Source organism: Psittacula echo, assembly GCF_963264785.1.
Source record: "Psittacula echo genome assembly, chromosome: 1".
Classification (NCBI taxonomy): Eukaryota; Metazoa; Chordata; class Aves; order Psittaciformes; family Psittacidae; genus Psittacula; species Psittacula echo.
In genome coordinates, this window is record NC_137735.1 from 63797510 (window position 1) to 63941688 (window position 144179).

Sequence of the window (144179 nt, forward strand, 5' to 3'; positions counted from 1 at the left end):
GGCTATATGCAGAAGTAAAAAGCAGTACTTTGTTTTCTTATTTGAACAAAATGAAGTGCAAAACCTTGATATAACTGAAGTTCATTTAAGTTAGTACTAAATAGGAAATACTTTCATCGTTATTCTTCAGTGAGACAGCTTTCCTCCATCCCTGCTGCATAGGTCAAAAGTATCACTATTATTTAATTGTTGTCCTTCTTTCTCACTGAATATAAAACATTAACCTTCAAGAGGGTACAAACCACAGGAAATCTAGTCTATCAGTACTTGCTTTTATGTGTCATTATCATGAATAATTTGTGGGAAATGGACCTATAAAGAAGACTGATAGTCTGTGCTTTATATCTGTATCTTTCTCACTAACCAGTTACTTAAGTTCTTCATATTTGTTGAAGTATTAAGAATTTTTTTTTGCATCGATGTCAAGCTATTAAGGTCAGACTGAGCTTAAGAATAGCATTTCTAATGTTGCAAGTAACAAAGGAATTGCATCTTTAAATACTCATCTGATTTGAGTTCAGAGAACAGGAAAAAAGTCCTGAATGAGGATAACAAGATTTTTTTTTTTTTCCTTTCATTTATTTATTTTAATTTTTTAAAAGAATTAAAGCAAAAAAAACTCCATTGAACTGTCTGGTTTGGACACTACCTGTGAACTGAGACACATCTGTAAGCATGTATTTAACCCTGTAGAAACAAACCAGTATTTCATTAGGTTGGTCTCTGCACTTATATTCTTCTAAACAAGGGAAGGGTAAGATTTCAGGTGATAACATAAGGTTCCTTGAGATAAGTTTTAAAATATTTCAGTGCAAAGGAAGAAGCAAATGCACACACAGAAAAGCCATGAGCCTGAACTAATAGTGCAGCCCCACACATCTTTGCCTGCACACCTCCCTTAAGAATACTTCGCAATACAAAAATTAGAGTGGGAGCTGATGGTGTTTTCCTGTTGGGAGAATTTCTCAATGAATAGTTCCTGTTTTAACTAGACTGCTAGCTCTTTAGCAAGAGAAAAAATTAGTACAGGAATAGGCATTTTTAATATTGAGTTGGCATGCTGATTTTGTTCCAGGTCCTGTTTTACAGGGATCAGGCGATATTCCCCAAATGAGTATGTGCTAGTTCAGTCCGTCAAGGAAAGCTGATGGCTTCTTTTTCAACAACACAGCTTTCTTGTGCATGATTTCTTTGTGTGTAAGTAGCTGTTTTTTGTTTGGTGGTGGGGAACTGGAGGAAGTAGTTGTGTTCCTCACTTCCCATCCTGCTGATGTTTTTGCCTACAAAAGAAATTTATTATTCCAGTTCAGTTCTAAGGACAAATGAATGCGTATCTAGCCTGTAACAGCTCTTCATTGTTTCTTTTGAAGGCCAGAAAATGTCCTTTTTGATAGTGCATATTGATGATAATCTTTTGAATGTTGGTATTAATTACATGGGTAGGGAATCTTATAATCAGGAAATACAGATGTAGTGTGGAGAGAAATAACAAGTGTGGATTTTACTGGTCATAATGGACTTCCATGATTTCACTGTAGCAACAAGACTTATCTTAAATTTCTTTTTCCTGAGATAGCTGGGGTGGAGGTGTGCACTGGTATCCCTTTATAATCTGCAAAGAAATAATACTCATTCCTGTTTCACTGCTAAGATGCTGATGTAATACCAGTATAGTGCCTGGAGAAACACTTGTGACTAATTACAAAGCAGATAATTACCTAGCTTTTTACTTAAATAACACCCTTTTGGAACTAGATGCACAGCTTGGACCTGTAATAGCTATTGTGGAAATGAGTGTGCCTCATACAGCTTCTGTCTACTTGTTTTTCCTTCACAAATGTTTTGATAGCTCTGGTAGCGTTAACCGTACATTAGCATACCCTAACTTGTGTTAATGATTATGTGTGTGTGTTATGTTTTTCTTGCAGTGTCTGTCTTTGAGCTTTGTAAGTTGTTGGTATTTTATGTAGTGTAATTTATGATCATTTGTCCAGCTGCTTCCACCAACAGGAGGAAGCTCTTTAAAATATTTTAAAGGGTAGAAGTTACCTGTTGCACTAACTCCAGTGAAACTTGTCAAGAATCTCATGGGTTCATCTTGTAGGATTCCTATATAAATTGAACAGGAAAGTGAAGAACTTGATGAATGGGTTTGTATGAGAGCTTCTCAAGTGGGTCAGCCTTGCTTATGCTCACAGGAAAATGTATAGCCATCTGACATCCAGTGGAAGAAAATGTAGGGGTTTAAGTAAGGATGCTCATGCCGTTCATATACTGCCTGCTTCATTTCTCTTCACATGAAGACTTTTCTGGTTCTACCACTAGGAGAAAACAGCAATGTGTTTTCTAAGAGCAGTGTTTTTATTGTTGCTGTTCTTGTGCATGTTTGAAATCTACCCATTAGGTGTCTTTGTTTTGGTCCAGTCAGAGCAGGATGATATGCAACTGCCATTAATTCACCTTTTTAGCTCAGGTGGCAGAAGATGGGTGCAGTGGATCAAACTGCTTCAGCCCTCTCAATAAACCATGTACTTGTAACTGTGCAGTTGCATTATAGAGCTTCCACTTGCTTAGTTTGCTACTGCAAAATAACTTCTAACTCAGTTTAAAAAAGCCAAAGATTCAACAGTCAGACTGTCCAACTCAAAGGTTCCTTCTGAGCAGTGCGCCTGCTTGGACCTGCTGGGAGAAGTAACTCACATAGTGGCTGTGTAATAAAGAACATATGGCTGCACAGGGCTGTACATGCTGGAAGAGGGGACACGAGGCAGGGAAGGCCTTCTCTCCTGAGAACCAGCTTCTATCCTTGCTTCCACAAAACTCCTCATGAGGATTTTGGAGTTGCTGTTGAAGTGCTTCGTTTGTGTACCTGGCATCTACGTTGAAGATAACAAGCTGACAGGGAAAGGGACGTCAGTTGTTCTCTAATGAATACAATGCAAGCAAACAGAAAGACTCGAGCATTACAAATGACATATATAATTAACTACTCTCCAAAGTTTCTTAAGCAGGATCCAGATTATTGGACACCACCAGCTTTAGAGTAAGATGCATGTGTATGTACATTATGTGTATATTGAGGCTGTTAACACACCTGTGCTCTGGGCAGATTTATGAAAATAAGTTGATTTAGTAGCTGTGAGGCAGCTCTGATCTGTCAGTGATGAGCAGGACAGAAGCACCTATGAGGAAATGCATTGCTGTGTGATCAGAGCAGGCTTTCAGTCTGAGTTGCGGTACCCAAGAAGTAGCATCATGCTCGGAGGGATAAAGTAATAAAATATTGACTAGCTGCTTGTGAAACATCTGCTGAGAGAGGCAGGAAGCCCTGTGGGTGACTATAGGAGGTGAGTGTGCAATTTAAGACTGTACATTACCATGCATGCTCAGAGTCAGGCCTATTCCAGCTCTAAAAGCAACTGCAAGACAGGTGTTCCCTACTTACGTTTGCTTTCCTTAAGGTTTCTGTAGGCTTTTATAGTGCTGAGTACTTGCTCATCATGTGCTATAAGGAAGCAGTTGTGAACAGGTGACTTGACTGTTGCTGAAAATACTGGAATCCTTTCATTTTTGTCATTAAGAGTTTGTCAGGCCTTAATGTTGAATTCAAGTTGTGTGGCAGTTACAGCTGACTGTGGACTGCCAATGCTTTCACTTAGTGGAACAGGAGGTCTTTCTAATAGTTATCTTTTGTTTGCAATAAAATATTTAAGTGTACTGCTTTCTCTTGTGCAGGCCTAGGTCTAAACAGAGAAACTCAGTCAAAATATTTATATAAAACGTAGTAGCAACATACCAATGTCCTTTCACTTGGCAAACATGTGGTGTAGTATTTCTGATGTCATTCATCCAAAGATTTTAGGGTTTGTTTGGGGTTTGTTTGTTTATGGCTTTTTAGATGAGCTTTAACACCTCAATGAATAAGTAAGATAAGTAAGTTCTGGTAGTGAGATTCACAGTGAGGAAGCTTCTGCCTGCAGTAAACCATGAATAATTTTCCTCACATGTCTAAGATTTGGGCCTGTTGCTGAAGGTCCCAGAGATATCCCACAGCTATCTTCCTTGTATTTCCGTAGGTAATCTGTGCTATGGTAATGAGAAAAAATATCATTGTGTTTGCACTGGCAAAAAAAAATCACAGACATTTTTTCAGATTTCATGTACAATACATTCTGGATGATGTTGCTTGGAGCCCATGCTAGTCCTTTTGATTGGACAGGAACACAGTAGGACTCAACTCTTAATTCCACAAGCAGTATCTACTCTGCTTGAAATGAATATATTGTGTACGTTGGTGTTGATCTGCAGTGGAACTTGAGGGTAGGCTTTACATGATTTTGAAGTCTGAGAATGAGTGCAAAACACTGCCAGAAAAAGCTGATCTAGAAGGCATCATCAAAGAGAAACAGCATATATTGAAAAGATCTCAAGGTGTAAATGTCAGTGTTACTACACCTATCTTCACTTTGTACAGTGCAGCATGGCTCCGTATCTTTGAAAGACATCCAAAGAAGTAAATATTTTATAGTAAAAGATACTTCCAAAACAGTGTCTTCTAGGGAAGATTTTTCTGAAGCTTTGCAGGGGTGTATTTGGGACAGAAATGTGAAATTCCATGGCATTGTGGTGTTTAATGTGGTGGATGGTTTTTTGGGTGGGCTTTTTTTTTTGTTTATTTTTGGTTTTTGTAAGGAGGAGTTGGTGGGTTTTGGGGCTCAGATTACATTAAGTGTACTCATGGAATATATCAATTTTGTAGTGTCTTTTGGTCACTTCTGGGGAAAAAAAATACTTTGGATGTTATTCGTACTATGTGACACCCATTCTCCCCTCCTCTCTTCCCCATCTCTTATGTTGAGGTTGAATACATGATTGCGCTGGGGAATAGGCAGGAGGGACCATGACTGTTTTGAGAAATTAGGGCTACTGTTCTTGTTCTCTGCCTTTCTCATCCCTCTGGGTTAAAACTGCCCCAGTGGAGGTAAATAGGTTGCATCTTGGAGAAGCTGTCCCAGCAGGTTCCTGTTAAAACAGCAGAACAGTATATAACACTTACTCAGACTTTTCTGATTCTGAGAAGATTGTCAGATCTAGAACTGCAACTATGTAACTGAACCTGTGCACATTCCTGTTCTGGTATACACTTAGGCTGAATAAAGTAATAGGATTTAAAAGGAAAATGGACTGTGCTACCAAAAGTCTACAGAGTGGATTCAATGACAACGTACTGGATTTTAAGTTCTCAGCATTTTGTGAATCGTAAAAAGAAATTAAAAATGTTATCTTTAAAAGATTTTATGAAAAAGAAAATGCAGACTTTTTCCCCTGCTGCTTAGACAGTGAAGTTCTGGCTCTTTGAGCTCAGATGTGGTATTGTGCTAGTTTACGTATTACAGTGAGAAAAGAGTTCTCAAACTGAAGAGTTTGGGAAAAGGTGTGAGTTTCTGGAGGAAACACTTCCAGAAACTGTGGTGTTCTATTTTTAACTGTGTGAGTCATGCAAATTTGAAGTCTGTTACCTGTGCTATTTCTTAGAGATAATACAATAAAGGACAACATTCAGTTCTGTCTCATTTTTCTTCAAATATGAAAAACCAGTGCAATTTTCCAGCATGAGCTGATGGTTTCTGGCTTCTTGTACCTTAGCTTAGCTTTTTCGATAACTTCTAGTTTCATAAGTTGATTTTTTGTGTTATACCAAAATGTTTGTTAGCATTCTAATTTTTCTTACATGTTAGTAAAATGCTGTTTTATGAACACACTGCAGAAAGGTATTTCATTTTGGGATTAGAGAGAGAGTATCCATCTTCTGTTAGTGATTCTTATTAGTGGCTAATTATCTTCAGTTTTAGAAGTGTAGTCCTTGTTTGCAGCTAGTGTTGTTTTCCTGGCTTTAGCACCGAACTGTCTTTCCTCACAACTTAATCTCTGGGTTTGAGTTCTTCACTATTGGGTATTTTCCCTCCATTACTCTAATCACAGCACCTTTGGAATCATCACTTTTTGTAGTAATTGACCCTTCATGGTAACCTCTCTTTTTGATAATTTAAATAATGAAGATCTTGTCCTTTCTTGCTATAAGGCATTTTCTACCGTTGAATAATTTCTATAGCTGTTACTGACCTTTGTTTTAATAATGGCCTTTAAGCAATGTGAGATAGACATTACAATTCCATGGAGCATTTCATTGTTGGTCTCCTTAATTTTGTGTATGGAGCTGAAACTGTTTCACCATTACTCGTTCCCTTAGTTGAACGTAGTTGTGTGAATAGTCCCTTTTGCACAGTGTCCAGTCGGTTATGTCTGAGGGATTTATCTGCCCTCACCCTCTCAACTCTTGTGCAAGGTCCTGCTTGATAAGACTTCAGTCTTGCATTCAGAAGACTCGGTCCATGTTGTTTTGAAGACTATTACAGGGTCTACTGTAAATGCTTCTGTACCAATGCATGCATCATAGGTAACAACCAGGAGGAAATGGAAAGCTGTCAGCTGACCACTATCCCTGAAACTTGGCTGGATGAATCAAGTGATTATAGGACTGCAATTGATGGCTAGAAACTGTTCAGGAGGGACAGGCAAGGAAGGAAAAGGGGGGGTGTTGCCAACTACGTTAAAAATGGATTGATTGCATAGTGCTTCTTTTGAAACAGCAGTGCACAGTTTGCGAGTTTAAGGGTGAAAATTCAAGACCAAACCAACAAGGGAATCTTGTGACTAGTGTTTACTACAGACTGCGTATCAAGGATAGGACACTGATGAAGTATTCTTACTTCAACTACAGGAAGCATCACACTTGCAGGCCCTGATTCTGCTAGGGGACTTCAGCTGCCATGGCATCTGCTGGAAAAGATAATCTTTAAAGGTTCCTTCCAACCCCAATCATTCTGTGATTCTAAAATAAGTTTCTTGTGCTTCAGAAGATAGAAGACCATGGTGTTCTTCTGCTGACCCAACAGCTAAAGTGTGAGATGAATTATAGCTCCATTGGATAGGCCTGTGTATTTGCCATAGGAAAATCAGGAAAAAAAATTAAGCATACCTCTGTATGATAAAGCCAGTGTCTGAGAGAGTTTGAAGGTCTTGTTTGGTTAGATTTTAAAGTACATAACTGGTACTGATTTTATTCTAGTATTATTTTGAGAATACTTTGTAATATGTAGATAACACTGCTGTAAGCACTGTGGAATGTGCACCAAAGAATCATAAAAATCATCTAATAAAAAATACCAAAGCATTTTGTAGTCTTCAAAGCCTGGTCGGTTGTGCTTTATGCTAAAGGGTATCGGATGTTTTCCTCTTTCAAGTTGTTAGCTTTAAATCCTCCAGGAACATACTAATCAACGCCTGGCATAAAAAATTAGCTAATGCTCTTAACTGCAGTGTGGTACTTACTGTGAGAGAGGATGCTATTTGAAGGCTTTGTTCAAATAATGCCTCAATCTGTTGTACTCAGTAAGGTCATTTTTCTTTCTGAACAGGATACAAGAGAGCTTCCAGAAGCCAGTCAAGATGAATATGGTGAAGAGGATCATGGGCCGGCCACGGCAGGAGGAGTGTAGCCCTCAGGACAACGCGTTGGGTTTGATGCATCTGCGTCGCCTCTTCACAGAGCTCTGCCATCCTCCACGGCACATGACCCAGAAAGAACAAGAAGAAAAACTTTACATGATGCTGCCGGTGTTTAACAGGGTAAGCTGCAGAATCTGCAGGAGGCATTTTCTTTATTTGAATTGACTGCTCATATTTGTATTTCCAAGACTTTGGTTCTAGCACAACAGGAGCTTTTCTTCTGTTGGCATCCTTTCAATTTTCCCTTTCTCCTCACATAGTGTTTTTTTAGTGAATAAACCTGGCCTTAGAGATTTCCTTCTATTATCACTTTTTCTGAAGTGCAGTCCACAGTAGCTGTAGGCTGTCACAGAGCTTTACTGTAGAGTTGCTGTTATTGCAGTCATCTGATTTCAACTCTAAACTTCCTTGTAGCAAGTTATATCTGTTCATTTGTGTGATAGCAGTGTCCTTGAGTGTAACTCTTGACTCTTCTTTACAATTATCATACTGATGTATATTTAGAGATTAACAATCATAATATCTCCTGTCAGATTTGGTTTTGCTAGGCTGAATGAGCTGTGCAATTTGAATCTCCTCTTGTGATAAATTCTCTGCATTCTCATCCCCAGCAGCCCTTTTCCTATATATTGAGCCTGAACTCCTCTTCTTGGTCATGGGAGATTTTGAGCAAGCAATCTGTAGGGAAGATGTAATAGCCACTTGCACAGTGCCATTCATGTTTCACTACTCCTTTGTGCTCAGGCACTGAGATTTTGTTTGAAGGTAGGACTGTGATGACTGTCATTGGAATTAATAGGAGCTAAATCCTACTGATATCTTATGTCACTCAGTTATTCTGCCACTTCATTGTGAATAATAAATTTGATAGTAGTTTTAGGGTCTTGAAAGAGTAGTAGATACAGATCTAGCTTGTTTGTTTTTGTTTTTTTTGTTTTTTTTTTTTTTTTTCTTCCTGCCATGACCTGAACCCTTGCTTTTTTTGGGTGATGGATTTGTGCTTTCATATGCTACCGTGGAGAACTGGAATCATCCAAAAACTGAAATACAACACCTTGACAGGAAAATTGGCTCAGCCTTCTCTTAGATGGATGTTTTGTTTAAATTATGATTATGATGGTGTTAAACATTGAACTGCTAACATGCTTGTGCTGGTTTTGGCTGGGATAGAATTCATTTTCTTCATAGCTGATATGGGGCTGTGTTTTGGATTTGTGCTGGAAACGATGTTGATAACACCGTTATGTTTTCACTATTGCTGAGCAGGGCTTACACAGCATCAAGGCCTTTTCTCGTATCACCCTACCAGTGAGTAGACTGGGGGTGCATAAGGAGATGGGAGGAGACACAGCCAGGACAGCTGACCCCAACTGACTCAAGGGATATTCTGGACCATATGGCATCATGCTCAGCAGTAAAATCTAGGGGAAAAAGGAAAGGGAGCATGTTCAGAGTGATGGTGTTTATCTTCTCAAGTAACTGTTACACATGATGGAGCCCTGCTTTCCTGGAGATGGCTGAACACCTGCCTGCCAATGGGAAGTGGTGAAAGAATTCCTTGTTTTGCTTTGCTTGCCTGCACAACTTTTGCTTTACCTATGTCAACCCACGAGTTTTCTTACTTTTACCCTTCTAGTTCTCTCCCTCATAGGATGGAGGTGGGTTGTGGAGTGAGTGAGTGTCTGTGTGGTGCTTAGTTGCTGACTGGGGTTAAACCATGATAATGCTGTGTAGGAAAATTAATCTTGGTCAAGGCATAGTATTAATAGGAATTTTAATCTACTAAGTAGCATGCTTTAGTGGAGAGATCCCCTAAATGTCATTCTGTTCCCCTAGGTATTATTCCTAGTTCTACTGGTAATCTATTGTGTGAGTTTGGGAAAAGTAAACACAGTTCATCTACTTCATTTTTAATTTATCTGCTTGGATTGTATGCCCTTTAGTTATGGACTTTCTTAGTTTGTTTTTACAAATTGGCACAATAGAGTCTTAATCTTGGCTTGAGCCTCTGAAGGTTATTTTGATGCAGTTATGTTTAGAAATCTCCCTCTGGTGGTTACGGATGGCTTTTTTTCTGAATAAAGGAGCATAACCACTATAGCTGCTTCAGCACTTAGTTGTGATCTGTGGGTGGAGGACAAACATTTTCTGGCCCTTATGGTAGTTACTTGCAGTAGCATTGCATCTATGGAAATCACGATTGGTGATATAGCTGGGTTTAAAACTAGTGCAGCAATGCATGTCCTATTTCTGTACAGCAGTCTTTCCTTAGACTTTGATTGGACTTCAGAGGTTAAAAAGAACAGCTAAGTTTCTTTGCTGTTTCTCCCTTTTCTCTTTCCCCCCTTTATTTCTTACCGCACTTTTTTTTTCCTCTCCTTTATACTACTTGCTGGCTTTATCCTAATTCTTGGTCCCTCCACTTGACCCAAGTTGTAGTTGCCTCATGTCTTTGCACCATTTGTTCTCTCTCACTGTCTTTCATTAAGCTAATGTGTTGAAGCACTCTGAAAAGCAAATCAGTAGCCCCAGGTCATCTTCTTACTATGTCAAATGAGCTCTTGCGTAAGGTACCTGAGGCTAGAGCCTCAGGTACCATTTACAGCTTTTGAAAAGGTTAATGGTTTCTACAATTTTCATCTATATGAATGCATTTTGGCTACAATTTTCTCCTAGATCCCAGTTTTCACCATGTTTATCATAGGTTTTGCCTTCCCGAAGTTTCCCATGTCTCTTTTCGGTGCTTTACAGAATTAATTTAATTTTGTGGATGAACTCTCTTCCTTCTCTAAATTGTAGAGACTCTTTTGTTCCCTTCTTTGGTGAGGTGAACTTGATGCTGAAGACACAATTCTTCTGTGTTTGCCAAAAGTTTTGCTTTTGGATCCTACCTGTGGTTTTCTCTCTTCCTTTTCCCTTTGGTTTCCTTGTTTGGTTTTAATCTCACTACCCTCAACTCTCGTTTTTAATCTGTAACCTTCTTGGAGTTGTCCTTCTTGGCACGCATGTTGTCACTTCAGTTTCCAACCTTTGTAAAATCTGAATCATAGCTTGGCACATTGAGGGAAGCATGTATTGTTTGTGCTTTTTCACTTTCAGCAGTTTTCAACGAACTGCTAGTGTAACACAAACAGAACTGATTTCTCTCGGTCAGTCAAGATCTGTCCCTATTACATGGGGATTTGTTTCGTTGCATTTTGTATGAATGCATTCTCTTCTTCCTGTGTTCAAGAAGCTGAGCAGTTGTGATGTCATCTACTTATTTCTACTTCCACAGTTTCCCTTTTCAGGTTCCTGCTTAATTCCACCTTCTCCACCTTCTTCTTTTGAAGACTTACATGTAGAGGCTGCTGTGGCTTCCTTGGTTTAACTAGTTTTGTGTCTTGTGGCATGTCAACTCTCTGTGGTACAGCTTATTTTGGAACAATACTGCTATCTTAGTAACTCTGTGAGTCAGAGTAAGACAAACTCTGAAATTTATGGGAGTGAAAAATAGAACAGGAGAAGTATTTCACTTTCTGAAAAGTCTTATATGAGATTTTCAGTGGGAGATGAGATAAATCTTGGTTCTCTGTAAAACCTGAGATGACTTTCCTCTGAGACCTACTTTTGAAGATGGGAAACACTAAAACATTGCTGGAAGTTAATTTAAAAAAAAAAATCTACTTTCTCAAGCATAGTCCTTTAGCTGCAAATGTTATAAGGTATCAATTAATAACTTGATTCAAATTCAGACCCTGAATCCCTCAGTTACTTTGCATAGTTACCTGTATTCTGTTGAACAGGTTTAAGTGAGATTGAGTACTTGTGTTACTGTCTTAAGCAAAGTCCATGATGATAGAGGCATTATCTGTTACACGATCGGGATGTCTATGTTGGGAAGAGAAAACCCCAAATAGATTGTGGAGCTCAGATCAAGGCTGTTGTACCAAACCTTTATATGTACTTCTGAATGTCTCTTGTACAGAGTAGAGAGCTGTGGAGGTGGGGCATGTGTGTATTTGTAGGGAAGCAGGGTGTGTCTGTGTAATCCGGTTTTGTGAGAAGTGCGATTTTTACTGAATGCAGAGATCTAGATTGAGGAAGGTATGTCTGTTTCCTATAGGTATCTCAGTGTCCAGCAACAGGCCGCTAGTTAAATCACCAGTGTATCCAGGAGCTCTTTCGAGGTCTTCCTGCTTAACCGTGTATGAGTCTCGGTGTCATGTCCCATCCTGTCCCCACCTGCCCGCTTCAGATGTATCTGAAGTCCTGTGTAATATGCAGTTCCATTTTCCTGATATTTTGAGGATTATTAATGAGTATATCCAGAGGAGGTAAAGCATTCTTAACTTTGGTTTATAGATGCAGCATGTCTCAAACACGCTGTGTTTTAAACCATCTTGCTAGTTCTGTAACAAATGGGCTTTACAGACCATTTCTGTTTCCTCGTTGTTCAGGGAGGCTTATGAAATGATGAATCACATAGTAATGAAAGGCTAAATCGGTGCATAATTAACAAAAGATTTGTCCTCTGGAAGAGTACTCAAAAGGCTCCTTTCAGAATTCAGTGCATTCACTTAAGCATTGCTCTACCAGAGTGGCACTAACACTTTTGCAGTACATAAAGAAAGTGGAAAGAATGATAAAAAGGCTGGTTTCAAGTAAGAGGTGCTTTGTTTACATTTTCTTGAAAGAGCCATGCTCTTTCCCTTATTAAAAAGGTGATTTACTGGTAAAATGTTTCATACCTTATTTCTGAGTTTTACTACAGCCTTTAGTCAAAAGAGTATATAAATATCCAATGTAGGTGCTTGTTCCACATAGTGAAAACTTGCTTATGGGACAATGAATTAAAATCCAGTTCACCTCAGTCAATCTTTTACTGAAAATTTGAGCTTTCTGCATTTTGTGGGGTCTGCTGACAACTCTAGGCAAGCTCAGGAGAGGTAGTAGGGCTCTTAGTTTTGTCTCTTCCCTTAGTCTGAGTGAAAGAGCTTTAAGCAGTTAATGATGACAAGATGCTCTGCCAATGTGTGTTCTAGTCTAGATAACCTTGCTTAGGTTATACCAGCAAATACGCAAGCCTTGGGATGCTCTTCCCTTCTTAAAGCTATGTGGAAGTTAGAGGCCCTCGGATGAACTGAGAGCTAGCACAGACAATTGCAAAAGGAAGTCTTGTGAAAGGTTTAGGGAAATTTGGATTGTCTGTACTGGGAATGTTGTGTACTTTAATCCAAATGAGGGATGTTTTTCTCGATCTGTTGAGAGCAGTTGTCTACATGTAGTGTCTGGGCATCTGTTTGCTTTCTTTAATGGTAGTTAAAATTTCCTGTATTAGAAATGCTTATGGTTTTGGTGAAAAATATTTTAATTGTGTGGAAACCGAGTGTTCAATTTCACTGCTGTATTTCTGGCTCTGTTTCATCATGACTTTGCAATGTGAGTAGGCAGGAAAAGTATTTTTGGCTGTTGTGTAAAGTGGCAGAGCAACTGATACTAGAGGGCAGTAAGAAGTCAGACTTAGACAAAGGTTATTCTGTCTCTCGCCTTTTAAATTTTCTTCAGTAACTTTGGGATTTCAAGGGAAGTTGTTTCTGTAATTGTCTTGCATCCCTGTTGGCTGTGACATTGTGGATTTCACTGGATGTCCCTAGACTTAAGAGTGACCTCAGCCAAGTATGTCGGCAGCTCAGCCGTAATAGTATAACTGAGTCATCCAGGGAAAGGAGATGAGGATGAAGCAGCTGTTGAGTCCAAATCAATTGTACTGCTGTAGGTTGCATCCTCTTTCTGAGCAGCAAATATAACATGTGGAACTAAAGTTTCGTTAGAAAATCTTTTACACTTCCTTCCTTATTTCATGACTCCTGCAGGTCATGAAAGTAGCCATGAGAGAGAAAACTGTAAAGTAGTAGGGAGGTATCGAGACTGTTCAGGTGTTTAGCAAGCTAGTCTGCACAGCACTGACACAAGTGGTGATACCAGAATTCAGATTGCAGGCTTTGATAATCAGTATTGTGGGTTTACTGTGACCGTTTTAGGGCAAGGTTTACATCAGAAGTGTGGATAGAGACTCCTTTTTGTGAGCAGTCCTGAATGAAAAGCAAGTTAGCTGGAAAACTAGCTAATCCATTTTGAGCTAATGTTGTGTTCTATAGCTTAGTGGAGTACCACAGAATTAAAGCCTTTCTCCCAGTTAAATATTATCCAAATAAATGATTTACTAACCAAATTAATGCTTAATTACTCTAATCAAATGATGATTTATTAAAAAAAAATAAAAAATCTGTAGTAACTACTGCTGTTATGTTCAGGAGGATCTCAAGAGAGGAGAGTAAGAGAGTGCCAGCAACATGACGTTGTCAGTTTCTCATGGGAAGGTGGTAACAGGGCAGTTGTACTTCCTAGCTCCTTCTATAAGATTTTACACATATTTTTACATGCATGTGCATGCAGTTCACCCCTGTGGGATGTTTAGGTCCAGCCAGATAGTAAAGAAGTTGCTGTTAAAACAAAACTCCTGTTGGAGAATTTGCTCTGGTATTTAGTTTTCACCCCATTATGTGCAATCTCATTGGCCTCGGCCTTTGTGGAAAACTTGTGATTCCCTTTTTCCCCTTTATTCATCAGATCTTATGTCCCTGAATATGTTAATGCCAACTATGAATATATCTCAGAGCATGCACTGTGAAAACCAGTACAGTGATGAATACTTCAGTGGGAAAACAAAGACCATAGTAATACTCCTTCAAGGAGTATTACTTCCTCCAAGGAAGGTGGTAGTTCATAGTGATGCATCCATTTTTCTCGTTTTAGGTGTTTGGAAACGCTCCTCCAAGTACAATGACAGAAAAATTTTCTGACCTCCTGCAGTTTACTACTCAAGTGTCACGATTGATGGTGACTGAAATTCGACGGAGAGCATCGAATAAGTCCACAGGTATTGTATGGTTGCATGTTTGGGCACATGCTTGAGCACGAGTTTGGGCTTTGTGAGGTGTGCATTTCAGATCAATCATAAGAATACTATGAGATGCCATCCACAGAAACTGTGCAGGCTCAGAAATTTAAGTTTCTGCAGTGCAAATGTATTGTCTACTGGTCTTTGGGATGAGAGAGAGAGGAGGAGGAAGAGCTAGAGGTTTTTTTGCCTAGGTTACAGAGAAAGCTGAGTTCCACAAACTTGACAGCCCATGAAAGAGAGAGGCATGAGCTAAGTTGCATCACTACTGGTAGAAGGAGGCCAAGGACATGCATGTGGACAACTGCTGTATTTTGCCTGAGGTGACTGTTGGTGGTGTGTTTTGTCCCTCGGATATGTTAACGTTTCAAAACCATGTATTTTGAATTAACTGCTGGCCTGGAAGCTAATAAGATGTAAAATACAGTGAGTATCACATTAGGACCGACACTGCCAGCCTTATCAAAATGTTAGAGGATCTCTCTTCTATTTATTTAAAGTGTCAGAGTAAGATTTGGTTCTGTTGAACGCTGAATGTGTATTGGGACCATGAATGTGTATATCTGATGATGTATTGGGATTTGCGTAACTGAGGACAGTGTGTCAAGAAGACATGTTTCATTAGCTTTCCTCTGCAATTTCCTCTTTTCAAGAGGAGTGCTTCCAAGAAATATCAAGGTTTTGTCTGTTAGATAATTTTAAGATCTGTGCTGGTTTCTCAGTTTGGAATTGCTGAAAATAAGGAAATACCGGGCTGGAAAAGGCTGTGCAAATTAGTACACATGAAGTCAGGAGTCACAAACTGTGCCAATTACAATTTCTTTCCATTTAAGTAGAGTGACTAACAGCGAAACATTCCAGATGGTTAAACAGATATCGTAGACAAAACCTGTTCTCTCTGGGTAAACAGGCACAAAAAAGCTTTTATTTGGGTATTTAGGGGAAATAAATGTCCAAGAGCCACGCTGGCAGAATGGTGGTGTTAATTTGACCTTTTTTTCTGGAGAACATCTGTTGTGCCTGCTAGTCATTTGGATTCTGCTATGAGTGGCTATTTTTGTGTATTTATTACTTAAGCCATACCTCTGCTTGTTGCTCCAAGATAAGCCAGTTGTCATCCTTAACACCTCACAAATCAGAGATAATTTTGTTATTGGTTTTGGGGGTATTCTTGTTTTCTACCACACTTGGGAATTTAACCACAATGACTTAAAAGAGAGTTTGGTACTCTCCTAAGCTTTAACGTTCTGTTGGTTTTGTTAAAATGGAAAGCAGACATTTTTTCTGTGTTATAAAGATTACTATTACTTTGGTCGTTACACTCCTTCCAGATCTTGGGTAAGAAGGCCTGAAAGGTCTGTGTTCTGCAATTGAATTGTGACTTGATGGGGCCGTGGAGTTGCAGTTTGCTTTCCAGGAATGAGCAATTAACAAGCTATTAAAACTCATAGTTTGCAGACTTCTGTCTTAAACTGTTTAGAGCTAGATAGAAATTTCCTACAAAACTGAAAAAAAAAATAGAAATGATTGGCTTCTTAGAGTACACTGAATGTTAAAGATGTAACATTGTGAAGGTTTTGCATTTTTTTAAACTTCTGTTCTTTTTGCATACCAAACAAAAAGATACATCATATCTTAATAGCTATTAACAGGTAATTATGTCTCCCAGCATGTTTTTAAAAGTGAAAAATTTCAACAACTGTATGCAGGAAATGTCTCTGGTAATATCCAAGTGCAAATTCCTGATGGTGTGAAGTGCTCGGTTTAAGTCAACAAAATTGCTGGGCGTCTTTTAGAGAGAACCTTTCCATAGAAACAAAATCAAAAGTCAATTTAGATACTTAAGGGAAGAAATTTTACAAGAATTTGCTTCCTACCTATAAAGAGATAAATGTGTTGGCAGTATTTTTCAGGTGGAAATGTGGTATGATGGAATCTTGCTTGTTGATGTGTTGGTTTTTTTTGGCGGGGTGGTTTGCTTTTCTTTCCCTCCTCCCCATCTCATAGTGGAGCACAGGGCAATTGTTTTCATCAGGCTTTTGAATATTTATGCTAATAGCTATGTGAGTAATATCTGCATTGTGGAGGTATATCTCAGTTATTCTTGGCAGACTGTAGTAGTTTTCTCAGAGTCGTGTTTTACGATTCAGTAGTAACTGTGCCAGCACTCTATCTGAAGCAGTCTCTGAACATTGCCATTGTAGTTACGTGATAAACTAGTTTCAACTGTGTTATTTCTCTAGTATGCATGTAACCTCGGAGTAGGAAAACCAAAGTGGTTCAAATAGAGTTAAATTTTCTTGTCTAAGTCTTTGCTGCACAACAGTGATAATTTGCAGCTGATAGCAATAACCCTGTCTATGAGGATTAGTGCATGCTTTCCCTTGCCCTGGGGTGTCTGGTCTATTTAGAAGATGGTGAGGCCGTGGCTGGGATAGCACTATATACTTGAGATGTTTAGCTGCCAAATTTTCTACAGTAAATCTAATTTTATGTCTGAGTCGATCAAGAAGTTGTGGTAGTATATGCTAAAATATATGTTCAAACGCCTGTTTCTAGTGTCGTCTCAGTTCTGAAATGAACCTTTCTTTTGGGAGCAGGTACATCAGGCTCAGGGCTGAAAAAATATGATTTCTCAAAAACGGGATGAGGACAGCTGGAATCTTGGTAGAATAAATGTGGCTACTAATGGCTGCTTTGCCTACTGATGCTGGAGGAGAAGCAACACTAATATTATGTATTTTTTTGAAAGATACACCCTGGACGCAATTGAATCCTCTGTGATTTTGCAAATATTTCAACAGCATGTCCTAGAGTGTTTGGCACATCATCATAATTTAGACCAAATGCAAAGACAAGCATACAACAGTGAAGATTGATTCAGCCAATACCTCCTGTACAGACAGCAGGACTTGTGTGTCAGCTCAAGCCGGGCTCATGCACGATGAAGTGTGGTCCCCAAAGTCCTCTGTGTGCAAGTAGGTGAGGGAGCTGCTCTCTCCATAACACACACATGCCGTCAGCTGAATAGCCTGGGACCTTTATCATTTCAGTGACTACCTGTACCTGGTACACGAGAAATCCCAACTACTGAATAGTTTCACATTGCAAACTTAAAGATAAGTGCAAGCTGCCCCCCCAGATCAGACCATGAACATGTGTAACTGAGTGTTTGGTGGCTTCCCGACTGCAGTGACTCACAAACAGAAAGCAAGAAACAAGGCTAAGTACAGAGTACACCTTTCTCTTTCACTCTTAACAGTCTTAACACTCTTACCAGTCATGTCGCAGCAATGTGCAAACCTGTGATTTGGTACCTTGTAGTGCTTATTCCACCTTTACTAATATTGTTTTCTAACTGAGTGCTATGTTGCCTTCATCTTGAGTGCACCAGATGACATACTGATAGCTCCCATTTGTTTAATGTGTTAGAATATATAAACATTTGATATCACAGAGAGGTTCAGAATGATTCCCTTAGTGATGGGCAACCTGGAAGGTCCTTCCCTAGTCAAAATATGAATAAGTGGTTATGGAGACAATCTGTGAAAACTGTACAGAAGGGTAGAAAATTGAAGAGTGAGAAAGCAAAATGATTCATCACAGGATTTTAACCTCCTGCCAAGGTCAATTTCAAAAGTTTGGGTGGTTGTGTGTTTTGTGTCTTGCTTAATTGATTTCAGTCAACACTTGTTCTATATTTGCAACATTCTCTGTATGCATTTGTCTCTGTATTTACTATTTAATGATAAATTATTTTTAGCATACCTCTAGGCTCATTCAGCTAATCCCTCCTACTTCCAGAAACAACATTTTCCGTTACTGTTTATAACCTCTGAATGTTGTGGAGTTGTTTGTTTGTTTCTCTCCTCCTCTTTCCCCTCCAGTTTCAGTGATTTACTCAAACTGTTTAACCAGCGAAAATGCTTTTAACCTCTTCAGGCATTTCTCTAACAGATCTGCTGAAAGACTATCATTATATCATCTTCAGACCACTTCAGGAGACCAGATTGATAAGCTTTGTCATAATATGAACCAGAAAACCACATCAGTGGTTTGTATTTGGCCTCTAACAATACCTACCTTTGTTCTTTTTAAAATTCCTTTGATCTGCGAACTCTGCCTTTATTGTTCATTTTTATTGTGGTTTACCTCTGTCACATCAGCAAAACTAACTTTATGTTTGCTTTAAATACAGAAAACTTAGTCTTATTTGTTGAAGTGCCTCTCACAGTTTGGATAAGTTACAGATGGTAGTTAAAGGGAGCTTCTTATCTTCTACTAATAAGTAGCCTCTTGGGCTCCTCCCACAGCGAAGTCTGAAATTTTCCTGATAGTGTTACTTGTAGTGTCTTCTCTGAAGAGTTGAAGATCTTTCTTGGAAAATAAGTGGATTTAGTGGCTTCTTTCAGACCTATTTGGTATGTCAGTTAACTTTTCTTCTGTTAAGAAGAGAGTATATTGGAAACGATATCACATGCTGTGCCTATACGCCTTGTGCGTTTTTTTCATTCTATATTCTTTTTCCTGCCTTGTGTGTGACTTTGCTTTACAAGGTGATTCTGGTTTTAATTTACTGAAATGGCTCTGAAAGGGAAGCAGTATCCTATCAGCTACTTATCAGGAGTCAGTTGTGATCAATAGCTGCTATATCTTGTTACTTTTGGTTAACCTTCAATTTCTTTTTGATGCTTTTTACCAGATCTCTCAAGGCAAGTGCAGTACAAGATAGTTCCTTTCCAGGAGATCCTAGAAAGCGTATTCTTTTATCAGCTGGGTTAGTGAGGCTAAATGCTGGCACAATTGAGGTGTTTATCTTTGGCTGAGCAGCTCTCTGTTTCTGCACAGTGCAAAGGCACCAGCCGCTTGATATCCATGGCTTGTGATGGCAGCACAGCACTGTTCCTGATGATTGAAGAAGACTTTTTGCCATCCCATTTTTATTTGGGTTGATACTTCTCTCTTACTATCTAGGCAGTAGGAATTATTTGTATTCTTTAACTAGTCATCTGACTGTGTTTCCAGGTATTCCCTGTACGGAGTAGTGGAGACTTCTTGAAGCCTTGATTAGAGAAGGGGTCCCTGACATCAGCTTGCTCCCCACCATCCCCCTGACACACTCACCCATACCTCCCACTCTCCCCCATCCCCTTTTCTATATTCAAAGGTATTTTTTCCCTAATATTCCAACCTGGTGTAAGAATAAGCTGTACAACAGTCTCATGACATTATTAGATGCTGTTTATGATACTAGAACATCTAACTGAAAGCATCATGTACTGGACTTGTCCTTAGTGCTATTGCTATAAGCAATGATGTTGCTTTTAATGCGGTGATGCTTTTTGTAGCAATCTGAGCGGATCTAATCCTGTTGCTTTCCATCTGCTGCTTTTCTGAAGTCGAGGATTGAAAGCATTCATGTCATATCTTATGAATGAAATGAATTCTGGTGCTTTATTCTCCTAAGCCTCTATCCCATATATAGTGAATCCATGCTGAAAAATCTGTGTATTAACCATGTGACCACATAATTGTAGTTATACTTAATGCATATGTGCTTGCACAGTTGTAAAGATACATATGCTTACCTATTATTTTATAGGTTTTTCTTTACTCTTTTGCCATTTTCTGCTAGCTAGCATATCCCAATCCTAGATTTAATGGTTTGTCCTTTAGAAGTTGAAGGACTAATGGTATCTGGGTGAGGCACATAGAGTATATTTAAAAGACAACTTGAGCACTTCAAGACCAGGGAAAAGGTACAAGAAGTAAATGAAGACTAGTGCTGATGATAGAAATTGATCTTAAATTATAGTGTGATCAAACTTGCTCAGAGCAGCTGACAAGAGAACTTTTTTCTGCGCTTAAAATGCTGTGTTTAGGTAGTGCTTAATTAAGACTGACAGTTTTGAAACTGCTATTTATAGTGTTCAACTGCTATGCCATTGAGGATGCCAGCAGCATGACAACCTTGTAAGAAGCATAGATTTGCTTAACCCCTGAGTCTAGCTTTCAAAGATGACATAAAAGAGACAAGGTGGCTTTTGGAGGCTGTGCACACCCTGTTTGGTACCAGCCCTACCTGCTTACAGTCAGAGGCTAATTGCCCAGCTCTGGTTCTGGTCAGATAGAAAGAGAATGGGCCTACTAAATAGCACCTAATCCTGGGCTGGTAGGGCACTGTCATTGTAGAAGCAGCATGTGCTTTAGACACACTTGACAGAGTTTAGGAAAGTGGCTTTTGCCAGGAATTCTGTCATTTTGCTTATGTCTCTAGTGTAGGAGCTATGGGTGTGACAATGGCTGTTGTGCTTCTGGAGTTGATCTACTCATACACCCAACCATCTGGTTAATGTTTTGGGCTGATGGTTTTGGAAAACAAAGTGCCCACCAGGTACTTCAGGTCAGTGTGCTGGGAAGTCGCTGCATGTCTGTATTTGTGTGAGTTTAAAAAAATTGCTTTACCTTTCACCTTAGTATTTCAGGCTTTGTTTTATCTCAGTCAGTCTCATGCATGGATTTGATAGGTGCTTCTCCTTACTTTAGCACCAGAACTGGAAAAGACAGTGGTTTGTACAAGAACCTGTTATGGGGTACATGTCAACGGTATGCTGGGCTGCATCAGAAGGAGCAGGTTGAGGGAGACAATTTTGCCCCTCTACTTTGCTCTCATGAGACCCCACTTGCAGTACTGTGTGCAGTTCTGGGGCCCCCAACAGAAGAGGAATGTGGACCTGCTCGAGCAAGTCCAGAGGAGGCCACAAAGATGATCAGAGGCTGCAGCATCTCTCCTCTGAAAACAGGCGGAGAGAGTTGGGGTTGTTCAGCCTGGAGAAGAGAAGGCTCAGGGGGTAGACCTTACAACAGCCTTGCAGTCAACCTGGTCTAGTGGAAGGTGTCCCTACCCATGGCTGGGGGGCTGGAACTGGATGGTCTTCAAGGTCCCTTCCAACCCAAACCATTCTGTCATTCTACAATTCTGTGATGATCATCTACTTTGTAGGTTTACTAGTCCAGCTGAGCTTACAGTCTGGTGCTCCAGAAAATTATCTTTTCAGTGTAGCCAGTGCTAAAAGTTTGCTAAGTACTTTGCCATATAAAATGTGTTTCAAGTGTCTTATTTTTCTAGTATGCTAACTGTAGAATAAATTCCATTACAGATATGTGCTGGGGTATCTTGACAACAGATGAAGCAAACAAAGAAAGATTAAAATTGAACTTTTTTATTCAGTTGTTGATTTATTCCTCTGTCAGTAACCCTTTTGTAATTAATTTTTTAAGCAATGTTATGCTTTTTTTCCAGTGCTAGTTGACACTAAAAGCACTGAAGATGACTGATATGCAGTTAATAATGAAAAATAATTTTGGATTTCTCTTAAGGGTAATGGACAATCATCTTGATTGGCATTATAGACTTCTAACATAAGTGTGTATTCAGACAGCAGTGAAATAGGATTTCATTTTCTGTCGATTTATTTATTAATGCTGATAAATATTCAGCCTAGTAAACAAGCTATCGTTGATTCTGGCTGGTAGGGAATGGTATCTGATTCCTGAAGTGGTCTTCAGATCATAAGAAGCAGCTGTAAGTTGTTAGTGTTTTCATTTTCAAAAAAAATTTAGGATGGAAATGTGATTTATGATCTTGGTCTTAATTTTACTTTTTGTTATTGTTTTTTATTCCTTTTGTCTTTTTGCACCTTTCCTTCCCTACAATCTTTTTTATTGTTTTTTCAGTACAGTGCTTTTTTTCAGGAATAGAATGCCAGCCTTTCCCACTGATACCACTAACTGGTAGTGACTTCATGTCTGATAAAGAGTATGTTGTATTCCGTAAAGCCAAAATACTCAAACAGAAGTTGCTGCATGTTACTGAAGTCTGTCTGCTCATTTGAAGGATGATACATGACCTAAAGGCATACTTTTTACAGCCCTGCCAATTTCAGAGCCAAGTGTGTGTGTAAGACTGGAATATGTGTCTGGAAAGTGTAGGCCTAAGCCTGGGCCTTTTTTCAAGCAGTGCTTCAGAGTTGAATTCACGCTCAGCGCTCAGGATATGAGAGGAGGTGTTCCTTTCTGCAGACCATCAGACTGAATTTTTATTGCCTGTTTTTAACTACCCCCCTTACAGAGGCGGCAAGTCGTGCCATAGTCCAGTTTCTGGAGGTCAATCAAAGTGAAGAAGCAAGTAGGGGTTGGATGCTGCTCACTACAATCAATTTACTAGCTTCATCAGGACAGGTAAGTCTCAAACAGGAAGGCTAAAAAGTTGTGGGATGGGAGAGACAAAAGCAATAAAATAATGAACTGCATGAACAGGCACTAAAAGATACAACTCTATGCTGGTTTCTGTGTTAAGATCCTTTTTCTGTTCTACTGCCACAGAACTCCTGCTTTAGCTGCTTGTGGTTTCAGTTCTTTTGAATTATGCACTTTTATTGTTCACCGAAGGCTTCTCTTGCACGCTGCTGCTTAGTGCCTCATGAGATGCAGGTCAATACAGCACCTAAATCACTTGGACTTTGAACTTGGGCTCCACTTTCAAGGAGGGCAAGAGCAGTAATGAGTGATTAATTCACAGAATGAATCTTTACTGCCTCTGCTTTTGGTGCTGCCCTCCATCAGGGAGCACATCTCTGGCAATGTACTGGACAGCTGCGTGGTTTGTTCTTTCTGCTCTAATCTGCCTTTATAATTCAGCCCAATCATCTTATCTGTGTTTAGTGTGTCACCAGCCTCCACCCCAATTTGTCTTCTCTTCCCACTGATGCTTTCATATTGTCTACTGCCTTGCTCCTTATGCCTGCTCATAACTTCTTGCCAAGTGAGAGCATAAATTGAATAGTTGTCCTCCCACTCCCATTTCTACTGCTACAAAGAATGGATAGCTAATGAGGGCTTGGCTGAAGGTCTTATAATTAACTTGTAAGCTTCTGTTGGCAGAGACTGTCAGTTTTTGTTTCTGTCTTGTGCAGTGACTGCTCTGAACTGGGCGTCTTTGTCATGTAAATAAACTATGATCCTATTTTTAAGGTTGCTCTTCAGGTAGGAATTCAAGAATAGATGGTGAATCTGTACTGCCATGTGGACATCTCACCAAAGGTGTGAGAATGAAAAACCAGCATTTGAATCAACTGCTTTATGGGAGTGTGACTTTTTGGATATAGTAATATGTTGAACTGTTTTTTTTTCTCTGTTTTCTTTTTCCCCAGAAAACTGTGGACTGCATGACTACAATGTCAGTGCCTTCCACACTTGTGAAATGTCTATATCTGTTTTTTGACCTTCCACATGTGCCTGAGGTAGTTGGAGGAGCACAGAATGAACTACCTCTCGCAGAGCGCCGAGCGCTACTTCAGAAAGTCTTTGTACAGGTAAGAAAGGTAAAACAGGTCAAGGAATTTGCTTGAGGGATGGAAATGCTTCACATGAGAAAACTTTTCACTTGAACCAGTTTTTGCTCTTCTTTGATTCTTCATAAAATGATGGCTTAGAGTAAGATGTATTTTTCTGCAAGCACAGTTTGAGGTTAAATTTTCACTCCCCCTGTGGTTTCTGTCGTTGACGAATATTTCCTCCACAAAAATGCATGCAACTTTTCCACTTAGCTGCTTAAAAGGAGCAACATGTTGACTGTTACTATTTTTTTCATCTAACTGGTCCTTGCCTTTGTATCTTGGCTGTTACTGATTGAAATAGACATAGTAAAATAATTAGTATTGGTAATAACCTATGAATTAATTTAACATACACTAATTTCCCTTTAATTATGGAAATGAACCGTGAATATGGAAGCAAAGAATTTAAATATGAGAACCATCTGAGCTTGCACTATTGTGATTGTCACCTGGTATTCCAGGGACTCGATCTGACCAGCTCCTGCTTTCTGAAGTTTCAGCCAGAGATCTTGCAAAGAAATTCCCATATGTTCTTCTGAGCTTTCAGAAGAAGCTGACAGTTATTATTAGAAAGGGGTCAGTGGTCATACTGCCAGTTTCCACATGCAAATTGAATGCATCTCTATGTAAGGCATCCCTGCCCATGGCAGGGGGGTTGGAAGTATATGATCTTAAGGTCCTTTCCAGCCCAAACTATTCTGCTATTCTATGATTGTAGCTATATTTGCAAAACTAAAGAGGTCTGACAGTAGTCACATCCTTCAGGGATTTGAAGGCAGTGCCGAGATTTGTAAGAATATTTGAGAGGCATTTTGGTACCTGCACTGTAGAAATAAAGATGAGCCTTATTCCCACAATTACTAGCCACAGTGTCTGCCTAGTAACAGTATATGAGAACACTTAGCTCTTTTCTGTCCCTCGTTAAGGCCTGTAGCGTGGTGATCTATGATGAGCTGGCTGGAATAGGTGAGGTTTCAGATAGCTTCTAAACCTCCTCCTCTGGACACAGGCAGCCTTGCAAAGGCTTCCTCCAGTTTTCTGAGAGTCTCAGCTTTTCATGCACAAGACGCAAAATGGACATCAGATATGCTCAAAACATGCAAAAAGGGAGTGCAACTGGTTGTGTTTTGTTTTGTTTATGGTAAACTGGAAATTCAGATCCAGATGCCACTTATCCAGGTAGATCTACAATGTTGCTGTACCCTTTTCTGCCAGACTCTTCTAGCTGTTTTTATTTGGCTCTTTTGATTTGACCAAGACGTTATGAATGCTGCTCTCCAAACAACCCATCAGTAACCTTCTTCCTGCATTAGGATGGGATGCTACAGTTTGCTTTGCAGAGCCTGTGTCCCACTCTAGACCTGTAAATTAAGTAACTGTCAGATTCTCCAAGAATGGAATAACCTGGTATCCGTGCAAGTATGCTGTGTCAGCCTAGAAGATTTAAATTCTGCTGCTAATCTTTTGCTAATCATCTTAAACTGAACTGGGACTTGGAATAACCGTGATTTGAATAACCTTGTCTTCAAATTAAATTATAGAAACAACGCACAAAGGGAAAACAGTGTATTGCTTCTTTTAATGTGTATGCTAAATGGAGGAATGTTTTGCCTTTTGCTAAGACTAGCAATGATCAGAGTACTAGTGCTAGATGCTTAATGACTCCTTATTTCAGATCCTAGTAAAATTGTGCAGTTTTGTGTCCCCGGCGGAAGAGCTGGCTCAAAAGGATGATCTCCAGCTTCTGTTCAGTGCAATAACCTCATGGTGCCCTCCCTATAATCTGCCTTGGAGGAAGAGTGCAGGAGAAGTACTAATGACCATATCGCGTCATGGCCTTAGTGTCAATGTAGTGAAATACATTCATGGTATGTATCTGTCTTCAATATTATTTATTGGTTGTTTTTTGGGGTTGTTTTGTTGGTTTTTTTTTTTTCTGTTGCTCTTTCATAGTTTTCTTAGTTATGAGATAGGCATAAAAATAATAGATCAAGGAAAACTTCCAGGCTTTTTGTAAGTATTTACATATATGTAGAATCTCAGAGCACTTCTATAGTTTCTCTTATGTTTTGGTATAGCATAGAGATGTCTGAGGAAGTTGCAGGAAGAGGAACCAGGGCCGTGTGTTCTGCTGACACAGGTTGAGCTATTAGACGCCCATGAAAGCTGCTGCTCTGTAGTAAATACAGGTGCATTATGCAAACTGGGAAGAGTTAATTTGGGTGTGCTGGGAGAAGATTCTTTCTCCTAGACACCTTGCTTTTACAGGAAGAGGCTGAGTAAGACTGTTAAAACCACCACTGATTTGCAGTGTGCTCCCTGTTATTCAAGACATCAGGGGTAGCATACCCTGATAACAGCAATACCCGTGTAATAACAGGCACTAGAAAATGCTTGAGGGAGCATGGTGTATGGGCACAGAAGCACTTGAGAACTTTCAAGTGCTGACTGATTGAACAGCCAACGGGCTTCCTCCCCTGTGGTTCAGCCCAGCTTCCCCAACCCAAGCACATTGTCTCTAGGGCCTGGCCCAGGGAGGCTCTGCTTTGCTTGTCAAAGACCCATGCCTATGCCCAAAGGGCACAGCAGTGGGTCTTAGTACCAGCAATACTGGTGCTTCTGGGAAGCATACATGTAGCCTGTCTCAGGGCCTGCGTCAAAGCCAAGTGTGGAGATTTTGGGACACAGCTGGGAAAAGCCTGGCTGCTAGATGGGTTTCCAGCCCCTGTATTATTTTCCCTGTTGGCTGGCTGACTAGATCACTGACCATTCGACCAGCCTGCGTTTCTTCTGCTGGGCCCTTGTTTTTCTCGCCTTGCCATGCAACTCGCAGATTACAGGTTTTGTACATCCTGAAGGCCAAATCAAAATAATCCCATGGGCTTAATCTAGCCTATGAGACACCAAATGATGGAAGCAATCAGAATCATTCAGTTTTATCTCCTGTGCTTTTTTGAGAGAAATAGCATCCTGACTGTCTCAGGCATGGAAACTCACATACGGGGATATTTCTGTAGCTGGTTACAGGTTTTGGTAGCTGATATGAGTAGTACTTTATTCATCATGTATCTTTGCAAGGGACTAGTTATCCTCTGCTTAGTAAGGGCAGCTGCCAAACTGGGTCATGACAAAAAATTTGCGAGAGCAAAGCAAGATGAAAACCAGTGTTGAAAAGTATGTTGGCAGCCTGGGACCAGCTTTGATTACAAAATACTCATGTTGCATTTATTTAAAACTGCATAGGTGTTTAGGTATGCTGGTAGAATATGTTTCTATTATATTTAGGGCTTTTAGACTACAGGAACACATAGAAAGCATTTGTAGTTTTTAAATTGGAATGAGTGTTGAAGTAAACTAACATCCTTATCATACATTTTAGTGGTGTACACCTACTGGAAAAAAAGAAACCCCCAGTTTCCTCACACCGTGGAAAGCAAGTAGTTACAAGGCTTCACAAAACCATTTGGACAGTTTATGGAATACGTTACCCTACTGCTCCACATATTTCACAGAAAAATTCAGTCTGTGTTTTCTCTTGTGCTAGCAGCATGTTTCAGTTCCAATGAGAAAGATGTGTATGTACAGTATCACTTGTAAGCATAGAATAGTAATCAGTTAGGTATTTCAGATAGGACTTAAATGGTAATAGGTATTTTTCCTGCATCTGTAACAGCCTTCCAGTGGGTTTTTGATGAGTGTAGAAGGTGTACGTGTATATGTCAAAACGTGATGAAGCACAACAAAGAAAATAACTAAGTTTTGACTGTGTCCTTTGGCATATTGCAGCTACTACCATTATCACTTCTCCATGGGCTTGATCCACAGAGGAGTGAGGGTGGCATATCAAAAGATATTCTAGGTTCTTTAAAAAGTGAAATAAAATCTTAAAAAGAAAGCCATTCAACATTCCCTGTTACTTGTTGATTAAAAAAAAAAAAAAGAACCTGACTTAAGAGATAACATCTGTCAAAAGGTACATCTCATATTCAGGAAAAAAGCTACAACATTTTATGGTATTCTAAGGAGCATCTTTTCACTGTCTCATGCTTTGATTTGATCTCTGGGAAATTTTGTTCTTGGTTTAACGAGAAAGATTTGCACTTGCCTTGAGCATGTTGTGAGGTTAAAGTAGCTGATAATTGAAAGGAGCACCTTTAAAACAGGAGTGCAACCTAAAATCTAACTGGAGATTTGGCAAAGCTTTTTGCAACAGGACCAATAAACTGATGGGAGTGTGAGAAGCGTGCAGAATGAGGCAAGCTGTCTCTCTTTGATCAAGATTTATCAAACAAGCAAATGTGCCTGCCAAAGAAAGGCTAACCAGAGTAACAATAAGAAGACATGGTGTAACGACTTATGTGTAGGGTTTTACCTGACATCAGCAACAGGTTAGGTCAGTTATTTGTATAACTTTTTGTTTTAAAAGAAAAAAAGATGTTTTAGACATATTTACAGTTGCCATATTGGTCTTTTTTTCTGCTGAGTTATCTGGTCAAATTTTTTATGTTTCCATATTTATCTACACAGTCTCCTCCTTAGAAGAGTAAAGAATTATAAAAGGGGGACAAGAGTTGGCAAAAAGAGGTTACGGTTCTGATCCAAAGCCACTTGGGAATCTTAGTTGTCTTCAAGTGCTCTGTGATATTTAATGTTATGTGATAAGAGAGAGTTAACTAAGTTCCTTATTGCTTATTGACTCATTACTAAGTTACGCTTCTTGCTGTGATTAATGTCACAAAAATCCTAAATTTCTTAATTGTGATTCTTTCAGAAAAGGAATGTTTGTCCACGTGTGTTCAGAACATGCAGCAATCTGATGACCTTTCTCCCCTAGAAATAGTTGAGATGTTTGCTGGGCTTTCTTGTTTTCTCAAAGACTCCAGTGATGTATCCCAGACGTTGTTGGATGATTTTAGGATATGGCAAGGATACAACTTCCTCTGTGACCTCCTCCTCAGGTACGTAAAAGTGCTTGAAGGAATGCAACAGATCACCAGTCTTTTTCTGAAAGGATTTATTAACAAAGAATTGGTGAATAGGCTTGAAGAAATAAGTGATTATAGGTTATTATGAAATTAAGATATTAGAGCCACACCTGAAATTGTTATTCTCACCATTTATGAAAGTACATTGTTTAACTTACTCACTGGTACTGTTACTACTAAATGTTTCTGTATGTGCTAAGAAAGCAGATGCTTAAAAACAACTGGTACTAAATATTTAGAAAGAATTCAGAAAATAAATTTTGCCTGCAACTACTGATTTTTGGGTTTGGTTGGATTTTATTTTTGTTTTGTTTTTGTCTAGAGACACAGTTTTTTGATGGTCTTGGCAGTAATTGGTTAACAGTTGGATTTGATGACCTTAAAGGTTTTTTCCAACCTGAACAATTTTATGACTGTTTTGTTTTAACATCCTATCATAATGGAAAATCATGTACATAGATGTGGTGCAGGCTACTTAGTATTGAAGAGACATTTTTGTATGTAAGCTCTAATAGCAGAGTGCTGAAGAGAACTCTCATGTTACTAGGGAATCAGTGTATGTATGTGCAGTTTTTTATTTGTGTTTTTATTAAAGGTATGCTAACATCCTAATGCATCACAAAATATGGTAATGAAAATGCCTACCCAGACAAAAATTGTACGTATGATCCACCTGTGATTTTATTTCTTTCCATGGAAGAAGCTTCATTCTTTTTTTTCTCAGTATGCTGCATTATTTGTATCAAATCCATGGTCTATGTTGCTTTGTTTGGATATGAAGTTTCCTGAAGCAGCATGTTTAGCTGTTGAAATAGTTGTTTTACAAATCCAAACTGGGAAATCATGTCTATGAGTGTACACCTTATATATATATACCTTATGACCTTATATATATGACCTTATACTTGGGCCAAAGATGCTTAGAAAATGTGCTATAATGGCCGTTAATGAGAAGTGTTAATGTTGCTGTCTCCCTTTTTCAAGCCATTAATTTTTGGGTGTTAGGATGCTAGGTTTTGGCACCCAAATGTTTGAACTAAATTTTCTGCCACATAGTATGATTAGGGGTTTAGGGTTTTCCATTTGTTTTAGATAGATACCAGACATAGACATCGCATTTGAATTTTTGATGACTTAAAAGGAAAATGAGAATTGTTCTAGGATTTTGAGTCCATTTTTAGGGTTTGATCTGATGGTGTTGCTGGTGGGAAACAGTGGTTGGAATGGGATGTTAGCATTTCTATCCTCATGCATTCCAAGGTAAGGGTCTGTAGTTCTAATAAAATGCTTCATTGTGTGCTTCTGATTGTTAGGCTTCTACCAAGATAGCATTTCATTAGCATAAAATACTAACTTCTCGAAGTGGCAGATATAGTCTAGCAAGTTAATTACAGATTTGTTTAATGACAGACTATCTAGACATTTTCCTATCCTTCATGTTTGTAAGAGGATTTTAAAAGTAATTTTCATGTCTGTGCTGCTTTTTAGCAGACTATTGAGTTCAAGGAAGGATTTACAAGGTGAATTTCTACAGCAAATAAATGTATGCTGTCATAAATATAACATTTGACTGACTTAATGGTATGAAATACGAACAGAGAACATGTGAAATACTGCAGGAACAGGACAATGACAGTGTGATCTCTAAATTAATGGAGCAAAATAGGAGAGATATCTTATTAAAGTGATTTGAGTTGAAATAAACTAGTGTTGCTAACTTGATCTATTGTATCTTCTTTAGATTAGAACAGGCAAAAGAAGCTGAGTCTAAGGATGCTTTGAAGGACTTAGTTAATTTGATAACTTCCTTAACAACGTATGGTGTCAATGAATTAAAGCCAGCTGGTGTTACCACTGGAGTACCTTTCCTACTACCTGGATTTGCAGTCCCACAGCCTGCAGGCAAAGGTTAGTAATACTGAGAAGCTCCGTATTACACAAACCATTTGCAATTGAGTCTAGGTTCTTTTGTAAGATTGCAGATCAAATACTTAGTTCTGTTGGTCTCAAAGGTTGTATTTTGTGGTTGGTACCCAGAGAAGAAAGTGCAGGGCTTTTGTCTCTGAGGACTAAAGGCTGAGTCAGACATCTCTCACTGCAAAGCTGACAGTTTCTGTGTGGCCATTGTAAGAGATTATCATAATGGAGACATGCAGTGGTTTGATTTATGGTGTTTTAAGCTGCTCTTACTAAACTGATGTGAAAGGCTGTTGGGCTGGTTTGATTTTTTTTTTTTTTTTTTTTATCTTTTGTATTTTAAATTATTATTTTTGTTCCCCCCCCCAGTCTGCTTTCTGTTAGCTTTTGTCAGCTTAGGCAAGTGTAACTTACCAGCTGAAATCTGTTGTTTTGTCATCAGTTTTCACAGTGTGGCGAAATATGTGGTGTGCTTGCAACCACGGTCAATTACAAGACAGAGAGAAGGTTGCAGAAGTCTGAGGGTAGAAAGGGTTTTGTAAAAAAACTCTTATTTTTCATGTCCAGTGTATAAACTTAAATTTCAAGTAAGTCTTGTATGTAACTAAGGAGTTTGGAATTTAATAGTGATCATGGAGCTAGTTTTATTACTTGGGCTTTTAAAGGGATTTAGTAATACCAGGTCTACAAGAAAAATTCTTGTAATAGGTTTATGTTTATAGATTTATAGGCTAATGGATTTGCTTTCACTGTTTCTCTTGTATATCTAGGTTCCTTGGACAATGACTTCCTTTCTTGTGTACTGAGAGAGTTCTTTGTTCACGGGAATTGTTTTCCCTTTGCACTAAATAGAGAAAAAGGTCATAGTCCCACTCGAAGCTTAATTTCTCCATGTTTTGATAATATACTTATTTTTGCTTAAGATAATCAGCTTTTCCAATTCAAAAGAATGAGAGAACCATGGACTATTGCACTCTCCAAAGGAATTCTTCTATTTAATTTTCTTGTATTTGTCACAGCATCTCTCAGTTCCTTTTACCTGCTTTTTGTTATGTTGGCAAGTTGTCTTTTTATGAAGACCTTATTAGCTGCTTTTCTTAATTGCGTCTATTTAAATCCTTTTAGTTCTTTGAATTCTGAAGAGCTGGTTAAGATTTGGGCTCTTCAGGGGTCCTCACAATAATCGAAGATAATTTGTTAATCTGCTTGATTAACAACTGCTAATATCAAATTAGAATATAAATAGTTGTTTCAATCACTACCCATGTTCCTGTCACATTTAATAAGCTCTAAATCCCTTTTTTAACATTCTTGACTGTAAAGAAAGCATGTAAAAAATGTCCTTTTAGGAACAACTGTGTGACTTAAATTGGACAACTTAGTTTATAAACAGTGAAGAGAGCAGCATTCCACAGAGCGTATGTAATGAATTCTTTGTTTATGAAAAGGTTTTTAAATCAGGTTAACAGTTTGCTCACAGCTTGTTTGAAAATAAGATTTTATTTTTAGAGAATCCGAAATGCTTTGTTTGGAATGCTTCAAGTTCTTATTCTTGATTGTTAATTTTTTAAAAATAATTTTTTACCAGTAGTTGTTTTTTACATCATGGGATTTGTCCACTGTGACTTGTAGTGTTCCTACAGAAGTTAAAAAAGTTGGCTTTGGGGCATTTCTTTGGTAGAATAATATCTGCCCATGGAAAAATTTGTGGGCCACAGAGAACACTAATGAATGATGCATTCCTTGGCTAAATGAAGTAAGTTTCAATTTGAAAGTACTTACAAGAAGAAACTTGACTGAGCTTTTAAAGATGTGAGGTCTTTGTGTGCTAATATTATAGCTACCTTATACTTTACAACTCTTTCCGTTTGTTTTCATTCCCTAATTGTTAACCGTACTGGACCCTGCCAAAGCTTTCTTATTTGCAGGTGTGATTTCCAAAGCTAGACCTGTGCCACCTTTCAATACCGGTATGGGTGTTCATGCCATTTATTCCAGGCCTGAGACAAAGCAGCCTCTCTATGGAAGGAAGGTGACTGCTGGCCGTACGCTGCCATGTGGAGTTTCTCTATATGTAGCTTTTGCCTCTCACAGGCAATTGCCAAAGTTTGGAAGCAAAAAGATAATTTGGAGGCCATACATGCTGTATAACTCTGAACCTGGCTGATGAGGATTTGTCATTGCTTACTGCTCTGTTGAGTGAGGGGATATGGATGGCTGTTATTCTAAACTTAACCCGCCAAACACTTGTAAGGGACAGAGTTGTGTTCTGCATTATGGAATACAGAACATGTTGCTGTCACTATAATGAGTTTTCTTATGGCCTAGGTGGTTGGCAGGCAGGCTTTGTTTTGTTTCTAGAACTGTATCTTTTTGTGCATTTTAACAATAGGTCAGCTTGCTTACCTATTTTAAAGAAATGATCTTTCACTTACCTGCCTACGTAAACACTTTCAAGGAGGAAAATGCCATCTTAATGTACAGTAGATTGCAGGATTTGCACTGCAAGTGATTGTGCAAAGGCTTTTTTGAAAGAGTCAGTTCTAATAAAAACTTTTATTATACTTGACATACTGTTATTTTATTCACACTTATTAAAATGCATGGATCATTATTAAGTGTACTCATTGCTTATGATGACTAAGAACTTTCTGTTTCCTTTTTCTTCCCATCCCACTTTGTTTCCTGATTTAGGTCACAGTGTGAGGAATATTCAAGCCTTTTCAGTCCTCCAGAATGCATTTTTGAGAGCAAAAACCAGCTATCTAGCACAAATCATCCTTGATGCCATCACAAATATTTATATGGCTGACAACGCCAACTACTTCATTTTGGAATCGCAGCACACCTTGTCTCAGTTTGCAGAGAAAATTCCTAAACTTCCAGAAGTGCAGACCAAATACTTTGAAATGCTGGAATTTGTTGTCTTCAGTTTGAATTACATACCCTGTAAAGAACTAATCAGTGTGAGCATCCTTTTAAAATCCAGCGCTTCTTTTCAGTGTAGCATCATTGCCACGAAGACACTCCTTAAGTTTACCCGCCATGACTACATCTTTAAGGATGTCTTCAGGGAAGTGGGACTTCTGGAGGTGATGGTAAATCTTCTTCATAAATATGCAGCTCTTCTGAAAGATCCCACTCAGGCAGTGACTGATCAAGGTAGTGTGTACTCTTCTATTTTACTAATAAGTATCTCTTTTATTGGCTGGAAATGGTGGAGGCTAGCACTTAAGAAGAGGAAGGAGGGAGTCTAAACATGTATCTCAAGGGCTGAGTTGTGCTGGGGGCTGCTGTGCCATCTTAAAAGCTCATTGGAATTGCTTCTCTCTTAAAGTCCTGTGAGAATCATAGAATAGTTAGAGTTGGAAAGGACCTTAAGATCATCAAGTTCCAACCCCCCCTGCCATGGGCAGGGACACCTCACACTAAACCATGCTACCCAAGGCTCTGTCCACCTCAGCCTTGTACACCGCCATGAATGGAGCATTCACAACTTCCTTGGGCAGCCCATTCCAGTGCCTCACCACCCTCGCAGTAAAGAGAAGCTCAAGGCAAGCTTCAATGAAAGATAATGTACGAATGTAAAATTGTAAGAGTTCATATTTTCCTTTTTAAATGTTGTGTTTGGGGGTTTTTTAACTGTATATGCTTAATATTTGTTAGTTAATATGAAAAGAGCAAGTGAAGGAGCAATGCATCCATGGTACTCTTCTTTACAAAAGGTACTTGTGCACTTCATTGCATTTAGCCCTAGCTTTGAAAAAAATACTGTAGAGCGTGTGTCTGAGCTTGTAGTAGGAGTATGTATTCAAGTTTGCAGACTTTTTTTAGAAGTTGAGCCTATGATTTTCTAAGAGTGTTTGTAAACCAAGAAAAGTTTTGAAAAAATTAGTTATCCTCAGAATTGAACATCTCAGAGGCTACATAGCTGCTAAGCCTGCAAAGCAGGTGCTGCTAAGTGCCCTGTATGCATACATACACACACAGAGAATTATTTTTTACATTCTTTATTCAGACTGCAGTCAAGTTAGTGTGCGTCATGACACGTATTTTTTTAATTGTAGTTCTTGGATGTTTCACCTGGTTTTATCATCTGAAGCTTCATTAGTGAGTGGTAGCAGTTGACTTTAGAGTTAGAAAGCTTTGTTGCCAGCAACCCCATTGAAAAAGACATCAGTTCTCACTTAAAATTAATGGACCAAGTTGTCATCCGATCAGAGTGCTACCTGGTGCACGTTCCCTTGTGTTGTGGCTTGCTTCTTATTAAAGTAATTAAAAAGAAAAAGTTACTCTGTGTTTAAGATGCAACTTGCAGTGTTGGTGCGTCTGTTACACCTGTTGAATCATCAGCACTTTTACTGTAATTATGTGAATGCAGTTTTGTGCTTTTGTGTGGAATTTCACTTCTCAAGTACTAAATGCTGAACAAGAAGAGATCCTGTTAAGTCTTCAAAGATGGTATATTTTTCTGGCTTCAAGAAAACAGTTGGAATGTGAAACCACATACAGCTGCAGTGGCAGACACTGAGCTCCCAGGGCTCAGAAGCTTCTGTTTAAGTTCTTGTCTTTGAATTGTTTGAAAAGTTAGTTTATATAGTTAAGGTTTCCAAGGAACACATGTGTAGACTAAATCTTAATTTGCTTTGGAATATGGTTAGGCTGCATGATCTTTGGGGAAGCAAATTAAACGAAAGATTTTGTGAAAAGTGTCAAGAAGCATCTTAGGAAAGAGTGATTTTAACCATTGCTTTGGCTTCTGAAATTACTTTTAGTTGATCCAAGAAACAGTTCATTTGAGGACCAAAAGCAGCTGGCTTTATTGGTTATGGAGACCTTGACAGTACTACTTCAAGGATCAAACACAAATGCAGGTGAGTAGAGAGACTGCTGTAAAATCATTTATAAAAAGTAACTTTTGCCTGAAAGCAAAATAGTCTTGACTTTTTGTCTTCAGGCAAGTGGGCAAACACACTGAAATACACTTTTTCTCTTGCCAGATTTTTCCAGAAAAGAGGATAGGCAGCATAAACTAGAGTGCATAAAATAAAGGAGTACAAGATAGTGTTCCTTTTTAACTTGAGTTCCTTCGCTATTGTTCACTTGAATGCAACCACCACACCCCATCACCCTCCAACAATATTATCGTAATTTGTAGTAGGGCTTGTAATACAGGTAGTATATTGAAAAATTTAAGCATATAATTAGACGTGTAGTTTGTTGTTGACAATGTCACATCTATTTAAATGTGATTAATAATGCTTGGTCTTTAATGAAAGATGGATTCCATTTTTAAAGGCATATTCCCAGTGAGTATGTCTAAATAGGGCTCTGTTATGAGTGTCCTTTTCTAAATCAAGCAGGTTTATATTATGCTTCATTAGCCAAGAATTAGTGACATTGAAATAGACAGTATGTGTATCTCATATTAGTAAAAGCTGTCTCTGAGAGCTTTTGAAATAACAGATTGAGAAAGGATGATAACTATTTTTAAATCCTTTTTGTCTGTTCCATTAGACAAAGGCTTTGGAGGCCATGAAACATCCTTATTTGTGCAGGAGATTTTTTTCCTTTTTTCAGTTCTGACTGGTGTTTTCTCACTTCTAGATTTTTGGGTTTGTTTTGTTTTGTTTTGTTTTCATTTAATGTCTCAGAAATGCTTTAAGAATGAAGTCCTGAAAATTGTCCAGCTTGGTTGACAGCTCACTCTTTAAACATTAGTTCCTGGCCTAATGACATAAAGCTTGTAATTTATTTTTTTTTTCTTTTCTGGTTTTGCCTAGGCAAATTTTTCTATTTAAATTCAGGCCCAGTGTTGGAGTTGTCTGTAGCATTTCACTGTTGTGTTGTTTTCAAATTCTGTTTTGTTTCAGCTTGTGGTTTCAAACCACTTTCAAAGATAGCTTTTGAATTCTGCCTACTGAACGTTTACAACATCTGTGAGCTTGGCTCTGTCCATGTACTTAATAATTAAGATCTTCATTCCATCAGAAAACACATTATGGCACTCAAGATAAACCCCAGTTGCATGCCCTTAGTCAAAACAGAAAGGCATTGCAGCGAAGCAGAGGTTATGCCAAGCTGATGTTTCAATTAGTTATACATTCAGTCTGTCATGACTGCGTTTAGACTATTTTGTCAAGTTGCTTATAAGAAAGCTGTAGATGACACTGCCAGAAGCTTTGCTGAAGTGAGATGTGTTTCTTTCTCACTTTTTGTCCATGGAGCTACGTCTCCTGTCAATGGAAAGGAAAAAATCCATGATCTTTGATTTACTAGATGAATCTCTTTAGTGATAAACCAAGAAGCCAGTGAATTAGGCTGAAATAAGGAGGTTTCAGAGGGGAGTTGTAATAGATTACAGGTGAATTGTAATCAGTTACTCATACATCATTAAGTTTTGGTTTTGGCATGAAGGTACATGTGAAGGCTTTCATATAAGGAGAAATAGAGAAAAAAAATACCAAAGCCAAACAAAAACCCCTCAGGATTGTTTGAATTCTAAGGAAATAAGATGTGATGGTGTAAGTATATGATGATAGCATCTCTGAAGGATTGGAACTACCTCGTATTTTAGAGGCAGCAGGTCTTTGTCCATAGGACTGGACTATATGTACCTGTGTGGTATAAGGATCTGTGGTGCCTGAGCCTTGCTCCTGTGAGATATGGATTGTGATCTGAACTCACCTGACTTGTGAGAAATCCTTGGCTGCTATTAAATGGTAAGAAGCTTGAAGCAGCCATCAGTACCTCATTGCTACTTCTCACTGCCAAGTTAATCTCCGAGTATCTGCCAGAAAAACACAGAGGGTAGTGTAAAATGCATCACAGCTCTGGGATGATGCCACAGATGTTGTTTCTGGGGACTCCTGGAAAGTTAAAGGGCCTCATTTCGTCAGTAGCTCTCCAAGTTGAGGAGTATGACAGAGCCGTACAGGAGGAGTTAAGAAACCATTTCTCAAAGGCGTTGTGTTTGCTGTCTGTGCATCATGACTGGGATGTGAGCCCAGTGGCACTGTCTTCAGAAGCCAGCAGAGGTTTTAGGTCATCACAGAGGCATAAATAGGCATTGTGCAGAATTGCAGTGGTTCATACCACACTCAAAGCTTGGTTTCTGATCTTAAACTGATATCTCTGATAAGGTTTTCTGGATATTGCTTAACTGATAAGCAAATTTCAAAGAAGAAATATGTGTGTCCAGACCAAGGCAGGTGCACTGGATAGTTGGGAATCTAGATCGAGAGTGGGAGAAGCATAAAATGTTACCTCAGTGTCTCTTAAAATAGGAGACCTGACCCGATAGGAGATGCGCTTTGCCTGTAAAAGGATACAACCAATTTAACTGTCTCAGGGTTTGAAGCCTCTCCTTTTGCCTTGCCTAAGTCCATATCTCATCCAAAGAATGTCAGAGAAAGCAGGAGGCAGGAAATTGAAAATGGATAGTGAGACTAAGTTTTGTGTGTGTACATTAGAGAGAATAAACATTGTCCTGACTAGCTTGTTAATCCCGAACTTGGTCTTTTAAACTGCTCTTTCGTTTATGGTCACAAGGAAAATGACTCCTTTGGTGCAGTAATGCAGTATTAATCCATTTCCCTACTCTATTTTAATCTTCAGTAATTAACTGCTACATTAACGATTAACAATTGATTTAGGTACTGCTACTACTAGAAATATATGTGCCATATACTAGTTTGGTTTTTATGATCTTTTCAGAATCAATTTTCATTTAATTTTCGGCTAATATTGCTCATGTGTTCTTCTAAGTATCCTGTTAGCTTGAGAACTGTTATTTTACTTAAGCTTTATTTCTACAAAGACAGGTCTTGCCACTAGAAAACGACAGAATCTTAGCATCTTGTGGATAGACCGACTCACTTCTCAACCAATGCTTCCAGTTTTCTCATCTTGTCCAGAAGCAGTCTAGTTATGTTTTTGGCAATGAACTAAATTTAATAAAAGCATTATCCTTAACTAAAACAGCATATAGTCTTCTCTAAAGATGGAGGGTTTCATGTTTTTCTTTTTCTTTATTTTGTCCTGTGACTCTCTGAGCTCTAGCATGAAAAGAATAACTACTGTTGGAGTAATAGAATTAAAGGAAATTGGAACCAATTTGTATCCTTGTACTCAGCACCTTTAGTGAAAAATATTGTTAGAAGAATATCTTTCAAGTTCTATTCTTGTTTGTGGTAGGAGAGGAAAAATAGTTATAAGTCCTTAAGCATCCATAGGTCTAAACCCCTGCCATTCAACCTGTAAAAATTAAAATAAACACCTTTCATGTTTTGTCATTGTTATTTGTTACTGACTGCATTTTTTTGTACTTTTTATGTGCTTATCCTCACCCCTCTCTTTCTGAGTAGGTATTTTCAGGGAGTTTGGTGGTGCGAGATGTGTGCACAACATAGTAAAGTATCCTCAGTGCCGACAGCATGCCCTGATGATCATCCAGCAGTTGGTGTTATCACCTAGTGGAGAAGATGATATGGGCACTTTGTTGGGACTGATGCACTCGGCTCCACCTACAGAACTGCAGCTGAAAACGGACATTTTGAGGGTAAATGAAGTAGTGCTGATGACTCGTTCTCCTAAGCCCCTGTTTTAAAAGAGAAAACACTAAGAAGGGCATTGGATTGCATGGATGGTATTTAGCTACTGAATGTGGATTGTCTCTGAAGCTGAAATTAGATGCATGGTTTTTATTTTCTTCCATCTGTCCATGGCAGGTTTCAGAATCAGAGATGAAGGCTAGCAAGTGAGTATGTGTGTTTAGCATCATCACTTTTAATCAGCCTCAGTGGATAGGAAATGAGGTTCTGGAGTTATGATAATAATCCCTGGTGGAGAATTATTTAGTTAAAAAAAACCGAGAATACATGAGGCGGGGAGAAAACAACCATGTAACACATAAGTTGATTTTCAGTGCAGACTTGCATTTTCCTGTGGCAGGATTATTTTATTTTACTAATTTGCTATTTCTAAATGTTGAATTAGTTTATGTAAATGTAAATTGTAATGACCATAGCAGAAGATAAAGCCAAAGAACTTTGTTGCTTCAGCAAAACTGTGGAAGTTGAGAAAGTAAGACTGTGAGTGGAGAAGGGAGAAGACTATCACTGTATTCTGTCATATAAGGTCTTTTGGCTGCTAATCTAGACCCAAAAATTCTTCTCAGAATAGCTAATGTTATTTTAGTAAATTGACATACTCTTTATTTTAGGGTAAAAAAGCTGAAGCAAGTAGCATTAAGTAAATGAGTCTTTTGGAGAGAACTCAGACATCTAAGTTCATCTCTGTTCAAAGGACCTGTAATATTTCTCTGGCAGATGAGTAACTTAATATTATTCCAAAAGACAGAAAGGAAAGTATTACGATGATTCGTTTGACATGTTTTGTCTCTCAAGGTTTTCAGGGTTTTTTTGAGCATGTCTCATTCATGATACTTTAGGGGAGAGAAAGAGTATTGCAGCTCCCCAGCAGATTCAATATCCAAAGTCAGGTTTCTGTCCTTCATCTGACCTGTTTTATTTGTCTTCAATTGGTGCTGTTTTCAGAAGTTTTGGTTATGGGACTGACAACCCAGAATGGTGCAGTGATGTGTCTCTTACTGTTTATCCAGGTTTGACAGGAAATGAGATACTGCCTTCAAAGGAATGATAGTCTGACTGTTTCGCTACCCATCTTCTGAGTACTTAAATAAACCCAAACATGATTCTGAAGTAAACTCCTGGGAATGGAAGATGCCCCTAGCCTATTTTTCTTTATCAGTAATGTTTTTCTGCTGTTTGTGTGCTTCATGTAGAGAGACTTTTTATTCTATATTCCATATTCTCATGTGGGTCAAACTTCCCATGACAGCTGTTTTTTTGTTTGTTTTTGATTGGGTTGATAGGCTTCCCACTCCCTGAATTCACAGATAAATTAGTGTTATTCTCTGGTACCTAGATTCATGCAGTTTCTGCTGTTTATACTGTGGCTTTGTATTTGTTCAGCCAGTAAGGTTTTATCCATGTTTGTTTCTCTCAGTCTTATTTTTAAAGAGCAACTCCTACAATCAAGTTTCACTCAATTCAGAGATCTATGGGTTTTGTTATAGAGGGAGGGTAAAAGCAAAGGGGGGTGGTTTTTTTTCTAACTCTTTGCTGACATTTTTATGTTTGAGTGTTGTTGTGGCTTTGTGGCTGCTAGGTGCTTATGCATTGTAGATATCTGGGAGACCTGTGTTAAGATACTCCGAGGCTTAGATTTGTCGTTGCTACAGGCAGTTGTTTGCCCACCCTATTTGAAATTGTTTGTGAAGTATGATAGCAGAGTAGATTCCTTTCCAACAGTTATATTCTCTGCCTTGTCACTAAGGGAATTACCTGGGGATTTTTGGTTCCATTCTAGGCTTGGTCAAGTTTTTTCTGTTGGCAGGTTTATTTATCCTTTTAATTTCTTATTTCTAAATTAGAGGCAGTGCTTTTTATTTTGTGAGAACTTGAGGATGGGGACCCTTGCAGTAGACAGTTGATCTTTGAAGACTTCAGGCATTACCAAATTCTGACCAAAGACATGAGGATTTTCCTAGCATATCAAGCAGAAACATTTTTATATTTTTACAAGCTGTTTGTAATGCTGCTGCTTTATTTTTTGTTTCTTCTTCTTCATTTTGATTGTTTGTTTTGTCCATAGGCCCTACTCTCGGTGCTGAGAGAAAGTCACCGCACAAGAACTGTTTTTAGAAAAGTTGGTGGATTTGTGTATGTCACATCTTTACTCGTTGCTATGGAAAGGTCTTTGTGCTCACCCCCTAAGAATGGCTGGGAGAAAGTAAACCAGAATCAAGTGTTTGAACTGCTTCACACTGTGTTCTGCACATTGACTGCAGCAATGCGCTACGAGCCAGCCAACTCTCATTTCTTCAAAACAGAGATCCAGTATGAAAAACTGGCAGATGCTGTTCGATTACTTGGCTGCTTCTCAGACTTAAGAAAAATAAGTCCCTTGAATGTCTTCCCTTCAAATACACAACTGTTTCAAAGACTTTTGGAGGATGACCTAATATCCCTGGATTCTGTGTCACCTACACTAAGACACTGCAGCAAACTTTTTATTTACCTCTACAAGGTAGCAACAGACTCTTTTGACAGGTATGAACTTTGCTTCTCCCCCCTCTTTCTTTTTTCTGTCTTCCTGCCCTTCCTCTTGCCCCACCCTGATGTTCCCCAAAGTATTTTTCTTCAGATATGTTCATTGCAAGATTTTTTTGTATTTCCATGTTAATCTGTTTCTTTGTTCCTTCACTCCAGCGAGAGGAATATAATGTGTCAACATCTGACCAAATATTGACTTAGCTTGCTTGCCTTCTCCAGGGTATGCACTGTTCTCTCTGATGTTGAATGTTTTCGTCACAGCAGCAATTAAGACAGATGTCAGTTTATTATATATGATGTCTTGAAGCAACCTGTTGGTTGATAGGCAAAATGTCTGGTTGCTTTATGATACAGAACTACTAGATTTTTATGCTTTTATTAAGTCAAACGAAAAATTGGTTGTTGAACCTCACACCTTCATGTTTCCTTTTATATGGGACTTTAAAGTAAGAAATTAGATAATATCATGATGGATTTAAAATCATAGAATCATTTATGTTGGCAAAGACACTTAAAATCGTTGAATCCAGCTGTAAACCCAGCACTGCCAAGTCCACCACTAAACCACGTCCCTAAGGGGCACAGCTACTTAGGAGGTATCTTTTGCATACCTCCGAGGATGGCGTCTCCACCACTTCCCTAGGCAGCCTATTCCAGTGCTTGACATTCGTTTCTGTGAAGAAATTTTTCCTACTATCCAATCAAAACCTCCCCTGGCACGACTTGAGGCCATTTCCTTTTGTCCATTTGTGTGTGATCTGTGAGAAGAGACCAACACACACCTTGCTACAACCTCCTTTCAGACAGTTGTGGAGAGTGCTAAGGTCTCTCCCTCAGCCTTCTTTTCTCCTTACTAAATGCACATAGACTGAATGTTTTGATGGGTTGGCACATTCTTTAAAGTTCTGGCTAGTCTGTAACTGGGAGACACTCACAGAGTTAAACAACTAGAATTTAAGTTATACTTGAGATTTGAAATGAACAGTAATGTGTGTCTTAAAGTTGATTCAAAATGAAAACAAAACTTGCTGAAGTATGCATTGAAAATTGGCTTGTCTTGCAGTAGTTCTTTCCCAGAGTTTGGAGTACAAAACAGTAAAACACAGACCTAAGCTTCATCTCTGGGACCTTGGAGCTTCTACACCCCAGCTATTTAGTGCATGTGACACTGTTTTAATAAGATGGACCACCCGGTTAGTATAACACAGGGTCTGATTTTTCCAAGCATTGTCTCTGTATGTTGAGGTATTAATAGAGCTGCCAGTTGGTCAGGCTTCTTAAGCTGAGTGACTAGTAAAATACAAACTTCATGGGTTTGTTAACAAACATTTTGCCAACAAAAGAGCGATTCTTAATGCTTTTCTCTTGTTTAAATAACCAACCAACCAATAAACCTCCAAACCACACCCCCAAAAAAATACAAACAAAACCCCTCCAAAACAAACACAAGCCAAGCACAGAAATCAATTTACTTGGTAGAATTTTCAAGTATTATTAAAGCATTCAGATAGGGGAAGGAAAATGTGTATTAAGAATGCTTTGTACATATTATATAACATTGACTAACTGGAGTATGAGGAATCAATGGGGTAAGTAAATCCCATGGTGGTGTTGTATAAGATACTTTTTTTAGTTCCTTTTTTATTTTCTCTCATCTTCAATAACTGCATCCTGCCTTTTTTCTCAGAGTTTTTGATCATCATTCTTTGTTAAATTTACATTGATTTTATTTCTTACCCATGTTAGTTACATGGTAGCTAACTGTTAATTTACTGAGGCTTTACTTTCTCCTCGCAATTTTCACTGTTTAACATTAGAAGATGTTCTGTTTTGTGGGATCATATCAATAAACCTTTGCCGAGTAATGAACAAGCACTGCAGCGTCATGCCATGAAACAAGTACACTCTTTGCATGCCTATGTGTTTACCTGATGAGTGTCGTTCAGCAGTGTCCTTGTCACCTGTGTTGTTTCTGAAGAATGGATCCCAGTAATGATTTTTTTGGTGCTTTGGTAAAACTAACAAGCTTATGGCCTCTGGTTTCTTCTCTAACCTATCTGTCCTACCCCTGTCTGTTTTGTCTATAGTCGTGCAGAACAGATCCCTCCTTGCCTGACAAATGAGACTTCTCTCCCCTCTCCCTGGGGTACGCCAGCTTTGTCCAGGAAAAGGTACCGACCCTTCAAAGAGAAGTTGATCTTGCTTCTGATTTCTCTCTCACTGTTGTGTTTCTTGGTTTGTGCTTTCTCTTTCTTTCCTCTCAAGCTGCTATTTTTCCTGAATTGTGCTTTTTTACTTGTGTATTTACTGGATAAAATCAATGTAAAGGTGTATTTCATAGTGAATCCTAGGTAGTAATGCTAACGGACGAGATTAGAGGTGTCTCCAGACTCCTGAAGCGCTTACACTTAAGTTCATGATTCAAAACCAAATAAGGTCTAGTATAAGAAATGGTCTAAGGGATGTATAAATGGCACTCTCAGGGGCAGTCAAAGAAATTCAGACTGTGCTAGTAGATCAAGTAATGCAGCAGGATTTCTTTTTGCTTGAGTAATTTTTCAAGAAAAGGTGCTTTCAGTAGGAAGGTGGATGGCTTGTGAAGGTGCTCATTTGTTAGTAATTGCAAAGGATTAAAAATAGAAAATGAACCTGTCAGTACTTGAATACCAAATGATGTAGAGGCATGTTAAATTAAAAGGCTTGGAAAGAAAGCACAAATGGCACAATTCAGAAATCCTAGTATCCACTTTCCTTACAAAGCTACTATCTTTTTTTTTTTTTGCATCCTAATGTGAGATTTTTTTTCTTTAAAAACAAACAAACAAGTTTACTGATCCAGCTACAATGTGACTTACAGGCCTGTGCAAATGATGAAAAAGAGATTTTTCCTGGAGCCCCTAGGGAAGGGGGCAGCCATTCTTTATCTGAAGATGCAGGTTAGGCAGGCATTTGCTTTTGAAGGCTAAAACAACGTTTGGAAGACTGTGGGTTATCCGAGGTGTAGGTGCCATGTGTGGAAAATACAGTCATTCTGTGACTGTTTTCTGTGGAGGCTTTTTACAGCTTCATTCACAATATTAACCTCTAGCATTATGAATTGCTTTTTCCTTTACTACATTTTGCTGTTCTCCCAGGGGTACCTAGCATGGCTGCTCAGGTTCACCTGATTACTCAGACATACAGGTATGCAAAGCAGAACCCGTGCAATGCCTGCGAAACAGGAGCTGATTTCAGGGTGTAATGAGTGAAAGAGTACCAGATGGGTAGTTGATGCAGCCTGGTAATTAAAATATAAATAAATGTATGTATGAATAGATATGTTAGGCTTCCTTTTAATATTGGATAGTTTAAAAGGTCAGTATCCCTGTGGGGTGCTTTGGGCAATTCAGGTAAGCACTAGTATATTCATAGAATCATAGAATAGTTAGGGTTGGAAAGGACCTTAAGATCATCTAGTTCCAACCCCCCTGCCATGGGCAGGGACACCCCACACTAACCCATGCCACCCAAGGCCTCATCCAACCTGGCCTTGAACACTGCCAGGGATGGAGCATTCACAACCTCCCTGGGCAACCCATTCCAGTGCCTCACCACCCTCTCAGTAAAGAATTTCTTCCTTATATCAAATCTAAACTTCCCCTGTTTAAGTTTGAACCCATTACCCCTTGTCCTGTCACTACAGTCCCTAATGAACAGTCCATCCCCAGCATCCTTGTAGGCCCCCTTCAGATACTGGAAGGCTGCTATGAGGTCTCCACGCAGCCTTCTCTTCTCCAGGCTGAACAGCCCCAACTTTCTCAGCCTGTCTTCATACGGGAGGTGCTCCCGTCCCCTGATCATCCTCGTGGCCCTCCTCTGGACTTGTTCCAACAGTTCCATGTCCTTTTGATGTTGAGGACACCAGAACTGCACACAATACTCCAAGTGAGGTCTCAGGAGAGCAGAGTAGAGGGGCAGGATCACCTCGTTTGAGCTGCTGGTCACGCTCCTTTTGATGCAGCCCAGGATACGGTTGGCTTTCTGGGCTGCGAGCACACACTGAAGCCGGCTCATGTTCATTTTCTCATTGACCAACACCCCCAAGTCCTTCTCCGCAGGGCTGCTCTGAATCTCTTCTCTGCCCAACCTGTAGCTGTGCCTGGGATTGCTCCTACCCAGGTGTAGGACCTTGCACTTGGCATGGTTAAACTTCATAAGGTTGGCATCAGCCCACCTCACAAGCGTTTTGAGGTCCCTCTGGATGGCATCCCTTCCCTCCAGCGTATCAACCGAACCGCACAGCTTGGTGTCATCGGCAAACTTGCTGAGGGCGCACTCACCAATTTGGTGAGGCCACCAAATTGGTCAGGCAGGATTTGCCCTTAGTGAAGCCATGCTGGCTGTCACCAAGCACCTTGTTGTTTTTCATGTGCCTTAGCATGCCTTCCAGGAGAATCTGCTCCAAGATTTTGGCAGGCACAGAGGTGAGACTGACTGGTCTGTAGTTCCCTGGGTCATCCATTTTCCCCTTCTTGAAAATGGGGGTTATATTTCCCTTTTTCCAGTCATCGGGAACTTCACCTGACTGCCATGATTTTTCAAATAGGATGGCCAGTGGCTTAGCAGCTTCATTCGCCAGCTCCTTCAGGACCCCGGATTTTGTCAGGTCCCATGGACTTGTGTACATTTAGGTTTTTAAGATGGTCTCGAACCAGATCCTCTCCTACAGTGGGCCTAGGGTCTTCATTCTTACAGCCCCTGTGTTTGCCTTCCAAGACTTGGGTGGTGTGGTCAGAGACTTTGCCAGTGAAGACCGAGGCAAAGAAGTCATTAAGAACCTCAACCTTCTCCAAATCCTGGGTAGCCAGTTCTCCTGTTACCTTCTGAAGGGGGCCTATGTTGTCCCTAGTCTGTCTTTTACTCGCTACGTACCTATAGAATCCCTTCCTATTATCCTTAACATCCCTAGCCAAGTTTAATTCTAACTGGGCCTTAGCCTTCCTCACCTGGTCCCTAGCTTCCCGAACAGCATCCCTGTATTCTTCCCAGGCCGCCTGTCCCTGCTTCCACCTTTTATAAGCCTCTTTTTTCCTTTGAATTTTCCTCAACAGCTCCTTATCCATCCAAGGAGGTCTCCTGGCCCTCCTGCTGCACTTCCTTCTAGTTGGGATGCAGCACTCCTGAGCTTGTAGCAGGTGATCCTTGAATAACAACCAACAGTCTTGGGCCCCCCTGCCCTCTAGGGCTGTATCCCATGGAACCTTACTAAGCAGGTTCCTGAAGAGGCCAAAGTCCACTCTCTTGAAGTCCAGGGCAGTGAGCTTGCTGCACGCTCTTCTCACTGTCCCGAGGATCTCGAATTCGACCATCTCGTGGTCACTACAACCAAGGCTGTCCTGGAGCATCGCATTTCCAACCAGCCCTTCCCTGTTGGTGAGCACGAGGTCAAGCATGGCACCTCTCCTTGTCGGCTCCTCTATTACTTGCAGAAGGAAGTTGTCTTCCACACAATCGAGGAACCTCCTGGATTGCTTGTGCTGGGCCGTACCTTCCCTCCAACAGATGTCAGGGTGGTTGAAGTCCCCCATGAGAACAAGGATCTGTGAGTGTGAGGCTGTTCCTATCTGTCTATAGAGTACTTCATCCACAGATTCCTCTTGATCAGGCGGTCTGTAACAGATCCCCACAGTAATGTCCCCCATCGCTGTTCTCCCTTTAACCTTGACCCACAAACTCTCTGTTGACTGCTCACCCATCCCCAGACACAGTTCCATACTCTCCAGCCTATCCCTAACATAAATAGCAACTCTCCCTCCCCGCCTGCCAGGCCTGTCTTTTCTAAAGAGCCTATAACCTTCCATTCCAACACTGCAGTCGTAGGAGCCATCCCACCATGTTTCTGTGATGCCTACTATATCATACTCCCGTAGTCGTGCACACATCTCTAATTCCTCTTGTTTGTTCCCCATGCTACGGGTGTTTGTATAGGGGCATCTGAGCCGAGCTCCAAATGAAGCCGGCTCATTGGCTGGAGCGGCTGGAATATCTCTGCATCGCTCCGAGCATTTATTGTAGGTGCTGGCAACTGCCTGGGTGTGATGGGATGAAACAGTGCCCCCCTCCCCCAACACATCTAGTTTAAAGAAACCTTGACCAGCCTGGCAAGCCTCCTACCAAAACCACTGTTCCTCTTCTTTGTCAGATCAGCTCTACCAGCCCCCAGTAGACCTGGCCTACTAACTTCGGTCCCATATTCAAAACACCCAAACCTCTGACTATGGCACCACCTGTTTAGCCATTTATTAACTTGGCCAATCCTCCTAGCTTTTTTAAGGTCCCCCCCATATCCTGGAGAATTGATGAAAAGACAATATTAACATGGGTACTTTCAGAGGTGAAGGAGTGTGTTTGACTTGGATCTTCACAAACAAAAAAGGTCTTTGCCTAATGACAGTTGTGTAAGACTCAACGCAAAAGTGGACAGAAAGAATGATTATGCTGGTCTGGGCTATGTTTCAGATCCCTTTTGTAAAAGACTATTTTCAATAGTCTAGACAAGGCTAGGGCTTTCAGAAAGTCTGTTTGATCAGCTGTCTACTTTCTCACAGTTGTTCAGCATCATGTTTGTCATTCCTAGTGAATTCACTGCCAGTACCTGGGATCTTCCTACTTTCAAAAATAAGCAGTTTGGGTTTTGTAGTCCAATATTATTTGATTTTATTTTTTTTCCTCTTTTTAACTGTCAGATACGGTCAGATTCTGTTGAAGCTGACTTTTCTGAGGGAAGTGTTTGCTCTTCTCTTACTGTTTTCTGTCTCCTTTACTTTGCTTCGCTGGGATCTCCGTTGCTGCTGTGGCCCGGTTTTCTGCCTTTTAACTTGTAAGAGAGGTGCCTGAGGGAGAGAGCCCTGTGTTGTTTAACTAAAAGAGCAATTCTTACAAACAAAGTAGTACACTTCTGGGTTTGATGCATGCCATCTAGAATGGTTCTGGATACAAAAATATGCTAATATTCTCTCTCAGACGTGTCTACCACTTCTCAAAGCTGTATTTCCCTGAGAAGTGGTGCCCTCCAAGTGTTACCCTTTCTGTAAAAAGAATAGGTAGGGCTTCTCCAGCATGTGCATTGGGATAGTGATACGTAGCTGTCCTTCGTGCTACTGGGAATACATTGTTCTTCCAGCCATACTGTGTAATTTGGATCAAGAGCTACAACTTTGCCAGTTGTTTGATAGCTGTAAATTTTGACAGGGCATTCTCGCAATTTTTTTTTTATTATTCTTTTTTATTTTCTTTTTTTCTTTTTTTGAGAGGCTGCCTTGCAGGGTGAAGTACAGAACAGAATGTAGCTTTGACTTTAAAATACTTTTAGCCTTTGTTTTTGCAAAGTTTGGATGGTGATCACTTTTGGGAAATGATATGCAGAGGGTTTATCTACAATAAATCTTACTTATTGATAAATTACTTACTAATAAATTCTTCCCAAGTGAAAATGTTATAATTCTCATCAAGGGCTGTACTTAATTATGTAATTTAGGTTTTGTTAAATTAGATTTTTCATCTTCAGTACTCTGCCTTTTTCCATTGTCCACTTCTTCCTTTTCTTCTCCCTTAAGCAGATCATACAAAGAATGTGTAAGCATGGCTAAATTAATTTATTGCAGGTTTTGTAACCTGCAACATTCAATGAATTCTTTGGCAGGATTTTGTAGGGTCTGTTTTCTTGTTCCTGCCTAGAGAAAGCTTTCTGAACTGTTTTTTGTTGTTGTTTTGATACAAGTACACCTTATATGGAAAAACTAAACCTAGAAGGTATTTTAAAATTATGTGAAAAACTTTGTCATACATGCTCTAAGGACACAACTTTTACTTAGATTGCTAACAGAAAAGCAAGTTGCCTAATCTTGACTGTATCCCCTTCTCAGTCTGTTGTATAGAGCGTTGAAGTCCAGGCCCTTTGAGACCAGGATCACATGCTTGTTCATGAATCATACTGAGCAATGGCTTGGGTTTTTATTAGGTTTTCCGTGTATACTACCATGTTATATTCTCACAGTTTACCTTATGAGGTGAATGTGATAGTAAGCTCAGGATGTTAAAGGTAAAATTTGTGCTTGAAAGTGGGCAGAAGCTTGATCTTCAGGAATGCCTTGGGGAGTGGAATTTTACTGGACTAAAGAGCATTCTTAAATTCAAGTGGGTATTTAGTTTCTAAACTGTATGCCGTAAAACTTGCATTGAGACACTCAAGGTGTTATGGGAATGAGGTAGAAGTTTTCTTCTTCAGATGAAAAGCAGGGTTGTTGGGTTGCGTGAGAATTGCCTGTGTTTCAGTCTGTTTTACAACAGAGAAAAGAGCTGAGATAACATCTGTCTATAATATTATTACTGGTAGTTCTGCTGTTCTTAATTCCATTTAGTTTTAAAAGAGTATTTTGAAGCCTTCCTATATCTGCCAGATGTTTCAATTGGTGAGTCTGCTAGAGAAGTTTAGGAAATTGATGTTTAGAGAGATTGTAAAAACACTAGGAAAATTGATTTAGTAAGATTTTTTAAATGTGATTGGTTACAATAGCATTGCCATACTGTTTTGTGTTTCTATAAATATTATCAGAATAAGTAAAGCATCAGTAATTTCATCTTTCTTCAAAAATGGCCTTTTAAAAAGTGCTGTTGAATTGTTCAGATGCCAGTTGTTGATCTGCCATGAGCCTTTTCAATAGGAATGCTTTTGCTGGAACATTATTTATCCAGCCAATTTTCCAGCCAGCACAAGAAGATCATGCTATGGTTCCTAGTGTCCTCTCTTAGGCTAAGTAACCCATTGCTTCAGCCTTCCCCCACAAGTGACATTGATTTTTGGGGTCTGTGTGTGTTTGAGAGGTAACCTGCAAGGTGTTAAGGACAGAATTGCACTTGCAGCCTTTCTTCATTTCCCATCCTATTTTTCACAGGAGAAGATTTCCTAATTGGAAGTGCCTAATGGGTGAGGCACAGTGAGTCTCTAAGTGTTATTTCTATTAGGGTTAGGACTTAGGTAGACCTCTGTCACAGAACAGGAGAGAGGAAATGCCTCTTTCAGGTGACCTGATAAGGAAGGGAACTATTTTTAGCTGTATTTGCTTGTAAAACAGCAGGCAATATTTCTTCAAGAAAAATTGTTACACAGTTTGTTTCTTCTTACAAATAAGCATATATGATAAATACTGTGAGAATATGGATGGGTTTGGTTGGGGTTTTGGGAAGATTTTTTTCTGTGGTGAGCATGAGTCTTTTGAGCTATCTTTTGCTTCTGAAGTACCATCTTGAAAGCGTATGTTCAGTGAGCTGCTCATGCTGTTTGTGTAGTTGTGTGTGCTGAAAGAAGAATGGCATCAAGCCGATACCTCAGAGTTTCAATGAGTAACGTGTCTACAGCACAAGTGGTTGCTTCTAAGCCACTGTGCCAAAGCCTGTTTTCCCTGGATCTGACTAAAGCAGCTTAATGTAAAACTAAATTGCCATAGCAGTTGTGGACTGAGAGCATATGGACTGCTGGCACAAATGTACACTGAGACCAACTTTCTTTTCCTGTAGGCTAATTGGAGATTGCCAAGAGTTCTGTGGTAACCCTTTTTATAATCAGCTGTTAATGAAAAGCAAATAACCCATTCATCCCCCAGAAGAGGCACAGTGGTAGCTTGCATGCTGGTGTTGCTGTGTGCTGCCACTGCAACTAGACTGAAAAGAGGGAGGCAATAAAGACAACCTTCAAACTCTGTAGCACCTGGGGAAAAAGACTTCTGAATTCAAACATAGTTGAGAAGTTGAAACAATTCCAGATTGTGTTTGGGGAAACATGTCCAACAGGTTTGAGAAGAGGAAAGCACTTGGTCTAACTGAGGGAAGACAAAGAAGAAGGCAGTAATGTCTATAGGCCAGTTCAACTTCACAGCTGTTTGAAAAATTCAAAACTCATAACAGATGGGTGCTGTAACCATGGGATGTTTTCTATCCTGCAGGCATGCATATCATTCTGTTTCAACACCTCCTGTTTGCCCTCAGAAAAACATAGCTGATGTGAAACTCCAAACAGGACCCACATCCATACAAAGCTCTGATGCAGTCATTATCCACCCTGGTGCTATGCTCGCAATGTTGGATCTTCTGGCCTCTGTTGGATCAGCTACACACCCAGAGGTAGGGAAAAATTTTACTGTCTTAAGCTTTGAGAGTGACTGTGAAAAAGGATGGTTATGGGAAATAGGAAAACTGATGATGTTCTCTTGTTTTTTTGCTGAGAAACTAGTATGTTTTACAGACCAAAAGAGTTGAGGTTGTGAGCCACTGGAGCAGGTTGCCCAGAGAGGTTGTGGCTGCCCCGTCCCTGGCAGTGTCCAAGGCCAACTTGGACGGGACTTGGAGCAATCTGGTCTAGTTTACAGAGGGTTGGAACTAGATGATATTTAAGGTCTCTTCCAACCCAAACCCAAATTCTGTGATTCTCCGATATGAATAACTAGTGACATAGAGGCCTGATAGAAATTGTTTTACTTCATAGACTGTTTTGTTTGTCTCTTTCAACCTCCTGGCAACAATGTAAATCTAAAGAAAGGTCTTATATGACCATCAAGTAAGTTTCCAAGCAGTATGATTTATTCATGTTTTCCTGATGTATTAGCTGTTAATGAGGAGGAAACAGGATTGGACATTATAGCTTGGTGTATATGTGCTGTTTGAGATAGCTGAAATATGTTCTAGGTTACAAAGTGTACTGCCTGCATTGTACAATTCCCAAGCCAAAACCTCTACTGGTGGTTTGTATAAAGATTTTTTTGGACATTTTTTATGTTGCTTGAGTATTTTTTGTTTGAGATGTCTTCCCTGAAGAACAGGGAACTGACTCATTTCTGCAGGTGAAAAGTAGAGGTTAGTTTAACTTATCCCTGTCTGAATTTTTTTCTTTACAGTGATCATGATAATTATATAACTTACCCTTTTCTGTAAAGAGATGGAAGTGTCTCTTCACACACACCACACGTGCATGCCCTCCCCCAGCACACACATATGCACATATATTTCAGTATAGGATGCTTTATGTATTTATTGCTAATGGTAGTTTCCTTTTCATTATTATGCATAAGAGCTTTCATTTATTTGCCTTCTCAGCTTGTGTCTTCTCAAGTTGTGTGCTCTTCTTTATTTCAGCATGCACTGGATCTCCAGCTGGCAGTGGCAAATATCCTCCAGTCTCTAGTTCACACAGAGAGAAATCAGCAAGTCATGTGTGAAGCTGGGCTCCATGCACGGCTTCTGCAAAGATGCAGTGCTGCTCTGGCTGACGAGGACCACTCACTGCATCCTCCGCTCCAAAGGATGTTTGAAAGGCTGGCATCCCAGGCACTGCAGCCAATGGTGTTGAGGTCAGAGCAATAGCATTGAAGTCCAGTTGAGCTGAGCAGCAGCCTGCACTCTTGCTAGCTGGCTGTAAATGGCTCAGATTGGTAGAAATCTAAAGTTACTCTGTGTGGTAGTGATTGCACAGGGTCCCATTTGATTTCTAATCAAATAGACTGTCTTGTTTCCGTTGATCAGCATGTAACCCTGGAGACTTTGGGAATTATAGGGTTGGGGAAGAGGGAGAAGTGTGGAGCAGGGAAATCTATTTGGTGTTTTTCACAGAGATTGTATTGAAGTTAAATGCTTGCTTTCTTTTTGCAAATCTTGAGAGGCTATCAAAAATGCCATTCCTGGCTAGGTCCTCAGGAAGAGGAAACATGAGGATGGACTCCTTGACTTTTCTGTGCAATGTTGAATACCTTAGACTGGAAAAGCTTCAGGCCAGCAGTTTTGTTTAGCACTTTAGTTTGTGTGAAGGAAATGCAGGAATGTGATAGAAGAGTTGTCTGGAAATATCTGGGGATAAGTAGCTTTAAAAAGTTGATCTTTCTGCATGTTCATGCAAGTAGGTTTGCACATCTGTGATAGTACTAGAAAATCAAGCTTGAAAAGCTTATGAGCATACTTTGAGCCCTTTGTTAAATACCCACCCAATTGTATGATGGTTGCATTGCTTGGTAGATTCTGGGGACAGCTTTTTGTGGTATTTCGATATAAAAAAGGGCTTATTAAAAACAAGACACATTTTACCAGGATCTGTAGTGACAGGACCAGGGGCAAGGGTTTAAAACTAAAAGTGTGTGGATTGAGATTGGACATAGGGAAGAAATTTTTTTACAATGAGAGTCATGAGACAACCACTGGAACAGGTTGCCCAGAGAAGCTGTGGATGCCCCATCATTAAAAGTGTTCAAGCTCATGGTGGAGAGGGCTCTGAGCAGCCCAGTAGAGTGAAAGATGTCCCAGCCCATAGCAGAGGGGTTAGACAAGATGATCTTTAAAGGTTCCTTCTGACCCAAACCATCTTGTGATGCTGGGATAAGGAAGTTAATTGTATTATCTCCTATGGGTATCTGACTGGCTGACCTGCAACCAGGACAGCTGCTCAGTTCACTTCAGTGACATGCAGAATCACTTGTGTCACAGCTACAAGAAGCATGCTTGCTGTTAGTCACATCACAAGCATAAATACTGATGGCCTAGATAGCTGTAGATATAGATACTACAGTTATGTATAGTTAGATCTCGTGGTTTAAGCACAGCTGGTAACTCAGAACCACGCAGCTGCTTGCTCACTCCCCCCAGCCTTACTCCCCACTGTCCCAGGGGGATGGGGAGGAGAACTGGAAGAATGTAACTCCTACAGGTTGAGATAAGAACAATCCAGTAACAAAGGTATAACACAAAACCATTACTGCTACCACCAATAATAACAATGATAAGGGAAATAACAAGGGAAGAGAATACAACTGCGCACCACCCACCGACCGATACCCGGCCTGACCCAAGCAGCAATCTGGGCTTTCTGGGTAACTCCCCTCAGTTTATATACTGGGCATGATGTGCTGTGGTATGGAATACCCCTTTGGCTAGTTTGTGTCAGGTGTCCTGTCTCTGCTTCCTCCCAGCTCCTCCTCTCAGGCAAAGCATGAGACTGGGAAGATCCTTAGTCAGAGTAAACATTACTTGGCAACAACTAAAACCATCCGTGTTATCAGTGTTGTTTCCAGGCTGAAAGTCAAAAACACAGCACTGCACCAGCTACTAAGAAGGAGAAAAATGACTGCTACTGCTGAATTCAGGACAGTAGAGATGTTAATAGCTCTGTAGTGAGCCCTGAGCCAAATAAGACACAGGGATAAAATAAAGCTGAGATTACTTACATCAGCCTATGATCTGCCTTTCCACATGGGTTCAGCTTGCTGAATTTGCATCAGTGAGTGTCCTGATGTTCTCCTACAGGATGTGGCAGCCTCTTGTTAAGTCTTTGGAATTAAGAAAAGGAAGTTGGGAGCTTTATCAAATTTTCTGATATCAGCTTTTGAGATCATAGGTTCAAAACTTTCCGCTGGTTTAAATGTGTTTCTTGTAATTATGCATTAGTTAATTAGTTAAAAGCTCCACTTATTACCATTACTGTCTTTTTAAAAAATGGTATTAAATTTGGTGTCATTTTAGGCGAATAAATCAAGAAAATTATTTGTAAATCTTTTTTTATTCTCTTTTTTAGGGAATTTTTACGCTTGGGAAATCCTTTGAATTGCGGAGCTTGGGACAAAAAGCTGTTGAAACAGTACCGGGTGCACAAACCCAGCTCACTGAGTTTTGAACCGGAAATGAGAAGTAGGTGCTGTAGTGCTAGAAATGTGCAAAAAGAATGCTCTAACTGACATCCCCCAGTTGCACACTTACATAAGATTTGTAGATGCACATCTGTAAAAACCTAACTTAGCCCTGGCTTTGTATGAATGTGAAATCATTGGAACAGTTTGACTGGTAAAAGTCCTAAAAGTAGAGGGAATGTAGTAATTGTATTTAGTATATATCCAGATAGGTAATTATAACTCTTTTTACTTTTAGGAACAGTAACTATTAAGTATGATAGTAGCTTGCTTTTAAGTCTTGAGTAGATCCTATATTTGCAGTATTTAACAGTAAAAGGAAAAATATTTTTCTCAGATACTTTTATTTGAGCATCACATCATTAAATATATGTAATGTGTCTCATGGGTCCAGTAAGATGTCAGATAAAATAACTGAAATTCATACATTAAAGCATAATTTAATTTATTTCAGCTAAACTCAAGAATGTGGCTATTAACATTACTAATAATGAAAAAGAAATAGAATTGAAAAGAAACAAAAGCACAATTTATGTAATTTGGCAGAATCTCAGTGTAATAATTATTCTTCTTATTAAAGAGGTAGAAACTGGAGTTGAAATATCCACTCTTAATTATTTAAAACTCAGCAGCCCCTTTTTAACCATTCATTAATTTTTCATGGTAAATATTCACAATGGTTTTACTTCATTGCTCACTTTTAATGTGTTTTTTTCTTAGTAAACTGGAAATCTGTAATAGTATGTGGTCAGCATGTGTTATGATCACATAGTAACTTAAAAATTTTAAAGAAAAAGGATTACATTAGCTTTTTTTAAAAAAATGGAGGGGGTGACATTACAACAACTGAGTTTCAGCTTTAGTCCTGGAAATAACACTGTGGGAAGGTATTCACAATGTATTTTGATAGGATATTCACTATATTCTTAGATTATAGATACACAGTCATATGGTTACGCAGTGGAAATTTTCATTGTATTTTTGGTATCCTGTCATGGGAGTACATCCGTCTGATAGAATTCGTATTCTATCAGCAATTACGTGTCAGCTCTGACTTTCACACTGGAAAGTTACATCTGTTTTCCTGTCGTTCAATAAATCAGTTTGATAACTCCACTGAATGTCTGTAACCATCAGATTGCTTCAGCTGATTCAAACCTCTCTTCCACATGTGCTCTTTACTATTGTTACCCATGAGTTTTAGAGCTTGGCTGATTTGTAGCGTAGGAGAGTCTCAGTAAAGGGTAATGCAAAGGAAATTGATAAGTTTCCAAAGCATGTGATATTTATTTCTATTTATTTATTTTCACTTGGTGATTGGCAATTCAGCTGTTGCACTAGAAACAGTACTTGAAAAGTATGAGTAAATAGCCTGAAAATGTCTCCCTTTTGCAATGCTGTGTTCTTTCTTGGCTTCTACTGTAGATAGCATGGTTACCTCAATGGAAGGTCTGGGTTCTGACAGTGTCTTCAGTTTGCATGAAGACAGCCACTATCGGATAAGCAAGAGCCTGCTCAAGCCAGCAGAAGGGAGCACAGTACCCCTGACGAGAGTGAAGTGTTTGGTCTCCATGACAACTCCACATGACATCAGGCTTCATGGATCATCAGTTACGCCAGCATTCATTGAGTTTGATGCTTCTCTTGAAGGGTTTGGGTAAGGTCCCACAGGCTCTCCAATAACATGGGGCACAGTGCAGTTTTCTTACTTTCTTCTTTCAGAGAAATACTTGTAATTTTTAATGGACTGTTTGCAAACCAGAAACAAATTAATTCTTTGTAGGAAGGAAAGGAATACTTCAAGCTACATAAATTTCCACTCTCGTTCATTAATCCCTTGAAATCAAATGCTTGCTTGCCATCTATGAAAATAGAAGTAGGTATGTATCTAAACGTTGATAGCACCCTCTCCATTCTGGATTTCACCTGCCTTTTAAAACAAAGGAACACCAACATACCTCTTTAGAAACTGATTAGTTGCTAGGATTTATGTGCAACATTTGGATGACCTATATGTTCTGAAGCCCACTTAAAATTGCTGAAGAACTTGGAAATGTGGAAATGGGCAATTTGGAAATACAAGTGAAACAGAGAAGGCAGCTATGTTGAGTTCAAAGAACTGGAAAAAAAAATATTAAAAACTGGAGGCGTAATCTAAATATACTGCTTAACTAATTTTTTCTTTTAGTACCCAGTATTGCCTTTACTTACTTTTTTTCTCTAACACTTGCTGAGTGAGGTGCTTTTGTTTTCAAAAGGGAGGAGGTAGAACATAATGAGAGCTGTAATCAAAAGGAAGATGACAGTGACCAGAACCATGGACTGCTGTTGCTTTCAAGATGGGTGGTCAAGTTAACTCTTTATAGCTTACATGAGAACAAAATAACTTCTAGTAATGTCAGGCAACTCAGCTACAGTGTACTTAAACAAGCCTGCTGAAGTGTAAATGTCAACAAAATGATGATTCTTCATCAAGTGGAAGAGCGATCATTTTGTCTCTGATAAGATAATTTATACAAACAGGAAGCTGAACTACTGTGGGGATTCACTTGAGCTCAGGTAGGCTTGTCACTGAAACCGTCAGGGCTCTTATAATCTTTTAGTACCTAAGGGACATACTCATATCTGTTTCCATTGTACCCACAGCATCACTGGCTCTTGTAAGGACCAAACAGCTAATTTGGTGAACTGTAACATTACTGTGAGAGCTTACACACTTAAAATAAGAACACTAGGATGCAGTTACCAGATCCTTTTAACATTTAGCTAAGCCAGTCTATTTGAGAGCCCAGAACATCTCAAAGACTGAAGCAAGTTATGGTCACTCACAGAGCACCTTGTGCTATGGAGCCACATTAGCATAAGTCTTTGCACCTTTACAACAAAGACTTATGCTGCCAAAGCTCTTTGAACTGGAGGTAGTTTAGCTTCACAAAGAGAAATCTTGACAATTTGTTTCTAATTTTCATAAATACAATCAAGGAGAGAGATGGTGTGCTTATGATGCATTTTCCTAGGCTATAGTTAGTTTGAATTGAACTCCGATTATATTGACTTTAATAGACTCTGATGTGTTACTGGTCTTCTGTTTTACAGTTGCCTTTTCTTGCCAAGTTTGGCTCCTCATAATGCACCTTCAAATAATGCTGTTACAACGGGACTTATTGATGGTGCAGTCGTCAGTGGAATTGGAACCGGTAAGTACTCGAGTATGACTGTTAGCAGTGTTTTATATCCAGTGTTCAGTTCTCTTATAGTTTTTTGTTAGCCGTGAAGTGATGGTATGACGTTGGATGTTATACACTCATAACTGAAAACTTCTTAAGTCTTTTTTTGTGTGTGTGTTCCCATTGCTTTTTGCCCCCAAGTCAATGAAAACCAATATAAAATCCAAATGTGTGATTGCTTTAAAATACAAGGCTTTCACCAGCAGGTTAAGTTGTAATCAAGAGGGGTGTATGAATAATGAACCTGGATGCATTAAGAAGTTGAGGCACTAGTGTGAAGAGCGTAGGAGTTGTGGTATGAATTGTAACTGTGTACTTGTGGCTTTGTTCTGCTGAATTCTTGCCTGAATTTATTACAGTTGTAATTACATTGTCACAAAAATCCCATCAAAATTGTTTGATATCCCTTATGCTTGTTCACTGTAGGCTGTTACCTTACAGGAACCTGGTATGCTGCAGGGTTAATTGAACATGATTCCTTAGTTAAAAAAGCTGTTAAGTCTAAAAACTAAGTTGAAGGTTTACTGGAGTAAGATGGAATTGGTGTTATACACTGCTTGAAGTCTGTGAGCTCTTCATTCTGTGTGAGCACCCAAGGAGGTGAAATGAGGTCAGGTGTATGTGGTAGAGAGATCTTCAGTGAGTCACACTTACGGAAGAAGAATCTCATCAAGATTTTATCAGTTTCTGAAGGCCTGATCCATTTCCACTTTTTTGTCTAGGGGATTGAAACTGGGTTGTTCTGAACAAGCACAGCTTCAGAGTTGATATTTGTTCTTAGAATAGGAGGAAAATAGTATGCAATTCGTGCTTTACTTCTTTTTGAAAGAAACCCCTGCAGTGTAGCTTTATGTGGCTTTTCCTCCAAGCTTGATTCAGAAATGAAAGAAATAACATTGAAGTCTGTGAAGGAAAGGCTGAAGAAAGCACACCTGGTATCAACTGAGCTTATAAGAAAAAAGGAACAGGTAGGTATCTTAAGTACTAGCTACTGTAGCTGTATAATGGGCTTTCACTTTTGTTTTTAGGTGAAAGATTTTTCCCACCACCATCTGGTTTAAGCTACTCAACTTGGTTTTGTATTGAACATTTTAGTACACCTCCTAATAGCCATCCTGTGAGACTTCTTACTGTAGTGCGGCGTGCAAACTCCTCAGAGCAGCATTATGTATGCCTTGCCATTGTCCTCTCAGCAAAGGACCGGTCACTGATTGTTTCAACTAAAGAAGAATTACTTCAAAATTATGGTAAGAGTTGGGTGGTGTTATCAGCTGATCCTGACAATATTACCGGAATGTGACAGGAAGTTTAATTTGAACCTAGTATCTAAAAGAATTGTGGGTGATGGAACTTCAGTTGCAGCTTCACCAGCTCCTAATGGGTTTTGACAGTGGAGAAATACAAAACGTAAGTGTGCTTGTAGAAATTAAGGAACTTTCATAATTTCCAAAGAAGATTCAATATCTGCATATAAAGAATTTTTTTTCCCAAAATCACAAGTTGATTTGAAGGAGGAATTACATCATTGGTTCTGAAAGGTTTTTGCCTTTTGTTTATCTATTTTGTTGATCTATTTGAAAGTGATCAGTTATTCCACTTCATGTTTTAACCCTGTGATCAGTTTTCAGAAAGAGGTTGTAGTAGAGTTTGTAGAAAGACTTTGTTCAGTTTCTTTCATCAAAGGTGGAATTACGGGAGGTACAGTGAAGGTCTTAAGTGACTGAGCCCAGTGAATTTGCTGGAGAGAGATATTGGTGTGATCAGGGGTTTCAGGCTTAGCTGTCTCCTGCCTTGTCCTCAATCAGAGTCTCCAAAACAAGTCAGTTTTGACAGGCCATTTATGCACTGTGGCTGTGGAAGAGCTGAGAGGATCAGCACCCTGTTCTAAGAAATTTCAGGCTTAGCTTTTCACCAGACTAACAGAATGTGTTACAAGCAGTTATCAAAGATCTGTTTCTGCTTCTGTTCTTTTCCTTTTGAGTGGCAGGGACTAATAAAGAATTTATACAACTGTTGTTATTTTTAAAATCCCAAATAGCAAAGCAGACTGTTGTAGAATATTGCTTATTTTCATTATAAGTGGACATTCTCTCATAAACTGCAGTAGTTTCTCTTTCTGTAAGTCAGGTTCAAAACCTAAAACTAGAGAACTGAAGACCCATAGTATAAGGAAGGAACTAAGTCTCTCAAATTCCAGAGATATTGATGGGAATTTCTTTCTCAGAACACCGAATTCTTGTAAGAGAGAATGAAATAAGCTTATCTTCATATTAGTTGCTTTAGTCTGCACTAGAGCTATAGATTGTGTGGTTTTAGTTTGTAAGCCCCTATTATCTAACTCTTTTAAAGAGATTGGATTTGAAGAGGCTTTGTCAGAGAATATCTGAAGGTCTCTGACTACAAAGACTATTTTTTAATTGAATGGGATACTTTGCTTTATGGGAGTGCCACCCTGCTGTGGATAAGTCATCGTTGGTGGTGTACCTACCTTCAAGTGCTGAGCAAGTAAGTACCTGAAGAACTGAGATGGCAGGCGCACCAGTGCAGGGACTGGGAGTACTGAGAGTCTATTGTAGGAATAAATGGGGGTGGTTTAAGAATTCTTCTTGTGATTTTGCTTAAAGGTGTTTGGCTGAGAAAAAAAACTTGAGTTTATTTTTGTAGCTGAAGATTAGTTCCAAGAATGCTGCTTTTATCATTTTTCTTATGCTATTTCTAAAGAAATTAGTGTTCTCCTTGTGCAGACAGCTGTTGAGGTAGGAGGATTAGTAGTTTCTTTTCCTTCAATATGAAAGAACGAAGAGAGATATGAAAACCTCCTGTTTTCTGTTGAAGCATTCCCTGGTGGAGAATTTTATTTTCTAGCTTTGTCTAGGGGGAAAAGTTGGGGGGCTTTCAAGTAGAGTGTGATAGAGCGTAGGTCATTCTGCTTTGTGATGGAGAAGCTAATGCACCTGCAAACTCATCATGCCTTCTGGCATGACGCTAAAGGATGCCTTTTAGAGAAATCAAAAAACTGTGTGCTGAGAAGTGAAGTTCATTTCAACATTCAGGAGAAGAGAATTCAGCACCCATTAGTGAAGACAGACCTGGGAAATGCTTGAAGAGTATAGGTGGGTGAATGGGGGATGGGTGGTTAGCAACTTGCAGTTTGCAACCACTGCAGAGAGTCTGGGAGCTGGTTACTCTGGCTGTGTGTCTGTAGGGCAGGCATCTGTTTCCCACTCCTTTCACTGCTGTCCCTGCAAGACACAGCTGAGCCAGCAGCCAGGCAAGTGGTGCCTCTGATAAACGTGAGAGAGAGAAAAACACTGCATGGAGTGAGGAACAAGGGGGAAAAATGTGAGAAAGTGCCCTAAGGATGTGAAGCTGAGAACAGGAGGGAAGGGGTTCTCCAAGCACAGAGACCCCCTGCAGCCCCTCAGAGGACTACGCTAGCACAGGTAGTGGGGCTTGTGGAGGAGACCATGGTGAAGCAGGCAAAAGTGTTAGGAGAAAGTCTGGGAAGTATGGGTATCTTTCTCTCCAGAGTGTGAGAAAAGTGACATATAGCTCTGTAGGTTTGGAGAGACATCTGTTATTTCTTGCTGACTACTGCTGTAAAAACAATTTTAGAAAAGCAACAAAAGATCTTTCTGTGACTTGCATGGTAGCATAAGGAAGTTAGTAAAAACTTGGGCAAACTAGTCATTTCAGCTAAAATTTTTCATTCTTTCAGTTCTTGTATTTGAAAGTCATTCTTGTTAAGCATATGATTTTGTTCGTATCTTGTTAATTGTATTTTTGTTAACTACATGCTATCTAAAAAACTGGCTTTAATGTATTGCTGTAGATTGTTTTGCAGAAAGTCCAGTGACACATTTGTCTGTTTTAAATTTCTGATAACATTTCTACTGGTGCACACTAATTGGTACTTTTCCTTTAGTTGATGACTTCAGTGAGGAATCATCGTTTTATGAAATTCTTCCCTGTTGTGCCCGTTTCCGTTGTGGTGACCTCATTGTGGAAGGCCAGTGGCATCACCTAGTTCTGGTCATGAGTAAGGGCATGCTAAAGAACAGCACAGCCGCACTCTACCTTGATGGACAGCTTGTTAACACTGTTAAGGTAAACTAATTTTTTAAATCCTCATTTTTACTCAGTGGAGAGATTTCTGTCTGTGCATATATATGCACAAACCCCATACAAAACAAGAGCAAAACTAACATACCCCTTTTTCCCTGAAAAACAACAACAAAACAAACCCACAAAATGAGGAGCTTTGCAAAAAGGGGTCTTTGCTCACTGCACCGCCCAGAGCCAGCTCTAGTCCTTTTAAAAGAAGATAACAAATACTTTCTCAGGCATGAGCAATAATAACACTAAAATGAAGTGGACATGTTGCATTGGATGTGAGGCAAGAGTGACAAGGCTATGCTGCTAACCAGATTAATTGCAGGTATCATAAAAAGCTGAAGATGACTTATCCTAGGACCATGTAGCAGGTCTATCTTTGAATAATAGGGAGATTACAGAGTAAGCTTTGCTGTTTTATTCAGGTTGTAGCTTTCCCAACCTTCTTGCCACCCCAGAAATTGTATCCCCTTGTCAGTGGTAGCCACTGAGATGTCCAGTGTTCTTGTTAGATGATTGTAGATGAGACGCATTTAGTTGTAAAGTATTTTGTGGTTAGGTGGAAGAAACTGGGAGACTAAAAGCAAAGAGCGGTGAAGAGCACTGCAGACCTGTCCACTGAGCACAAAGTATTCTGGACCAAAGAGCATTTGACATCTGGCAGGTGGTCCTTAAGAGTGTAAGCTAAACCTGGTTTGGGCTGCAAATTAGCTAGCATTACTATACTGCTATAGTATAAACATATAAATGTTACTATATTGCTATAGGTAAAACAATATTTTGACTTTCAAAGTTTACCTTTCAGTCTTTCTTTTGCAGAAAGAGGACTATAGTAACTTGGGCTTATGAGAGTAATACATGAGCACTTATCTGGCCATACATACATGATTGCATTCAATAGCTGGTAGCAGAATTTTTACAAGATAGAAAATGCCTGTGAGATTGTTATCGTCCTTACATATAGGCCAGCATCTTACTCACGTATTTGTCTTACTGCCAACTGAAAATCTTATAAAATTGAGTTCATCACATTTGCACTTCAACACAGAACAGTAATTACCAAAGGCATGTCTTCACTCAGTGAAAAAGGAGAAGAAAGAACATGTTTTTGAGATCATCTTATTGCTTTATGCAAATGATAGCGACTGTCATAGAGCACCATGGTTTTAGAATCAAGATACAGCCTCATTCATTAGCGTTTTTAAGCACAGAACTCGCATGTTCTCATCCTGTGTTTCCATACACACCTTCAGCTTTTGAAAGCCACTTAACCTCTGATCTTTGCATTTACCTTCTGTTTCATCTTCTTCACTGACTTTTGCTGTATGGTACCATGCATTACATAGCAATCATTTGGTACGTCCCCTGGTTTGCAAAATGCTTGCCCAGGTTTCTGACCTGCCTACTTTCTTTTCATGGTACCCATGCTCTCGCAATAACTTCACCGTATTTTTCTCCCTTACAGCTTCACTATATTCATAGCAGTCCTAGTGGGTCTGGTTCTGCAAACCCACCTGTGGTCAGCACTGTTTATGCCTATATTGGTACACCACCCGCACAGCGCCAGCTCTCTTCATTAGTGTGGCGGTTGGGCCCTACACATTTCCTGGAGGAAGTTTTGCCCGCCCCAGGTGTCAGCACCATTTATGAGCTGGGACCAAATTACGTCGGAAGCTTTCAAGCAGTATACGTACCATGTAAGTACAATTCAAATGACAGCTTCTAATGTGGCCTAAGTGTAGTGGAATCTCTTATGTGCATGTTGGCAGAAGAGGTAAGAATGAAGAGTATGCAGTAGCAGAGAGAAAAAGCTAGCTGTTTATAGGAAGATTAGTAGCTCTATTGACAAGGACGATAGAAATCCAAATTACTGTTTTAACATATTTCTGGTAGCTATTGTTCTGAGGTATGAAAGAAGTACTTGTGTTCCTCACTTTGATTTTAAACCAGTTAGAAATGCTTAAAGCTATTTATCTGTAGAAAGTGAAATTGGAAAGGCATTTTACCTTGTCAGTTTCTAGTGGTAACATTTGCAAATCTGTGATGTAGTCTGTACTTCAAATGCAGCTGTCTTGAAATGTCATGGTTTATAGGGGCCTAAGTAGGTCAACTGTTAAAAAAAATAGCAAACCGGGAGGGGTTGTGTGGCAGCAGATAGTTTTTATGCATTGGTTGCAAACAGATATGGGCGATTCTATTGCTTTTTTTAATTTTAGTGTTTGAAATTAGGGTGTTGAGCACAAAAAGGTGTGAATAACTTTGTTAGAAATGTGTGTCCATAGTTCTGCTTTTAAATATTCAGACAACAGATTCTGCATTAGCTCTGGTAAGATTCATTGTCAGTAGTGAGATTTTCCTGTTCTGTAGAGCTCCCTGTCTTCCCGTGCAGTTAAGAGTACCTCCTCAGTAACATCAGTATTATGCCTATTATGCTCTTTGCTTTACCTGGTTATCACAGGGGTTTTCAATGAAACGAATAAAAATGGGGAGCATATCAAGCTGTCTTGTCCTTGCGTTGTCTTTCCCCATGGGGACCATTACGCTCTCCAGCTCTTTTGGAGAGAAACTGTCACCATCTCAAGGAAGGAGGCAGTGAGTGATAAGAGAAGTACAGAGAGTGCACAAAGTCTTACTTTTCATGGTGAAAACTTTCCCTGGAGTAGTGACAGACACCCCCACACCCCCAAATGTCACTGATGTTCAGGCTGTGAGAGAATGAAGTATCATGAAAAAGAAGGTAGGTTTCCTTGCCCATCTTGAATGAAAAACGCTAGGGGATTGAATTTTGTCATGTACAGGTCTGTCACATACTTGGGGTTTTGACAGCTAGACAAACCTGGCAAGCAGCTGTGGATTTAGGTATCTGCTAGTCAGTTATATTTTCTCCTAAAAGGCATTTTGACTGGTGGTTTGCAAGTTTTAAGTACCGAAAAAGCAAATTCTGTGAATGTGAACTTTTTTATTCACTTCTGAGAGTTGAAGGTCTTCCTGCCTTTATACTAAGGCCATGTTCGCCAGGAAGGACACAATAACTTAAAAGAATTCTTCATTTTTCAAACATAGAGACTTTTTGCAGTGTGGCAGTGTATTTCTCCTGCAAAGATTTGCTCAGTTTTTTGGCATTTTTTTTTTTTTTTTTTTTTGAGAAGTCTGCTCCAGAACAAAGGGCTGCTATTTGGGGCTCAGCTTTTGTTCACATCATGTGCACCTTGCCAAACTCTAAGGAGTCTGACAGGGAAAAGACCCCTCAGAGAGCAGTTATTTGTTCAGAAGGAATTCCTTTCTTTGCTGAAATGGAGGAATGTTCTCAGGGTTCTCAGGGCATCTGTGTGAGTGAGGTTCCAATGAGGATTTCATTTGTGGGGAAACCAAGAATTCTGAAACTTGGCAGAGACTTGACTGTGGTTCAATAAGTGATGTAGACATCCAGCTTCTCACTTGTTTCAGTGTTAGGTGAGAAGCCTTCATGCTTTTTTAATTCTGTTAATGTATTTCACTGGAGTTGTAGACACCTTTTGACCTGCAGTGAAGATGCAGAAGTGAATCTCAGTGTTGAGATTTCAGGTGCACTGTTTTTTCACACTGATTCTGAGTGTTGTAGACAGCTGTCAGTCATAATGTTTGCAGTGCCTCACAAGAAGCATTCATATTTGGAGCAGTGGATATAAAATATTAAAGATACAGTTATATATTCTCTTCAATGCGGTCATGGTTTAACCCCAGCCAGCAACTAAGTTTTCCTAGCAAACTACTATAAAAAGCCTGTTGTGACAAAGATGTAGATGTACTGAATAGTCCTCTGGTTTTGGATTATTTTGGTTTTCTTTAGGTGGGAAGGAAAGTGAACAGCCCCTTAGGCTGCACATAAATAGAGTAGAGGAGTAATGTTGCCTTCCAAAAATTAAAATGAGGAAGCACCACATCTTCTATTGCTTGACCAAGCCACAAAGCTGCCAATTGCTCTTACAGGTTGATATTGTAGACATTCTTGAAAGGAAATGTTTGCTGTGCATTACCCTTTTATCTGAAATAGCAGATTTGTTCCATGACTCATGTGCTCTCAAAGTATTCTTCGGTACAGCGAGAAAGTATGCAAAGACAGTATCACATCTCAGCTATTTGTAAAACCTTTCTATATATTCTCTATATTATACCTATTCTGCGATATAATTTGCTTAAGATTTTACTCTTGAAACTGAAAAGAAAAACAGTGCTATTACTGAAATGAACTTTTTTTACTTTGAATTTAAGGCAAAGATTCAAAGTCTGAAGGAATCAACCCCTCTCCGGTATCTTTGGTACCAGAAGAGAAGGTCTCCTTTGGTCTGTATGCGCTGTCAGTTTCTTCATTCACAGTGGCAAAAATAAGGAAAGTTTACAACAAGTTGGATAGTAAAGCTATTGCCAAACAGGTATGTTGGGAAATGAGTTGGTTAATATCTAGTACTTGTTTTTTCATTTCTTTTAACTTCTTTCAAGGCAATTTGCTCAAGGCTACCAGGAATAATAATCTACTTGTCAAAAAGGTTGCCCATAATCACATTTATGGGTTTTTAATTTCTTTTTTTTAAAAGATTGTACTCCTAGATTTTATTTGCATTCCTGAAGTTACTAATAACTACATATATTAGCACCTTTTGGAGGCATTTTGGCTTTTAATGTAGATGGCAGTTGTAATCCTGTTGAAAAACAGTTAAAACTATGTTGTTGAGCATATATTCAGGAGAATATATTTCTCCTGCTGCAGATGAACAAAGCTGGTAGTTTAGTCCTCTGACCATGATTCAGGTTTGGAAACCAGAATACCGGTTTATATTTTTTCTTCAGAGTATCTTAAAAGTCAATGAAATACTTCTTCAGAAGACCATCTATGAAGATAGGCTGAGAGATTTGGGGTTGTTCAGCCTGAAGAAGAGGTTCGGGAAGACCTCATTGCAGCTTTTCAATACATAGGGAGGGCTTATAAGAACAACAGAGAAAGACTTTTTACCAGGGCATGTAGTGACAGGACAAGGGACAATGGTTTTAAACTGAAATAAGGTGGATTTAAATTGGGCGTAAGGATGAAATATTTTACAATGAGGTTGGTGAGACACGGGAACAGATTGTCCAGAGAAGCTGTGAATGCCCCATTCCTGGAAGTGTTTAAGCTCATGTTGGATGGCACTTCGAGCAACCTAATTCAGTGGAAGATGTCCCTACTCAAAGGAGGGGGACTGGAATTAGATCATCTGTAAAGGTCTCTTTCAACCTAAATCTTTCTACTATCTGGTGGGATTATTTTTAAAGTTGGATTAATCTTCCTTAAACTTTGGGGACTGGAGGTTTTACTTTAGAGAATGTCTTAATGATTCTATCATAGTTCTATTTTGTTATGTGTTACTCTTAATCACAGGAGGCAAACACACATGACATGTTCATGCTTGCATAAAAAAAACCCTTCCCTTTAGCTCCTGCTTTTTTTGTTGGATTTTTTTTTCAGCTGGCAATTTCTTCTCATGAAAATGCCACACCCGTGAAGCTGCTACATAACTCAGCAGGGCATTTGAATGGACCAGCACGCTCCATTGGTGCAGCTTTGATAGGATATTTAGGTGAGCTGAGCACTTGAGAATTATTATGTTTAAAAATTATTAATTGTCAATAAGAACTCAGGTCTAGAAGGTAAGTCGCTTAATTGATGAATGGTAATGGTTCATTAATTTTTTTTAACATTTTTAAATTTTGTGGGCATACTATCTTTTCTTTTGTCTTTGTTACTAACATGGGATGATTGTTTCAGTTTATATAAGTCATCATTATGAAAATATACTTAATTACTTTACCCTAGGTCATGAACTATTTTCTAGTGCAGTATTTCTTCCATCTTCTCTTCTGAGGTATCACAGTTCTTCTAGTGATACTATTTTCATAATTCAAGCAATGATAGAATGCAAATCAGTGCATTTGTTCACAGTGGTTTCCTAGAAGAATTAGGATTTATTTTCTTTTTTTTTCTCTTTGTCTATGCTCAGGTGTAAGAACATTTGTCCCCAAGCCTGTTGCCACTACACTGCAGTATATTGGTGGAGCTGCTGCTATTCTGGGACTTGTAGCAATGGCATCTGATGTAGAAGGGTTATATGCAGCTGTGAAGGCCTTGGTCTGTGTGGTAAAGAGCAATCCACTAGCCAGCAAAGAAATGGAAAGAATCAGAGGTTATCAGGTATGTAAGAAGTCTTAAAACAGACCAGGCTGATTGAATTTCACTGGCCATTGTAGCAGTTCCTGTGGAAACTCCTTGTTGTGTTGTGTTAACCTGAGTTTCTGCTCTTAAGTTTACTGAGCTCTTGGCTAATTATCATAGATGAGTTATTTAGGGTGGCTTTTAAAGGAGAGTGTGGGAAGTTTTGCCAAGCAATTGTGCACATCTAGCTGCTTTGCTAAAACTGAGCCTTCATTAATAGCAAGGAAGAGCACAACCATAGCATTTAGATAATTCTTTTCCCAGGATTGTGAAGCCAACCCTACAAGCCCTCAGCGATCAGGGAGATCCTGTCTCCTTGATCGGCCAGCAAGAGAGGAGGACAGACACATGAAGAAAACTGAACAAGTAGACTCCTGAAAGCATCATTTTGAGGCCTGCACAGACCTTATAGTTAGTGATGCTGTTTGCTTTCAAGCTGAAGACTTCTTAATTATCCATCAGGATGGGGAAAGTACAATCAGTTATGCAGAAGGATTGGTTGGCTGACTTGAAAAGATCTTCACATGACCAATGCATTTTATATCTTTTGTGTAGACTACTTTACTGGAAAAGAAAGTTTTTTTCTGTGTTTTAGGCAGCGTATTTACAAACCTTGTAATGCTAATGGCAACTATAGTTATTATAAACATAGTATTCTATGTAACCTTTTACAGACCTTGGCTTACTTTGGTCAAACAGATCTAGACAGTGTCCCCTTTAAACCATAAGCAGTCAGTGGATCATTACATACAACCTTACATTCCACTTGTATTGACCTCAGCAAATAGCATGGTTTGAGAGAGATGCCCAGAAATCCTTATTTCCTTAGTAATGTTTCAAGGAGGATGGTGAAGCTGAATAGGCCAGTATGTTAAGAGTTTAACAAGTATGCATCAGAAGAGAAGAAATAGTAATAGTACATTTGGCAATTGATTCTTTTCCAGCCCAGATTTTAAGAAGTTAAAGCAGAAATGAGGATTATAAGGATGACATCTATGGTGATGCCTAGAGCAACAAAGGGCAGCAATGAAAAAGAAAGTCAGGCTTATTCAGATTTATCTTGTCATGGCTACTTTTTTTCAGTGCCTAGATACTGTCTGAAATTTAGAACAGATGTTTTCTGAGCTGGAGGGTGTCCTAGATGTGCTCCTTTCTAATCAACTGTAATGCCACTTTCAAGCTATTTCAAGAGGATCAACTATCAGACATACTTCAAGAGCCTTCTCAAAAGGAACAGACATTTCTTCCATTCTTTGTGCTTAGACAACATTGTTGTGTACTCGTAGGCCGCTAATTCCTTTTTTGTTTATTTGTTCAAGTTGCTGGCAATGCTTTTAAAGAAGAAACGGTCCCTTCTGAACAGCCACATTCTCCATCTGACCTTTTCCTTGGTGGGAACTGTTGATAGTGGGCACGAGACATCCATCATTCCAAATTCTGCTGCCTTCCAGGATCTGCTCTGTGATTTTGAAGTATGTAAAGATGCACAGAAAAGTGATGATGATGCTGGATAGTGATTAAGTCAGATGCTGCTAGCATGCCTTTATATATTGAGCAACAATAAAGTAGGCTGTTATCCTGAGAACTTCCTATTTCTTACATAGTACAGTAAAGCGGCTGAACAGCGAGATCACTGGTAACTTTTCCTGCTGAAATGGCTTGAATCACTGTAGAAACAATGAAGGGGTACCACAGATGTTTCTGCTTTTTGTTGTTTTAGAAGATACATTTTGCAGTTTTCTGTTCAGCAGTTTTTTCAATCTGTTTGTTCTACTGCAGTACATATATCGAGGCATGAAAGACATACTGAAAATAACAGCTGGAGGTGAACCTTCAGCATAGCACACAGGAATCAGTTTATCATATGCCTCCTGCAGTTAATAGTAAGGCACTTACATGTCACACAAACCGAATTTTGAAATATTTCATTGTTGTTGTGTTAAATTAAGGAAAGAAGTTCAGAAGGAAATGCTAATGTAATAGAGGCTGATAAATGATGTGTAGAACTTGTCATTTAGTGTTTGCTCCTTTGGCTCCTATACCTGACACAGGCTGAGTCAAGGTTTTCTGTTTCACATAGGCTATAAATAAATAAATAAAAACACTACTACCACTACTAATCCAGCAATAAGATACTGACTTAATAGTGCAAATCTGTTTTGCACAAATGGCTTTATGGAGTTAGCCATTTCCTTTGTTTAGATGTCTATTTGAGTCTTTCAAAGCCCTCCTGGAAACTTTATTCAAGACTCTTGTCTATGAAAAAACTCCTGCTGCTATAGCCTTTATTTTAATAAAATCAACTGCCCTTGCTGACTTTCTTTTATCAAGAGCTTAAAGGTCTTTAATAAACCCAACTCCACCTTGCCAAGGTTAACAATATGCTATAATTATGGCACAGAGATAAAAGAAATTAAAAAGGCAGACCTGAGCCTCTCTTTTAACCTAAGTGGGGTTTTAATACAAAGGAAATTTGTCACACACCACCAAAGTTTCCTTTTTTTTTAACTTAAGGCATCGTGTTAAAATGAGAAATAAGTTTGTGTCACGTCTAAACACAAATTCTTCAGTATCATGTAACTAGGGTTTAATAAACCCTTTAAATTATAGTAATGCTTCCTTTGCACTCACAAAATTAAACATAGACTTAATAGAAGTTATTATAATATCTACAAGAGCTAATGTTAGTGGTAGAGTTCTTAAGGTAGATGAATTATTTAGCAGAGAAGCGTGAATCACTCAGAAGCCCAGCTCGTCTGACAGTGGGATATGAATCCTGCCTTTTTCTTTCTTTCTTTTTCTTTCTCCCAGAAAGGAACCAGCTGAGAAGCTTCATCAATGGTCTGTACTCACTCAGACAGCAACTACTGTATGAAAGATCTAATTTAATATTCTTTAGTTCATGTCTATCTTTTATTTTCCCTGAAGACCAAGAATAACTGGAGAATGGATATACTTAGGAGACTTAAAAATAAAATAAATGTGCAAGTAACAGGTTTGTGAGTCACTGAGAAGAAACTTCCCAAAAGCCTCTGGTTTTGGCTTGTTTGGGGTTTTTTTAATTATTTATTTTTGCATTCAGAAATCAGTGACTCAAACATTTCACTTAAATTAGATAAATTAGATGATCTTACTCTTACGCTAAACATGGAAATGGAAAGATTTGTTCTGATCATTTTAGATGGTAAGGTTAGAAGAAAAGAAAATGCTAGAAAGCATTTTGTGTAAGCCAGTTTTATACACTACAGAACAAGTATTAATTATGCTTTGTTCAATAGCAAGTCAATTTTAAGATTTGCAGCTGTAACTGCCAACTTTCTGGGGTTTTTATCTTTTATTACTTGTATTAATTGAACAATTGATAATTTTAGGGTTTTTTTAGAGGATCTAAATAATTTAAAACGATGTACAAGATATACTGCTAAAAAGAAAATAAAAAAAAAAAATCAAAATCAGGGAAGACCTTGAGTTTAATCTTGACAGAAGAGTGTAAGTTAATTTTACAAAGAGAAAATCTTTGCATAAGCCTAATAAACTTAACACAGCATTTCACATCAGCCTAGTAAATCCCAGTAACTTCTTTGGTTTCATTGCACCATATGTTTGAAGAGACATTCCAGAGAGCACGTAACTTTTCCTTCTAGAATTCTTAAAAAATTTTCAGCATGATACATTTATAGAAAATATGTTGGTACCAATGTGTGTTTCGTTAGTCTTCACTGGTATATTTAGCATTTATTTGAAGTTGAAAATCAAACAATTGAGAACCTTGCAATGAGCTTTTGAGTACAATGGCCAGGTAAATAGTCATATAGACAGTTTAAATCTCTTCAAGCCTTTCATAACTTTTGGTATATTAATGTCAGTTTTTAATCATAAAATGGTTTTGTGTACAAAAATAATTATTCTGTATTTCAGGTCTGGCTTCATGCACCCTATGAGCTTCATCTGTCATTATTTGAGCACTTCATCGAACTTCTCACAGAGTCAAGGTATGAAGCAATGACAGCTTAGTAATGAGACTTAGAGGTTTAGGTAATATGTAGGGGATGCTTCAATTTTAAATTGCTTCCTTTCTTCTTCCAGTGAAGCAGCAAAGAATGCGAAGTTAATGAGGGACTTCCAACTCATCCCAAGACTGCTCTTGACTCTTCGAGATATGTCTCTGTCCCAGCCTACTGTTGCTGCGATTAGTAATGTGCTGAGCTTTTTGCTTCAAGGCTTTCCTAGCAGCTATGACTTGCTCAGGTAACCCACACCTGTGGTAAATCTGGCCTTCTTATGTTTATTATGTTGGTGATCTTGATCAAAAATACTCCATGGTCATACTGCTGTAGAGTAAGTAACCTGAAATGCTCATGTACTGAATTTTTCCTGTGAGATGAACCAGCCATAGGCAATAATTTTGTTAATGTATTGATTTGCGTATTAAATTGTTTGTATCTAACCAGGTATGACTGACTGATTAAACTGGCTTAATGTTCTTCAGGTGAAAAGCAAAGGTGCTATATTGCAGCTCTCTTGTACTTTTGAAGTATTGAGCACTTTTTTAAAATATCATTGACTATTACTGCTGGTTAAAATGCAGCTTTGATTACTTCCCTGCAGGAAAGGCTTAGTTCAAGATTTTTTTCTTAATCATCACTGTGTAAAACAATATTTAAAGCTGTCAGATATGTATTATTCTGACTGATGAAAGCCACATAAGTAATTGTGATTCATACATACAGGATTGTTTTAAATGCTTTTAAATAAGTTCTGCTTCTTGATAATTTTTCTTATCTCCTCCTTAATTATAATGGAAATGGATTAAATATGCAGGGTTTGGGAGTTCTTTGCATACAAATGGTCACGTTTTCAGCTTCTCAGTTTAAGTGCAATTGAAAGTATCAGGAGCATCAACATGAACATCTTGCCTGTCTTTGTTTTAGAAAACTATTAATTTTGTGATTAAATAGTTATAAAACAGATTGTAGAATGCCTGAGTGTTCCTTGTTACCATTTCTGGACATAAAATGAAAAATAATGTCAAATTTGGGAAAAGTTTTACTAGCTAGGGACCATTCCAGCTTAGTTCCAGAAAGAAGAGGAATATATTGCATCTCCTTTCTTTGAGAAGCATAATCGTCTTGTCTTGGAAACCCATGACTTCATCACCTTAAGCTATAGACATAAATGTTATACCAGAGTCAAGTAATCACTGTTTACATAATACATGTTAAGCTGTAATGGTTTAACTTGTGGTATTCCTTTTATTAGGACTTGGTGGTATCTCCGTCTTTCCTTTTTTGAATCCTAGCACTTTCAGAGTCCTTTATGTACAGACTTGTCTGCAAAGATTCCATTAATTATTACACATTAAATTGGTTTTTGGCTACTGACTTTAGATGGAGACTGTTTTCCTCAGTCTTGAGGTGTGAGAAAGCTGGCTTTTTTGGATATCTGCCTGTCACTAGTATTCTGGTTTTATGTTAAGGGTGAATTATTGATAGATGAGAGTGCAGCTGTCATATCAATGAATGATATTTTTTCTGTGCACATTAAGGTTTGGACAGTTCATCTCTTCCACTTTACCTACATTCGCAGTCTGTGAGAAGTTTGTAGTCATGGAAATAAACAACGAGGAAAAGCTTGACAGCGGTAAGTGATGGCATGGCTTAAAAGCAGTAGAAGCGAAATACTTTTTGATCCCTTCTGTGCTTAAATATGTAAAATTTAGAAATAGTGTTGTTAGCAATATTTCAATTTTGTTATAATCTGGCTGCTAGTTAGTTGTGGTACTTTAGCTTTCAGTATTGTGTGCAAAGCAGTACAAAACCCATGTACTTTGGCTTCCTTCATTTAACACTGCATGGTTTCATTCTGTTTCTTCCACTCACTTCAGATCAGCAGTGCATCTCTGCTGCTTTGTGGGGACAAAAAGAAGACAAAAATGGGTTACTAGGTGCCTGTGCCCTCCAGGTGTGGAGGAAGCAGAAGAAATTACTAAGACAGTCTAGGGGGTTTTTTTTAGGCCAAAAGGAAGTTTTACTGTCCTTCAAGAATGCTTATATTGAATTGTTTGGGGACCATTTCTAGCTTTGTTTTCCTAAAGAAAAGGGGCTTCTGCAGTTGCATTTTTGATCAGTCTTTCTGAACAGAAATGTTTTAGTCCTATAGTGGATGTCACCCAAATAACTAGAAGGATTGCCTAAAGATCCTCTTTTTGTATCACTTTGGGAATATACTGGTGTGCAGGGACAAGTGGAAAGAGAAGTGATTTTGCTTCAAAGTTAGCTTTATTGGTTTGGTTTCCCAAATAACAAGATTTAGGCAGTCTGCATATTCATCATCATCCCCCTATGCACCTCTTGTGCCTTATGAACTCTCCAAGATGATTAATTTTGTGCTTTTCAGTGAAAAAGAGGGGTGTGGGTATTGGAGAGAGGTACAGATTGGTGATCTTGCTGCAGGTTAGCTATCTTTTTTTCCCAGGCTAACCACAGCCTGAGCTGCTTTTTGCATGCCTTGGGGGAACTGAAGACCCTTGGGGAGAAATTCAGGCTGTGACAAGAATGGAGAGAAATGCTTTTGAACCAAAGGACATGAGATTTTTAGGTTACTGGTCTTCACTAGTTCCTCTGTATTTCTGCCATAGAAGATGCTTTGTGTTTGTGTCTGTGACAAAACCTTGTCTCAGAAAGTTTCCATTTATCTACAGGAAGGTGTCCCTGTCCATGGCAGTGGGGTTGGAACCAGGTGATCTTTAAGATCCTATCCAACCCAAACCATTCTATGATTCCCTGATCTGTCTTCATTTTTGCATATCACCTCAAGCCGTGATTTTCTGGTTTTTTAAATAGTGTTAAAACATGGTTTTTACATTGACAGCATAAGGTGCAATAAGAGGGATTCACAAAATAACTGTAAAGTTACTCCTGAGCTGCATGTATTGTCTTGGTTTGCAGTAAGTGTTTTTTATCAACCAATGATGAATTTAGGGGTCTGTTTCTCCCAGTTTCTTAGATTCGGAGGGAGTTAGAAAGTATCAAGTTTTTTCTTGGGATTCCCATCCGCCTAGTAGTTTAATCCAAAATGTTTATCTACCATGTTGTCGGGAAGGAGAGATTGGGGTGGGGTGAGGCAGTGTTTGTTTCTGTCTCTACCTGCCAGGAGTGACTGTCTTAGTTAATTTTGGCCACCTCAGCTTAGATTACTATCTGAGAAGCTGCAATTGCCTTTTACCCATTCTTCAAACTGACCAAACTCTGTGTGACGATAATAATTTGTATGTATGGAATTCATGAATAGCCTTTAAAATGTCTGAATTCCAAAAGCCTAATTTTCTTTTTTTTTTTAATGTTTAGGAACAGAGGATGATTTTGGAGGACTTGTTTCAGCTAATCTTATTCTACTGCGGAACAGGCTTTTGGATATCCTACTGAAACTTCTATATACATCTAAAGACAAGACAACTGTTAATTTGCAGTAAGTACAAAAAAACTTGAGATAGGGAAAGGATATATGTTTTTATTTCTAGGGGGAAGAATTATACAGCCCCCATTCAATTTGATTAGTTGAATTATATAAATTTGTAGGAACTACTGAATGATTTATGCAGATGTCACTGAATTATCCTTGGGTATGCTAGCGGAAATGGAACACGTGATTATTGAGTTGTATGTTGTCAGTTGTGGTAGCAAAAATAATAGTACTAAGCAAGTACAAAGCAGATGCTGGTGTAATTAATGCATATCTTTCAATTATTGCATTAAATGTTTTTTTGTTTGACTCTTTAAAAAAAAGTATAAGACCATGATTGACAGCATTAGTAGAAACTTATGCTTCAAGTTAGGAGCAACAGAAGTAAATATCAGCAGGAAAGCAAGGTATGTAGTAGATTTGAGGGGAGATTACTTGCTTCTGATTCTTCATGGAAGGGAACATGATATTATAGTTTAATGAGGCACTGGAGTCATAGTGAGTTGGAGAAGAGACTTTGCAACACTGTCAAGTTAAACCCTGATAAGATATAACTTTCAAGCAACTGCCCAGTAGGCTGTCTTGAATATGCTGGAGGCATTTTGTGAATGTATGGTGACTGTAGATTATGTAGTGATTGACTGAGCATTGGTTGACATACAACCTGAATGTGCTTGAGTTTTTCAGTAATACTGCTAAAAAAAAAATAAAGAAAGAGCATATTCTTTCAAATATTTTTAAGCAACTCTTCCCTTAATTAAAACAAAACAAAAAATCCCAACTAAAGAACCTTCATTTTTTAATACCAGTTTATTAAAAACGCTTGTGAAAATTCTCTGTGTAAGGCTCAGTGAAAAGTATTTAGAAATTATGATTTGTGGATAAATGTTTCCAGTTCAACATTCCACATTTGCTGTCAAAAGCAGGAGTTGGAGAAATCTCATTCAGTGGAATAGTCCAAGGAGCTGTATTTAGTCTTCCCTTTCTGCAAAACTGAATGTGTTCCATTTGACAAGATTTGGTGAGCAGCATTTCCTGTTGTGTCACAAACTTACCTAAGAATTCAGTTAATTCTTCAATAGAGCTGAACTTTTTCTGATCTTGAATTTTGCCCTGTATTGGAGGACACTGATTTTTACAATCTAGTAGGAAACTAAATGCTGTAAAATGTGACTTTTTTTTTTTTCTCTTTTTTTAATTAGGGCTTGTGAAGAACTAATCAAGACACTTGGTTTTGATTGGATTATGATGTTTATGGAAGAACATCTGCATTCCACCACAGTCACAGCAGCCATGCGAATTCTTGTAGTCCTCTTGAGTAATCAGTCCATCCTTATCAAATTTAAGGAGGGTCTCAGTGGTGGAGGCTGGCTCGATCAGACGGATTCTGTCTTGACCAACAAGATTGGTACTGTGCTAGGTATGGCATCTAAGCCTCTCATGACTGAAGGATTGCGCAGGAGTGTGTGTGTGTGTGTATGTTGAGGTGTGGGTTATTGCCTGAATACTGTCTGGCAGACGCATCTTTTCTGTTACTGCTGCATGTGCTGCAACCAGGTGCCTCTGCACTTCATTCTTCTTACAATTCAGAGTTAGATTTCCTAGACAAAAGAGAGCAGCTTTGCAAAACTGCTCTTCAGTTGATACTGCACAGATTTCACTGTAAACTCAGTATGACCTTGTCATCTGCATGAAGTCTATGTAGCTAATCTTTTTTATTTCTGTTACCACCATGGTAAGGTTAAGTATGTCCCCTGGTAGGCACATCTGAGCTAGATGCAAATGTAGCAACAAGAACCTTATGTGCACAGCTAATAAAGACTCAGTAAAATTTCCTTGTTTGTTTACTTAGAGCATCATGCGGTGTTACACCTGAGCCGCTTTGTCTAGTGAGTTCTGTGCCAATTACATTTACCAGGATTTTTCTTTGCTATCTTGGGAATTTCTGTGTTTATGTTGCCATCTCAGCCTTTATTTTCCTCTCCCTTTTACTGCATTCTTTACACACATGCATGCTTCTGCTCTCTCTCATATTAAAGACTTTGCAGGTTCATAAAGCCTCATTCATCCAGGTTATGAGACTTTTCCATTATTGCATATGATCTAGAGCTCAGTGTATAAGGCTTTAGCGCTACAGAACCCATTTTGAGCATCTCTGAGCTGCCTGAATATGCAGCTCCAAGTGTCTGAAATAACAGATGTCAATTCTGTGCACGTATCGCCAGGTATAGTGGTGATTTCCCATAGATCTCTTTTTTTAGTCAGAATAAGGTAGTGCTTTCCAGATGCATGTCCATTCAGACAGTGATGCAAACCCATTGACATTAAATAAGAGTCTTTCATGAATCATAGAATATCTAGGGTTGGAAAGGACCTTAAGATCATCTAGTTCCAACCCCCCTGCTGTGGGCAGGGACACCTCACGCTAAACCATGTCACCCAAGGCTCTGTCAAACCTGGCTTTGAACACTGCCAGGGATTAAACATTCACAACTTTCTTGAATAGTCTTTAGATCAGGACAGTGATACTAATAGTACTTTCAACTTGATTGTTGTTCATAAAATGACTGTACAAGGAACCACCTCTCTGTGTTGCAGCAGTATATGATCTGGTTTTGTGCTAAAGTGACCTTACTTCAGGAAGAGAGCTTTTCCTGAAATGAAAGTATGAAGTCCAGTTTTTTCCTGCTTTGTCTCTTTGAAATCTAAGTATCCTATGCGTTCTTCATCATGTGCCTTTAATTTGAAAACCATTGATATTATAGGGGCTTGACTGTTGTTTATTCAGTATCCACTTAAAATGTCCAATAACATAAACGTTTTCTTCAGTCACAAAATCTGTCTGAATAGGGTTTTGGTTTACAGTCACATTTGGTGAGTATTTGAAGAGATTTCCTATTTTTCTTACTGTAGTATCAATTTAATTGAATCCAAGATAGATTGTGACCAAACAGATATTTTTAAAACGTGTCTCTTCAACTGATAGTGACAGATTATCTAATTTTTATACCACGTGCTTTCTAATAAATTAGAACACATTGGCTCCAAGATTTCTCATGAGAACAAATACAAGCCATTTTCGTTCAAGATTGCTGCTGGATTTCCTGCAACTTTGTAGCAAAGATTTCATTAGTCTGATTCCTTGTAGATGTTTTCTGTTTAAAAAGACAATTTCTGGTGGAAAGAATATCTGTGTAAGAGCCTCAGAAAAACAGTCTCCTCTCTGGCAGTGTCAGAAGAATGCCTTACTGTTTGTGCTGGTGAGGAGACTGAGTTGTCTTCCTGCCTCCTTCCTCACTTGAAAATAAGCTCTTCTACCATCCCAGTGTGGTTTTTTAATAGGAAGATTAAATACTTAGGTAGAATTAGGGTCAGAAGAGGTGAGTTTTGTACTTCTGGCAGCACTTAAGACAAAATAAGAGCATTTAATGCTTCATACCAGCTGATTACAAGGTGCTCTGAGACATCTGTGGAAGCAAATTAGCTGCCCATCAACTTAAATGGACAATGGGATTGCTGCTTGCTAATATGAACCTGTAACTGAGATTAAGGTTAATCAACCAAATATCTTTGCTCTCACCCAGAAAAATATGGGGTTTTTTTCAGAAGCTTGTGTGTTTTAAAAGTCTAAAATTGTGGTCACAGTCAGCAAAAGGATCTGTGTGTATATGAAGTGGCATTAAGCAGTCTGTAGGGAGCAGTGTCATCTATATGGTATTGGAAGGCAATCATTTCCTTTTTTTATTGATTAAAAAGTTAGACATTTGCAGCAGAATTGTGTAATATGCTTGTGATAGTCTGTATGCACACATTCATGTTTTATGGCATGAATTTCAGAGGAGGCACTCTCTCAAGTTCACTACTTGGGTAAGCATGAGTTTCATGGGCATTTCCCAGTTAATGTTGTTGGCTTTTTGTACTTTCATCTCAGGCTTCAATGTCGGCAGGAGTGCTGGTGGCAGATCGACAGTCCGGGAGATTAACCGGGATGCTTGTCACTTCCCAGGCTTTCCCATTCTGCAGTCCCTTCTCCCGAAGCACACTAATGTACCTGCACTCTATTTCCTCCTTATGGCCCTTTTCCTGCAGCAGCCTGTCACTGAACTGCCTGAAAACCTGCAGGTCAGTGCACCTGTCATCAGCAGCCAGTGTAATCGGGGTCGCCAGGTAGGGATTACCTAGTGAAATGTAAATGTAAATCTGTCTGTCATGAAAGAAAATAATGGGTTAACCAGGCCCCCTCATTCTTCTCTGCAGCTGACTCACGGTCGTGATATGGTGTTTAGTGCTGTGTTTGGGGTGGGAGTACAAGGTACTGTGGGAGTATGTGGAAGCCAGCCTGTTACGGCATAGCTGTTGCTGGTGTCTTTCTGGTGTGTTTTGGGTCAAATGAGAAGCAGATCTGTGGTTTAAGATGGCATGGTGTAAGCATTGAAAGGGGTGTACTTTTTTGCAACCAGGTAGCTTTTATTTCAGAAAAAGGTTGATTTTGGACTTGTTTTAATTGTATGTAAATGAGTAGGTATTATATGGTATACAGCAAAGTCCTAGGAAGCTTTAGTATAGTGCTTTATGGAGAAAAGCCACACTCCAGATAGACAAGGTGCCTGTTCAGAATGGATGCAGTGCTAACATTTATTTATCAGCGGGAACTAGAAAGTAAGAATTTCAGACCAAAAGGTATTCTGCCTGCTTGTTTTCTCAACGGGAATACTTGACAGCACATTCAGTACTGTGCTACAGAAAGTTAAAGGAATGAAGCTAACCTCCTGCTTACAGCTTTGAAGTACGGCACTGATAAATTTAAATTAAAGTACTTAAAATATTTAGCAATAGTGCTCTTAATGTTAGAGGTGGACACTTTGTCCTTTTCTATTTTTTAATTATTTGCACTTGCTGCAAAATACAACTTGTTTTTTTTCTTTTGGTTTTGATTTGTTTGGGGTTTTTTTCTGTGGGATACCGTGCGGGTTTTACTTCTAGATGTGAGTGAATTAGGCTGAGGTGGTTGTGCAGCACTAGTGCTGACAGGTCTCTTCTTGTTTCAAAACACTTAAATTCTTTGAAGAGGTAAGAGTTGCAATTACATTAGCACATGGTTAGAAGGAATTTCTTCAGTGACCTTCATATGAAGCTTTTGGGGGTAAAGTTTGGAGGACGTAAAACAATTCATTTTTTAGATACTGCCAAATGAGCATATTGTAGGTATAATAAAAGCAGTACCAAATTGCACAGGAGTAAGAGATTATTTCATGTCTTCTTTCTTCTCTTTCACATCTTACAGTTTGATTTAGACTCTATTTGGACATTCATATTTGGAGTTCCTGCCTCCTGTGGCACCGTTACTTCTTCAGTACACAGTGTTTGCACAGAAGCTGCCTTCTTATTACTGGGAATGCTAAGGAGCATGCTGAATTCTGTAAGCATAAATAAATTTGTTCATATTTGAATATACAGAGTTGTTCAAGTTTGCCATGTACCCAAAAGCCTAGTTAGAGTAATTGAGGTTTTGTTAGTGTAATGACAAACTCAGCTGTAAGTTAGGCTCATAATACTTGGGTGAAAACCATCATTGTCTGTGGGTTATTCTATCTTTATTTTTCAGTATCTGTTGAAATATTAGTGGCCATAAAATTAACACTGCTTTTTTCACAAAAAGGCTGGGCTTTGTGTTTTCCTGCAATTAAAACAAGAAAGCAGAAGGATAAAATGCCCTTGACAGAGATCATTGAATTTCTTTCCTGATTAGCACCGTAGGGGAATGTTTGAGAGTCTATATCCCATCTGCTCAAAGCTATCTGAGTTGCAGATTTCGTGCATTAGCTTTGCACATGCAGAGAAGTCCCCTGACTATTAATAGCCATATGCTGAAGGAAATGAATTTACTGCCAGAAAAATGTGTCATCTTTGAATCTAATTTCAAGAATAGCAAAAGTTGGTTTCTCAGTTGGAAAATTCTGTATTTGCTTGGAACCAGAGTCTGTTATCTGGTGAAAATTATCTCCTGAAATGTTTGAGAAGCATCACCTGTTGCCTGTTTGGTCATCATGTGTTTGCAATATGTTCTGAGAAGCATTGTTTCTATGTCACTCCCATGTTAACACTTTTAGAAGCGTCTTCTAGACATGTACTAACAGTAGATATGTTCGTGATCTGCTGCGGTACACGTTGCTGTTGTCGCGTGTTCTGTCTCTTGATGGTGTCATGTTTTTGGTCCTCACAAATGGTTCAGACAGTTGTGACATGCTTAGACACGTGCTGTCTTTTGCCTTGAAGTCTTGTCTTGTGTCATTAGGTTTATGTTCATATGTGCCATCATATTTTGGATTGACATGAGTCAGGTCATGTTTGCCGACATGATTTGAATCATTACATGTTAGGACACAGACTTTATGGTCAGTCATGTGTTGTAAACGTGGTCAGGCTCTTGTTTGTGATGTGCTCAAACACATGCTCAGGCATAGGTTACTGTCATGTGTTATTGCTGTGGGTTTATCATATGTTCAGCCATGTATCTGGTTACATTTCTTCATGTGATTGCAACTTGTTCTAGCATGTTTTATCATGAAATGCCCTGTTGTGATGTTTGTCATGTTCAGCTATGTTTCTCATGCACTTACGATGTGGTGACATGCTGACATGTCTTCAGTCACGTGTTTGTGATTGCTTGGACACGTTATCTTACCACGTTTTATTGTCACCTCGTGTAGGTGCATGGTTTGGACATGTGATTCGTGTGTTTTTTAGAAGTTGTTGGCTTGTTCAGTTGTCACACATTATGGAGGCAAGATTAGCCATGTGTTTGGTCACATGTTTGGTCAGGTGTTCATTGTATAGTGACATGCTCAGACAAGTGTTCTGTGATGTTGGGTCAGGTTCATCACATGTTGATGATGTGCTCAAACACATTTTCTGTCACTTGTTTGATCAGGTCACTTGTTCAGGCACTTCAGTCATGCGTTCTGGACACTGTTTGGTCAGTTTCTGAGAAGCACTCCTACATACGTTTGACATGTTCTGGATGTGTTTTTCACACTTGGCCACGTGTTCAGTTACTTATTTCTGATCTGCTTGAAGAAGTGTTTGTCCATGTGATTGAACACATTTGGCCCCATCTTTGATCATGTAATGATCACGTGTTTCATTGCATGTTTGACAAATGGTTGTGGTAGTATATTTGACCCTACAGCTCCTCTTCCTGCAGCTCCTTTCTAAAATGAGCATTCTTCAATTAGTGCCATGTGTAATAATATGCTGTTTGTTTTTAAACCCAGCCTTGGCAGTCAGAGGAAGAAGGCTCTTGGCTTCGAGAATATCCAGTCACCTTGATGCAATTCTTCCGATATTTATATCACAACGTGCCGGACCTCATTTCCTTGTGGATGAGTCCAGAGTTCCTGTGTGCACTGGCAGCAACAGTATTTCCTTTCAACATCCGACCTTACTCTGAGATGGTAGGAAATCCAACTAGTTAGTTTTATTTTTACCCTGAATGTTACTTTTGATGATTTATCAATTAACAGTTATACAAAGATAAAGCTCTACTTACCCTGCAGGAAGAGGTCATTGTGAAGGCTGAGCTGGACAATTTGTATTTGTGTTTTGGAACTGAGGGAAGTGTATGTTCAACTGAAAGGCAGTTGCTGTGCAGCAACATCTGAAACTGCATGTTAAGATGAATGTACATACTTCATTTGTTTTCTAATGGAAGATTATTTTCAATCATATGAACAATGTTATCTCAGATTTATAAAAGCAAGAGAGATTGAGTCAGCCTGTGCTTTCAGACCTCTGCTCTGGAGGGTGTGATAAAATCTAAAACTTCTTTTTCCTCCCACTTCCCGTTTCCTCTCTTGTGGCTTAACCACAAAAGAGTGTTCTTGTATTACCTGGAACTACTGAGTTTGAGCCAGGAGAGGGTGTGAATTCAACCTTGCTTGCGTCGGTGCCTGAAGTATTCTTTGAGCTTAGTGTCACAAACGATATTATTTGTAGGATATGAATGGAAACAAATAGTTCTTGTTAGCCAACTTTTGAAAGTAGTTTTATTAAGAACATGAAAGGATAGTTAGGCTACAGGTTGGCAAATGCTAGAACTATGGAGGATATACATCAGAAATACTTACTGGTGGCGTGCTATCTTTTTGTTGTCAATAAAAGTGGGAGATCAGTTTTTATAGGTTCATGCTGATGAGTCTCAGTTTATTTTGCTTTCAAGTTAAACTTTCACTTGAAGCAGATTCTAGGAGCTCACTCTCAAAAAAGAAAGAAAAAAGTGCCACTTATAAACTGATAACGCTGGTTTAGAATTCACCTGTATGGATTTTTTAGAGGAGCCTTGTGCCTCAGAGCAAATTTTACTTTAACTGCTAGGTCTCTTGAAACTTTGTGTAGCTGCCTGACAGCTGAAGCTCTTTGCTGTTGGAGGAGTTTCTTGACTCCAAATTGGTTTACTCCTCCAGCATTTCCCTCTGCCCAAGTGTGGTAAGTGAACGTGAAATGTGACCTCTAGTTCACACAGCTCATGCCAGTCTTCACTGATTATTGTTTGCCATGGGAATCTGAAACTAGAATTTGGATGTTTCTTCTGTTGTGTATTAGGGAACTGATCCTGAACATGATTATCTTTTACAAAGTCTTCTTAAGAAGCTAATTGTGAAGCAAACAATCTTAGAAAGACAAATGGAGAGCAGAGTAGCAAAAAGACTGCTGTTAATTTGCTGATCTGTAGAGTTTTAACATGCTGTGTTTCACAGGTCACTGATCTTGATGATGAAGTTGGGTCCCCAGCTGAAGAGTTTAAAGCCTTCGCAGCTGATTCTGGCATGAACAGGAGCCAATCAGAATATTGCAATGTTGGCACCAAGACATACCTAACCAACCATCCTGCCAAGAAGTTTGTGTTTGACTTCATGCGTGTGATGATAATTGATAACTTATGTCTCACACCAGCCAGCAAACAGACTCCACTGGTAGATCTTCTGCTAGAGGTATAGTTTCTTTGGGGTTTGTGTTTTGTTTTGGTTATTGTGGCACTTTATTCCCTGAAATACTCTACTTACCTTTTAAAGTTAGAGGAGTGATGACCTAGGATTCAGTGGTATCCTGTAAATTGTCATGAAATAAGAGTTAAAAAGAAAAGGAACACTTTTGTCTCATAAGTAGCAGTTTGCTTGCCTTTAACAGCTTGAAGAACCTAAGAAAGCAAATGCAGAGGGTTTATTTCAGCCTTCCTTTGAGAATGTTTTCTGGACTTCTTCCTGCTCCCTCCAGCATTTGTATCAGTTGGTGACCATCTCAGATGCTTGAGCTGACAGTCTGCCTGATGACTACCTGGCTTTTTTCTTGCTGTGCCCTGTTCTCCCCTCCACACTGCAGTCCTACTACCGCTTTTGTTTGTGGATGGCTTAATTTTCATTTGGCCAGTCAGTTGCTGAGCACATCATGTGAACGGTTTATTTATATTTAGAGCAGCCATAATCTTATTTTGGCATCTTAGCCATTATTTCCTTTTGTCTAGAAACACAAGTAGCAGATCACAACACTAGATATTCAACAGTGCAGCTTGAGATGTTGTAACTTTCTTCAAGTTTTATTTTTGTGGAGTGCGATTCATTTGTTAAAACATCTTTCAGACCATGACAGCTATATTGACTTTGTGGGAAATATAAAATCCCTGTGAATCCCTGCAGAAATATTAAAGTTTCTTTTTTATTCATATTAGAGAAGAAGTGACAGGACATACGGCACCATATGCTATAAAAACAAAACCAGTATAACTGTTATCTTCCTGTAAATTACTTTCTAGAGTTCGTGACACTTGCAGAAAGCATCCTTCTGTTAATGGTGACACAGGGAATGAGGAGTTCAATTTCTGTTTAACTGTCCACCCTTTCTTCAGACAATGTATTTTGAAATGTTCTCTTCACATCAATTCACATTCTCCCTAGACTTACAATTTGTTACGTCGTCTGTATGTTGTTGAGTGTCCCTGAACTTTTTGATAGCTGCAGGAATTTTGGATCATGCTTGTATATTTCCTAACAAATTTCCTGGGTAAGTTGGGCATCTCCTGTCACAAAGCAAAAAATGAATTGTCGAAAGATGCAGTTACCTGCAAACATCAGGAAGCATATTTGAGGCTGTATTCAATTGGTTGCAATTGCTTTATGATGTCTTAATCTGTTATCACTCGTCACTGGCCTCTTAGCAAAAACAGAGAATTGAGTATGTACACACTGCTAAACCATTACAAGGTAAAACCAAGTAGGATGACTTAATGTTATATTGCTTTCTAGGACTGTTTAAGGGGATCATTCAGTTAGGTATGATTATGTATGCATTGAAAACCACAAAGTAATAAAGTGGTTTTCCCCTTTAAGTGCAAAGGTAATTAGAAAGGTTTAGCTCATCCATCCATTAAATGACTATATAGAGACCATTGTAGTAATCTGCAGAACCCCACATAGAAGTGATGATCAACTTACATGTTTGATCTGTTCCATTTCCTCTTTTTTTTACTGAGGAGATCACAGTTTAACCATATGTTTATTTAGAAGTTCATGCATCTTTCTGGAATGTGTTCTTTTCCAGTTCCTATGGTGGCAGAAAATAAATTTACTGGATTTAAATAGGACTGATGCCCACTCTGTAAGAACGCATACAACTGATATGTACTTGATGTGTATTCTTAAATTTTTGAATAAAGCCAAGACTTTTTACTCAAGGCAGAAAGTTAAGAGAAAAAAAACATAGTTAACAAAAGCTAAGAAAAGAGAAATTCACTTAGACCATCCTCCCCTTCCCTCTTTTTGATCACTTAGAGATGTTTGTTATCTAAATATTGTATTTCTTTTTATTAGGCTTCCCCTGAAAGATCAACACGAACACAGCAGAAGGAGTTTCAGACATACGTTTTGGATGGAGTGATGGACCATTTACTTGCAGCTGATGTTTTACTGGGTAATATAACAATGTTCAATTATCAATCTATTAATTTAAGCAAAAGGCTTTGATTATTTAACTTTTTCTTTATTAGTGCCCTGGTTTGGTACAATTTGATGGCCTTTATTTTTTTTCCCTGCCCTTTCCTTTCCTTTGATGTGTAAATGATGTTGCTGCACTTGCATATTTCCCTGCTGTGTTGATTGTGCCAAAGCCATGGCAGAGGTCTTTCAGAAAAACTATATGATGTGAATCTTTTGGATATGTGAGCCAGACAATTTACAGTCATGTCAAAAAGAACTGAAACTGGATCTTCCATCTTCTGTTGTCCTTCTTGCCTTGGTAGAGGATTTGGAGTTTTTCTCCATTTATCGTGGTGGGACTTCAGTATTTTAAAAATTAGCTTTGTTTCTTTCCCCTGCTGTAGTTTTACTAATCCCCATCCTGGGATTAATGCTCCATTGATCCAGTTAATAAATAGATAGGAAGAGAATTAGAAGATTGTAACTTGGATGTCAGCAGGGTAGGCTGTCCCGCCATCTAAACCCACGAGGATTTAGATGATTCTGTAGTGGCCTGTAGGAATATCGCTGCTCAGGTGCCCAGTTGGGTTTCATGATGGCCTGCTGGACTTCCCAGGAGCTCTCAGTCTGCTCTATTTCCACTCTAAATGTCATGGCACAGCATGCATTCCTGTTTGAAAGTGCTGAAAGTGCTCTCCGTTTCCTGCCACAGCACTGATTTGTCTTTCTCTGAGTGCAGCGCATTATAAAATAAATCCAGAATCATGTTACATGAAGCTTTGAGTCAAGTTGTCAGAAGAATCTCCTGCCTTTACAAGTACTTCTGTGCAGGACAGGAGCAGAGCTTTAGTTTTCCCAGGTCTTCAAGGTTTTGCTAGCTTCCTCCAAGTGCAATGCTGTCAGCTTCTTTATGTGCAGATAAGGCAACAAGTGAATAAATGCAGGTGAACTTCCAGCAAAATCAACAGCACTGATGATTTTTTTATTATCTTTTTTTTAATGGAAGAACTTGTCCTTGCCAAACTTCTCTTAATACAGCTGGACTGACATGGACTTACATGCAGACATGTGCAACTGATGCCCATTGACTCTTAGTTTTATTGAGCAAAGTGAAGTGAGGAAGAAGTCATGCCAGGTGACATCATTTGTCATCTCAAAGTGTTTAAAAAGGTTCTTTTCAATTTTAAAAAAGCAAAGGTATCTTTTTAAAAAGCTACAGGTGGTTCTGCACACATGCAGCTCCAGTTGAAGGAGAAGACCATACATAAATATGATGCCTCAGGATCACAGGAGTACCATTTCTTCTAGACTCTTCCTGGCTTAGGCTCCTCCCTCCCCCCCCCCCGTTTTTTTTTTTTGGTCTTTGTCACTGTTGATTTAAAATGTTCACTTACCATCAGATGTCATTGTAGGGATGTTTTAGCTTTGACTGAGTCTTTCTGTCTTTTACAGAAGTCTAGGAAGCACAGACTAATGTGAATGTACTTACGCAGGTGTGGAGTTTTTTTGATAAATGAATAAAACTTTGGGGTTTTCTGTTACCTAGGTGAAGATGCATCTCTGCCTATAACAAGTGGAGGAAGCTACCAAGTGCTGGTGAACAATGTCTTTTATTTTACACAGCGTGTGGTAGATAAGCTTTGGCAGGGCATGTTCAACAAAGAATCCAAACTCCTTGTGGACTTCATAATCCAGCTCATTGCACAGGTAACAGTGGTGTTCCACTAGCCTGCTTACAAAAACATTTTCACAGGTTATGTTCAAATCCATGCAGTGATGTCACTAAGCAACCTGCTAGTGACAAATGTCAGATCAGCCCAGAAGTATGGTTTTCTTCCCACAGGTTTTTTCTCTCTCTGCTGAGCTTGCCTAGCACATCTTGTCAGTATGAAGTGCTTTATTATGGAGCATTGAGTAAAAACTGCTTTCAGATTACATTGGGGTTTTCTTAGACATCCCCCAAAATAAACAATAAAATTTACCTCACATGAATTTGGGAAGCTTCCTAAAATAACTTCATCATTTTTGGAAAGCTTCCTCCTGGACTTTTATCTGAGATTGTTAGAAGACTTTTAGTGTTAGAAATCAGCAGCATCTTTATAGATGTTAAAGTTACAAGCGTATTGGTGTGTATTAATGTCATTTCAGTCCTTGAAATTTATGGAATTGACTCTTTCAGTAAAATACTAATTTAAAAAATGAGCATGGGTCAATTCAGGGGAAGATTGTGTGCCAATAAATGGACTTTCTGCTACTATCTGAGCATGATTTTCTTCACTTTAGTCAAAAAGAAGATCTCAGGGGCTATCGCTGGATGCTATATATCACTGCCTGAACAGGACCATCTTGTACCAGTTCTCAAGGGCACACAAAACTGTTCCTCAGCAAGTGGCTCTCCTTGATTCCCTAAGGGTCCTTACTGTGAACAGAAACTTAATTTTGGGACCTGGAAATCATGATCAAGAGTTCATCAGCTGCCTAGCTCACTGTTTGATTAATCTGCACGTGGGAAGGTAGGTATTTCAGACAGAAGTTCATTCCAGAACCAGGGCTGTGAGGTATTAAGGTACCTGTTCTCTCTCAGCAATGACACTCACCTTGCGAATAAGTCAGCAAATTCTGGGTAACTATTAACAACATTTCAGCCGGTGAAATGCAAGCAAGCTTAAGTGATTCATTTTGAAACACAATTAGATTTGAGGAGCACAGATATAGAGAACATTTTTAGCTCCTTTTACAGAGGTATTTAAAAATACTGACACAAGTACTTACCTATCCACTTGTTGTTATGCTTTGATAATCTGAAATGTTTTCAAGGTAGAAAGAAACACTAGTGCTAAGTAATTAATAGTCAAAGGGATCTGTCACTAGATTTATGGTCTATTGAATCATTTAATACTTATTCTGTATTTAGTACTTTGATGTATGGCATTGAGTAAGTCCAGTCAAGCATTAAAATCAAATGCCCATGACAAATGCTGTAGACACCAACTTTTCTGCATTGCTGCAAATGCCTGCCTGGCATTTTCTTTTTTATTTTCTAAAAAGATGTACAACTTGTGTTTCATCCAAAGACACCAGGGAAGCATCATCATCAGAAACTCTACTGCAATCTGTGGCCTCATCTGCTTATTCAATGTTATCATCTTCCTCTAGCACCATCAGTGTCTGTGGCGTGTCGTATTTCCTAAACCTTCAGTTCAGCTTGTGACTGCAGATTTTCAGAACTCAAGTCCTGCACAGATGTGAAGATATGTTGCTGCAGGAGCACGTGTTAATCTTTATGATACTGTCACAGGGAATCAAATGCTTTACCTTGGTTTTGGGTTTGGGGTTTTTTTGAGGGGGAAGGGACTTGTTTCTTTTTTTTCTCCTGGTTGTTGTTAATTCATTGTGGGTTTGTAGCAACGTCGATGGGTTTGGATTGGAAGCAGAAGCAAGGATGACAACTTGGCACATTATGATCCCCTCTGATATAGAACCAGATGGAGTCTACAATCAAGATGTCAGTGAAGGTAATATGAGAATGACAAAGCCACAGATGTCTTCTAATGCCACTTCTGTATTGTCATAGCTAGTCTTTCACCCCAGTTACTCTAAGGCCTTGGGGTGATGGTCTATAAAAATATATTAAAAATAGATTAAAAAAACCTTTAGAAATACCAAGACAGACATATTCAGGATAAGTTACTGTTTTGTTAAAATAGCAAGAGCTCATTATTTTCCAGACACGCACCAGAATTAGAGATATTGCTTTATGTGCACTGAGTTGGATGCAATAGAAATGGGTCGTTTTAATTGTGCACTGTTGTTTTGTATCAGCTATATCTTACGTGAACATAGGTAAGAGATAATTGGTAAAATTATTAGTCAGTGGCATCCTCAGGGTCTTTCACTCAAAGGAAATGTATGAACTAGCTGTGGAAGAAAGGATGGAGTGATTTTTAATTTTAACTTTTTTTCTTACATGTATATATTTACTATTTCTGCTTGTGTGTACTTAGGCACACAGTCATATGTAAAAGTATGAAGTGTAATGTATGTATGGAATTATATATGTGTTTATAGACCTACACTTCTATAGACTTTGAATCTCATTTTGTTAATAACTAACAACTAATCAGAACCACTGTTTCAAATTCACAGAGAAAAAGTTGTCAAAATTAACTGTTAAATACTTTCTGATAGCACATAAATGGCAGAAAAAGTCTGGTCAAAGGCATTTTATGAGTCACGCAAGAGGAGAAGAAACCAGAGTATAATTGCAGAAATTATGTAGTTCATTACTGTAAAAATATCAGTTCTATAAACACCATAGAGAGATTGCTGTTTGTGATCTTGTACCTATGCAGGTCGCCAGCTTCTTTTAAAAGCTATAAACAGGGTGTGGACAGAGCTGATCCATAGTAAAAAACAGGTTTTAGAAGAAGTTTTCAAAGTGACACTACCAGTCAATGATCGTGGCCAAGTGGATATAACTGTTGCAAGACCTTTTATTGAGGAAGCAAGTTTAAAGTGTTGGCAGAATCATTTGGGTAAGTGTAACTGAGTATTTATCTATCCTGAATAGTAGATTTCCCTGAAGTGAATGATATCCAATGGATGTTTTGATATGGGTTTAGCTTTTGTGTAGCAGTAAGTACCCTAAACTGTCATTGTTTAACATCTCTCACTCAGAAACTTTACTGTGCATAGGATATACTTACAACCCACTGCACACAGGGCCTTTGTTCAACACTGTTGGTAGTCTCAACAATGTCTTGTATTTGTAAGGCAGCATGTACCAAATAGCATATTATGGGTTAGTGATTTAGCTCCTTCTCATGAACACTTGGATTGGAGTGATCTGTGTTACCATTCTCAGATCTCACTGGATGTGCCAGGCAGGGATGGGGACCCCTCTTGAGCACGTCTGCATGCAGCCTGCAAGCTCTCTGTCTGGTGATAAAGCTGGAAATGTGGGGCAGAGCATTTCTTCTCTAGCAGCAGTGATACTTCACGCAGGAAGCAGCTTTGCAGGAAAAGGACCAGGGAATCCTGGTGGACAACAAGTTAAGCACAAGTTAGCTCTGCGCCCATGTAATAAAGAAAGCCAGCTGTTGCTGGACTGAATTAGTGAGAGTTTAGACAGAAGGTAATAAAATTCTATAGACATGACTCCTTTGATGATTACACGGCTCCAAAGTAATCAGATGTACAGAAGCATTTTTGCAGACTTGTAATACCTGGGGATTTTTGTGGTCTCTCTGTTTCTGGATATGCTTTAACCCTGACTGATGTTTGCTCAAGTTTCCATTATCTCCCTGATAGTTAATATGTCTGCAGAAATGTTTTGAGTAGACTGAAAGATCTTTGGAGAAATTATTGCTATAAGAAAGTAGTAGTGGTTTTAAAAGAGGAGAAAGCAAGCTCAAAAGTGAAGCGTATTAAACAAATAATGAGGAACTTGAGCATGTACTTTCTAAATCAAAGGTAACTGATACACAGTACAATATATTAGCTGAATATTGGGAGAACATTAAACTGTTGAGAGAGCTGAACTAAACTGTGATTCCTTTTTTACTACAATTTTAAAGTAAGCACACCAGTCTCGTGGAGTTGACTATCAGCTGGGATGTCTGTGTGTGCACAAAAAGGTGCAGTAGGCCCACTTAGCTTCTCTGCTCAATACAGCATATTTTGCCACCAGATTGGTTAGTGGGGTCATGTTGTAGCATCTTTTTGGGTAGGGATATGATGCTCAGCTGCATTTTTTTTTTTTCACCAGTGTCTACTGTTTATAACTTAAATGATATAAATTCTGTTATCTTTATAACTGTCTTGAGAAAAAAAAATATTCCTTCAGATGCTGTCTCCGTACTTTGTAATGCCCACTTGCTCTTTAAGGGATGTAAAACAGCAACATTAAAATTGGTGGGGGTACAGGGGAGGCAAGGTGATGATTTTTTTAATACATAGTTAGTTTTCACCTCTTCAGATGAGGACAGCATTCATAGGTCATGGACCCTGATTCGGTAATCAATAGACATATTTGTCATGCTTCAAGTCAAAATGCAGGCATTTCCCAGATTTCACCTGGGGATCTTTCCTCATACAAGTAATGAATGTTTGACGTAAATGTGAGTGCTGCTGGGCAACTCTTAAATGGCAACAAAAAACCACAAACAAACAAAACACATGCTCACACTCCCCAAAACCACCCTAATCCCCAAACACCCACCTTTTTAAAGCAGCAGCAAAGATTATTCTATTAAAAAAAATAACTATAATGGGGAGCAGAGTAAAAGAAACCCACCTGAAAAGTGCTCCAAACACTTTCTTTTTGTTTTTTCAGCTCATGAGAAGAAATGCGTCAGTAGAGGGGAGGCTTTGGTTCCAACCACACAGTCCAAACTTTCACGAGTTAGCAGTGGGTTTGGACTCTCTAAACTAACTGGTTCTAGGAGAAACCGCAAGGAGAGTGGACTGAATAAACACAACCTGTCTACCCAGGTACTTTCTATCAATTAATAATATGCAGTCTAAAATCCAGCAATGTATGTTCAGGGTATGTGGTGAATATAAGGAATCCTGCAGAATGTGAAGGGGCATCTAATGCTTGGTTTTCATTGCCCTTTTTGAATATCGACTGGACATCTTATCTAGTAGGTGCATCTATCTATCTGTAACATTAAGCCAAGAGTTAAAACTCTATTGTTTTGCTAATCTGGGTCTTAAATCCAATTTGCACTACTATTCTGGAATGGAATCTGTAAGATTGATGCTTGTTCTTCTTTCCGTCCTGCCCCCAAGATGGTTTAGGAAAATCCCTTTATGAGCATGTTTGTATCATGACTGAAGATGTACTGCTTTGCACTGTTTTTATTGTGCTGCGGAGGAGAGTTCAGCAAAACAATATGTGACAGTAGCATTGGACATTCACTTTATAAACCTGCATGCTTAAAAAAAACCCCAAAATTTAAGAAAAAATATTAGACCACACTAGCACAGCAGTGGTGCTGTCAGCAGGACAATACCTAATGGGGCATTGCAGGAGTTAGTATAACGTATTTGAGGCACTGAAATCAAATGAAAGAGAGGATTTGAAAGGGCCTTGGCAGGGGAGTTGGACTACATGATCTCCAGAGGTCCCTTCCAGCCCTAATGATTCTGTGAAAAGGAAGAAGCTCTCACACTGAGCTGACAGGCACTATTGCTGGCTGTATCAGTATAGGGAGAAATAAGTGAAAACAAGTATAATGTGGTAGAGTGAGGAGCGGTGTCTGTCTTGAGGATTTCCAACAAACTAGGCAGCATGTACAAAGTATTAGTTTAAAGGAAATAGGGAAAAGTAGTAATATTTGTCAGTGGCAATCTTCAGCTGTTTGGGTATATTCTGAACTGTTAGTTATGTAGTTTGGAATATTTTCCAAATATTTGCCAGGAAACACCAAACAAAACAAAACCTTAAATATTGGTGCATGCAGTAGTTTGAAATTCATTGTCTAAGCATTTTTATTTTTTCAAGAAACTATCCTTCTTGAGCAAGTTTAGCAAAGTGATGTATTCGTAGGCTTTTCATTTAAACAAAATCTTTTATAAAGCATCTTTCTGTCTGTCCTCTTTCCTTTGTATTAGGAAATTTCCCAGTGGATGTTTACTCACATTGCAGTGGTTCGGGACCTGGTTGATATGCAGTATAAGGAATATCAGGAGGTATGGTTCAGAGGATTCATTACCTGACACTGATATTTTCACTTATTAGGTTAGACTGATGCCATTTCTCATGAAATATTAGGTTGTCATTGGTAAAATCCTTGAATGTTTAGATACAGTTGTTATTTTTAAGGTTTTTTAAATACAGTCCGTTAAGTGAGGAAACTCATTCTGATCTGGTGGTAGATGAAAGCTTTTCTATCAATATTACATGTTAAATCTTAACTTTTTTCGAGAAGCTTAATTAGTCTTTCCTTGCAAGTTTAAGGAAAAAAAGAGAGATTGGAAATATGCTAGAATATGTTGTCTTTCTAAAACATTGTACAAAAATATAAGAGAAGATGTGGAGAAATATTGTGTACAAACACTACTGTTATAGTAACACAAAGAAAATTTTATGGTACTTTGCCCAAATCATGCAGTGATAGAAAGTGGCTGCTCTGTGCCTTCCAGAATGAAATCATTGCACCCTGTGGTTTCTTTCAAATATCTCCAAAGACCTTTGGTTCAAACTAGCTGCTGAGCTGTGTGCTATAAATCTTAAGAAGTCCGCTTCTGAAAGAGACTAGTCGTCGAAAGCAGTTAGTTAAAAAAACAATCACCAAGCATTGCTTCATTTAATTTCTCTCTCCAGTGTAAGTACAGTCAGGGAAGACCTCCAAAACAATTTTTGTTTCCATTCTTAAAATCCTTTTTCAAAATCGGTGGCTTACTGTTACATTTCTTTCATATTTGTTTTTTAGAAATACATTCCATTACCTATATATACAAAAAGCAGAGCTTTTACATACTTCTTTTTTTCTTCCTTTTTTGTTGAAAAGATTACATTAGGAACCCTGCTTTCATGTTAACTGACACCAGAAATGTCATTAAGGCTTACTGAAAAATGCTACTAGAATTATTATTGCATGGTTTTCTGTGGAAAATGTCTCTGCTCATATCAGAGACAGGCTTAAAAGCGTGATTCCTGATGCATCTACAAACGTCTTTGTATTCAGCGTCAGCAGAATGCATTAAAATACGTGACAGAAGAGTGGTCACAAATTGAATACGAGTTACTACGAGAGAGAGGTTTGTGGGGTCCTCCCATTGGCTCCCATCTTGACAAGTGGATGTTGGAGATGACTGAGGGTCCCTGCAGAATGAGGAAAAAGATGGTGCGAAATGACATGTTTTACGTTCAGTATCCCTACATGCCTGAAGCTGAGCAAGAAACGAACGTGCTGGTAAGTAGTCAAGATTTTGTGATGGGTAATTTTATGCCCTGTTGTAAAATCTGTATATTTTTTAACAAGTTCAAAGACTAGCAATTGCAACATAAGATGGGGTGTGCTTGCATCAACTAAGTGATCATGCCAGTGTGCAGCAGAAGCATCTTCACAAGCCTCTAGAGGTAGAGAAGTATCATAACTATGGGAGGTTTCAGTCTGAGTTCTCAGCCTTATGCTAAACAACATGACAAACAGCGATCTGAAACCAGTTCATGGGCCTAGGTTTGGGTGTGTTTATGGAAGTTCCATCTGTCCAAGAACATGAACATGGGCTGTGTAGCAGAAAAGCATGTGGCCTTTGAAAGCTTGGCAGTTAGTTCCTGTTACTCTTGCAACACCATTTTTAAGAAGTGGAGCAGTCTTTATTGTCTTTTCAGGCATGTGTACATGCATGCAAGATTTCTCAAGCAGGAGTGTCAAAGTACTTGAAAATACATTCAGCCAGTTTTAAACCCTTAGGTATATTTATCTGCTTGCAATCTGACACACAATAGCTGTAGTGACAGTCTAATTCACACAAAGTGGTTAACATGCCATCATATATTCTTCTCAAAAGTGTTCTTTCTCTGTGCTTATATAATTGATGCCCTGTTTTCAGTCTGACTTCTCAAGTAGACTTCCTGAGACATCTGATGATACCATTCCTCAAAAGGTAAAGAACATGTACACTGACTGAAAGAATGTGAAATAAATACAACCTCTTTCCTCCTGCATGTTAGGCAATCTTAACAAGGCTTCTACGTTTGGCTTTCAACTTGCTCTTTCAGTAATTATTTCCAGGCCTAAAGGTTTTTTCAGTAATCAGTTTAGAAGATGTTACTGTGCTCTTCTCAGCCCTCATCTAATAAAATTTTCTGTAGATCTTACCTTCCTTGCTGCACACTAACAAGCTGTGTTGGGCTGTGCTATCACTGTTCTCACTGTGTGAAGTGTTGTGGCTTTGGGATCTGAACTAATGGTTGATGGAACATGTTTAGTAATGGGCAACAAAATCACTTGGAAGCACTTACCGGGAAAGTTAAGTGCTTCTTTCTAAGAGAGGATCTGGTGACCAGTGTTGCTTCTTTATGGCTGTAATGAGCTGTAACAGACTTATTTCTGTTAGAGCCCAGATTAATCGTGTCTTAGCTGACTCTTCTCATTTTTACTGTTAATGAAATTTACACATTTGTTTAAAAAATATGAATCCTGCCTTGGAAATAAAGGGCTTGTTTGGAAGTGGCTTCTCTAGAGACCTCTCAGTATTATGCTGCTTCTCTGTTAATTGCATTTGCAGTCTTGCCCATCACTAATTGCAATGTGTAATGTGTGTTCACTCATTTTGAATTACATTTAGCAATAAACTAATATGTATAAATGAAGTAATTCTATTACATAGAATATTGAATATAAATTGTTACTGTTTTCATTTATTCATGTTAGCAGTTAGGTACTAGTTAGAATTTCTCTTTGTAGGCTATACATAAGTTGTTCCCTCAGAGGTTTTAAGCATTCTTTAAGTGGTATTTTTATGGTGATAATGATTGAACTCTTAGTTGAACATAAGTGAGCAAATTAGATCACAATGCCTTAAATTTTTGATTTGGGGTCTCTGCCAGTTTGCCCTGAAATAATAAATCTCTGTGTTACTGATCTTAATCTCTTTGTCATCCCAATCATGAGTCATTTAGTTTCCCACTATACTATCATACAGATGAACAAAACCAAACCCCAAACAAAACAAAAACAAACAACCCACATTTTATGTATTTCCATGCAAAGGGAAAATCTTGACTGAAGTGTCAGTGGTATTCTACAATTCTACGTAATGTAAAGCATTGAACTGGATTTATAGTGATGATATTTTGTAATTAACGCAACCTAATTTTGAAACACATGGGAAATAATGCTACAAAACAAAAAATTATTTGTGATGGAGAACTGAACACATTCACAAAGCTTTCTAGAGTTTGAGAGTAGAGTTAAACAGTAGTCAGAGAAGAAAATTTTCAACTGCAATATAAAATCAGTGTGTTTTCATCCATCCATGTGCATCAGTGTATTTCAATTTTGGAAAGGCTTTTGGCTCTTTGATACCTCTTGTATCTTTTCCTGTCATCATTTTGACATATTTATTGTTCTCATGTAGTTCTTCTATTTCCAATATTACCTCCATAATGAAGTGAGGAACATAAGAATTAGCCTGTGGTAGGGGATGGGATGGACAAAGGAGTTAAAAAACCCAGAACAACAAACCAACCCCACAACCAAAAACACACAAAAAACCCCTCAACAAAACCAACCCCAAACAAAACAAACTGCAAAAACAAAACACTGCACCACACCACCACCACCATAATGAAGTGTTCATAATCCATTGTCATCATTTAAAGGTACAGACTATGCTCAAAGAATTACTTTGATTAAATGGATACTCTCGTGCTGGTCTGCCACCCACAAACCATCAGAATCTTAACTGAAGAAGTCTGAGCCTTAAAGCCTGCTCCTGACTGCTTCTAGTTCATACCAACTTCCATGTATCTGTATCTTTCCTTGAGGCAATTTTTTATTCAAACTATTGCCTAGCAGAGAAGTCAGCTGGCTAATGAATAAGCTGCATATGTTGTAGGGAGTTGTGACAGATGATAAAATATCCATCTGATCTATCAGTCATAAGTGTCTCAGCTTTTCATGGCAGTACATAAACATGCTGGCCACACTTATTATTTCCCGTGTTGTAGGTTTATCTGCAGGCATTTCTTGAACCGCATTATTACCTGAGTGGCTGAATAGCTCCCTTGCAATTTAGCTGACAGATTAGATCTACTGAAGAGTCTCTGGTTTTGTCCGTGTTGGTGTATGACTGCACACGCACAAAGCACTTGGTGGGCTTGCACTATTCTGCACACAGTATTCCTGAAACATGTTCACTGGAGTGAGGAGTTGACTGACCAAGTGATTTCTTCAATTATTTCAAAGAAACCTGCTCGTTACCGAAGAGCTATAAGTTATGACAGTAAAGAGTACTACATGCGCCTGGCTTCTGGGAACCCTGCAGTCTTTCAGGATGCTATAGAAGAGAACACAGTGGGTGAAACAACTCAGCAGGAGCCAGAACACGGGGAGGACACTATTGCAAGAGTCAAAGGTTAGATCATTTGTTTTGTCCTGAATGGTTTTCTTTAAATTTATCTGCCTTTATATCTTCTTATACTTTTGTATAAGGATCCTGTAGGACTCCTCTTTTAAGGTCTCAGCACTGAATCAGTAATTTAAAAGTTCAGTAAGTCTTGTAAAGTGGGGTTTTTTTGTGTGTCTCAGGTTTTTATTTATCTTTCTCTCTTCTTTTCCAGGCCTGGTGAAGCCTCCCCTAAAACGATCTCGCTCTGCTCCTGATGGAGGAGATGATGAGAACCAGGAACAATCCCAGGATCAAATTGTTGAGGGGAGTTCAATTGATGAAGAGGAAAAGACTGACAATACAACTTTGCTTCGACTTCTTGAAGAAGGAGAGAAGGTACTGTGTACTTCAAACACACTAAGTACTTGCTGTGTTATTTCTGCATTACATGCTGCAAGCACAAATAATTGTCCTGAATACCTTCACTGATCTACAGCTGAATTTGCTTAGTATTTCATCAGCTTCTTCCTTGAAGCCAGATGTGTGCTGTGGTTCCAATAGATCCTGAGCTGAAAACCCTGTACTGGAAACATTCTTTTTCTTTCGTTCTGTCTGCTAAGACAGAAAAGAATATATTCTGAAACAAAAGCTACAAACTATCCCATGTTTGAATTATTATCCTGTCAGCTTAATGAGTTCAGACAGAATATACATATTGAAAGTATAAGGACTGAACTTGTTCCCTTCATTAGAATGGAAAATCCTGATAACTAGTGTTTTATCCCCAAGAACAGTGTTGAACGACCATGCTGTGTATTTGATATTTCAAACTTTGACTGACGGATGTATACCAGTAAATACATTTGTGATCATAGTCAGGTGGGCTACAGGTTCTAAAATATGCTCAAGGAGCATGGTGCAAGAAGATAAGTTGTAACATATAAATCTATATCACACAGAGAAGGCTTTATTTAACTCCCTTCCCAGTTGGTAATCACAGGTATTAGGTATGTACCTGATTAAGGGGGAAATAGCGGAATTTGTGCTGCATCTACAAGTGATAAAGCAGTGTCTGGAGCTTGTTCTAATAAAGTCACAGTCTGAGCCTGAACTTGTTAACCTGCTTTTGCTAAGTGTCTGCTTTTCATTACAGATTCAGCATATGTACCGCTGTGCTCGGGTTCAGGGCCTTGACACCAGCGAAGGGCTGCTTCTCTTTGGGAAAGAGCACTTCTACGTCATTGATGGGTTTACCATGACAGCCACCAGAGAAATACGGGATATTGAGACACTGCCTCCAAAGTGAGTAGCTTAATAGAGAGTTTCTTCAATCTTTGATAGCTGAACAAGAATTTATTTACTGAGATTTTGGAAGAGTCAACTCCAAAATAATGTCAGATTCAGAAGGACCTCAGGAGCAGTTTCCTCTGTGCTCACAAATTGCTCAATGCAGTATATCGTGAAAATCAGCTGTTTCTGTACCTGGACTCTTATATGAATTGAGAGAATAATTCTTCTAATGTATCTTCTTTTTAATCACTTCTCTTTTGCCTGTTTATGCTCATTTGCAGGATGCATGAGCCAATCATACCCAGGGGAGCAAGGCAAGGTCCAAGTCAACTCAAAAGAACATGCAGCATTTTTGCATATGAAGATATCAAGGAAGTACACAAAAGGAGATACCTTTTGCAGGTAACTTGGACACCATATTTGGTTTGAGGAGCCAACCTGGATTTTTTTGACAATGTTGTCATTTTTAAAAATTAAAATAAATGTATAACTGATCAGTTTTGGAAATTGAAGGTAATCGCTGTGTTGTAATTAAAGTGCTTAAGCTGGGCATCCTTGTTTGAACATTTGGCTTATCATGGGTCAGTTTATTTGGGTGAATTTTAGTGTTCCAAAAATAAAACATCTTGGGCTGCACTAAGCAAAGACTGCTTCAACATAATTTGGTGTCAGACATAGTACAGTATGACTAAAGGTCTGTGCCTGACCTTCAGAGATGACGAGCAAATGCGTTAGTGTTGACATGGGTTTGTCCTCTTTGTTTTCAGCCAATTGCAGTTGAAGTTTTCTCAGGAGACGGACGGAACTATCTTCTAGCTTTCCAAAAAGGGGTTAGAAACAAAGTTTATCAAAGGTATTGTAAAATAAGTTAGAACATTTAATCTGACTGTTTACAAATATCTGTGTTGAGCCATACTTGAGCCTACAGTGACCTAAAGACCAAAACAGATGGCAAAAGCAATGGGTGTGAGACAGTGAACGACCTTATAGCAACTTAGTGCTGCACAAAAAAACCACTAGGAGGCACTAATGCCCACATGTGAAACTTCAGGTAAGGTCAGTGACTGAGGGTCATTCCAATTTTGCTTAGGATGTTAACATAGCTGCTCAATTCAAAGTCTGTAGCTGTATTAAGTGCATGCTGTTTCTAAAAAGATGACATACTGAGGACAGAAACACTAACTTAATCTCCTTTTAACTATTGATTCAGGTTTTTGGCTGTGGTGCCATCTCTAACTGACAGTTCAGAGTCAGTCTCTGGGCAAAGACCAAACACCAGCGTAGAGCAAGGGTAGGTGATTCTGTTCTTCACAAGCTGTATAGCTCATCGGTTTCTAATGAATGATATTTTCAAATAAATCATGCTTCAAGGCCAGGTTGGACAGGGCCTTGAGCAACCTTATCAGTGGAAGGTGTTCCTGCCCATGGAAGGAAGGTTGAAATTACATGAGCTTTAAGGTCCTTTCAAACCCAAACCAATCTGTGATTCTATGCTTGTTTTAAGGTCAGGATTCACTAGAGAATACTTGACCTCAATTTAAAATCAGGCATTACCAAAATAAGTAACTATTGATGTTGTGTTCCAGTTATTTTGAATGTGCTAATATCACTGGCAGCATTGGTATGTTTTCTGGCTAATTAATATATGCTATCAGGATTAAAGTTATCGGTATACAGATACATTCCGAAAGGAACTGGAGTGCCCAAGACATTATTAGATTTGTCCCAAGTTGTTATTTTCCCCATCAGCACCCTGTTAGATTCATTTGTACTTGCACTGAATTGCATAATTAATGTGTATAATTTAAACAGTATGTGTTTAGAAATGAAAAAAGGCATTGCTAGAGCAAAAAGGAACAAAGCCTATTTTTCTAATTGATGCAATTTACAAGTTTTAATCTTAACACTTTAGATTGTCATGTGAAGATGTAACCCAGATCTTACTGCTAAGTAAGAAAATGCATTTCCTTCTTCCCATTAGGTCTGGCTTGCTTAGCACTTTAGTGGGAGAAAAATCTGTTACTCAAAGATGGGAAGTAAGTATGAAAATGTTGGAGGTGTTCTTTTATTTTATTACACATTTTGTAGTGATACATAATTAATCAGTGCACGTAAGTTGCATTCTCTTATTTGGACAAGTGGAATATACTAGTACAGAAAGTGTATCTTAGCCTTTTAGTTTGTAGTATTCCGTGGTATCATCATCACATAAGAAATGGTTCTTGCATTAAAAATGCAAGGGGAGGGACTGAGGTAAAAGTAGAGTGAGCATTGTAATATTGAAATAAGGTGTGTATGTTTGGGGACAGCTGAGCAGTTTGACAGTCTGGCAGCATAGACATTTGATTGTTGTAAAATGAACACTTTACAGTGCTGTTATCTGTCTTCCTTAAGAGAGGAGAAATCAGTAACTTCCAGTACCTGATGCACTTGAACACACTGGCGGGCAGATCCTATAATGATCTCATGCAGTACCCTGTTTTTCCCTGGATCCTCGCAGACTACGATTCAGAGGTAAATATTTTGTCAGTGTTGTCAGTAATCTTTTGTATGTTGGAGGTTTTGCAAATATTGCAGCTGGATCATACTGCCTTGGTAAAAGAGACTTGTCTTTATCACCAGTTGTTTGATTTCATCCGTTTTGTAATGTTCCTCCCACTTATCAATGTGTAGGGTGTTAGAGATTCTTAGCTGTCCTGTGCTATGTAAGCAGATCTTTGCCTGCACTGAGTTTACAGATGTTATTGAACTGTTGCCAGGATCTATAGCTTTTTCTAAGGCAGTTGCCTCTCTGTGTTGCAGCAGTTCCTTTGTATTAACTTTCTACTGAACATCCAGAAGGGCATTATGGCCACAGAGAAAGCATGCTTGTCCAAAATAGTGTGATATGGGCTTCTGTGAAATCTGGCCCCATGGTGAAACAATTGCTTTTGATAAAGAGGAAGCATCCTATTAATACTTTTGTGGGCAGCCATTGCTGCCAGCTAGACCTTAACATAGAATATTGTTAAGGGTGCATTTGGAGTATTCAATAACAGAATTCAGGGGAATTGGGGAACAGGGTGAGGTGAGCAGGTCAAAAATTATCCAGAGCCCAGATGTGACTTAAAAAACACTGAGTGCCTTGGATCAGACTGAAGGACTGTTTTAAGCATATCTGACACTACACCTGCTGTGTATATAGAAAACAAAGATGACAGCCTTAGGAGGTATGTGATGTTAAATATAGTAATCAGCAGTTTTGAAAGGGTTGGTGTGTTTATTGTGTGTTTTTGTTGTTGTTTGTGGTGGGGATTTTTGTTCTTTGGGTTTATTTAATTGGTGTCTGTTTTATTTTTAAAGGAGCTGGATCTTGCAAATCCCAAGACATTCAGAAACCTGGCCAAACCCATGGGAGCTCAAACAGAAGATAGGTTAGCTCAGTATAAGAAGCGATACAAAGATTGGGAAGATCCCAATGGTAAGTAATGATCAATCCAGCAGGAAGAGCAGATGGACGTGTGCCTGTCACATCATAAGAGGGAGTCATGGGTTTTTTGTATTATGTATGGGTAAAGAGGTCTGGATGTTGATAATTAGAACTCTACTGTGGTTTTTTAGTGACTCTCCAACAAATAGTAAATTAGAGAAAAGGGACATTAGTTTTCTTGCTCTGTTGTTTGTTTTAAATCCAAATAACACCTTTTGTTTGTATGTAAAAATGAAGACAAAACAGTTGCACATTCGAAACAGTTTAACATTTTCTAAAGGCTAGAATGGGCAGGCTCATGAAGCATACAATCATCTGTCGCTGCTAATACAGTTTGAGTGCTGCTGCAAGAGAATAAGTTGTACAAAGGAATGGAAATACTTCTGCATTAGCAGTACTTGAGCTTTTTCATTTCTTGTCTTAATGCATGTATTTTTTGTAAGGAAACAGCATTTTCTCAGGAAAAACAGTCTACTCAAAATGAGGTGCAATTAAATTACATATTCTTGATTTTAGAGCTTCCTTATGTATTGAAAATAAAGCTTGTGTATTTGGCAAGGCAGCTATTGCACAGTACATTTCTTGTGTGCTTTTATTGAAGATACAAGCCTGTTCAACTACTGCAATGCTGTTCTGTATCAAACAGCAGGTGGCAAAGAAGTTCATTTCTAGAAATGAACCAGTATGTTCTAAGTGTATTTATGCAGACTTTTTGGCAGGAAATTAGCAAAGTAAAAGCTGTTCAAGTTCTGTAGCAAAGAATTCTGAGACCTATTTCTACTCAAGCCTTTCATTCCACAGTAATCAATAAGGCTAAAAGTAAAAAGAAACCCCTTGAATTAGGGCTATTGGGCTGCAGCCAAAACTCAAGCAGTGGCCATGACAAAACAGAAAGCTTTCAGATTCTTGAGAACGAAAGCTAAAAATTCCAATTTTAAACGTGTCAAAAGTCATAGAGCAATTAAAATGTAGCACTAATTTTTCCTTTTTTTTAATTGCTACTGATCCTGTCACCTAACTGCTTTATTTGTTCTATGTGATTTTAAATCTTCTGCAGGGGAAACCCCAGCTTATCACTATGGGACCCACTATTCATCAGCCATGATAGTGGCTTCCTATCTTGTCCGGATGGAGCCTTTTACTCAGATTTTTTTACGATTACAGGTAAAAGTTACATCACTTCGCTTTGTGTTTCTTTTTCATTTGAGACCTAAGAGAAAAATATGATCAGCTGGCTTTGTTTTACACAAATATGGTAGAACAAATCTTTTTAGTGGAGTTGTTATTGCCTGGCAGGTTTTTGATGTTTCTCTGTAAAAGATAACAGAACTCACTTTTTTGTTTCCTTGTAGTTTGAACATTTTTCTGAATGTATGCAGAACAAAATATCAGCAGACAAAAAACTAAGCAAGTTTTATAATGACTTTGCTTATCATGCTTTTTTCATCTGTTGTAGAAAGAATCATATGTTTAGTTCTGTAAAAGAAGGAATCATATGTTTAGTTTTGTACTGGAGGTGTGAAAAGCTTGTTATTTTAAATCAGTGTGTTTATCCAAAGAGCTATTTTAGTTACTGAGTGCTAAAATAAACAAATGTTTGCAGAGCCTGGAAGTGTTTACTGATTCGATGGGTAATGGGGTTTGTAACATTACATGCCAAATATTTTCCTAGACAGAAGCCATCAGGCAAGAATATTCATGTTGCTCTAGAAGAGACTAAACTTCAAAATGGGACTAGCCGACTCTCTTCTTAAAATTCTATTATCTGTATCTCAGTCTTTTCTATTATTATGTACCAGAAAGTAATACAGCTGTTTAAATCTGTTGTGTTAGAGGAAGAAACATGCTACCTTGTATGGCGTCTTTATTAGGCAGAGGATGTTCAGATTTGCATTCTTGGAAAATCTGCTGTTCTGAGAGACGCTCTGATGCTGACGTGCTTCCCCCTCTGTCCCACAGGGTGGTCACTTTGACCTGGCTGACCGAATGTTTCACAGCGTACGGGAGGCTTGGTATTCGGCATCGAAGCACAATATGGCAGACGTGAAGGAGCTCATCCCAGAGTTCTTCTACCTCCCTGAGTTCCTGCTCAATTCCAACAATTTTGACCTAGGTAGGCAGGAAGAGCTTGATAGCCCTGCAATGAGTGCAAGAACAGTGCCAGACGGTCCAATGTGAGAGAAGTGTCTCATAATACGGGCAGAAAAAGATCTGTTTAACTGCATGAGAAAATGATAGATAACTTGCACATGCTGACATGAAAGCATAAGCAGGACTACTTCTGGTATTTCCTGATACTACATGCTTATTCAATATTATGTTTCAAAGTCTGAATGATTCAGAACTCATAATTTCACTGGGAGGAGTGTGGCAGGGATTCTTATTTCCTCTGTGATACCTCAGACTTACTTTTCCAGATTTATTACAGTATCACAGTATGTTAGAGATTGGAAGGGACCTCAAAAGATCATCTAGTCTAATCCCCCTGCCAGAGCAGGAACACCTAGATGAGGTTACACAGGAATGTGTCCAGGCGGGTTTTGAATGTCTCCAGGGAAGGAGACTCCACAACCCCCCTGGGCAGCCTGTTCCAGTGTTCCGTCACCCTCACTGAGAAGAAGTTTCTTCTCAAGTTTAAGTGGAACCTCTTGTGTTCCAGTTTGTACCCATTACCCCTTGTCCTGTCATTGTTTGCCACTGAGAAGAGCCTGGCTCCATCCTCGTGACACTCCCCCTTTATATATTTATATACACTAATAAGGTCACCCCTCAGTCTCCTCTTCTCCAAACTATACAGACCCAGCTCCCTCAGCCTTTCCTCATAAGGGAGATGCTCCACTCCCTGCATCATCTTAGTTGCCCTAGACTGAAGGTATTTTCTTAAGCAATTAATTTTTACTTTAAGCAGTTAATGATATGTTAATGATAATATTAATTGTAATGTTCTTGTAATTGCTGAATGAGATACTGAAGTACCCGAAAAGGATTTTTGTTCAGGATGTTGTGTTTTAGTTGATTTTTGGGTTTTTTACCTGTTCAAAACACACAGGTAATCATGTTTCACCTTACAAAACAAAGCACAACCTTACAAAAACAGAAGCAACACCAAAAGAACACCCCACAAAACCTCTCCCAAGTATATTTCACACAGAAGGATTATGGCCATTACCAGAAAAATCATAGAATCATAGAATGATTTGGGTTGGAAGGGACCTTAAAGCTCACCTAGTTCTAACCCTCCTGCCATGGGCAGGGACACCTTCCACTACACCAGGGTGCTCACAGGCACATCCAGCCTGACCTTGAACACTGCCAGGGATGGGACAGCCACAGCTTCTTTGGGCAACTTGTGGCAGTGTCTCACCACACTCATAGTAAAGAATTCCTTCCTAAAAATCTAATTTAAATCTACCTGCTTTCAGTTCAAAGCCATGTCCCCTTGTCCTGTCACTACATGCCCTCTGAGTGCAAAATGGGTGGATTCTGTGGTAGCGGTCCCCTGTAGCAGGGTTGGCTGCTTAGGTATGAGCTCAACTAACATAACAAGTTTCTGTCTGTGCAATGATTACTGAAGGCTATTTTACTTGCTGTTGTTTTCATTAACTTTCATGAACTGCAGTGGACCTTTCCCATGATGGGGAGAGAAAAGTGGAAACTTAAGCAGAAAAATGGAACTGAAGTAATCATGTACTTGATGGGGAAACATAAAGGTTTTGAGTTCAGACTACACATTTGGAAGTTCTGAAGATGGATGAAGCATAATCTAATCAACACCACTAGCTAAAAGAGTAATGTTTGTTTTGAAGAGCATATGCTGAAACACTTGACATCATCAAAATCAGAGCAGAAACTAAGAGCAGGTTGGACATGGCTTTGAGCAACCTGCTGTAATGGAAAGTTAGAATTAGAGGATCTTTAAGGTCCCTTCCAACCCAAATCATTGTGTGATCATTTTCAAAAGTCCTAGCAATGAATATTTGAATTCTTCCTTCTGTAAGCAATCTTACATGAACAACAGAGTAGAATTTTTTCATTTTTTATTGCTGACATTTAAAAATGACTCAGTATTTTAAAGAAAAGACTGAAATGGGTTGCTTTATGAAGGAAAGGTGTTAGAATTTGATTTTCTTTAATATTTTTTTTCCATGTTGCTGTTGCAGTGCAGTTTCAGTGCTTCTCTCCAAACTTTTCTTTTTATTTTTTTTAATAGGTTGCAAACAAAATGGCACTAAACTTGGTGATGTAATACTGCCCCCATGGGCAAAAGGAGATCCTCGTGAATTTATCAGAGTTCATCGAGAGGTAATTTGCATTTTAATACTGACAATAGAAAACATCAGTTGGGACTTTCCACTGCATATCAGTCTAAGCAGTCACAGCTACCAGCTAGTCCCTGAGTTCTAGGTTGATGGCTAATTGTTGCAAAGGCCTGTAGAACTGGTGTTTTCTCCCCTTCTTCTTTAGTTAGAGAGTATGTTGAGGCAAGACTTGCTTCAATGAAAAGCTTCATCGAAGTGTAATGAGAATGTGTCGAAATACATTCTGTATTTTCTTTGTGGCAGGTGTATTAGGCTCAATCAATGGTGGATATGGCTAGTTCTAATGCATGCCCTTTGAATTTCAGGCTCTGGAATGTGACTTTGTGAGTGCACATCTGCATGAGTGGATTGACTTGATCTTTGGCTATAAACAGCAAGGTCCTGCTGCAGTTGAAGCTGTAAATGTCTTTCACCATCTCTTCTATGAGGGGCAAGTGGACATATATAACATCAACGATCCATTAAAAGAGACAGCTACCATAGGATTCATTAATAACTTTGGACAGATACCAAAGCAGGTACACGCTTTGTAGAACTCTTGTTGGCCAGATGACACTCAAATTGAAATGTATTAATATAGAATGGGAATGTAGTTTAGAAATGGAACTTTCTGGGAGTGTTTTTTCATAAGTATTCTCCTGGTGATCTGAAATAATCTACATTTTCATCATAAATGCAATAAAAATCAACTCTGGGCTTTGCTTGTGAGATTAGGAACATCTTTTTTTTTTTCCACCCCCCTTGTACCCTTAAAGCAAAGGTGAGATGAATTCTGTTTCAACTGTAAAAATCAACGTAAAGAAAAAAGCATGTTCCTACTGCCAAGTCAGATGGTGGCAGTGAAAGTGCAATTTCAAAGTCATGCTTAGTGCTTAGGTATGTTAAGTTATCCTGTAATAAAATAATTTCTGTAACGTATGTTTCCCTCCTGTATTTCTGTAACTTACACTTCCCTGACACCAGTCTCTTGGTGTTCACTTGTAGAACTGCTATAGTGAAGGAGTTATAGTATAGACATATATTTGGTATGGCTTGAAATTGAAAATTCTCTTTAAGAGATTACATTAAATTATTAAATGTAATACTAAATCTGAAGTTTTACAATGTAGGTTTGTAGTTATTTTGGGGGAGTTGAGGGTTTCCTCTCTCTTAGGCATTTGTTAAGGTTTTCTTTTTCTGTCCAGTGAAACTTTTCAATGTCAAAGCCAAAAATTAGTTTGTCCTAGGTTAGAATTTCATACTGAGCTCTGCATCAACTTTGGGATTTGTGCTTGCCTTACTTCAACTGCTTTTGCAACTGGAGTTAGCTTTAAAAACAATTTGTTCATTATATCCTTGTTGGATTTCGTATTATTTGTTGAAGTCTTATTGGAATGGTTGCCATAAGTTATTAGCGAATCCTGACAACAGTTAAGTAATGCTTGCTGACCTGCAGGATTTTTAGAAGGTAAATTGGATGTCCTGGGATCTTTCTCAGCTTGTGCTCTTGCAAGACTGTGATTTTTTTTATTATTTTTTTTATACTAACTAATTCCTTGATGAATTTCAGCTCTTTAAAAAGCCACACCCACCAAAGCGTGTTAGAAGCAGACTGAATGGAGATGTTGTGGGAACCTCTATGCCCCCAGGCTCCACAAGTGACAAGATTTTTTTCCATCATTTGGACAACCTGCGGCCATCTCTTGCCCCAGTGAAAGGTAAACTGTAAAACCACAGTAATTATTCCTGTTTCTTTGCCAGAGCGTTCAGAGTTTTGGCAAGATTGTTTCCTTGTTTTGCTTAGTTCTAATATTCTTAATGCCTGTACATTTATGAGAAAGACAAATTTAAAATATCCTAAATGCTGTAAGATTATATTCTTAGCGACCTTAAAGTACACTTGGGAAGCACCAAATCTGTACTGCTTTAATGTAACTTTTCTAAAATCAAGGGATAAAATTGGGCCCATGCACCTCTTTAAAGTTTTAATTTAAGAAACAGTATTTGGGGTACATTGCTTCTGGGCCTGTGTTAGCCTCAATTTTTGTGATTTTCATAGTAGAAGGATTCTGTACTGCAGTGCGAAGAAGTACTGAGTTATGTGGCAGGAAACCATGAGCTGTAGTCAGGAATGTAGCCTGTGGGAATGCTTGGCCAATATGTTGAAATTAGTACCAAAAACTGTGCCAAAAATGGTACAATCACTTTTAATGACCACAGACATTTTGTCTGGAGAACATCTTGTTGCAGCATCACAGGTGGGATCAGAGCTATTTGTGATCCTCTGGGTGTTCTCGCCACTACTCATGGTGCTTAGCCCTGCCTTTGCCAGGAATGTAGCAAAAGTTGCCATTGTTGCAGTGAAAAAAAGATTTCTATAACATAGCCAATACAGATATCCTGCTTTGCAGAACATCAGCTGTTTAATGGGATCAGATAGCAATAAAACATAACCTCATCTTCTCTTTTTAGAGCTCAAGGAGCCTGTGGGACAGATTGTGTGTACTGATAAAGGCATTCTGGCAGTAGAACAGAATAAAGTCCTCATCCCACCTACATGGAATAAAACTTTTGCTTGGGGCTATGCAGACCTCAGCTGTAGACTGGGTACCTACGAGTCAGACAAGGTTTGTAATCTGACATTTGTTTCAGTGCTGAATGTACCGAAAGCAGTTAGTACTCTATAATGGAAAAAAAAAATCTAACAGTGGAAATTTATTTCACGTATGAATGGCACTCAGGTTTTGTTTTTACCCTACCAAACACTAATCCTGCAAGTAATTCTTCTTTGTTTTCTTTATTTTTAGGCAGTAATTGTTTATGAATGTTTGTCAGAATGGGGTCAGATACTATGTGCCATTTGCCCCAACCCTAAACTAGTTATCACTGGAGGAACAAGCACAGCAGTGTGTGTGTGGGAAATGGGCATCTCCAAAGAAAAAGCTAAAGCCCTCACACTGAAACAGGTAAAACACAATAAAGATGCTTTTTATGTAAATTACGTTACAAGACCAAAGGAATTATAAAAGCAGTATTGCTCACATAGTAAACTTTGAAACCATGGTCCAGCAGAGAAACTAAAGGTCCAGCAGACTTCTGGAGAACTGAGTAGTCAAGGTACTGAGCTGCACTGAAAATGGGAAAAATGTGTCTTTAAAATTGCATCATTTTTAAGGATAGTTGGTCACCATGAGCTTTCTAGAGAGAGAGAATTTGGTAGCAATGTTAAAAAAATTGTACAAGTGTGTTTTGTGAAATCTGCATTATTGCAGTGTTGCACGTAAAATGCATCTGAAAACTGGGTAAGAGAGAGCAGTGAAGGGGACTTAAAAGGTTCATTTTCCTTTTTAATTTTTTTTAATTACTTTTTCTTTAAAAGTATTTATATTTAAACTACACTTCTGCACAAAATGTTGCTCTTTCTGGCCTTAACTCTTATGGAGCAGAGTATACTTGTTCAGGATCACCTTAAGTTGTTAATGTTTTGTTAATTCAAAACATCAAGTTTTAATCTAACAAACAGGCACCTGTACTTCGAAGTCTGTTGCAGCTGAGTGCAAAGTCTTGTGTGTTTACTAAAAAAAAAAAACAACCTTAAAAAAGAACCCAAAACAGCGACAAAAAAAAAAACCCAACCCACCAAACCCCAAAATCATAAAACCCACCCGCAAACAAAATGTAACAAAAAGCCACCTAAAACTACCTCAGAATATTCCAGAAGCTGTGTATCATTGTTCATAAGTAGCTAGGTTAAGTTTTACTGTTCCTGTTGGCATTTTCAGAGGAAAGCTTCCACTCAAACTTAGGAGAAGAAATTTAGAGAACTGTTTAATAACTTCCCTTACAGAATCTCCAGCAACTGTCCAAAGCTGTATTTCCAAAGCATTTTATTTAGAACAGTGCAAGATCAAACATTGTATCTTAAATTTCAGGGCAACATATTGAAGGCAAATCTTCTTGTACTTTGTAGCCAGTGATTTGTAACTGAGTGAACTGGAATAATCTGTGTTCTAGACTCCTGTTCCAATGGTTAGGTTAACTTTAAAATGTAAAAGCAGGATCTAATACAAGTAGATGCTTGTAACTTTCTCCTCCTTCCAATTTACTTTGCCTTTTTGGTTGCAGCTCTTTCTTGTCTCTTTTATCCTTTTTAATCATCAATAGAAGCTTATACAGGAGCCATTTTATATTTACAAATAATTTTTGTTTTCAGAACGTAATTTCAGGTGCATCCTGGAGCACATACTGACCCTGTAAAACAGGCTATTGATGCGGATGGAGAATGCAGAATGGGATGGAAATTTATTTTGGGGTTTTTTTCAGTAGAAGGCTATGGAACATTAGACCCTTGAAATTCAGTTTTGTGAAAGTACTTTTTAAATGGGAAAAAATATTACTTCTGTCATTTTCAATTACAAAAATAGTTGGCAACCGAATGCTTGTATGTCAGCGGCATCTTCTGTTAGAATATTCATGTTTACATTATCTGAATCTTTTCAGATGAGTGGGTTTAACACAGTAATCTTTGAGCTCTCCTGATTGCACCTTGTTGCTCTCTTTTTGTTTTTTGCAGGCGTTACTGGGTCATACTGACACTGTCACATGCTTAACAGCATCACTAGCTTATCACATAATTGTGAGTGGATCTCGGGATCGCACCTGCATCATCTGGGATTTGAATAAACTCTCTTTTCTAACACAGCTTCGAGGTCACAAGGCTCCAGTTTCAGCCCTCTGTATAAATGAATTAACGGTAAGAACCAAATACCATTCACTGATGTGCAGTGGAAACAGTAGCAAGAGTCAGAAGCTGTTAAAACAAAGAAAATAAACTAGGCTCTTCTGTTCATTTGCAAAACTTGTATAACTCATCTGTAAATCAATTAGCTGGTTTAGGGAATAATTAGCATCTTTTGGCAAGAGATGCATGTGGGTTTATTCCATGCAGAGTGGTTTGAGCTTGGAAGGGCTTTTTAACAGAGCTGGCAGGAGTATAGCTAGTGTAGTGTTCAAAGTGCATTGTCAAATCTGCCACAGGAGCTAAGAAAATATTTTGATATGTGAACTTGGTTGACTGCTGTTCTGTTACACTTGATTTAAAGGAAGCAGAAGATGAAGTTACAATGACATTTGTAGCAGAAACAAACATGTCCTCAAAGCTTGTCCCCTGGTGGTCCTGTAAGTTACAGGTTGCCATTTCTCCAGTTCCCATGCATGTCAAAGAGTTTGCCTGAGTTGAAACTGTATGTAGCTGTCCATCAGGGCTGGATGTAGCATTTTGTAACTGTAGCAAATGTAGTGGTTGAAATCAAAACAAAACAGGGCTATAATGCAAGGAAGGGATAGCAAGAGGCACAGTTTATTAGCCGCTAGTAGTCTGATGGTTGGAGTGTCGCTGGTGGTTTAAACTGCAGTTCCTGTTTCCCCTCTATGCGAGTTTGAACCATCTCTTGCTCTCTTCCCAATAAGGAAGCAAATGAAATTTATGGTGGTACATGTTTGTCCCACCATCAGAAAGAGGAAAAAAAAAGAGCAGAGTAAACATGAGCAGAGTCTGAAAACTGAGAAGGGAAAGTACTGAAAATATGCTGTTGGAGTTTTATGCTGTGAAAAGTGGCAGAATTTGTCTTCTCATTGTATGCTGTAAACACAACAAATAGATTGCTAGTAAGTCTGGTTCTCTGTGTACAATTTTAAGAAAATGTGTATCTTAAAGATTTGTTGAGGTGGCCAAACTCAGTTTGACAAATGCCAGTGTTGATGGCTGAACTGGTTTTATAAGTGAACCTGGCTTACATTTTTGCTGAAGAAAACCTGAGACTTGTATTGAAATATGGAGGTGTTATTTGTCTTTGCAGGGTGATATTGTATCATGTGCTGGCACCTACATCCATGTATGGAGCATTAATGGCAGCCCTACTGCAAGTGTAAACACTTTCACTGGACGAAGCCAGCAAATAATGTGTTGCTTTGTGTCAGAGATGAATGAGTGGGACACCCAGAATGTCATAGTAACGGGACATTCAGACGGGGTTGTCCGGGTAAGTACCAGGAATTACTCCTTGGAAAATTGAGTTTACACCTTAGTAGTAGCAGTAGTTAGAGAAATGATGTCTATGCAACACAGTGTCCTCACTGGTGCCAAAAGCAGTCCTGCTATACTTAAGTCCTCCACCTGAACGATTAGTCCTGCAGGAAGGAGGGAGTCTAGGCTAGGTAGATGATACAGACTGCTTTTGGTGCTGGAACCAGCTGTGCCATTTCTGCACAAAGTGGTGCACTGTGTCCTGTCCACAAGTTAGATGGACATTGAAGATTCATGGAAAACACTTTCAGTGAGCTGCAATCCTATGCAGTCTTTCAATTTTCTTTCTGCTTTTCAAGGCACCCGTTGTGGTGTGGCAACTAACAGTAGTCAGCAGCATACATTTTCCTTCCTGCTCTATTTTGGTTACCGTTTGGTCACCAGCTTTCATGCCTGGAGGTTGTAGCTTCATTCACCATTTTTGTTCTACACACTTTGAGGGAATTCATTTTGCTGCCTAGAAAGAAAAGAGGAACTTACTGGCATTTCTGTTCACTGTGAGTCTAACCTGGTTTTCAGTACTTTGCTGTGTGCAGTTGTAGGTCTGCCTTAACCCAGAGTGTTGGTCAGATTGCTGAGTGGAATAGATTTTTTTTGTTTTAACATCTCAGATGTAACAGCACAAGACTTGTTCACTTGTGATTCAGGCATAAACACAGATGTCCTCTTATAATACCTAGCCCCAGAAAACAGGGTTTAGTGTGAACATGTAACTTATCTCTTGTGCTACCAGTGCAAATGCACAGTTCCAGTAAGACATCTTAACTATAGAAGTAGCTCTGGAGAAAGCTAAGAGTTCAGTATGTGACAATTTACTTATCGCCTGTCCCTCCAGTTCTGGCGGATGGAGTTTTTGCAAGTACCAGAAACACCAGCTCCAGAGCCTGTAGAGATGCTGGAAATGCAAGAGGATTGTCAGGAAACACAAATAGGTATGCCTCCCAATAAGTGTTCTGTATTTGTCTTTTATCTGATCTTCGCTATACATTGGTAAAACCATGTGGTTATAAAGTGCAAGAATGGACAATAAGGATTTTGTCTGAAAAGACAATAGACATCCAGTGGGCATAATAAATACAGCATCTGAGTTCCTTGTTCACCACCTTGCTTATGGTAGTTTCTTACTGCTATGAGTAAGAAAAAATCATATCCATCATAGCTGATATTTTTTCTGTGAAGGCTGAACTTTTCTCTGTGTGGTTGTTTCTGCTGTCGGTGAACCCAGTGGATTGCCCAAAAGCTAGATTGTTTTTTCTTTATTTTTCAGTGGAATTATAGTGTAACAGTAGAGTTGAAAAGTCTACTGATGGAACTGTATGCTGTTTAGACAGGAATGCCGGCCATATAATTTCCCCCTGGTTGGAAGATTTTGGTTTCTGCTTGATAGGTGTTTCTTTTAGCCTTCATGTCTCCCTTTTGCCCTCTTCATATTGAAGATATGATCTGGATTTGGATCTGGATCATATGATACTCATTAGTAATTACGATATAAATACAGCTCTTCCTCCCCCAGTGTCATTAGGAATATAAATATCTTTGGCAGTTGCTTGTTTTTATTAACAAAACCTGTTATTGACAAATCTGCATCATGTTTCTCAATCAGCCAGACTTTTAGCATAGATGACTGTGTTTACTTGTTTAAGTTCTGCTGAAAAGCAGCAGGATTTGGTTCTGCTAACTTGAACATTTTTGAAGTTTTTGCTCATTGTATCTACTCTATCACAGCCTACTGTGGATGGACTATATCATGGGAAACAGCTTCAGCTAAGGCATGCTGTTTTCTGACAGACCAGTGCAAAAAAGATGAAAAGTGTGATTATTGGCAGGAGCTGAATCTATGCAAAGGCTTTGAGATGCCTGCATTGCAGTTTCCGTGTAGTTATGCTATAGTGGTACCTGTTGGGTTGTAGGTAGTGCAGCAGCAGAACAGGGAAATGGCTCAGGCTCTAAGCAGCCTTACTAACAATGTCTTCTCTCCTGTTGGGTGAATTCAGGGCAGGAAGCCCACGAAGAGGACAGCAGCGACTCAGAGGCAGATGATACATGCATAGGCCAGGACACGAAACCACAGGAGAGCCAGAGTCAACCAAGCAGCACTAGCCATAGGCCTAGGTCATCATCAAACAGAGCAGCAGCAGCGTGGTCAGCAGACAGCGGCTCTGATGACTCCAGGCGTTGGTCAGATCAGCTCAGCTTGGATGAAAAAGATGGCTTTATCTTTGTGAATTATTCTGAGGGACAAGCAAAAATGCATCCGCATGCTCAGGTTAACCACCCACACCCCAGCTATGCTGAAGCACGGCACTACAGCAAGCTTAAACCAGGTAAAAGAACTTCCTTTGTCTGATAAATGTACTGTCAGAACTGATCCATAAGGAAGTTTCTGTCTGTACAGCTTTGAGCAGGGCTGGCTGATAAATTCCAAAATGGTCAGTGAAAAGATTGTGTCCAAAGGTTGCATGTTGTTTAAGCTTTCCCTGAGAAACTGTGATCAGTTTACCTCAACCAGCAGCTAAGCCACTCACTCACCAGCACAACCCACTGCAGCAGGATGAGGGGCAGAATAGAAAGACCAAAAGCAGGGGAACTCAAAAGTTGGGATAAGGATAGTCTAATAAGCAAAAGACAAAGTGAGTGATGCAAAGGGAGTCACTCACCACCTCCCGCAAGCAGAATTATCACCAGCCATGCTCTGAGCAAATGGCTGTCTCTTCCAAAGGCCCCTCTGATCAGTTTTATTGCTGGGCATGATGTTATATGGTGTGGAATATCCCTTTGGCCAGTTTGAGGCAGCTGCCCGGCTTGTGTCCTTCCCAACTTATTGCACACCTCCAAACCCCTCACAGGGGGTCAAAGGCAGAGCAGAGTAGGGGAAAAAGAGAAAACCTTGACACTGTACAAGTACTGTTGAACAACAGCCAGAACATTGGTATGTCATCAAAACTGTTTTAGTCACCTACCCAAAACACAGCATCATATGAGCTTTTATGAAGAAAATCAGTGATAGTTGGAAATCTGAGTCCTTACTTTAAAAAGAAAATAATTAAAAATAAAAAGTGAAGCTCCATCCCAGTCCTATCAGACTTTGGTTACTGGGCTTCACTGGGTATGTCACTGTTCTCTGCAGCACCCAGCTGAACTTAGAGAAAGCAGGGGCTCTGTGCATTGTTTTGTATCCTCTTCTTACATGCACTGGGGAGCAGTTGAAAATACATTTTCCCTGAGTGAAACTTGAGTCACAGAGAGTTTTATTTCTTTTTACAAAATCACACACTCAGGTATTTTGGGGGAGAAGGGAACAAAAATGAGAACAATCAAATTTGCTTTTTCCTATCCTACTTCCTGCTCATTTCTAGGGTACAGATGGGAGCGTCAGTTGGTCTTTAGAAGCAAACTAACTATGCACACAGCATTTGATCGCAAAGACAACGCACATCCAGCAGAAATCACTGCACTGAGCATCTCTAAGTAAGTAGCTCACAAGCAATTGCTTGAAACATTTTTCCAGTGCTGTCAGTGAGAAGCAGTGCAAACCAAACAGAAATTTGTGCTGCTTCTGCTTAGGGCAGTCTTGTTCAAGGACTGGATAAAGAAAAATACTAAAATAGACTTATCCAGCTGCATTTTGTTACACAGTGTGGTTATAGCTCCATCTCCACTCAGGCCGGGCTCATTTGCACATTAGTTACTATACCAGTAGTTTAACATATTACATATGTAAAATTGGTCATTGATGTCTCCGTGTTACTGTGCCAGATTCGTTGCAGGAACGCTTTTGCTTTTTTCTCGCAGGGATCACAGCAGAATTCTGATTGGGGATGGTCGAGGCAGAGTGTTCAGCTGGTCCGTGAGCGATCAGCCTGGCCGGTCTGCAGCAGATCACTGGGTGAAGGACGAGGGGGGAGACAGCTGCTCGGGCTGCTCAGTCCGCTTTTCACTCACTGAGAGGCGTCACCACTGCAGAAACTGCGGACAGCTCTTCTGCCAGAAGTAAGCCAGCCAACAGTTGTCTTTGGGCTCTTTTCTGTACAGAATGTCAGGCTGAGTAAAGCTGTTGCACACCACAGAACTCTGCCAAAAGGCTGAGATTTCTTTTACCAAAATAGAACTGATAATGAAAATAATCAAAACTCTCAAAGCTCCCATGGAGGAATTTGGAAAGGTAGACTATCCCTTTTATAAATCCATAAGCAAGACAGGTATCAGGAGAGAATGTAATCTGGTAATCTGCTTGCAACTTTGAAAAACTCCCTATTGTTCTTCTGGGAAATATTAGACAAAAGAATTTAGCAAAGAAAAAGAAAAAACCAAATACAAACCCAAAACCCCCACAAACCAAACAAGCTTCTTTTACAGCAACTAGTAAAAATGTGCGCAGGACTGTCAGGATGCTGATATAGGAGCCACTAGCATACAGCATCAGACAGGGAAAGTGTATGACAGGAAGGATGTATGTGAGCTCCCCTTACACAGGAACTGAGGTGGGAGTCCACCAGGTCAGAGATGGTATTTCTAGTTTCATATCTGTGGCTGTACTTTGAGTCTACACTGGTGACAACAACTGTTTTTAAGCTACCTCTCATGCAGAGTCATTGTGTGGATTCTGTGGTGATCATATAACTTAAATTCTGCTTCTGCCACACAGTGTTGTATTTCTTTGTCAAGGTAAGTGTGGACAGTTTTCTGGTATGTGAAGTCATGGTGATAATTTCCACACCTCGATAAAAAATAACGAGGCTGGGAGAGGACCTCTGTTCACAGCTGTGTTTGTTTTAACTCTACAGGTGCAGCAGGTTTCAATCTGAAATCAAGCGTCTGAAGATTTCATCCCCAGTCCGAGTTTGCCAGAACTGCTTCTACAACCTGCAGCATGAGAGGGGTTCAGAGGAGGGGCCCAGAAACTGATGGGGTCCTGGCAAGCAGGGACTCCATCCAGCCCCACCATCACTCCAAGAACTAGTGAGAGTATTGTGCAGTGATCAGAAGGGATTAGAATATTGTCTGTTTACACTTAAGTTTATACTGAGTTTTAAGCACTATAAGTAAAAAGGGATCACTGAGTTGATTTGCATTGACAGAAGGTAAATGAGGCTAATGGCATAATTAAGTGAAGAGCAAGGCCCAGGAAGACATTATTAATAACCACAATAGAACTGTCAACCCCTAAACCCATGTTGACGTGGCTATTGAGAAAATCCTCACTAATCCTGAACACCCATTCTTGTCTTGTTTTTGTAGAGCTAGTCATCTTTATCGAGGGGGGAGGGAAGGGGAAGGCTTTTTAGAAGATAGTTGTAAATCTGCCTTCTTCGCAAGCAACTGTGTATATTGTAAATAGGTATAATGGCCTTTTTATCTAAATATGAACTTAACTGCCTGTTACATGGGACTTCAGATTAACCACTATACTTTGTGTGGCATCTTTATCTCATCAATTTAAATACGAATGTTAAAAAAAAGAGAAAAAGATTCCAAGGCGTTACGCGTATTTCTGTTAAAAATCCAGTCTGTGCATGTTTGTTCTTTCAGTTGCCCACAGTATCTTAATTTTAAGTGAGGCTGTTCATAGAATTACATGGATTTTTTCAAAAGAAAACATTTTTGAGAATAGGACTTGGAGTATTTTATTCTAGCTGTAAAATAACCAGGAACTAAATTGTACACTTGTGTTGCATTTTATACCAAACTATTTACCACCTCAGTGTTGTTCATATTTAATAAGGCCTCTTTTATACATATGTCAGAGCTGCAGTTTTGTTAATTACTTAATGTTCATTAGCAGCTGATTCATGCAGTGCAAGAACCAGCTTTTACCTTCTTTAGTCAAGAGCAGTTGCCTTGCATGTAGGTACAGAATGAATTCCTTGTTGCATAAACTTTTAACCGCTGTTGTCCTGTAGCTTGTTTGCAAAAAAACTTCTGGAACAATAGGCATTACTCTAAAACAGGGTGATATTAGTCATGTCAGAAATGCTTCTAAGAGCTATCTTTGTGTTTCAGCACATGGCATCAACTTGAGGACAGCAGTAGATTTCCATTATGGTTTTTAAGTTCAAATATGAATTTAATTGCAGTATTTTTTTACTACTCTGTCATTTATTTTGCACTACATATGGGATGAAGTAGAGACACTGACATCCACTGGGATTGGAATGCGTGCATCAGATGGGCCCATGGACTTAATTTCTGAATGAGGTCTTGCCAGTGGGTTTTTGGTTGGGGGTGGGAGGGAGGGGAGGGCAGGGAACAGGCTGGTGTTTGGTTTGGTTTTGTTTTTTTAATGTATGTGTATATATTTTGTAAATGGGTGACAAACTGATCTAGATCTAGGTATATTCATAATGATTCTTTTAAATAGCGGTAAGGATGTGACTCAAACCAACAGAAGATAGGTGGCCCTGCTTTTTTGCTCTGCTAGTACTTCAATGAGTGTCTTCACTCAAAATGAGATAATCCTTCACTTGGGATGATTTGGGCAGACTCTGGTCCTGGGATGGTTGAAACCATCACTGTTGTTGGAATTGCACCATCAAATATGCTGGACCCTCTGTGGTGGTGTGACCCCTTTCAGAAGGTCCTTGGCACTGCAGGAGCACATCTGTCTTCTCTTGGTTTGAGCCTTTAGCAGTTAATCCTGACCACTTACTATTTACCCTGGTATCACATGTTTATGCACTGAAGGTTAAATATGTATTTTGATACATGTTTGTTTATAATGTATGTGCTGGTCTGTAAAATGAGATATATTCCTGTTTTCATATGTATACTAGGTCCCCAAATGAACAGAAAGGCTTCTCTAGAGCCCTTGCACACTGTTGAGTAAATGCAGGTTTGTTGAGATTAGCTGACCCAAATAGATCCAAAGAGTGATGATCAAGTAGCCATGCTGTGTGGCTACTCTGACAGACTTGTCCCTAGAAACAGGAAGGAGGTCCTCAGTAAGCATGTGCAGAGCACTGGAATTCCTGTGTTCAGCTGTTCTCTCTAACGTTGCCTTCACCCTTCCCAAAATGATGCGAAACCAGCATAGTTCAGAAGACAGGCTAGTGGCCTTAACGTTTTCAGTTTGAAGAAAAGGCTGTTTTAACAACTCTGAAATGCCTTTGAGTCCACAGAGTTTTCTTCCCCTTGCCTCCAGATCTCAAAACAAAATTTAGGGAAGTCTTCTTTTCTACAGACTAGAACTTGTACAGCCACATAATCAAATCCTGATAAAAACTAGGTTTATTACAGTAACACTGATAAAATTTAAGCACTAAAGCAAACAGTTGGCATATAGCACTAATGGGGGTCATGAAGATAGTGAGCCATTAGTGAAGAGGTAGTTGGCTGTGTTCAGCTACATAAGCAGGCTGTAGGGGTGTTGTTCAATGCTTTTGCTGTTTGGCAGCATACTAAAAACACCAAGGTCATTATCCTTTACAAGTTCAGTAGTGAGGAGGTGAGTCCCAGTTTACACTTTGGAAATAAATCACCACAGCCCTCTTGACTTAATTCTTTAGAGGCGCTGTCCCAGATACCATGTTCTTGCTTGTAGGAGGTGGAGGGGAAAAAACACACCTGCTCTTATTTCCTCTGGCAGCTGGTGCTGTGGGCAACTCTTTTGTTCACTTGGGAGTGGGTTATTTTCCATTTCTTTCAAGCTTCTAATGCAAATACTTGCTTTGTTTTCCATGTAAAAATCTGTTGAGCAAAAATATACTCATGTACACTAACATTAGTAGACTGTATTCTCGGCAAGTACCTCACATGTCTTCTCCTGCCTTGTTCTTTGTAGTATACTTATTCATGTACTCTTAACATTCGTATGTAGTGTGCAACTGTAATGTCATGCTTATGAGAGGGGGTTGGCTGCCTCCAGCCCACGTTCATCAATAGCAAAACACTTTAGATAAGTTATTTTGCACTTTCTTATGTATAAAATTGGTAGAAACTTATATTTGCTTTGTATCATTTAAAGACTCCTTTTGTTTCAGTAAATGAACTGTGTATAAAATACTTATGCAGTTAAAACTGTTTTTAGAAAGTATTTTTAATTTCAGCAAGTTTGGTTACTTGTTGCATGACTATTAACACAGCTGACTTTTTGTGTCAGTGCAATGTATATTTTTTTTGTCCTGTTATTAACTTGTAAGCCCTAGTTAAATGGCCATTTATTTGTACAGCATCAGGAGTAAATTGAAGATAACTGGCTAAGACTGGAGTGTGGAATTTTGTACTATATTGCAGAATCCAATATTTGTTTTTTGGTGGTTACGTAAAAGGCCTGACGATTTACTATCTAGTGTGCAATCTGTGATATCTGAATGTTCATTGTATATTTGTCTCCAATGCAAAAAGGTAGAGTAACACAATTACAACAATACATGATTAAATGCAATAGTTCAGGTACTGAAGTATTTTTTTCATTTCAAATAAATACCTGCTGTTTACCACCAAAAAGCTGTTTTGCATTTGTTGGAAAGACACAGCATTTGCAGCTGAATAAACATTGTTAACATAGGAGTGGTAACTAATGAGTTACATGTTCCTGTATTGTCATGAGACCTTGCTTATACGGTTTTGCTTTCTGAATCCAAGTACAGTCATCCACAATGATGCAGTGTGAAATCATGTGTCTTTGTTTATTCTGTTTTGCTTTATAAGTGTCATTGCAGAGTGTGAGGCCTGCAGAATTTGGCAGTGTGTAGAAGAACAGGCTGTACCGATACAGAGAAAGCAGACAGAAAATTATATAAGTTATGCTGGTAAGGACAGTGGAAGAGGAGGAAGTATCAAAATCCATTTAAATCATCTTCTCCTAGGAGAGAATGACTACTAGAGCAGAACTTGACCATATCTGGTGAGAAACAGCCTAAGATCCCCAAATGCTGAAGTATTTTTTGTTAAATCCATTTTTGTACCCTTTCTAAGCTGTGAATGCTAAAGAATGTGGGTTTTCATGTTGGCAGTTAATTACATGCCAACAATGGTGGCTAACGGTTCTTCTCTAACTGAAAAACAGGCTCTGATGAAGATGGGCCTACCACGTTCTTGGCTGATGAGCACCTGGGTTGCTACTGCATTCTTGGTATTTGACAAGTAAGTGATTTCATTGGTTGTAAAACAAAAGGAACTTCTACCAATGAGCTTAACTGTAATGCTTAACATGAACTTCTTCCATGAAGGAAGTGTTTTTAGTTAAGTGTGCTCTCAAGCAGTAGGGACAGAAGGAATTTTCATGGCCTTCCTAAGTCATATCTTGGTCCTATAGCATCTGTAATATCCACTTCTCATAGGTTCAAGTGTGAGAAGTGAGCTTTCCATATTTTAATTTTTTTTACATGCTAAAAGAAATGTTTTCTCTTTAACAGGGAATTCCCTGTTGTGTTACAGGGGAATTACTGTACTTCGGAGCATACCTGCAGATGCTTGACACTTGACACGTGCTGCAGCCCAGCATACTGTTCTGCTGTCATGGAGCAGGTCATGAATGAACTTCATCGAAGCTTTTGGGGCCACTAAGCCATGCTGACGCAGAGTGTAGGGTCTGGCATCACTACCCACTCTTCGTGGGGAGAGATGTATTCCTAACAATAGCTCCAGGCTGCTCTATGCAGATGGATTGTTCAGTATGCAGTACTTCAACCTCATTTTTTCATGGGCAAAAAAAGGAGTTGGCCACTTTCTTTGATCTGTGCCATATGAAGTGCTTAACTTGGTGCAGCATTCTGAATGACGCAAAGAGCTTGCAGTTAAATGTCGCATCCTGCCTGGGGAGTGCACTGCAGCGCCTTGTCTCTGCAGCTTGTGAAGTCTGATAGAGGGCATCATTCAGCTTTGGGAAGGTGAGCTAGCCTCATGGTGTGGTTCTGTGGCCCTCATGCACCCTCAGCCACCCAAGTGTGTACATGCTCTTCTCCACTTCTGCCAGCCTTGGCATGTCCAGAAACTCCCTTCCACAGGTTTCTGAGAAGCCTGTCTTGATGAAACAAACAAAACCCAATTGCCTTTTGAGTTTTCCAAGCTGTTTGTGGAGCCAGAGGCTGAGTGACGACCAGGCAGGGCTGTGCCACTGCATCTGGCATCCCCCAGGCATGGTGGAGAGTGGAGGTGCCAGGAGCGAGCATGGAGAAGCAGTGGGGGCTGTTGTGCTGACAGACCTTTTGAATGGGAAAGTGCAGTCCCATCCCTGCCCCATGAAGCACAGGCTTTCATGTTGACATTAGATAATGCAATTTAGAGTCCCTGTTGCAAATCGGGTGCTGGGAGAGTTAGTTTGGCTCCTTTCTGTCCAGACAAACAAGATTGATCAATTAGGAAAGCCATAGCTTTTTGTAAGGCTTTTCGTAAGGCTTTTCACTAAACCCGGGGCCAGGAGAAGAAGGAGCGGTGCCCTACATAATTCATGGCAGCTCAAATGTCAGTGTTGGAGCAGTAGAATCCCCAACAGGCATCAGATTGGGCAAGCAGCCAGTTTTGGAGTGAGACAAGGCAGTTGGTGAGTGACAGGGCAGCTCACTGCAAGTGCACTGGCCTTTAACTGTACTACAACTCTCACCAGGCAAAAGCCCCTCCCCGGGTACTAAAACAAATGGCAGGTCTTCCAATGCCTCTGTTTGGTGTGCCTGTTGTTCACAGAGTTCTGTAGTGCTCTGGTTTGGGGGGTGTGTTTTTGTTTATGAACTAAAGAAAGTGGCATTTCATCCTGTGATAGTGCCATAGCCAAGTCCATTGTTACCAAATTTGTGGCCAGTATACTGCAAGCAGCTTGTCTTTGATCACAGTTGTGATGACTTTGACAGTTGAGAAAGGTGAGGCTTGGAGCCTGCTTTCTAGGCTCCTCGGAGTGGTTTGTGCTGTACACCATGGTAAAAAATGCATATGTGTTTTTAAACAATTAGTGGCAGTGGAAGTTGTCTCCATGTCGAGACACAATGTTGATACACTGGTGAGATTAGTTTGCCATGCAGTGGACATGAGGAGGACAGAAACAGGACTGATGTGTTGGGGGCCAAATCCTGCCTTGTGTTCCTGGGTTAGTTCAGTGATGTTGCATTAGATGTATGGCTGGCTCCAAAGAAGGGGAATTCGTATGACATGAGTCTCAACTTGAGTTTGGCAACTGATGAACATAAGCGCAATTGTGTCTGCACCAGTGGTCGCCACAGCCCTTGGTATGCTGCCCCAGCTGAGGTTCTCTGAGGGCAGGTAGGCCTGCAGGAGGTTCAACGTCAAGTGCGAACATGTTGCAAAAGCTGTGAAGTCACTACTGGGTGGAGGGGAATGACCAAGAAGTGTAATGACGACGTTAAGTAAAGGGTAAAACCAGGCTACGGAGAGCCAGCAGTAGCTCAAATACAGCCAGTGCTAGAGGTGCTGGGCTTCGGCTGTCCCACCAGCACCTTCCCCAGCGGAGGGACTGCTCCTTCCCCACCTTTGGTGCCACTGCAGCCTGTGCCGCCTGCACTGTGTTGTTGGGCAGAGCTGCAGGGAGGTTAAAGCACTGCAGAGCTGAGCAGCAGCAAAGATGACCTCTGGGCAAGATTATGTTACAAATACAAACACTGATGTATGGTCTATGTGTGTGTGCAAGGCACTTGCCCAATAGCAGCAATGAAAACGCTGTGTAATCAGCCATGACCCCCGGCCTCTGCAGGTAGGCTGTGAGGGTTGTTGATACAAGCTGCCCTCAGCTCTGGAAAAGCTTTCAGCCTCCCTGGGAGGGGGCAGCTTCTGTGAGTGCCACATGTGAGGGCAAGGACTGCTTTCCTCGAAGCTTGGCTGCCCTCCCAAGGCCACCCTGATGAAGCTGGGCAGGGAACCACCATGGTGCTGCTGGGACTGAGCTGCCCTCCTCCTCTCCTGCAGGTCGCTCATTAAGGGACAAATGCTCTGATTGCAGAGTAACCTGGGAGCCATTTGCCAACTCCCGTGCAAGGGCAGGCCTGAGGAAAGGGCAAAGCTGTCCAGCAGGTTTCCCCAACACACTACTCAAGCTCTTAAAATTCACCTACCTGAGCAGCACTGGTAGCTGGTGGCACTATGCATACCACCAAGGGATATATGCATAAATCTAAGAGCTGATCAGTCCCAAACCGAGCTGAGAAGTGGATTGTCAACAAAGGATGACAACAATGGCCTCACTTTAGTCCTAAAAGGAAGGTCTGGGGTTCAGCTGTAGGAAACTGCTAGGACATCAAGGCTGCTCCTTCCAAGGGATAGAGAGTAAAAGTAGGTTTGAGTTCAGCTGTAAAAGCACTAGTAATTAAAAATAACAGTGAGGGATACTTCTGTGGATGAGTTAAAACCCTTGGCTATTATTTTCTCCCTATCATGTCTTCTAGGATAACTGAAAAGTCTTGAATCCATGCAGAAGCCAAAATATATTCTTCTATTGAGGAGGCCCAATTTGTTTCTTTCCACTGTGTCACAGGATGGCACCATTCACCATGACAACTACCCAGGGTGCTTTCCTGCTTCATAAAAAAAATCCTTTTTTAAGGCTGACTTGGTTTAGAGAGAGGGATTTCTGATGCCTCGATATTGTAATATATGAAAATATAGAAGACAAAATAGCAAGTTAGAACATGTCGCCCTGAAGCAGCAAAGCTCACGGATGCTAACAGAGCACAGAGATAAAAGATGCTTTGCACTGGTTATCACTGAGTGAATGTTCTTGTAGGCAAAGCCTTTGTTATCAGAAACTTTCTATGACAGTCACAACACAGCTTGAGAAGCACAAACTCTTCTGGAAGTTCGCAGTGCGGTGGAAGAAGAAAAATCCATTGGTAGTGACACAAGTCAAGAAGCCAATTCTTTATTAAAAGATCCTTTAAGCGTTCCTTCCAGTACAGACTTACTTGCTCCACTGTGGCTTTGAGTTGATGAAGATGAACAAACATTAATAAAAAAGAGGCAAATTGGACACCTCTATAAAATTAAGTAGATGAATTATGGATACTGACTACACCAAACATAAACATCAAATCACAAGAATTATACACAGTCCTAAGGCTAACTATGTAATGAATGTATGCAATTGCACTCAAGTCTGTAGAAAGTTGACACATGCTGCTGCCCATGCACTCCATATCCTGGGTCTAGAGAACACCCACTGGGTATTCTCTGCATTTGAGAACAGCAGCTTCAGAGCCCACAGATACCCAAAGTGCTGCTACGCCATACATTTAGCTGCTTGTGAAAGTGACCAAATGGGCCCAGCAGTGCCCAACTGAATTTATTCAAGAAAAAAATTATATTAAACCAGTTTTACTGGTATCTGTTGTTTTGTGCTTTTCCCTTAGCTAGAAACCCCAATGCCTTTGACCACAGTACATCCACCTGGGACAGAAAAGGTGATTTGATGCCCTGATCCTGTGGCAGCATCCTTTCTGCACCCACAGCCCACCCTGCTGTAGTGCCTGTACCTAGCAAGATACCACTGTTCAGGCAAGAAAATACTCTTACCAGATCCAGTGGAGTTCAGAATCCATCCCTAAAAGGTAGGAAAAGGGGCAAACACTTGTTACAATTTGCTCAGTAGGTCACCCTTAGTGTTCAGTCTGTAATAAAAAGTGCCATTCCTTTTGTGAACACAACAGATGCAAGAGCAAGATAGGGAGCTAGAATGGAAACTCAGAGTCTGTTTTGTTTCTTTCAAGTGTAAGATACCTCTAATGATCCTTCAGTAAAAACCCTCTCTGATAGGCAGCTGCTGCTGTTAGGATGTTTTGCTCTTTGCCCTCAAAAAAGTTGAAAGGAGCTCTCTGCTAGGCAAGAGAACTATGCTGGTCCCTGGGGTGTAAAGCTGGTTAGTTGCAGGGCTGCTATAGGCAGCAGGAGGCTTATTGACTAGCTAGAAGAAAACCCTGTCAGTATTATTATTCACTTATGCTTAGAGCAAAATGGCTCATATCTTAGTTTTATTTATGTGCTGATTTATTTGTGCAATTTCTTGGTACCTACACAAAGTGCCTGTTAAATACTGGTTAAGTGTTCAAATTCAGTACAGTTAGATGGTTCCACAAGTAAACTGCACTGCACGCTGAATTCTGTCATATCCTTTTTCAGGCACTGCCATTTCCATACTGGGATACATCTCTTCACTGCAGTAGGCAATGCTAAAGTTAGACCTGCTTTGAGCAGGAGGCAAAGCTAGATGATACCCACAGGTCCTTTCCAATCTAAGTTTTTCTGTGATTGTTTAAAGACAGTAATAGCAATCACCAATACATCTTTATCTAATCATAGAATCATAGAATGGTTATGGCTGGAAAGGATCTTAAGATCATCTAGTTCCAACATCTTCTATTTTGTGAAGTTATGGATGGATCCTTCCTCTGAGAGGATAACTACTCTCTTAGAAGAAATAAAAGCCTCCAACCACTCTGTTCTCTTCACAATCAGGCAACCAGATAGGGACAAAACAAAAAACGCCCCAAACCTTTGATGAAAGAAACAACTCATTTCAGGTTACATCTGGATCAATGTGTAGAAGCTGCTCTAACTGCCAGCTCATTTCTCAGAGCACCTGCTCTTCATTTGCAGTGTTTTTCACTAAAGACATTTAATACCATGTCTCCAGCTTGGCAAGTACCCAGCAGCGCTCCAAAAAAAATCAGTGCTTGTCACAAACACCCCCAGCACCCTTGCTATTTTCTATCTGGATAGATGGCTAGCCAGGGAACAGAAATGAGCAGCATTTGGAATAGGACAGTGTCTGTGGAGCTTGTCCAAAATTCCTGCAGCACCACTCAAGCCTCTCTAACACTTGACACCAAAGCTACTCCCACAGCAACTCCATCTCCAGAGCTTGACTCCAACCCTTCTCTGTTCCTGGGGTAAGATTGCTTTGTGCTGTGGTTAACCCTCTGCTACAAACTGTTGGACTCACTGTTTTATCAGGTCACATCTTTGGCAGGAGAAAGGCTTTTCAGCTGTGTTTTGCCATTTTTGCCACAAAAGGGTTGTGGCAGACTTTCCGCAGACCAAGAAGAACCTGCTTTGGCTGGTAAAAACTGAAAGTGCCCCTCTGCCTCAAGTAAGCAAGGCTGAGCCCAGCACTGTACCCAGCAAACATTCTCATCTCAGGTGAATCATAGAATGGTTTGGGTTGGAAGGGACCTTCAAAGGTCATCTAGTCCAACCCCCCTGCAATGAGCAGGGACATCTTCAACTAACCCCAACCCTGGGGAAAAATCTGTGGAGAAAGGTGTTCAAGGCCAGGTTGGATAGAGCCTTGGGTAACATGATTTAGTGTGAGGTGTCCCTGCCCATGGTGGGGGGGGTGGAACTAGATGATCTTAAGGTTGTTTCCAATCCTAACTATTCTATGATTATTATAAACAGCGATGTTCTTGTTACAGAGGCCTGGGCAACAGCATCCAATATAACAGAGATTTACATATACCAGCTCACAAGCTCTTTGTACTTACAAACCAAACATACACATTGTATACAGCAAGTGATGGGACAAAACCAGCATGCTCTCTAAACACTGGTATTTACTACTGTCAGTACAACACTGCTCTGCTGGGTGCTCCTGGGCCTTCTGCCAGAGGCAAAGAAAAACACATGGAATGACTGCCTAGGCTGTATCTTGGGCTAAAATAAAAGGGCCAAAAGTAATGAAGACACTTACTTCACACTGGAAAACAAGAATCAGGCCAGGCCTCTCAAATATTTTTCCTAACTGCAAGGTTATTTCTATCAGGCAACTTCTCTTTCGCTGTTTTGTTGGTTTTTACAACTGTGCTGTTGGAAACATCCATAGATAGAATGAAAAATACTGTGACAAGCCTGAGAAGAGCCCGTATTGCATTGCAACAGGGTGACTTGGAGGCCAGAGGAGCTGCGCGCCTGATGTGGAGCAGACGAAGGAGGTCTGAACAAGGCACACTGGAGCAGATCTTCACCTGCTACCAATACATCACCTGCAGTCTGTGTCACAGCAGCAATACAAGCTGGCTCAGAGTGCTGCCCTTGCCATGTCTCACTGGACGCAGGCTTCCTCCAGAGAGGGAAGCAGAAACACTTCCTTTAAGTATAAAACTACTTTCTAGTTTCTGAATATCTGACACATACTAGAAACAATACCCAAAACTTAGAAAGATTACCTTATGTTATTATAATACTCTTTCCTTTCTCTTGCTTACTTGCTTTGGGCATTTTACAGCCTCCTGTATACCATGAAGAGACAGAGAAGATCATGACTAACAGAAAGAGCCTTCAGTGGAGGGCAAGAAATCCTCATATATTTCTGACATAATCTCTTCTTACACATCCAAAGAGCCATGATTAGTAAATACTTTGAAATCAGCTGGTTTTCTTGAAGGGAAAAAAAAAAAGATAAAAAATAGAAGTTCAAGTTGATGAGAGACTCTGGCTATCAAAAACATGCAGCCTATTCCCTCCTCTGTGCTCCTGTCAAGCACTGGCACACCAAAGAGAAAACAGTGCAAGGGGCTGGTATGTTGGGCCACAGAGACCATACAGGCTTTGGACCCAATGAAGAAATGTTCCCATCTGTGCAACGGCATGTGACTCCAGCCTGCTCCATCTCCTTGGAGCCAGAGGATCACGGGTGATGATGATGAGAGTAATAAAGCCTGCAAAGCAGCACTCAGAAAGTTCAGCTACACCAAATGCCACTGGCATCAAAACCTAAACACCGCTCCCTTATTTTTCACCCGCTTCTGAAGCACAGGGGAGTTCTGGGTGGCTGCACAACAGATGACAACAACAAACCTGATTTTTATCTAACTAAGAACACTGTGCGTTTGTTCCCCCAAGTATTAATGTACAAAGAAGCCAGCATGTGGCTCAGACTCAGGCATACACAGCTACATGATAACGAAGGGTCCTGGGTAGTACAAGTAGGTATGAAACAATTGTGCACCTCCAGCCATAGGTGAAAGCCCAGAGCCTCATCTATGTGAACACAGTGATGTGCAGAGCTACTGGGACTACAAACCCGAAGAAATAGCTGCCTCAGTGCCAACTGGAATAAATAACCGCAGCAAAATGTGATCAGCCATATGCAACAATGGTCATTACGCGCCAATAAAACAGTAGCATCTCCTATAACACTGGGAACAGAAGAGATGGACGAGACACTGAGTCAACCTATGAACAGATGGGTGTTTTCTCCTGTAGCACGATCTGACCAGATTATGGCAGGAAAAGATAGCTGTGGCAGGTCTTCACGCCCACCTCCCGCTGGAAGCAAAACTGCGGCTGAAGGAAAAGTTGATCTCACCGTTTTTGTACTTCCCCCACGCTCCAAATGGCACTATGACAACTGTGCTGTTGTCTTCAGTGCCAAACTGGATTGCCTGAAAGAAGAAACAAGCTGTCAGCATAACTACCTTGCTTGGAAAAGGAAACAAGTGTCTGGCTCCACATGGGACAGTATGCCCTGAGGCTCAAGGGTTCCTTGCCCCTTCCCAGACCTGACACTCTGTTCTGGTGTGCCCCAGAGCTTTCCATAGGATATGCCACCATCCAGAACCCTGGTGAGAAACTGGCCATTTCTGTCTATGCTGATCACATATTCAGCACAGGAATAAACTGCAGTTATTGTCCCATGCAGTTAAGTGGATTGTCAGCTAAGCAAGTTAATTGAAATGATGCCTACCTGGCAAGGATGTGGCAAGACCCAGGGTAAGGCAAAGGCTGGGTGGTGGCACTAGGGAATGTCTCAAGCAGTGCAGTGCAATTTACTTGAATGTGGTCTTTTTTTAAAACCAACCAACCAAAAAACAACAACAAGCATTTGATGCCAAAATGAGCCCTGGCATTACCTGCTCAGTAACAACATGGGCAGCTTCAGTGGGATCATGGCACTGGCTAATGAAGTCACAGATCTCCTGACTGTTCACCATGAAGTTAATACCATCTGTAGTGAGGACCAGGAAGCTGTCATCTGCATGCTGCAACTGCAAAAGCACACAATATGCACAACAATGGAGCAAGCGCTGCAAGGCAAATTAACTGCCTTAATTTATACTACACTCTGTTGCAAAGAACCTTTTCAGGAGATGCTATGGGCTTTCCTGCTTTGTCTGCAAGGACTAACATGAACCTCCAAACCCTTGGCTAGCCAAAGGCTGCTCCTTGAATCCTCAGGTATATCTATCAGCCACACAGACTGTGTTGCTTGTACTGGAGGAGTCTGAAGGTGCTTCCAGTTCTCAGAAGTAACCCTCTGAATACACTGAGGCCAAAAGACCAGATCCATATATGATTCAATAAAAGAAAGGCTTCCTTAAGGAAGTATTTCAAGGAAGACAGGATAGCACTGCAGACTTCTCCCTAAGCCCCTCAAGTCTAGCAGGTGGCATTTAATTAGGACCAACTAAATATAAGTTCCCCAGGACCTGGGAGTGGCATTGCAGAAAACTAACAGAATATCAGTTGAGAGGAGAGCCTTCCTGCAAATGTGAAGGCAGATATGCTGAGTACTGTCTGGGTGGTCAGCTTGTTTTCTGGACAGCTAAGGTGCATGCAACTGCCTTTTTCTCCTCCCCTCCTCCTAAGAGTATAAACATCTACGATTTTTTTATGACAGCCCATTCATATCCCACCTAGTTTTCAGTGATGGTTTTATATCAGCATTAATGTCGAAACTATTCATTTGACCACAATACCCAAACAGACTAACACCTTTGTATTTCAGAAATAATGTGTTATCTTTCTTCCCTCATGCTATATTGTACTGTGAGAAATGGGATTTAGAAGTTGATCTGGTTGAATTTAGTATCAGGGCCGGATTTTCTGTCCTGTTAGTGTTAATCTGAAATGACTTAATTAGAATTGGTCTCCAGTTACTTCACCACAAATAAAAACCAGTGCTTGGCCATCAGGCTTCACCTGGGCACATCATGTGGATACCGCCACCTGCATCAAATACCTGTGATGCCCCTTAGTCTGAGTGTTGCTGTCCCTGTAAACCAGGACTTCTTTTACCTGAACCCTTTTTGTTTCTGGCTGGGCTATCACACCACTGTTTTTAAGATCCAAATCTCCTATGCTCCGTGTCATTGCAAGTCTACCATTCACATGAGGTTGTCCCACACTGTTCCAGGTAATGAAGCCACCGCACTTCCTAATCCTGTCCAGAGGCACAAAAGAAAAAGCAAGTATGAGTTACTGCTTCACATCGTTACCCCGTCTCTATCTGTAATTTCTGTCGCTAGCTACTGATGCAGAATGGGGTACGGAGGACCAAAGCTGGAAGACTGAGGGTTGGCTTTAGCTGCTTGAAGAGTCCACAGAAAGGATGTGTCTTGGTGGGCTGAATCCTGACCTGGACACCATAGTGCACTTCTGCAGGTCTTGTCTCTACTTTGGCAGTTTTGGACAAGTCTGAGCCAGGTAGTCACAGCTCTGTACCAAGTACAAGCTATGCTGATCTTACTGCTGGGACAGTTCATACCCAAATCTTAGCTCTGCTGATCTTACTGCTGAGACAGTTCATGCTCATGTAAGGCTTTCCATATCCCCAGTCCTCTAAGTGAAACCATGTGAATTAACTGGTGCTGTGCCGCTCTCTGCTCACTCAGAGCTGGTCTCAGGGCATTATGTTCAACTCTCTGCTTCCAGGCCCAACCGAGCAGCAGAACACCACCACATCCTGACTGAGGCCCTGCCCTGGGAAGCCGCATCATTAGCTGACATGTACCTTTCCTTCTCTTCTTTTCTTTCTGGAGTATGGTCAGTAGTGAGTTTCATGGCCTTCCCTTTTCGACACAGCAAAGCACGACTGTCTCCCACACTTGCCACAACTAGCTCAATACCATCCCGGAGCAAAGCCACTGTTGCAGTGGTCCCAGAGTTCATCAGAGTTGCTATAAATGTCATATCAAAGAGAGAGGTTTTAGCATAGCACTGCCTCAAAGTATAGGACCATTTATAACAGTTCAAATTGGTAAAATGAAGACAACTTGTGCTCTAAGTTACCAGTAAATAACTGCTTTTACGTTTAAACTAAATCTACATCCAAAAAACAAACCAAAACAAAGGAAACATGCATGTAGGACTGGGGGGAGAGAGAGGAATTGGAAAGGATAAATGTTTCTGTGCAACAACATGGCTCCATGCAAAGAGGGCAAGTGGAATAAAAGCAGTTACAAGGTACAGTGACTTTTTTTCAGCTTGTAGCTAAATGTTTCTCTAGCTAGCTAGAAAAACTAGCTTACCTCAAATTACAGGGTTATCACCCTTGCCCCTGGGCACAGTGACTGTATGGATGACCCACCATAAAGCTGCTGGCTCTTCCCTTCTGTTAGGTGGTGAAGTGGGCAATTGAGTAATAGTAATTGTAGCTACACATAGTTCACCAGAAGAGAAACACTAGATCACTCCTTTACACCAGCCTGTGCCGTCCTCCCATTGCTGTCAGAGTGGTTACAATTTCCCTTTGCTTCCCCCAGTCTTGCCAAGAGATGAAGGGTTTTCAGCCAGCAGATCTCTGGCTTTTCTCAGAAAGGGACGCTGCTCTCCTCAGACCCTGTCAACTCGCTGGAGGTCCCAGTGCAAAGGTGAAGCTGGATTCTGCCTCTTGCCTTGTGCCTGCAAACCGATGCAGTCAGTTGGCAGTGGCTGTCATCTGGGCAATCTACCCTGGGCACCAGTGGGATCAGTTTACAGGGGCGTAGGTGTGCCTAGGGGGCAAACCAGAGCCCTTGGTGTTGCCTTCTTTCTCTTACAGCTGAGCTGACTTGAGTTCAGAGATCTGGGTAGATTAACTGGTGCAAGTAAATTTAAGGGCTTCTTGAGTTTCTACACCACCAGGAAAAAAAAAAAAAAAAGTGCTTGAAAAGGAGAACTATGAGTCTGCCTTATTTCAGAAAAGATCTGTAGTTTTATCTGCAGTGAAGGAAATGCCAGAAGAACCATCTAGCTTTCATTCCTTGTTTGTTTTTTTGAAAGGAGCAGCCCCGTTTTACAGTTAGCATCTTCCCTTCCCCAAACTATGCAAAGGTAACCCAATGAAAGGTGCCTGGAAAGACCTGAGCTATTACAGTAAAATGTCTGGCATTTGCTATTGCCCAAAGCACATTTGTATTCACAGCCAGTGCAAATCCCCTTGAAAGGACCTCTGTAGGTCTCCTGCATTCTGGGCTTTTCCAGTTTTTCCAGGTTTTAAAAGCAAGCCAATTCGAAAGGCATTTTGGGCTGATTTAGGCATGAGAATCCCCAGTTACAGTCTTGTTTTCACATCACTAACAGTTAAAGATCTTTCTACCACCACTTCAATGCAGAGCTCAGCTACAACTATGTGCACTCCTACCTCTGGCACTGCAGCCCTAACTCTGGGGAGCTGGATGGATCTGAGACACGACTGCATGTTTGAGCCCAAGGAATGGCAGCCAGTCCCATCTCTGACCAGTTGCCAGCAAACAGTGTACACACGGCACGACCCCCTGTGTACTGTGGAAACAGAAATGAGAGTGCTCTGGGATTTTGGAGACCTCCTTCCCCAACCCTGCGAGGTCTCAGCACCCTGTAAGTAAAACAGGGTTGGGAGTAAACTGAAGTGCAGAGCCCTGAAAGATGCATTGAGCGTTGTTGTGCAGAAAAAGCATCGAGTTGATGAATCAAAAAAAGGTCACAAAACAGTCTAAACTAAGCTTGTGTTATTATTTAAAACAGGTATTATTACTGCAATAAGGTCTTGGTTTAGCTATAGACTTAACCAACATGTCAATCATGAACATCAACCACAATGACTATGGTCAAATCTTGGACTACATTATGGCTGCCATGCAGGCTATGGTATTCGAACTGTTTAGATGCCAGTAGCTTCTGACTATTCAGGTAAGCACTGACATCCTGTTTCTAATTTGAAGCAAGGACTAGTCCAGTGCAGGATCACTTTGAGGCACATTATGAAAGCAAGATGCTAACAAGTACCAGTGCAATTAGAAATTTTAGTAGAACCAGTAAAATACCTGTTTTAGCCAACAGTTAAAAGAATTGAAATGAAGAACATATGTAAAACTACCTTTTTATTTCACAGAAAATGTTTTATTTAAACATTAAAATTAATGCAGAACTGCTACTACTCTCCCATTTCATTCCTTGGTTTTGGAGTTACGTTGGAAAACATAGCAGTTTCTGAAAAAGTTAAGATCTGTAGTCTTTAGTTCATAACTGACTAGAAACATTTGGATATTGAGGTGAAGCTGCATCTTTCAAGTGCAAACTGTCTAAGAAAAGAGCCGTGATTACAAAATCAAGGGATGGTACTAAAGAACAACTCAAGATACTGCCCAGAATTGTGGTAATAGTTGTAGTGACTTGAGCTTTACATACATCTATTAGTTAAATAGCACTCCTGGAAAAAGAAATGTTGCTCATGCTTTCTTCCTTAGAACATGTTAATGATCCGGGTAGGGGTGCAAGAACTAGTATCTTGACTTACAAGCCTTACGTGATTTCTAGCATAGCTCGAAAACACAGGAATGATGATGGGATAACATTTCTAGCACTTTACTACAACTGCTGCTAGGTTATTTAGTAATATCAAAATATGTTGCATATATATATTGGTTTTAACAATTAAAGAGTTTATTTTGTTTTCCTGACAGTATCACTATAAAACTAAGATCTTTCAATAGGTTCTTAACACTCACTGGACAACTTCTACTGCAAGTCATCTCAACTAATGTGACAAAGAGGATGTGGGAACCTTCCAGTAGTCCAGGCTAGGAACCGCTGGACTCCTTCACCTGGGACAAAATTAAGCAGATCTCTCTTTCCACTGAAGCCCAGCATATAGTGTCGAGGGCCTCCAGTTCTAGAGCTGCTGACCAGGTACAGTGTCTGCCACAAATAACACGCACACAGAGGCAAATAGAAAATTCACCCAGGGACTTTGTTCAAACAAAATAAACCTGCAACACTGGAGATGAAAGAATAAGAGCTGCAGAACAGGAGACGTAGTCACTTTTTGAGTTTGCCTGCATTCTTTTGCAGGTCATTTATAAGTACTTGAGGCTTGCACATGCATCTTTTGCTACAGATAAATCAGCCTTGGCATTTCTGGGGAATTAATACCATTCTTGCCTTTTTGCTAAAACTGTGTGACAAAACCAGTTTAAATCCAGTCAAACAAAAACTCCTTTTGGTTGTTGGCGCTTTTTTTTTCTGTGAAGGTAAGTAACCAACCCACAAATCAACCAAAGGACTTTATCAGTGCTACAGGGCCAGCTGTCTCATACATGGCAAGAGTGGCCACTCCGAACATCTTCAGTACAGAACATGGCCCAATCTGTTTCCTCAAGATTATTTATGTATTTTTATATATATATTTACTTATAACACAAAAATGAGGAATTCAAACTAATGCTAGCTAAAATGGGCCCATCTTAAAGGCATTGAATAGAAGTACATTAATTGTTCTGGCTCATGGGAAAATATGCAAAATAAACACTCCTTTAATAGTGTGTAATTAGTATCTTCGAATTTGATTAGGTAATAATCAGGATAAAAAGGCTGCCTTTGTAATGTTGATGGCTTTACGATACATTCAGGTCAAATTTCTGCAGCTCTCCCTTTTCCTCAGTGTTGCAGGTTAACATATTCAAAGAAATAAAATCATGTTTGAATGGTAACTTAAAAAACCACAATATCAAACCCCACTACTTTTTAAATTTAGTTATTTTAAAACAACTTTCGCTGTTTGCTCAGCACAGTAAGATTACAGGAGTGCCTTTCAAACACAGACACTCCAGTTAATACCTGGCTATGTTTTAGTAAGATGGCTATTCCAGAAGTGAGTGGCCAATGTTATTAGAGTTGGATGAACTGAATGTGGAGATCAATGGAAAGACTCCCTGTTGTCTTCTCCAAGTAGTGGATTACAGTGAACAGAGGCAGTAGCAGTACCTTGTAGGACAGCACTAGGCCAGGAGAGGGTTTGTCTTATATTTCTCCAGATAGATGCTTAAATTTTTTGAAGCATACAATTCACTTTCTTATTTCTGCCCTTGTCAAGCAAAGCTGTTCAGCCTTCACAATTCAGATTTTATAGCTGGTTCAAAATATCAGAAAATTCTGTCCATCTATGTTAACAGTTCTTCCATGGATAATGACCTATTTGTTGGACAGCTTCCTTTGCTGTGTCCTATGCCTGAATTTAGCAGCGATTTAAAAGTGACTGGATATATTTAAATATGTGGAAGCAAATTAAAACACACTTTTAAAGAGATATCAAACACCGTATTTCAAGGCTCAGGCATATCTCTAAGCTGTTAATGATTAGAAAGGATTTAGGTGGAGGACAGATTATGCCAGATCTGCCTACAGTAAGTTTCTTACGCTTTTGTGTGAAACAACAGGTACAGATCACTGTTAGAGGGGATACTGGACCACTACAGCACTCCAACAGCACTAGTGAAACTCATGCCAGACATAGCTAGGTGCTCCAACAAGGCACATCTCTAGTCCTGTTAAATTTGTGCCATTATATGAGGTTTTTATCCTTTAAATAGTAATATAGACATTGTGTCAAACTATCTCCATGCAATTTTGGCTACAGGGATTTGTCCCAGGACTTACTTTCCTTCAAACACCCAGGCACACACTTTCAAGGCTGGTCATGTGTTCGTAAAGATCTGGACATCCTGAACATGCACTGGGTTTTTTTTTTGCAGATATAGTGAAAGAAATGAACCTGGTGGGGTCATCTGCTGGAACAAGACTAAGTTATTATTTTCCACTTCATCAGCTATGGCTGGGTTTCACAAGGAGGTCAGTCTTGGGGAGCATCCAGCATACCCCAGTTACCCAGTGTTACACAACCAGCCACATTTTCAAGATACTTCAGCAACAGCTTGACTGTCACATCTAGAATAGCCACAATTATTAAGAAATTTTGCTGGCAAACTGAATCAGTTTGGAAGTAGGCCTCTAACTAGGATACATGCTGAGCATTGAAATTTTATGTAATTTTCAAAACAGCAGCAACAACAAAAATATCCACACCAAGCAGTCAACAAATATTGAATTATTTTAACAACAGATATGCAAAAAGTTTTATTTGTTCAGAAATCCACACTTGTCTTTGCACGCTGTTACTCCACTCTTTGCTTTACAGCTTGATTTTCAGCTGGGCAACCAGTCAAGAGCCCCGGGCTCTTTTAAATCCCACGGGCCCCTGCAAGAGCTTGCAGGTGCTCAGCCTACCTGAGAAACACTGAGTGCTTGCCAGAGTGTGGCCCTGGGGGATCTTTGGCAATGCTTTTGCCCTCTATTTTGCTTGACCTCAAGCTTTTTAATGAATCGGGTTTGTTCAGTATCTTGGTAACTGTAATGTAAATTTACTGATATTTGTATTATATTCCATTAAGCAGTACAATTTAGTTAAATAACATGAAAAAAATACTATAAATAGTTACAAGATGCTCAACTTGCTGCACAACTTGCCTGTCAGATAATGTTATCCATTTCTGTCTCACATATGAAATGCTACAATCAGAAACTATTTTCAGAATAACAGAATAATATACCAAGTATAGTTCCTAGTCCTTCTCAAGGAGCTGCTCTGACACTGAACAGAGGTCACTTCAATGAGCCAAACCAAGAGCTACCCTACTAACAAAGGAGCAGGGAGAAGGACAAATATAACAGATCTTCATGTTAGTGAAAGGTCCTGGTCCAGTGAAGTACATAAGACTGTATTTACATGTCTTATTAAAATTGGGCTTTTAGGAAAATGTATTTGCAAGGAGGCTCTTGAATAAAAAGCACATCTGCTCACTGATGAGCTCATGAGTTTAACTAACTCATCCCAAAGGTCAAAAGTGACTCTGGACTTCTTTACCACATCATGTTTTTAAAAAAGGATTCCAGTATAAAATAAAAAGGGCTATAATGGGGAAATGAGCTATATAGATTTAATTCCCCTTTCTTAAGGGCTGCAAGACCTTTTTCCCTGATATCTTATCTTGTACCAGGTAAGGAGAAAGATTCATATCCCTCACAGTGCTGCAATAGTCAGGCTACTGGTCCTGCCAAGAAATATTTGAGTCTAAATACATTCATCTAGCAGGTAAAGTGCAGGAAGCCACTCCATTACTTGACTGTATTAATTTGTTGCTTAAGAAAAGTAGCTTAAGCATACAGTATCACTTCAGTCCCTAGAGTGGTTGCTGGTTTCAAGTCCTTCTTGGAGAGAAGACTTGCATAGTTTCTGTTCTTCTGAAAACGACCTCAGTCATTTTGCCAGCACCTGCACCAGCACTGGGACAGGATGTTTTGTTTTGTTTGTGGATTGGGTTTTTTTTTATTTTTGGTGGTTTGGGTGGTTTGTTGGGGTTTGGTTTTGGTTTGGGTTTTGTTGGCTTGGGATTTTGTTTTGTTTGTTTGTTTTGGTGGTTGTTTTTTTTTGTTTGTTTGGTTTGGGTTTTTTTGGTTTTTTTAATTAGGTTTGTTTTGGGGTAGGGAGTTTGGTGTTTTTTTCCTTGTTTGTTTGTTTTTTAAGGCTGGCTAAACTGACTCTTTAAATTGTAACCTATGTCTAAGGAAACGCTTGTGACAGAACTCGGATGGGGACCTCTATCTCCCTTCTCAAGGGATCTCTCTATAAGCTCCAGTTGCTAGAACTGGAACTTCAGATGTGCTTTGTCCCTAGACACAATTACAAGAACCTGATTAACAGCCAGAACTAAGGAGTCTGAAACGTCTGTGCCAGCTGTACCACAGCCTTGCCACAGACAACCTTGTTTCCTCTTCACTGCTTTTTATCCTGTCACACTCAGCTACCCTTGTGATCCTGTTTGTGCAGAAGCAATATCAATTGTATTAATTTTGGCTTATGTTTGTGTCCTCCTCAGGCAGTAGGTAAGAAAAGGGAACTTTTCTTTTGACACTGTTGCTTTTAACCCATAGGAGTAACAGTTAAAAAACCAAAGCAAAACCCCCAGAAAACCAACATCAAAAGTCCCCAAACTATCCCCCCCTCCAGATTCCTCACACAGTAGTTATGCTCCTTGCAAATCCAAACCACTCATTACTAACTTGATATACACTCTCCTTGACAGAATCACATTAGGATGAATTCATTTATGATTATGTTAACATCCAGATTAATAACTCCCCCAGTAAATTTTATATAGACTTTTATAGCTCTTTCATTTTAAGGAGGTAAAATGTAATTGTTTCATTTTGCAGTAAGCAATCAGAGCAAGAGCTTATGTTAAATAAAACTGTTTTCAAGCATTTTTCTGGACATTTTACTATAAAACTACTGAGCAAATAAGAAAAACCTTTTGCTCCACACCATACGAGTATTTTTTACCTACCATCAGCAGACAGATGAGCGTGCCTTTCATATGCCTTGTTTATTTCTAGAAAAGCTTTGTTCAGAACATTTTCCAAGTTCTCCTCCTCAGCAAGAAATTCTCTGGAAATGAACAAGCGACAATAAAATTAAGCTTCTTTCCAATACATCTTGATCAATGTTTTCCATAGCCTTATCTCCTCCGTGCATGCACTGAATACTGCTGGACTTCAGTGAAGGGTTAATAGACCTGCACTGGAAGCGTAATTCTGTAATTTTGAAAATACAAAAATTCTTCTTCCAACACCAAGGTATGTGACGTGCAGATACAGAAAGAGTGCATGCAAGAAGTAGGTCAGCAATCACAGTGCCCCCATCTGCGAACAGTCAGTTCACACTTTCTCTGCATTCTCAGTCCTTTCCTGGAAGGTGAGTACAATCATATTTTCTCCTCTTGTCTATGTGGGCTTGCTCAATGGGGCAAGCACCACACCAAATAAGTAGTTCATAACATGTCTGTTGTAATGGGCTGTTCCAGTCCCATGTTCCTGCTATCCCATTGGGCTAGGTGGTTCTACAACCTAAGGAGAATTAGTAACAATGTATGATACACTGGTTGCCCTTCAGTCCTAAGGAAGAAATCTTTACTGTAATTCATTTGACATGTATTCACTTGATGCACACTTACTTAATATATTTTTCCATGTACTTATCACAGAAATCAGCTGCTGCTGCCCCACCATGTCCATCATATACTGCAAAGTACAGGACATCCTTTGTCAGCTGAGCATAATGAAACCGGTCTTCATTTTCTTTGCGTTTCCCAATATGGCTACTGCAGCCCACATTGGCCAGGCTTACTTTTGGAATTGGCTTCCCATACTTTATGCTTGGTGGGAGGAGAATAGGTTCATCAATGCGATTGTCCCAGATGCCAAAGGTATCCCATGTGGTAGGTCTCCCGCTCCCATCTGGATCGAAGCGGGAAGCACGATGCTCAGAGGTGGAGCTGTAGCAGGCAGTTGTTGGACGCTTCTCGTCTTGCAAGAGGCGGGATGTCAGCACAGCTCTCCTTCTTACTTGATACCCTCCATTCCGTACCAAATTAATTAATGTAGTTGTTGACATAACTTGTCTGTGCAGAGATTTGTAGGAATAAAAGATCTGCAGCTGCTGGAATATCTTCTAAAACAAACAGAAAACTTATCAGGAAACAAGAAGCACAGGAAGAGGAATTTTCAGTTACATCATTCAGGAAACAATGTCACCCTTGGAGCCCGCTAATCGTGCATAGCACAGCACTGCCTAGAAGAAACTAGAGCTATCTGCATGACTCACTGAGAAACAATCCTACACAGACCAGCCCACATCTAATGGGGAGTACTGCAGACAGATCGAGGCAAGTCATTTCTGCTGGCCACTCACAGAAAGATATCCTGCATTTTCAAATGTTGAAGGGGTTGTGATGGAACAAGCGAGACTGAGAATGACTTTGCTGAATGTCAGCTAAAATATGAGTATGCAAAAATATGAGGTAAGGTTGTGAAAATTAGCTTATCATGAATGCTCTTCAGACAATAGCTGAAACATCTGCACTGTGGCTTCCCAGGCTGAAACAAAGGAGAAATATCTTTGCTTAAAGAGGTTTTTTTCATTTGCACATGATATTCAGTTTTGTACTCTTCAACAGAGCTCAAAGCTCATTGCTTTACATGCTCTTGTTTTACCTTTCATGCAATAATAGATGAAGAAAGGTTTCTTTACTTAGCACTTACAGAGTAACTGTCAAGTTGATAAAAGGCCAGATGTGCTGAGAATCCTTGTTTTCACGCCAAACAAATACGGGCTAAGCTACCAGGTGAATGGAACTGACCACTTGGAATTTTAACATTTTCCATTTTACTAAGGGTGACATAAACATCAGATCCCCATTTCAGTATACTTACAGGTATTTAAAAACTCGTTTACTTCCTTCAGTTGCTTTTTCTTTTCTGTTACCCTTCTGTTACCTTCCTTCTGTGCAACACAGTGGGACCAGATTGAAAGCCTGCCAATTAAC

The 144179-nt window shown here is 39.5% G+C and overlaps 2 protein-coding genes across 2 annotated transcripts in view; one reads left to right on the forward strand and one right to left on the reverse strand.

The window, feature by feature from the left end:
• The first annotated feature begins 7487 nt into the window (after nucleotides 1–7487).
• Nucleotides 7488–121044, forward strand: WDFY3 (WD repeat and FYVE domain containing 3). The gene is made up of 65 exons (XM_080618803.1): nucleotides 7488–7689; nucleotides 14368–14491; nucleotides 22644–22753; nucleotides 23725–23886; nucleotides 25586–25778; nucleotides 28682–28868; nucleotides 30637–30803; nucleotides 33507–33974; nucleotides 35588–35686; nucleotides 39179–39372; nucleotides 41490–41947; nucleotides 44038–44121; nucleotides 51931–52108; nucleotides 53117–53331; nucleotides 55539–55651; nucleotides 57076–57307; nucleotides 58747–58847; nucleotides 59906–60124; nucleotides 62803–62984; nucleotides 64456–64687; nucleotides 67242–67402; nucleotides 68473–68584; nucleotides 69005–69195; nucleotides 70536–70688; nucleotides 73135–73208; nucleotides 73303–73464; nucleotides 74762–74856; nucleotides 76563–76683; nucleotides 77880–78097; nucleotides 80609–80799; nucleotides 81962–82096; nucleotides 83952–84131; nucleotides 85434–85667; nucleotides 87540–87639; nucleotides 89191–89351; nucleotides 89928–90157; nucleotides 91050–91159; nucleotides 91997–92179; nucleotides 93979–94136; nucleotides 95262–95339; nucleotides 96338–96565; nucleotides 97209–97262; nucleotides 99569–99737; nucleotides 99943–100106; nucleotides 100864–101012; nucleotides 101282–101402; nucleotides 101768–101853; nucleotides 102211–102291; nucleotides 102982–103036; nucleotides 103395–103514; nucleotides 104343–104460; nucleotides 105527–105633; nucleotides 106429–106582; nucleotides 108680–108771; nucleotides 109094–109306; nucleotides 110338–110485; nucleotides 111240–111394; nucleotides 111575–111733; nucleotides 113341–113520; nucleotides 114626–114808; nucleotides 115688–115784; nucleotides 116847–117176; nucleotides 118209–118320; nucleotides 118645–118842; nucleotides 119637–121044. The coding sequence occupies exons 1-65, from the start codon at nucleotides 7510–7512 to the stop codon at nucleotides 119755–119757; spliced, it is 10539 nt and encodes a 3512-aa protein (XP_080474929.1). The 5' UTR covers nucleotides 7488–7509; the 3' UTR covers nucleotides 119758–121044.
• A 10991-nt stretch (nucleotides 121045–132035) lies between these two features.
• The window catches only part of PPM1K (protein phosphatase, Mg2+/Mn2+ dependent 1K), a gene marked incomplete at its 3' end in the record, with an annotated part of 13678 nt that continues 1534 nt past the window's right edge, over nucleotides 132036–144179 (reverse strand). The window contains exons 2-7 of the mRNA XM_080627221.1: nucleotides 142809–143305; nucleotides 142143–142243; nucleotides 134516–134681; nucleotides 133801–133945; nucleotides 132636–132770; nucleotides 132036–132167 (exon numbers count right to left, since the gene is read on the reverse strand). Coding sequence (XP_080483347.1) covers nucleotides 132036–132167; nucleotides 132636–132770; nucleotides 133801–133945; nucleotides 134516–134681; nucleotides 142143–142243; nucleotides 142809–143248 — 1119 coding nt within the window. The 5' untranslated portion in view covers nucleotides 143249–143305. The remainder of the gene's footprint in view (nucleotides 132168–132635; nucleotides 132771–133800; nucleotides 133946–134515; nucleotides 134682–142142; nucleotides 142244–142808; nucleotides 143306–144179) is intronic.

What these genes read in the sequence shown, in the direction of transcription:
- WDFY3 (XM_080618803.1), top strand. Translation starts at nt 7,510, where the DNA reads ATGAATATGGTGAAGAGGATCATGGGCCGGCCACGGCAGGAGGAGTGT. An exon ending in TGCAGCTGATGTTTTACTGG is followed by an intron (nt 87,640 to 89,190) that starts GTAATATAACAA and finishes TCTGTTACCTAG; the next exon opens with GTGAAGATGCATCTCTGCCT. An exon ending in TTGTCAGGAAACACAAATAG is followed by an intron (nt 115,785 to 116,846) that starts GTATGCCTCCCA and finishes GGGTGAATTCAG; the next exon opens with GGCAGGAAGCCCACGAAGAG.